Below are 143,708 nucleotides of genomic sequence, written 5' to 3'. Positions count from 1 at the left end.
TAAGCTATGAATAGGCTAAAATTCAACCAATTTAATTACTAAATATTAGTATTTAAATGTCTAAAAGAATGAAGAATTTACCTCAGTATTCTTTTAGTCTTACTGATAAATTCCTATATGACGTAGTAAACATCCCTGTGACTGCAGCCCAGAGTAGAGACGCCAAATGGTAGAATAAGTCATTCGGATATTTCCAGACCCAAGTTTCGAAGAGGTGGTGCTATTAATCTGCTCCTCAAAGACGTGTACCGGCGACAGGATAGAAAGTATTGAGTAATTGTTTCATCTTCCTTACAGAAGAGACACAGAGTAGACAGCGCTTGACTTGCTCTATGCAAATAAATGTTGAGGAAGGTAACCCGGCCGCGAAGTTTGGTTATAGCCACTTCCATTATTTTCGACCGCAATGACTCACTGTTCCAGGGAAATAATAGGTGCTTACATTCTGGAGAAGCTGTCAAGACAGGATCTGATAAGCATTTTTTTTTTAAGTTAGCGTGCGGAATCGCGCAATTGTAATGTATGCTGTCCGTATAGAAAAACCGAAATGATTGCTAATGTTTTTTTTCGGCATTTTATTATGCAGTAACCCTCGTAATTATGTCTTTGATCTCAAAGAATAAAAAAAACGTTGGTCGGCACTTTCAGTGATAAAAAAAAAGTTAAAGCAGTTCGCACTGTTTTTGTGCAGTCGTATACTTCTTACGCCCTCTTTCTTGTTCACATACTTAAAGCTTACTTTATGCTATAGGCCCATCTTATTGCGAAATCCTTCTTAAATTATTGATTTTCATAGCTTATGCAAACTCCATAGCTTTTAGGTGTCTTTTCAGCAGATGTGAACGATTGCCCACGTATAGCCTAACTTCCTGTTTTATATAGTTCACTGTCATACGCAAGTATGCACTAAAGCCATGATTCTCAAATTGTCGGTCTTAAATTCAATATACGACCCAAGGCGGAACAATATTCATTCGTTCACTGAAGGTTTTCGAGACACCCTCTTTGTTATATGTCCTTCAAATAACTTTTCCACGATACACCACCATCGGCACGTACTCATGGTTTTCATAACATGATGTTTATTATACGCGTCATATGAAACCTTGGTGTTTGTTAAACCCCAAAGTATATGAAGGATCAAACTCTGCCTGTTATGGTGCTCTTTATAGAGCGTGATTTAATAAGCCACGATTCCTGCTGGACTCCCAGACAGCTTTAGCGAACCGTAAGGGCCACACCGTTATCACGTACCGTTATCAGTATGCAGGTAACTGTGTCTTGTGTTTAAACACCGGCAGCATTTAAAGCCTGCCTCCTACTAACAGCTCTGGGTCTTTCAGATGGCACATATACCAGCAATGAACTACGTCTGAAGCTACTTACAACATAGGTATATAGGCAAGTGATTCACAGAAATCCCGTCATAGTGTATAAAACCATAGTAAAGCGATTAGTAATGATGACCACACAACAGCAATATTTACAGGCTGGTGCGAGTGTGAGCATCTTTTTCAATGCTTTAATACACTTGAATACAATTGACATAATACACTTGACGAAATGACATGTGTATAAGAGATTTCCACTCGTTATACATACTTTAAAGAAAAGGAATTTCAGATGCAATGACGGTGTGTTTCGGAGGTATCGGCCAAAATAGTGGCGCCGCTTCAATCCGTGGTGTAATCCAAAAATTTCTAGTGCCACCCTGATTCATTTTTTACCATATTTGTGTAATCTGTGATAAGATTTGTAATTGCTCTGCTGTGACTGCATGGTTATTCTATGACAATGTACAGAGACAATCATTCACTTTGCAAATTTAGGATGATCATGATCAAAATCGGAAACGATGCCTTTTTTTTCTCGTTGTCGCTCATTCATACAATTTTTTTTTCTGCTTGCAGGTGGCGACACTGATGCCGCACACTGGTAAGTGCAGCGCTTCTCAGATACATTTCTTCATTACAGTCTCATTCACACTTGTGAGCAGCATAAGTCGCACAACGATTTCCGATTGGCGACCGAAAAGGGACTCATGACGATGTTAAAACCTGCGGTAAAGACATGCTGTTGAAAGTTCGTTTAACGAAGTTATGATCACGAGCGAATTATTTGGTTGTAAATTTCGTAAAATTGAGAAAGCGATGATTCGATCCTTCAGAACCTTAAAGTGCAACGTGGCTACATCCACAAGCTTCCATAGCATTCTTTTTACCGACAATCCAAGCCTGCACGTCTGAATGTCAGCAAAAGCAGTCCAGGAATATATAGGGGACAATGCAAGCCAGGTCACGTGACGCAATGAGCGGCTACCGATTCCGTGATGACGTGGAGAACGAATGCGTTTCTTGCGCGAACGGACCGAGAAAGAAAGTTTCGAGGAGATGATTAGTGCTATTCATCGCATAACCAATCATGAAATAACCAGAGCGACCAACATCGCCTCAAGCAACATCAAGAGCGCTACCGAGTGCCCCGAGTGTGCTAAATTCGCTGTTCTGTGCATGGGCATGGCCCGAACCTTTGTCAATTTACAGTTAGTGTCATAACTACGATGCGTAAGTGTTTCATCGCGACAGCGTTAAAGCTCATGCTCCAAGAAAAACTTGTGTTGATCAACAAAACAGAAAAAATTCCCCGTTCTCACTTTTTTTAATCATTTAGTTCAGGAAAAGCTGCGTTCAATCAGGTTTGGTGCCCAAATTAGTTCGTGAATTCGGGTTGATCACAACAGTGATTCATATGGGTAGTTACCATAGAATGGAAACATCTATGTGAGATCGGGAACTCCAACTCACATTTCGTTAGATAATTTTTAACGGTGTTCCCGACGGCACACCAATTTGAAATAAGCTGACGCACTGTTCCTGTTCATCTGATACGCATACGTGCAACATGCTCCGCTGAACAATAAGGTGCTGACCGGAATCCGAAAGGCAACGTCTTGCCTTACATGAAAGCATCCGTTCGTTATACACAATGCCTCCCACACTTGTGTGTTCGTAAATGCTTCTAATTTACGAGGTTGCTTTCATAATGGTGCAAACAAAACGCTTCTATTGTTCCCTTCCATATAGTCCACCAGTAGAAAAAAAATCTCTATTCTTCTATTCGCATAACGACGCGTTAGTCGGGTGTTGCACATACTCGGAAGCACTTATAGCACGCTTTACGATGTGCGAGCGTATGTGTTAACGACGTGTAAAGTTTGCATCCATGTCTTGATCGAACGGAGTTTCGCGCATCGAAACCTTCTACGTCGATATTTAAGCTCCAACGTGGCACGCAAGTGGGAGTGGTAATTAGACCATATAACAGCGATTCTTCAAAATCACTGAACTACAAGATTGGCTGATCAGGAGGAACGTTCAGATCCCACCACGCCCCTGTCGGGCAAATTACTGTAAAACTAGCGCTAAAATAAGCGTCGTGAGTTGTTGCTTCCCCATGACGTCAGTGTATGTTAACACGTCAGTGTGAAACTGCCCCTCCGATATCAAAACTGATGGTAGTATGTTCAAGAGATGCCGCCGCCGTAAGTCCATGGCAATAAGCGGCTGTATATTGTTAGGTTTGGCCTGGAGATACGTCTCTCAATCCCTTCGGTGCCCAGTCTGCCAGACGCTGTCGAAGTTTTGAGTAATTACCCAGACCATGCGACAAGCAAAGGCGAGTTCCCGTCCTTCAAAAGCGGACCATTTTGTCGCCCCTTCAAGCAGCAGCGTGCCTGATGACCTCGGTGATTCATCTGGCGACGGTAAGCTGTTGTGACCAGAGCCAGAGCTGACAGAGGAGCGGCGTTCCTTTTTGATCCCCAATCACCAAGCCGACCGGCCGACTGCCTATGCTCGTCAGGCATTGTACGTGCTAGCCGGAGGACGAGACGTCGTGTCGCCAAGACGCCGTTAACCATTCGAGAGAGGCCAACAAAGACAGCATCTTCCTGGAGGAGACCGACGGCCACCGCAAATCACCCCGCTAATTGAGCGAACAAAATCGGCGGACCCTTTGAAGTATGCTGCCAGGATCGTGGGAACTCTCGAGTAGCGGCACACACACGACGAGGAAGAGCCCTGCTGGCGCCACCACAGTGCAGTGTTCACGTGGACGGTGCATGCTCGCCCCCCCCCTCACCTGTGTGTGCGTGATTGGTGTTCGACTCGGGGAGGAGGAGCCCGACAGGGCATAAAACGACGCGGCAGAGTGCTGGACGTCGCTCTCAACTATGTAACGTTCAACCACCACGCTCGTGGTTTGTGAAACCACTATCCCTTCTTTTCTGTAAATATGTGTAAATAGTGACATAAACCTATGTTCTGTTTTCGTATCCTCCTGCGTTCCTCCTTCCGAGCCATAACAACTGATGGCAGCGGTGGGTTGCCATCATCAGCGAACTTCCTTCCTTCCGACACGTAACAATATGTGTATAACACAAAACAGTGGTAACTCAAGCGTGCCCATGCGAGAAATTCAGTTCTCTTCAATTCATTTTCCTTCCTAGAAGTCAAGTAGAGATTATGAAACATCTTAAGCAAGCTTAGACACCAAATATACCGAGAACAAGTTCTCTTGAAGTATACTTGTAAAGGAACCTTTGCCACAGAAACGCATTTTTCAGATTAGACGTATCGCGAACGCTACAGCTCAGCTGTTATCAAAACACTCCTGGGCTCCCCAGTAAAGCATAAAATAAACTGATAAGCACAACGCTGGTACCAAAGTTACACAAGTGGTCCAGCTCGTAACACTGCCGACTAGCGCCTTCGTGGTCTTCGAACCGTGAAACACTCGCCAGCGAGCTTCGTCTTTCCAGTTCGCACGTTTATTAGCCGCTGTGTGGTTGGACCCGACGGGTGCGCAGCGAAGCGTGCTCCCCCTGGCGGCTATGCGAGCACCCCCTGACGGCCGCCACTGTCACTAGCTCCAGCGGTTCGGTGATGACACAAGCCTCGATGACAGCCGGTCGACCGTTCCGCGCCATTGTTTTCTATTGCACCACCCCGGTCAACCTATCATGCTTGTTTCTTTGTTGCTATTTCGAGCAAGCCGAAATATTTTGACGTGTTTACGACACAAGAGAGGGGGGGGGAGGCATCAGGTGCTTGGCTTTCCTATTTATGTCTCACTTCTGATTGAATGGATATTTTCTTTATAACGCTGTTTCTCTCCGTTGTAAGTGCGCGTGCTAAAAACACCTAAGGGTTTTTTTTTTTCTTTTGGTCGTTTATCACGAGAAGTAATCGTTAATTCTTGTCGATTCGAAAGCAAGCCCCCTGGTAAAGCTGCTTTGTCTTTTTATTTTTCGTTCTTTTTCTTCCTTTTTCCTTTCTTTCTTGCATATTGTTTTTTGTATTTTTGTTACGAACATAAAAAGGACGTAAATCTCCCATCGGCTGGTTAAACAAAGAATCCGCATTTTGCTCCTTGTACGTGATATGTAAACAAATAAAGTGACGTACAGTGGATGGCATACACTATCTTGTGGCGCCACTAACTGCGCTAAATTAAAGCTGGGGAACTGTATATGGCACTGACATTTGCCAGAGCCCGTTATTTTGCCTCCTTTGTAAGTACTAATCTAACGCACAGTCCTCGTGTTCAAGCTTATCGAAATACTACTCAGTATTTGTTCCAAAATGTCACGAGTGTATACACTCGTATGAGTTCTAATAAATTGGTTTGACATTCGATAAATTTGGGTTTCTTCACATATTCTTCGCTTTGTTTGCTATAAACTCAGTCTTGCAGGCAGGTCTGTACTTTATTAAGTGTTCATCCAACGTTTTTTTATAAGTTCTTATAAAAAATTTGTAAATGCGGCTGCTTCTCTGTTAAAACAATTAAATTATGTGTACATTACTGAAGAAGAATGGGTATTTGGGCTAGTTGGTTTGAATTCACGGTAATAAGGGCTGCAGCGCGAGCACGAAGGTGCTAGAAGAAACAGATGAAAGGCGAGGCAAGAATGTTATCGTCCTCTTTGCTTTTCTTGCCTCGCCTTTCGTCTGTATCTTCTAGCACCTTCGTGCTCGCGCTGCAGCCCTTATTACCATGAGTACATTAGTGCTTTTTTGCGCTTCATAGTCTTGGACGGGTTACGGCACCTTGTTAGGCAATAATTTTTGCCAACCCTGCCCCTTCCTTGTGTCTACTGTACCTTGTGTACTGTACTTTGTATAATAATAATCTCTTACGTGTATACCAAACGCTTTTTTTTTGCTTCACGCAAAGCTAAGATGCGAAGAAAGCAACCCTTTGCCTAGTAGCTTTATTGGCGTTATGATCATGTCTTGCCAAGTCGGATCGACTATCGTGGCCGACTTCAAGACACTTCGTGTCTTGAAGTCGGCCACGATAGTCGATCCGACTGAGTGGGCTATACGCTCTCAACGAGAGCTCAACGTTTTACAAAAGCGTTCTGCGCAAGCGCGGCGATTCGAACGAATGGCGCAAGACCCCAGTGTTTTTTATAGCCCGGGGTGTAGAGACCACGAATGGGATGCAGTCAGCGAGAAAATGAGGTATAAACGCCAGCCTTCTCATTACTTACCGACATCGGCACTAAAAACCACGCAGCCGAGGTCGGCGATCGCCTCGCGAAGCGGCCATCTCGTATTTGATATACGCGCGCACGCCGTCCGAAGCAATCACTTACCGCGATGCCGGCCGAGCAACCACCGCGGTTTCGAAATCGTTCTATATTGGCGGGAGGCTGTCGATTCAAGTCTACCTTTGTTTTCTGACTTTATTCCTGTTGGAAATGCTTTGTTTTCTAGTTAAAGCGTTCGCCCACCGTTCTGTCAGTTCAGTTGTCAAATATCGGGACTTCTGGCTTGAAAACGTGTAATAAAAGTAGGCGATACGCTGGCCTAGCCATTTTTTTTTTCATATCGTCTCTCTTTGTTGTTATTGGGAGCGTGGGAGGTTTAACCGATGTGTGCTTTCAAGCGCGCAGCGCAGGGCACACATAAGTTGTTTACAGTTTTGGGGTTCGAAAGTTGACGAAGAAATTTTCCGTCCTGATACGCAATATCTCGTCGAGTAGAATTATCGCTTCTATTGTGAAACGAATTACCTTGTAGTCCGTTCGAAAGGAACACGGTGCCAGAAGTAAAGAGAACAAGTCAAGATCCCTTGCACCATAGGAGAAATTTTACAGCTCCGTGCAAGAGGCAGATATACAGACGACGTTTCTTATTATCGCCTTTCGCACACATTTCTCCACCTAGGGGGCTTCCTTAGAACTAACCCATTTGTCCCATGTCCTCGGCGATTAACTCGGACGACGGCGCTCTGTAGGAGCTGAACGAGGAGGCACGTTTGCTATATTGTCGCGCGCGCTTTTTTTTTTCCTTTTATGTAACCGGCTTGCCACATGTGCAACCACTTTTTCGTACGAAGTACGTTGCACCCGAAATTTCCGGAAACGTTCACAAGTATTTCAGTGTCTTTCGATAAGAACGCGCGCACAACGTGAACGATACACTTTATTCATAGAGCTAACGCAAGCACCGGCGCTAATCTTAGAATGTTCGACGAGAGGTTTATAGAATCCGACGAATATTCCCGGCTGCGACGGCTGCTTTCATCGTCAGGACCACGTGGGATATGGGACGGTGTCTCAACTAGCGGAAATGGAAAAGTTTCCGTCTGCGCCAATGTCTGGAGTGCGTTCATAGAGAAACATGCTTACATAAAGAGCGGACACTCCCGCAGGGCCCTGCGGCCCAGCTAAGTGCGCTGCTTTCAGTGCCATGAGTGGTTGGTCAGACCCGATAACGTCTTCAGCATAAATAAAATAACAAAACTTTTTTTATCGTTCCGACGCTGGAATTTGAACCTGTGCCCTCACGCTCCGAAAGCGAATGTCTTTACCACTACGCTACACACCCATGCGTCCACAAAGGGAATACATCTACAGTACATCTAAACCACATGAATGTGCCTCTTTGTGCAAAACAAATGCAGAAAGACACCACTTTCTGGTCATACTTTACTGTTTTCTGTTGTAAGGCATTAACTGGCTCAGCCGCACATGTATAATGTAGAGCAGACATGGAAAATTGCACAAATTAATAAAATTGCTTCTTTGCAGAAAATTGATGTCAAACTTTGGGTATTCATAATCCTTTTGGCTATTACATGTGTAAAGAGGTTTATTGGGCGAACCAAACGGGCAGGTGGAAGATTCGAGATAGCGACAGGACGAGGAAGATGGAGGAGCTCGAGCGTCGATCTCGTGGTGCCTTACTTTTGCGATGATGCTTGTAGTTCCCTTTTGTTGTGATCATTCTTTCATTATACATGTCTTAACAAACGAGTAAAAGGGAGGGTGGGTACGCCATCTAGCGGATGGTCAGACCCTTCCTTGCCACGCCGTGAAAAGGCTCCAGTGGCCACTCTTTACATAGTATGGCGCGTTCGAAGACGGCCCCCTGACCTGCCTGCGTACTCGCGCTGCAGGCCAGGCGGGCATCAACCAGCTGGGCGGCGTCTTCGTGAACGGGCGGCCGCTGCCGGACTACATCCGGCGCCGCATCGTCGAACTGGCGCTGATGGGCGTGAGGCCATGCGACATCTCGCGGCAGCTGCTCGTGTCGCACGGCTGCGTGTCCAAGATACTGACGCGCTTCTACGAGACCGGCTCCATCAAGCCGGGCTCCATCGGCGGGAGCAAGCCCAAGGTGAGATCGCGACACGCGTAAACGAACATCTACGTTGACATCTGCAAAAAACAAGCGTTAATAAACACACGAACGAGGAAAGAACACACTACACCGCGCACTTCCTTCGTGTGTTGTTTCCTTGTGCGTGGTGTGCAGAGCAAAGCAGCGCTGTTCGTTTAGAAGGGTTCTCACCTACGAGCTCGCCTTCAAACACCTTTAAGTAGCGTTCGTATATAGTTCTTATAAACACTTTCGCAAATGAAACACGTCAAAGCACGAAAGGACGGCTGACCAACAACTGAGCTCTGCTACAACCAGACTGTCTCCCGGGAAGCTTTACGGGTCACGCGCAAGGCAACAACGGAACCACCCAGCATCACTCGGAATGACTGGTCTTTTTGCGAGTGTTGTAAAAACGAACTCGTCTCTTTCCACAGCAAACAGAACGTCAGTGTGCTGGTACAGTCACCTGGAACAACAACAACAACAACATGAATTATTATTATTATTATTATTATTATTATTATTATTATTATTATTATTATTATTATTATTATTATTATTATTATTATTATTATTATTATTATTATTATTATTATTATTATTATTATTATATCCAAGGTTTCACGTGCCGAAACCACCGTATAATTATGAGGCACGCCGTAGTGGAGGCCTCCAAGAATTTCGACCACCTGGTGTTCTTTGACTTGCATTGACATCACGATGCACGCGAGTATCTAGGATAGTGTCTTCATGGAAATTCGATCGCAGTGTCCGGGATTCGAACCCGCGACTTTCGCTTCAACATTGGAGCACCGTAACCACTGTACTACTAAGGAGGACGAATAACGGTGGGAATTTCGGTGCGTTTCGCGAGCTAATGAAGCATTCCTGAGAGACAGTTCGGCTTCAGTAAAGCGGCGTCCATAGTCAGCCGTCGTTCTGGCAGTCGTGCTCAAACTAAGGCCGACCTTAACTACGATCTGCCTCTTTCTACACCGTCAGCGCCAGTCTCTCAAACGGCACCTGCGTTTGCACGCTTATTCCGTGCGCCCCTGTTGCAGGTATCCAATCCGCAGGTGATGCGTCGTATGCTGCGCTACAAGAACGACACCGGCCCCACTGGCTGGGACATGCGGCAGCTGATGCCCCACCAATCACCTCAGCAGCCCCCGCAGCAGCACCAGCCGCAGCCCGACCACCCCATGGGCGCAGAGCACGGCCTCGGGTCTCCACCGGCGTCGGCTTCCAGAGTTCTGCGATGCGCCGCTGAGTGTACGGCGCTCTCCTCACCAACTGGTATGTCATTTCTCAGTACGGCAGATCGAAAGTTCGTCATATGTTAAACGAGCGAATCGCAATCAGGGTACCCGCAATCATCATTGTACCCCCATAATAATCAGGTAACCCGCAAATTAGTTAATGAATCAATTGTCAATTCATTATATTTTATTATCACTTTTTTACAATGAACAGAGCACCGTTGTACTAATGGCGTATCCGTCTGACCAATATTTCAACATCGACTCGTATATCGTCGAATCTCATTCTTCCTCGCTTTTTTCTTCTTTTCTTCCTTTGCGCATGTTTACTGAACAGTGGACGTGACGGGAGGCCTCGCTGAGCCACTGCCCCTGGCCATGGGGCCATACTACCCTAGCCCCTACTTGGCCCTGCAGCACGTGACCACGTGCTTGCCCACGTTGCCACAGCAACCGCCCCAGCAGCATCCTCAGACACGGCAGGCACAACATCAACAGCAGCACCCGCTGCAGCAGAACGGTCTCGGCCAGATGGCTACTATGCCTTCCACCTCATCCGCCATGTTTGCCACCTCCTCGTGCGCCACCTTGACGAGGCCTTCGACGTCGCACAACTCCGGAGGAATGCTCTTCCAAAAGAAGCAACGGAGCAGGCCGTGGGTACCAGGGTTCAGCCGCTACTTGATAAAGCGCACATTGGTGATGTGATCAACAAACAATATCCATTCGGTTACGCTCGTGTAATTCCCAAGGAAGCACAGTGTGAGTCTGCAAGAGCTTATTGAAGCGAGAGCCCCAGTACAACGTCGCAGAGAAAGGCTCAAGCTAACGCACATAGCAAGTCAGAGCCTGTAGATCATAACAATGATGTACTATAGACACCAGAGCTTTCCTCACCACATAAGTCAATAAAAAAGTGGGAGGTTGAAAGTTAATTTAAGCAAACATCAAACTGCAGACTAGTCAGCAAAAAAAAAATAACTGGAGATTTCCTTGCGTCCCAAACCCGCGACATGATTGATGGACGTCATACAGTGGAGGACTCCACAAACTGATGATCTGGTGTCCATTAGCATGTAATCAAAACAGATAGGAATGTCATTAATAAGCTAGACATAGCACTGAAAGGGCAAGCGCCTGTGCTAATGACTAATAAGTGCCGGTTGTCGGAAGTGAGCAACAGGGCCAACATTACTACTACTGAATAAATGCATCAGGTTGCCGTAAAACTCGCTCATCTGAAAGAAATGAACGATGCTATGAAGCGTAGCTATTTGAATTTCCAAATATACACGGAGCTAATTCGAGGAAAAAGAGCAAGAGATTGCTTTTGTGTGCCACCTGCATAACGGCAAGTTAGCTCTGCGAAACGCATCGCATTTATGCGGCAGAGTACCCTTTACAGGACAACTCTGACCTGCTTATTCTTTATCTTTCTCTCTTTTCTTGTCTCTATTGCGATGGTGATGATGATGATAATAACAATAATAATAATATAATAATAATAATAATAATAATAATAATAATAATAATAATAATAATAATAATAATAATAATAATAATAATAATAATAATATGTGTTACTAATTGGGAAGTACGAGAAAAACTTTTCATATGTCTGAAGCCAAATTATACAAACGAGACATTTTGCAATAATGATATTTTTACATAACCCCTCCTTCTGCCTGGTTGAAAGATCGAATAATCAAGTACATTAAATTATGAATGGTTATTCAGTCATCAGCTTCTAGCAGAATCCAAGAACAGTGTCTACAAGCTAAGAATCAAAACATAGCAAGCGTATCGTTGTCGTCCCGAACGACGTACGTTAAAAACATTTACTTCTTTGCGAGAGATGACGCGAAGTTCAGCCTCTGGTTTCTTTCTCGATTTTTGGCGGGTGCAGTGACTCGAACGAGCCCGACTCGGAAGATGACCTTGAGGACCAAGACTCGTCAGACGAGCAGGTGCCCTCAAGACGGCGTGCCACTGGAGGCAGCAAGGGAGTAACGTCTTACTCGATCGAGGAGATACTCAAGAAACCCGGTGACGTCCCCTCCGCAAGGTCCAGGGCATCTTACAGGAGAACAGCGGCGGCTTGGAGTTCTGATGACGCAGGCGCCAACGGAACATCGCCACAACATTCAAAGGGTTCGTAAGATGAGGCAATGATTTGTTGTAGTTGACTCGCTCATTCCTGTGGCTCACTAGCTATGGCGTCCGATACGAGGTGAGGTACTCAGCTGTCGAACCCGGTGACATCATTCCAAGGGAAGCTGAATACAATAACGCTCGTTGGTTTAGATCGCTGTGCCCGTTAGTGAAGCCGCTGGTACCGTTAAGACTGAAATGGTCGAAAGTAATCATGAACAACTACCGCTCCCCCCATTAGTGGCTCCCTCGGAATTGAATAGCGTTAAGTTAAAATAGAAGCTTATTTCTGGAATCAATAAGGAAACATGGTCATTATTCATGGGTATAAAAAAGGAAATGCATGTGAAATTCAGAAGCTCGAAAGGGAAAGGCCACCTTATGTATAGAAAGGAGCAACAACCAATGGCGTAGCCAGGTGTTGGCACAGCGGACCCGTGCTGAACCCCCCGCTCCTCCTACTATTTTTTTCCGCAATGGTATACAGAGCAAAAAAATGACCATTTTAAGGGTGTGCTCTCCCTAAAGTCAAGGAGGTGCCCGCCACTCCAACCCACCCCTTTTTTTCCCGAAAGAAAACTTCTGGCTACGCCCTAGCAACAACACTACCGTGCGACAGATGGCGGCGCCTTTATCTTCGCGATTCAAATCGACGAAACCCTGCGGCAATAAGCATCTAACACAGAACCACACACATTGAAAGTGGACGCTCTATTCGCTCACATCCCTGATGGTTACCACAGAGCCCGAACCCTGAACCTTAATTTACAGAAAGGGAGGCTTGTTGGCAGTAGTGTGTGGCATGTTCATAAAGGTAAGCGCGGCCCTTAATTGACGAGGCACTGAATTGATGTGTTCTCTCTGTCCCGTCCTCACCAATTCAGTACCGCACTTACCTTTATGGACACTCAATTTCTACTCTTTTGTAGTAAAAATTTATCACTTAAGTGTTAGACAGAAGATCTCTTTTTAGAGTAATAATATTTCTACGTTGTTTTAAACCGGCAGTTTATCTTAATGCGCCATACTTCACGACTTGACTTCTTGCAACTACACGTTTCATACAGCAGTATAAAAAGTAGCGCCCGGGCTTTACGCATTAAGTGCTTGCGAATTTTCAAGCGATACAGAAAAAAAGTTTAATCTTGCACTTCCTTAAACTTGGCCTACATAAAAAAATGTATATACAGTGTTCCCAAAAAGGGTATGAAAACAAAAGTAAGCAGCAAGAAAATCGTTTGAATGTAGACTAAGCACTACTTTTTCTAATAATGCTCCTTGCAAACTGACAACAGGCACAGCATTCTTTGTCCTGCTGCTAGGTTATTGACGATAAGCGAGGTTCATGTCCCTACCATGCTATTGATATAGGCTTCTTCTAACAGATACTCATACAATACCGTCGGTTAATGGGCCTTAGACATGGAGTCGCATAGAAGTGTTATAATGCACTTGTTGTGACGTTGTATAAGCTTAGTATATGCAATGTGTGCTCGCAGGCTCGATTTTTTTTCCGCTGGCAAAGGGGAAACGACCGAGCATGTTGCGACGTTAGAAAGGAAGCCCTTGAACCTTTTCAAGTTACGCCTTGCTTATCGATCTCTGGGTGTGTTTTTGTAAAAATCGTTGTCGTGCACCTTGTCACGCGTTGGCATACTCCCGCGCGAAAGGAAATCTACCGTATTTGAAAAATCAATGGCAACGAATAATTTATTGAGGGGCCCGTTTGAATCAGTGGTTCTTGTCTCTGCTTCTGCTAGTTGTAATACGCAGCTGTTGTGAATTGTAAAGTATCCGTAGTCAATATATATGTATTCTTTGGGGAGGCACAAATTAAATGCCACATACTATGTATGCAATATGTCATAAAAGTGAATAGTCTTACGACTGACCTATAAGAACTAGCTCGCACATTATTACAAGCTCATTCCCGCAAAACGAGCGAATATTCAAGTTAATGTTTGCATTATATATGCTTCCTTTAGTAGCCTCTAAGAACATAAAATATGTCATATGGTTTACTCACCTTCGAATTTTGTTTTATTGCGATAGCAATTGTATGGACACTCTCGGCTGAATTTCACCGCCGGCGTCGATGTCATGCACCGTATATGTATACGTATCTGTATATATGTAAACGCAAGAAAGAAAAAAATCTAGAAAAAAATACTGGCGCACGAAATCGAACGTGGGACCTCCGCGTCGTGAATGCGGGGCATTAACCACTTAGCCACCGAGGAGTACATCTTTCAACGTTCAAACGGCAAGCTATTTATATCTATTACTTACTGCTGTTGGCGAGACTGGAACGATACTGACGCAGCTGCGGGTCGCACAAAGGTCACTGCATTCGTTGCACAGCCTCCGTTTGCGAAAAGGGGGCGCGCTTTCCAGACACAGCTAATAAAAACCGAGACGCTTATTCGCGTTCATCTGTACCTGTGAGTCCGTTTCGTGCGTCATTCGTGCGTGAGAAACGCGGGGCACGTTTCGTTCTGCTTGCCATTCTGCGCGTGACCTTCTAATTTGTTGCTACCGCGTTTATTGCTTCGCCTTTGCAGCGAAGCTGCGACTTTTTTGTTAATTTACAAATATGCAAAATACAGACATGACGTCCAGACAGCATTCAAAAAATAGGTCTGTCGCCCCAATATCAGCTTTAGGACACACCCACACTTTTACTTCGGTGCTAGTATCGTACCCTCAGATAACTATTGCAGCAGGGGGAAAAACAGAAAAGGAAAACAGCAACACATAGATCATCTCTACTTCCCACATATTAGGCACATGCGTGTCAATACTTCAATAAAATAACATGAGCAATAAAGGAGCCAAGACCTAATATCTTCTACAGTCCTTAACGGCCGGACGGCGACTATGCTTCATTCCGCGAGTGCGTGTATATTATTAAGAGTATGGCCCAAAACTTGAGGCTTATCATTTGTACGAAACAAGAGCCATGATGATTACGAAAGCAATGAAGGCTGAAGTCCTACAGAGTGCATTATGTATAATAATCCCATAAAGTACCAAACTGAGGTCCCGAAACGTAGAATAGTGACCACCAGCTGGTGTCTGGCCGCAGTGCTAACAACCCAACTTCTCAGCAGCTAGCCATAACCATTATCAAATGCAGAGTGGGTAGTACGTTGCAAGCAGGTCGTAAAACAGCGCTGCCCATCTCCAGTGTTTAACGAAGCGAGTAAGCCCATAATCACCTGTGGTCAGTTCCTCCAGCACTTCGGACCACCAAATTGCGTCCACACACACACACACAAAAAGTACCTCTAATGTTCTGCAACGGGATATGCCTACCTTCAGGTACGTAGAGCGCAAAGATGGCGCCGTCATAAGCGGTTTATGGCAGTCTTACCAGCACCTACGCTTCCACGCAACCGCTACAGTTCACTGTATAAACGCTCGTCAAGTTTGCGAGAGGCCCGCGACCCTCCCCATCTGGGCGACAGTGGCAAACGAGAATTCAATTAGTTCGTCCCTCACCCACAAGAGGTGCCACGCGCCACCATACAACGCGGCCCTTGAGCGCACACGACACACGCGCAGGACTGCGATTACGGCTGTCGTCGCCACCTTGTGGCGGGAGTGATAGGTGTCACGCTCCGCGGCCTCGCGGACGACTCATTTCATGGCGATCGGAAGCGGGTGACAAAAACGCGCTTATATTCTCTCCCCAGCCAGCGTTGTGGCCGCCGACCCACCACCACACCCAAGCTGTTACTCCTCCCTCAACATTAGAAGTTCGACGAAGGCTCCCCTTCCAACCTGCCAAAGCCTCCCTCTTTTTTATTTTATTTCCGTTAAGAGTAAGTGCCCGAGGGAGTCGGGGGAGGGGGGATAATTCCCAAAGGGCATTTTGTTCCCGTGGCCTTCACTTTTCGACACCGCCAGTTCAGCGGTCTGTGTCCCGACTCCCTCTGGGTCGCAGACTCAGATACAGCACATTCTTCAGTTGCTCCCAACGAGGTGAAAAAAAAAAAGATGGGGGAGCACCAGATAGAAATCGGACGCCGCTGACGCTATGGAAAGATCAATCGCGACCCCAGGGACTTCTCGTTGCAAATAGGGGACGTGTTGAGGGGCTCTTGAATAGAGGGAAAACGAATTTAGATTTGTGTCCATTGATAGCGACTGCCGGTAGCTCCGCACCCGTATATGATGTGGCCCGTCGAAGCAGGTGCCACAGCAGCCATTTCTGTACCACTCGGGCGTTTGTTGTATGTTCTTTTACCGCCTCTTTCTCACTTTCTCTCCGAGTGTTAACGACACCTCGTGCTAGGTTACTCTTTAAAGCCAACCGTGAACGTGTTGGCTACTTGCTTTGCGGGCACGCTTATATACATACTGGCTATCAGTGTAAATATTACGAACGTTTACTGCAAACGAGTGCATCAGTGGGATGGGAATGGTTCTATATAAATGACGAGTCGCACATGCGTGCCTGTACGCACAGTCATAGGCAAGGCCATTGGAATAAGTTTGCGCCGATTGTTACATGCTACGACCTCAGTACATTCGACCGCACCCAACCGACAAGATTACGTCCTAGGCAGGCTTCATCCAAAAATGAAAAGATCAAGGTAACGGAACCTAAGAATATTGTTCCGAACTGCGTGTGACGTAATGCTTCATGTGACTATGACTGCCGACAGCAACCAACCGTAAAACCTAAGGATGATGTTGCACGTATCTGCTGTAATTGTAAGGTCGATTGTCAGGCTGATTGGTCCTTCATAACCAATGTTGTTGTTTTTTTGTTGAGAGATCAAGGACGTGCTGAATAAATACATCAAAGCACCATGTGTGTTATTTTAGCTTTCATTGTGCTGTGCGCTGGCACTGCTGAGAACTACCGATTAGTTTACGGGGGTCTTGCACTGACGTCACTAAAGGCGCCATGTTGGTGCACCACATCACTCAAGGTTTTTGACTCGGCGTGTTAACGTTGTCGTTGCATGCTTGTGCGTTCTCTTGTTATTGACGCACATAGGCCAATAAAATTCTGGCCGCATCGTTATCAGGTCAAATGCGATGCGATAACGCTGCGTTTACGCCATGAAGGCCGCCACGTTGATGAACTAGGACGTTACGAAGCTGCGACCACGCATGACGTCGCATGCAAGCTATATCTACGTCTGCAAAGCTTGCGATTGCTGGCTCTCCACTTACGTCTGCTCCTCCGATCCCGTCCTCGTTTTCAGGCCACTCAAAGTCCGAGCAGGAGTCGAGCCTCGAGGCGGAAGTGACCTCATCGTCCGCCGACGCCGAGTGCAACGGGCCTGCAACGTCCCAGACGCAGTCACTGAGCGACCAGACGACGACCGCCGCAGCGGCAGCCGCTGCAGCTGCCGCGGCCGTGGCGGCTTTTCAGCCCCAGGCAGCAGCTTTGGCTCTGTGGGCCGGTGCCGCAGCTTCCAGCCCCGGAAGCGTGGGCTTCGCGTCCTTCCCGTTCACGAGGTTCGCTCCGATGATGGCGCCGTTTCCGTGCTCCTACTTCTCGCAAATGGCCGCCATTTACCCGCACGCCCAACCGGCGCAGCCGTCGTCCTCGTCTGTCGAACCGGCGATCGCAGTGGACAGCAACGTCGTTGCCGACTCGGCCACTTCGCCATCGCCTGCGGCCGAAACCCCGCCGAGCAACGCGATGCATCCGAAGCACAGTTCACAGGCGCTGAGTCCGTGAAGCGTCGGCGCGACGCGTATGTTGTTGCTTCGTTCGTACGCGTAGTGACACCTGTTGAGCGAATGGGAGTTGAGCTTCTGCGGACATATCTTTGTTTTTCAAAGCTGAAACGGAAAACCTAGTGCGCAGTAGGCCCGAGTTTTACGAGTACTTCATTTTCTGTTTTCTTTTTGGGGTGCGGGGGGGGGGGGGGGTTACAGGCATATTTGATAACAATGAAACGGCAAACACAGCTGTCTGGGTTGTGCCTGGCCATAGATACTAGGAATTATCTATTATCATTCCACGTGACGTAAAGAACTTCTTACATTATCGGCCAGGCGCTTCAAACTGGGAAAACTGGCGTGAGGAAAAACCAGATAAATGAACGACTGACTACATTTTAAAGCACGCGGCGTACGCTACTGGTTGAAAAGTTACATAATCTACATAAATGCAGGGGTATACCTGTAGATGAAGTGCTAAGCGCACCACCCACACTGGTCGACAGGTACGGCCTTCGTTGCCAAATATAAATGGGCAAAAATGAGTGAATATTACGATCGACAGACTCGATGATTAGTACAGCGACATAAACTCGGTCCTAATGGAACATGATCAAGCATGGAGCTGCGCAATGCCTAACCAAGCCAGCTTGTAGAACGTATCTGAGAAGTCACTAGTCAGGGAAGTATCAGGGGTTCTCACAGGCTCGTTTAGAACGAAGATACCACGATGGTATGAACTGATTGAAGGTTTTTCTTGAGGGCTATTAGGCGATTTGCTGCGTTATTGTTGTAACGTGTGTGACGTTCGTACTTCCGTACAAGTGTTACCTATGTTTCTCAAAACGTCAATGAGAACTATAAAACAGATCATGTATCTCGTTCTAATTTTCGGGCAAGGTGACTTGTCGACACGTTGGTTCCGGGGTCAACCTTCGTTTTATATATATAGTCGATAAAAAAAGATGATACGCATCAGAATTTTTTTTTCTAGATGCTTAAAATTCAGTAAGCGCCTTCATGTATTAAATGAAAGGTCCTTGCTTCGAAGTGAACCTCATTACTTTCGCTTTGCTGTTCATGATGCTGGCGAGGCAAATAACCGTACATATAAAATCTTGAACGTCACCGCAAAAGCATTTCCGGCAACGTGAAATCAAGTTAGCGAGCTGATCTGTAAGTAGCACATTTGCGCATCCATTGCCCAGGCATGCATCGTATTAGTCGAGGCATGTCGTCATGTTGTTAAAGATCCAAATAAACAGTTGAAAATGGCGCATTTCCTATTCAGTATCGTTGGTGTCATGTATGCACACGCTCCACACAACTATACTGACAACGATGACAAAATAAAGGCGATCAAACGTCAGTGTTAGTTTGTTACTACAATAAGTTAATGTCGTGGAACCTTAGAGCATACTCGAGACATTAAGGTTAATAACTTGTTTGTACTTGATTGTCGTCCAATGTAGATACAAGAACAAAGCCCTAGTTCCCAACCTTTGGCGTTTGTATACACACGGAGCGGTATAATTTACCCTGCGCATGACAGGAATGCACTCGTGACCATGTTTGTTTGTCGTTCAATTCATCTGCATTTTATCAATAACCCGGAGAGGCGCTTCCATCGTGTGTAGCTAGTCAAACTAAATCAACAATCCTTGCTATACCGGAGTTTGTGACATTTAAAGTGAATGCTGTGTAAGAGCTATGACCCTTCGCTTTAGTTGTTGTGATTATTACTGATCCGCTCGTTACCAAGGCAGCCTCGTATCAGAGCTCTCTCTCGGCTTCAACCTGCAGGGGGGGGGGGCGGTCTAGATACGCGCCCATCAGAAGCCTCAGTCAGTGCATAGCGAAATTCGTAGCCGGCAAGATTGAACAAAATGTGACTTGCGATACTTTACGTCTACGCGAACGTATGACGTCACGTGTACGTGTATGACATCACGTGTGACCTCACGTATACGTGACGTCACGTGACGTCAACGTATGACGTCACGTGTACGTGACGTCATACGTTGCCGACGCCATCGATGCGGTTTCGGAAAAGCGTCGAGCTGTTCGGAGAGCCGCTTCTGGCCTCAATTCGAGACATCGTAGTTGACTTAAGATTTTCAAAATTCAACATTGTTTATTTGCAGGAAAGAAATGCAACCATTAACTGGGGTTTCATGTTCAATGTAGCTTCCATGAAGCTCTCTTGAACAAGCCCCATGTAGTGGATAACATCAGGCGACAAGAATGCCTGATTACAATGCCATGTAGTGGCAGAGGCGTATAGGCAGAAGTTTTTTCGGGAGGAGTAGGGGGTAGCAAGTTTTTGAAATAATTTTTCGCTCTGTATGCTATGGCGAAACAATTTCCTGGAAAGAAGGGCGGCACGGGTTTGGCGTCATACTATTGCCGCGGACATTGAAAATATCTATATGTTTAAATAAAAACAAACTGGATCGTTTCGTGGGTGATGATGATGATCAAAACTTTATTACTCCCAAAAGAGGGTACCAGCCGGGAGGTCGGTTACGCTGCTTAGAGGAGGTAAGCGGGGATCCCTTGGGACAACGCGGCCTCCAATGCGCGTGAGGAGGTCGTTTCGAGGAGTCCGCCTGCTGGACAGAATAGAGGGAGAGCTTAGACTTGAGGCTGGTCTGGTGAGTGCTTTTTTAGGAATCGATATTGTCAACTTTTCCAGAGTGATCTCGTATTTCTTGCTTGTGATGGACAGCTTCTAGCAATGGTGAAAATGTTGTCAATAAAATGAATTACCCAATATGTGTGCTTCATTCTTTTTACTCACACACGACCACCTCTTAAATGTGATTTTGATAATTTATTCCAAAGCTGTTGCACGGAAATAGGGAAAGGTAGCGGAAGCGGCGATATAAGGAATCACGGTGATGAATCCAATCGCTGCACTACGGGCAGCCTTTGTTCACATTTTAGACCACAGAGCCGAGTATTAGGGGACCTACGACTCGCCAGCCGCACTGCAGGCACAGAAATCTCCAGGAGTGCAAGTCATGGACACGAGGCGACGTGCATAAGCCAAAGGCAATGAACTTCATTTTTAGGCGGCACTGTACTGCTTACCAGCTCACTACGTCAAGCGAGGCAACGTTCATGCTTAGATTACTGTCAAAAAAAAAAAACAAGGTACAACAAAGGTTTCGTATATTCAATGGTACGTAATTTGTTAATATGTCGCTTGAAAATAGCACATTGCATGCTTTGTATACCAAAGGAAGCCATTTAATTATTTAGCAGCGAAGCTGTTTAAGCTAGCCATAATCTATCGACTGCCCATGAGAAAACTATCACCATCATAATTAGGTATGCACCACAGAAATCTGTACATCCTATTACAACAATCCACTGATTCCCTAAGTTGGAGAGAAGCTGGCATAACACCTGGCTAAAGCCCATGCAGCAATGACCTATGAAAGCAACTATATTAGTCTTAAGATACGTGCAGTCTCGCTGTTTGAAGCCTTGCACCGCTTACTGAGGGCTTCGTCTTTTTTTTTTTTATGTCCCCTCAAGGCGGCATCTCCACTGTGTGGACGCCACTTGTTTTTGCTAGTTCTTTCCCCTTGCAACCGAGAAAGAGCAAGATACAATGGGCAAAGAATCACTTGAACCCTCTGCATATATAGTATTTTTTTATTTAACCTTATTATGCTGCGTATGATATAGCCTATAACTTTGGTGAAGGCCCGGTGTTCGACGGGTAGTTTCAAATGGTAGTGATGATAATCATATCCTCTTGCTGATGTCACTCGCCCACAAAAGCGGATGAGTCAAGAACCGAGTGGCAGGATCCTTGAGTTTGATACAAAAAGAAACACCAACTTTAGTCTACGAGAACACTAACATTAACCTTCCAACACCACGCATCTACGAGTAGATGCGCCCCGCCGCGGTGGTCTAGTGGCTATAGGGTACTCGGCTGCTGACCCGCAGGTAGCGGGTTCAAATCCCGGCTGCGGCGGCTGCATTTCCGATGGAGGCGGAATTGCTGTAGGCCCGTGTGCTCAGATTTGGGTGCACGTTAAACAACCCCAGGTGGTATAAATTTCCGGAGCCCTCCACTACGGCATCTCTCATAATCATATGGTGGTTTTGGAACGTTAAACTCCGCATATCAATCAATCAATCAATTACGAGTAGATGCGAGGAGTTGGAAGATGCGTGAGCGATAGGCTTAGAGAACACCAAGCATCTCGCAGCTCACTGTAAAATCTGCGGATGTTATCCCGTTTGTAATGAAACTGAAGTCATTTTTCACTATGAGGATCAGTTGACTTGCAATATAGTTGAATCCTAACACGTCAGAAAGAAGACACATGACTGTGTAGTCAAGCTACGATTGTGCTGGACTATAAGAAGTACGCGTATACAGACACGTAATGCTTCTGATATCTTCTGATAGTCCCGATACGAGTGTCTTTTTGCGCTCTACTCTGTTATACGCATGCGCGAGGAATCATGTGTCTGCCTTTATATACTTCTTTCACTTTAATAAAAAAAATTCGGCAGGGCCCACGTACCTTGGGAATCGACGTTATGCAAAGCATGCGGAGGGAAGGCGACCGTGTTGTAATTTTTTTTATTCAGCGACACCTTTTGATTGATTGATATGTGGGGTTTAACGTCCCAAAACCACTATATGATTATGAGAGACGCCGTAGTGGAGGGCTCCGGAAATTTAGACCACCTGGGGTTCTTTAACGTGCACCCAAATCTGAGCACACGGGCCTACAACATTTCCGCCTCCATCGGAAATGCAGCCGCCGCAGCCGGGATTCGAACCCGCGCCCTGCGGGTCAGCGACACCTTTTGCAATGACGCTAAATGTATGCATAAATGTTGCAAGCACATACATAATGCCACAGGCATGGAACGAGGTTTAGCCATGCCAATGCGAGTATGTGCCATGGTGTGAAAGAAGAAGAGGACGGTTGGTGTGTGCTCGTGCTCTAACGTTCGGTTCGGATCGACGTCCAGTGCTGCTCCTGTGAACAGACGTTGTGGTCGTTCTGTGATCACGTGACATTTTCTGGTGGAGGTGCTGGGTAGTGTTGTATGCACTGCAATCAGCAGCAAGGTCCCGACACTAGCCGCGACTTGGAAGAACCAGCTGACCTACGGCGTAGCAGGCGTCAACTAGGCCTACCTCCTGAATTCGGACCATTTCCTCAACTCGGCAGTACTATGGCTAGTGCGGGAACGCAAACCCAAGAAACATCAACGCTGCCTCCTCCATGGTTCTTCAACGTCCCGCGTACTCCGAAGCCGTTCCACGGTGACCCTTATGAGGACGTCGACGACTGGCTCGACGACTACAACCGTTGCGGCAGCGTCAACGAGTGGAACGAGCAGCGAAAACTTCGGTACGTCTACTTTTATCTCGAGGACTCTGCGCGCACTTGGTTCGAAAACCATGAAGCCACTATGACAACGTGGCCAGAGTTTTGCAACCAGTTGCGAAATACTTTCCGAAGCTCTGACCGAAAGGAGCAAGCGGAACGGCTTCTCAATTCCCGAAACCAGCGTCCGAACGAGAGTGTTGCCATGTTCGTTGAGGACATGACGCGGCTGTTCAGGCGAGCCGACTCTTCAATGACGGAAGAAAAGAAGGTGCGCCTCCTAATGCGTGGAGTGAAGGAGCAGCTGTTCGCGGGACTAGTGCGGAACCCTCCCGGCACAGTAGAGGATTTCCTTCGCGAAGCCACGACAATGGAGAGAATGCTAAGGCAGCGTTCGTACCAGTATGAACGTCCTGGCAGTCTTTCGTCAGTGTCGTCGGCCCTACAAACACCTGACGTCACGACTGTAAAAGACCTGACGGAGCTCGTGCGCAGTATTGTGCGCGAGGAGCTGCAAAAGCTGCACATGGTGTCTTCTCCGCCCCATGTTGCTGCTTTAACGGATGTCGTTCGCGAAGAGGTCCGGCAGCTGGTGCACCCCATGACGACTCTGCGTGCAGCCGAAGTCCAACCCATGACGGCCCCGCGTCCAGCCGAAGCTCCGCTGTTAACGTACGCAGAAGCACTGCGTAGTCCTGCACCGGCGGTTGGCTATCCGTCCCGTCCGTCCACCCTGCAGACGGCACCGTCGTTCTACTCGAGACCACCGCAGTACGGCAACCCACCCCTTACACGGAAATCCAGTGTATGGCGTGCTCCCGACAACCGGCCTCTTTGTTATCACTGTGGTGAACCAGGCCACATCTACCGTGAGTGCGCCTACAGGCACATGGGTCTTCCCGGCTTTCGTCCGGATGCTCGTCGACCCAGAGATGGTGAGCGGCCCCGTGCTATCGCCGAATACTTGGCAAGCCAACGATCCTCAAACCTTCCGCGTCGCCAATCCCGCTCACCATCTCCACGGCGTTCCACGTCACCTGGCCAACAATCAACCTTTGCGGACGTCCTTGCAGGAAGATCACCTAGATCCACAAGCCCGCGCCGGGGAAACTAAGAGCAGCGACCTCTGGGGGTGAGGCCGCTGTTGATCGACCGTTACAAGACCCTCCCCCGATTTGCCTGCCGACATCCGACGACATTCTTTCACCGACGTGTGCCATCGACGACAAACAGGTCTCTGCTCGTATCTCTGTTCTTCTCGACAACCACCCGCTGACCGCTCTGGTAGATACGGGTGCCGATTATTCTGTTATAAGCGCTGACCTCGCTGCACAGCTAAGAAAGGTAATGACACCTTGGGGACATGGAACCAACCTCCGGACTGCGGGAGGTCACCTATTGACACCGCTAGGAATGTGCACTGCCCGCCTCCGAATTCGTGAGTCGACGTACATTGTTTCCTTCGTTGTACTGCGCGAATGCTCCCAAAACCTGATTCTAGGAATGGATTTTCTCCGCGAGCATGGAGCCATTATTAACCTTCGCGACCTGCTCATAACGTTATCTAACGACCATACAGCCCTACGAAAGGATGCAGTTGCGCCGACCACAACACTTCGAATTGCTGACGACACCATCGCACTGCCGCCGCGAGCCAGTATGTTAGTAACGGTGGAGAGCGACTGTGACAACAAGAGTAGTGGCATCGCGGAAACTAACCTCTCGGTGCTCTTGGCTCGGCAGATTTGTGTCGCGCGTGCTATCGTCAAACTGAAACATCGGCGAACTCAGCTTCTGATCACGAATTTCGGCGGCCAGTACCAACACTTAGCAAAGCGAACAGCAATCGCGAACTTTGAAGCCATCGATGACGCAGAATGTTCCACTATCGCTCCGATTGCCACTGCTGCCGAAGGTAACTCTGATATAGCCAGTACGGTTGACGTGAATTGCCAGCTATCCTGTGCGCAGCAACAGCAGATACGCATGATTTTACGCACGTATAGTGATTGTTTTGCGTCCACCTCCAAAATCAAGCAGACCCCAACCGTGAAGCACCGCATTATAACGGACCCTACCGAACGGCCTGTACGACAGCACGCTTACCGCGTGTCGCAAAAAGAACAAGAGGCAATACGTTTTCAAGTGAAACAGATGCTCGACGACGACGTCATCCAACCCTCGAACAGTCCATGGGCGTCACCCGTCGTACTTGTTAAAAAGAAAGACGGCACTCTTCGATTTTGCGTCGATTACCGGAAGCTCAACAAAGTGACGAAGAGAGACGTCTACCCTCTCCCACGCATAGATGATTCACTGGATCGACTTCGACATGCCCGATATTTTTTCTCAATGGATTTGCGCAGCGGCTACTGGCAGATCGAGGTCGATGAACGGGACAGGGAAAAAACAGCATTCATAACTCCCGATGGCCTCTACGAATTCAAAGTGTTACCATTTGGATTGTGCTCTGCACCAGCAACGTTCCAAAGGATGATGGACACCGTCCTGTCCGGTCTGAAGTGGGAATCCTGCCTCGTGTATTTAGACGACGTCGTTGTTTTTTCCAAAACATTTGAACAACATTTACAACGACTTCAGTCCGTCTTCGTCGCTATTCGATCCGCAGGCCTATCTCTAAAACCGGAGAAGTGTCATTTCGGCTACGAAGAACTAAAGTTCCTCGGCCACCTTATCAGTCACGATGGAAACGAAAGCCCTACAACGAGGCACAGCCAATGAGGTTGCGTATTTTTTTATTAACAACATCGTCCTCCGCCATGAAGCGCCAACAGTTCTTATCACTGACCGTGGAACCGCCTTTACAGCCCAATTGATGCAAGACGTCACGAGACTTAGTGGAACGGCTCATCGCAAAACAACTGCATACCATCCACAAACCAACGGTCTGACGGAGAGATTAAACAAGACGCTCGCTGACATGCTATCTATGTACGTCGACCGTAATCACAAGAACTGGGATGCAATTTTGCCATACGTAACGTTCGCTTACAACACTGCGGTTCAAGAGACTACGGGTTTCACTCCATTCCGGTTGCTTCACGGCCGAGAAGCAATTACGATGCTTGATGCCATGCTGTTGCCTGACACGACCGATATTACTACTGATGCGAACGACTTTCTCCGGCTCGCCGACGCGGCCCGCCAGCTTGCACTCAAGCGGATTCGAAAACAACAACGAATCGACTCGCAGAGGTACAACTCCCGTCATCGCCATGTCATTTACCAACCCGGTGATCTGGTCTGGCTGTGGATCCCCGTTCGCAAAAGGGGCCACTCGGAAAAGTTACTTCACCGCTACTTCGGTCCCTATAGAGTACTACGGCGCCTCACAGATGTCAACTACGAAATTCTGCTTGAAGACACAGCTCAGCGATCTCGATGTTCCAAGCAGCCCGACATTGTTCATGTGTCACGGATGAAGCCACACTACCCCCGAGCCACCTGACACTGCTTCTTCACGCGTCTTTGTGCGTGTACGCGACTACTTTAACTTTTAATCGGCATCGGTCATCGGGGTGGTACTTTTTTTTTCGAAGGGGGGGTAATGCCACAGGCATGGAACGAGGTTTAGCCATGCCAATGCGAGTATGTGCCATGGTGTGAAAGAAGAAGAGGACGGTTGGTGTGTGCTCGTGCTCTAACGTTCGGTTCGGATCGACGTCCAGTGCTGCTCCTGTGAACAGACGTTGTGGTCGTTCTGTGATCACGTGACAATATGTTGAAGAGTCGCAGATGTTTATATACCAGTTGTTTTAACTTGCACAATGATACAAACAAGAACATGAGTATTAGCAACACAAGATGCGATAAGCTGATAAGAAACACTAGTGCTCGAGAGGATAGTAGCCCTGCGCACTACTATATAAATCAACTCGAACACATGACGCCCTACTATACCATTGACGTTAACCCGACGTGACGGCTCTATCAAAATAGTACATATGTAAGCTTTCGAAATCAGTTAGCCAGCACTGCAAAGACAACTGCCGTTTGAACATTAGGGTCTATTTGAAAAGCACTTCCGAGACCTGGCATGCCTGAGTGGTAGGATGCTTGATTGCCACGCAGAATGCTTAGGCTCGATTCCTGCTGTAACCCTGAAATTTATTGTATGCATTCCTCGGGGTGAAAGCTGCCGATGTCAGGTTTTTTTTTTTTCACCTCACGCGTTAAAATTGGTTAAGATTGCTCATGTGTGTTTTCGTCGTTTCTGGGTAGATACTAAGCTTCAATCACATGGGGCACATACCCGCATACCAGTGGCACATACCCGCTCACAGGTATACATGTGCCACTGTCTGACGGTAAGTGTTTGACGGCGTACGCGATGGGATTGTGACGTTATTCATATTTGACCAGTGCGTCAGATTCGTCCAACAATCTTACCCTCCTATTATAGAGCACCAAGACGTAAGCGGATAGATAGATAGATAGATAGATAGATAGATAGATAGATAGATAGATAGATAGATAGATAGATAGATAGATAGATAGATAGATAGATAGATAGATAGATAGATAGATAGATAGATAGATAGATAGATAGATAGATAGATAGATAGATAGATAGATAGATAGATAGATAGATAGATAGATAGATAGATAGACAGACAGACAGACAGACAGACAGACAGACAGACAGACAGACAGACAGACAGACAGACAGACAGACAGACAGACAGACAGACAGACAGACAGACAGACAGACAGACAGACAGACAGACAGACAGACAGACAGACAGACAGACAGACAGACAGACAGACAGACAGACAGACAGACAGATAGATAGATAGATAGATAGATAGATAGATAGATAGATAGATAGATAGATAGATAGATAGATAGATAGATAGATAGATAGATAGATAGATAGATAGATAGATAGATAGATAGATAGATAGATAGAATCATTTCCAACTGATCCTCAAGCATCATTTTTCAATACGGGGGTGAATTTATTAAGGCGAAAGCCTTCAATGTCTCATGCTCACGTCCATCCATCTGGGCCCTGGCATGTGGCCCCGGGGCACGTCAACGGACGCCAACCGCATCGGTCGCGCCTCGCGTCGGACTCTACAGCGCTCGCGCTGTGCTTGCGTAGCGTCTTTGTGCCCAGCGTGTCCAATCAAGCAAAACGGAAGACGCACGCATCGCGTTCCAGTCTGCCCCAACCCCGTTTGTATGGGAGCAGGTGTTCGCTAAACGCAGTTTTGAATTTACAGTGGCCTCTTTTTTTTTTTTTAAGTGTGAATACACTTTATAAGCGACCCCAAACCATCCACCTACGTCGGCGACGTCCGCAGTCTTCTCTCTATCTTTAAAAGAAAGAGAACTGGGCGGGCCTCAGCGCGACGCTCTACTGAATAAGCCACGGACGCGACGCTGATATCGGTGTCAGTAACGCGCCGAACTGCGTGCTCGCGAGGCCGAGTGCAAGCGGGCGAAGCGTGCAGCGGATGGTGAACTGCGCGCTCGCGAGGCCGAGATGAGGCGTCAGCATCGAGCCGCGGACGCGGCCCAAGAAGCGGAACGACCACGCAAGCGTCAGGCGGAGAAGGGCGATGAAGGCCGGCGTCAAGACGCCGCTCGCAATCGTCAACGGCGAGTGCACGTTCCCGAAGCCGTTCGAGCCAGTGAACGTGCCGCGCGGGCGAGGCTGCGAGCCCTGGACTTTGCTCGTCCGGGGCTCGCATGCTATCATCATCATCATCATCATCATCATCAGCCTGACTACGTCCACTGCAGGACAAAGGCCTCTCCCATGTTCCCCCAGTTAACCCGGTCCTGTGCTTGCTGCTGCCAATTTATACCCGCAAACTTCTTAATCTCATCTGCCCACCTAACCTTCTGTCTCCCCCTAACCCGCTTCCCTTCTCTGGGAATCCAGTCAGTTACCCTTAATGACCAGCGGTTATCCTGTCTACGCGCTACATGCCCTGCCCATGTCCATTTCTTCTTCTTGATTTCAGCTATGATATCCTTAACCCCCGTTTGTTCCCTAATCCACTCTGCTCTCTTCTTGTCTCTCAAGGTTACACCTACCATTTTTCTTTCCATTGCTCGCTGCGTCGTCCTCAATTTAAGCTGAACCCTCTTTGTAAGTCTTCAGGTTTCAGCTCCGTAGCTAAGTACCGGCAAGATACAGCTGTTATATACCTTCCTCTTGAGGGATAGTGTCAATCTACCTGTCATAATTTGAGAGTGCTTGCCGAATGTGCTCCACCCCATTCTTATTCTTCTAGTTACTTCAATCTCGTGGTTCGGCTCTGCGGTTATTACCTGCCCTAAGTAGACATAGTCTTTTACAACTTCAAGTGCACTATTACCTATCTCGAAGCGCTGCTCTTTGCCGAGGTTGTTGTACATTACTTTCGTTTTCTGCAGATTAACTTTAAGACCCACCTTTCTGCTCTACTTGTCTAACTCCGTAATCATGAGTTGCAATTCGTCCCCCGAGTTACTCAGCAATGCAATGTCATCGGCGAAGCGCAGGTTACTAAGGTATTCTTCATTGACTCTTATCCCTAACTGTTCCCATTCTAGGCTTCTGAAGACCTCCTGTAAGCACGCGGTAAATAGCATTGGGGAAATTGTGTCCCCCTGCCTTACACCCTTCTTGATTGGTATTCTGTTGCTTTCTTTATGCAGCACTATGGTAGCAGTTGATCCCCTGTAGATTTCTTCCAGAATGTTTATATATACTTCATCTGCGCCCTGATTCCGCAGTGTTTGCATGACGGCTGATATTTCTACTGAATCAAACGCCTTCTCGTAATCTATGAAGGCTATGTACAGTGGTTGGTTATACTCTGAGCATTTCTCTATTACCTGATTGATAGTATGAATGTGGTCAATTGTTGAGTAGCCTGTTCGAAATCCTGCTTGTTCCTTTGGTTGATTGAATTCTAATGTTTTCTTTACTCTGTTAGCAATTACCTTTGTAAATAGCTTTTATACTACAGAGAGCAAGCTGATCGGCCTGTAATTCTTCAAGTCCTTGTCATCTCCTTTCTTATGTATTAAGATGATGTTAGCGTTCTTCCAAGACTCTGGTACTCTTCCCGCATGCTATGAGGGGGAGTAAAGTTAAAATCCGTTGGCATTCGCCAGTGAGTTAACGTAAACTCCACCGTGTGATCAAATTGCGATTCCCAGGAACCATTACACCATAAAGGCACCATAGTGTGAATAATAAATATAATAGTGCGAATTGATAAATACCCCTCATAGCATCACCCCGTGCATTCGCACTTAGCCATGTTCACCCTCGGGGAAATGCTTGGGAATTTTTTCTATGCGGCCTTATTCCCAAGGGAAGCTTTTGTGTGTGTCGACTTGAGGGCGATCTTGAGCTCAGCATTTGCATTGTTATAACATTCCAGTGCCATCAATTGTCAAATTAAAACAATACGTTTCCAAGTACACGGCATTTAATTGCCGGCGCTCTTTCGCACGTCTTTAAACATTAGGTGTTTTATACCAAGGTCCACCAAGACTTGAGTGACGTAATTCCATTACAGATATGAGTTGGATAAAATCGACACCACCAAATGAGGACGAAAAAGACAAAATTACACCTCCTCCCACTAAAGGGAACCATGTGTTGATGCGACGCAGTGGGCGCTAACTTACACTGGCGGCGGCACTGACGCTGGCGCTCATCGCGGCGTTAAGCTGGAGAGAAACCTGGGAAGGCGCAAAGGCCACAGTGATATTTCCTACTGGAACATGCCAATCGCTGCTAATGGTCAATGAGAAACAAAAGACCCGCACACAGACCCGCAGTTATCTTCGTAACGCACGCGCACACTGCGAATTTTCACTGCTCAACAACGCACAAGAGAAAGCTCCCACCTTGGTGGTGAAGATCTATAGGGGTAGCCAGTGAATGGTTGTGCAGACTCGCTGGCTGGATTTTGTACCAACCGGTTGTGCCCACGCGATCTCCGACTGGGCTCTATTATGAGCGGCCTGCCGGCTTGACAACGCTTTTACGCATGAGACAGTGTAACTGAGACCCTGATTTCTTCCGAGTCAGCGCTCCCAGAGATGCACCAAGAGCGGCACCAACAGAGAAATCGTTCTTCTAGTTATCCCAGGTCGTCAGCGCCCCTCGTGAAACCCTTTAGACACGGCTGACCGATTAAGAAGACTTGTTGGCCGTCGAGGCGGCTTGCTTTGTCGTCAAGGTGCCCCGAGCAAAGGGCCCAGCGTCTGAGAACCGTCTGCGGATGCCTCTCCCGCGTTCTCCATGGCGCCTTGATGCCGCTGTTTCCACAATTTGTGGTCTGCCTGGCGCCTCATAGCCATCACTGCAACAGACGGCGAAATTGACTTCCACGTAAGACTCAACGTCTTCGTGCTGTGCTGTGTCATGCGCGGTGTGCACTGTTTTTTTCCTCGCCATATGCTGAACTGGGCGTGCCTCTTTCTCCTTTCGTGGGTTAGGAAGGAGGCGGTGTTTCACTTTCCCATTCCGGGGGTGGAGGGGAAGATGACAAACTTCATTGAACTGTCCTGTCATCCAATGTTTTATTTCCGGCAGGAAATCCTGGCAAGGCCAAGACATAAAATGCGAGCGCCGAGGCGCTCCCGACAAGCTCTGACAAGCTCGTAGAAGCTTTCATCATGCTTCCGTCGAGAGATTCCATGATGCTGCTCTCATCATGTAATAACATTCTACCTGTACATAATGTAATTAAATGTTACTGTTAACAGCTCCCGGCTCCTCTCCTCGACATCTCCCCGAGACTCTGGCTGGCTCCGGTCCTCTGGGCAGACCCCCGGTTACACCAGCTCCCCCTATGCCATCTCCTGCTGCCGACATGAGCTCTGGTGCCCCGTCCTCGGACTCCTGCGACCATTTACATCTTTCCTATCTCCTCTTTACTTCCATCGCTCGCTGTCCCTGCGCCTCGCTCGCTCCTTCCTCTCTATATATATACCTTTTAATCCTATTCTTTTAATCCCTCCTTAGCCCCGTTCCTTCTGAGCTACTGTTCAGGTGTCGCACTCTGATGCAGACAGTTACGGGGCTCACGTTTCTTTTCTTCTCCTTTTAAGAATCACATAAGAGTGGTTGTGCAGCATAAGAAGTTGGTTTTTTTTAATCTGCGAGGTAGAGAGGTTAACGAAAGAGGAAGAGATAAAGAGGACGCTATTTTCTGCCTCCCATCGTGGGGGCACGGCTCGCCGGCTTTAGGAATGGGGGCACGGGATATATTGGTAGGGGTAAGCAAATATGAAGAGAGGAAAGAAAAAGTGAAAGACATGGCAAGAGAAAGTCTTGTCAGTACAGTCAGTATAGAACGAAGCAAAAGCGTTCGCCTGTAAAGCGGCCAAGTCCGCAGACGCACAGAACTAGAGGAAGGCCCGGAGGGCTTGCGTCTTCAAGCGCTTGGGAAAAAGGATGTCTTCCAAATTGTCACAGGCAGATCGGGCTGATGATAACGGCTCACCAGCACGCAACGCTCTGTGCCCAGGTCTGGGCAGGGGCAAATATTATGCTAGAGCATTTGGTCATCGCCGCACCTTCGGCACGCAGGCGATGAAGAGCGACCTGCGGAATACGTACGTGGCGCTGGCCAGGTACGCGGCGAATTAAAACCCACCGCTCGCATCTGTCCAGGCCAGTTTCCGGAAGTGATGGTGAAGGTTTGCCGCTTGTCAAGGTGGGCCATTCGTAGGTGCATCTGCAGTCGTTGCCGGGAGTAATCCGACTGGGCTACCACCTTGGTGACTGGCGTGTCGCAGTGGTGTGCTGCCTTAGCAGCGGCGTCAACCTCCTAGTTTCCAGCTATCCAAACGTGTGAGCAAACCGGTGGAGGGACAGGCGCACACCGCTATCTTTCATGGCGGTCAGTTTGGCGAGCAGCAACGCCACAGTGAAGCAGCGCTTGTATAGGGCTGGTCGGGAGTCTCACAGAATAACCACGGGCAGCTGGGGTAACGTGGCAGCGAGGTGGTTGGCCACCAAGTGAAGGCCGGCCAATTCAGCTGCAGTAGAGCTGGCGTGGAACAGAAGTCGGCACTAGACGTTTGTCCAAGTCGATGGTATGATGGAGGCAGCCGTGGCCGAGCGGAGGCTTTCCCGAACGGACCCGTCCGTGAACACCAAGGAGTGCCATGTCATAGAATTTCGCCACGGCTGCCTGGTGGAGCTCGCACGCCAATGTCCACCTTTTGCCGAGGTTGTACAGCCCTAATTGTACATATATCCAGAGGCTGCTGATGTGGTGGAAATGGCTGGATAAGACAGAGAGGTTCGGGCACCAGCTCTTCATAGAGAGCGCAGATCTGTGCCATCCGTGACGCTGGTCGGATCCGCAGTCTCCGAAGAAGGGCAGCGGCCCCGGGAGTCCTCTGAAAATGATTCGCATGATGCAGCGTCTGACGCAGCATCAAGAGTGACAGAGGCTCGGTCTGGGCCTCGGCCAGTGTTTCAGCTTCAATCAAGAAACCCGCTAGCAAACGCTGCCTCCGTCGACGTTGTGAGGCGAAAGATGGGTAAGCGAGCGTAGGTTGCCTGCATCGGCGCTGCGAGCGTAGAAAGGGGAAGCGTAGAAACGGAGAAAGAGGGGAGAGTACGCACGTGCGCAGTGTGGCGCGCACGCCACCGGATCAAGCTCGCTCATAAGATGCTTCGCATCTAAAAGTTCCTCCGCCAGGAATTGAACCTCCGACTCCTCGACTCTAAGAAGGTGCTCTGTTTGCGGGGCTGAGGCCCCTAGATAACTACAGGGACCCTAGGCATGGCGGGACGGTGCCGCCGTCTGTGAGCGATGAAACAGCATAGAGCCCGAGATTGCGTGGTGCAATCTCGGACTACATCGGTGTGCCTGCTTCGCTAAATTCGACGAGTGTCATAAATTATCTCTTTGCGCCCACTCAGAGCATTCTTTTTCAGATACAGTCTACAACAGAAATAGGTTCTCTCAATTATATGCGAGGCGATTCGCGCACATATCGGCCATATTTGTCCACGGGCGCATTCACGAAACAAGATGCAAACAAGAGAAATGCAAGGACGCAGCGGTACGTATCTGTATTCGGTACGTATGCGAATATGCGTAGTGGCAGTAAAACAGCACGCGGAAGCGTTGCTGTGATGCTCATCAACCATCACGCCGTGGCACGTGACGCGACAGAAGACTAAAGACTACTCCATTAAGCTTATTTACTTATATTGTTAGCACTGTCATGTTGAGTTTTTTTTCTTCAAGAATTAAGGTTCAGAAGTAAATAACGCTTTCATTTGTGAAGCAAGGGTACTGAATGACTTTTTCCTCTCTTCGAAGCATTTCCAGTCGAACACTTCCGGTTCCCCAGACACCCGGAAAACTTGTTTTCTTGAAAAAATAAAACTGGTACAATATAGATGGTTCTGGTTCAGGGTTAGATATATTTGATACATGTGATATAGGAACATCAGTTTACCAAAGGGCCAATTAATCGACAAGATGATATATCAAAACTGAATGAGCTCATTGAAAGAGCGGCCACTTTTCTTGCGAACAGATTTGATCAATCTAAACCATAATATTGTTTCACTTTAGAATCCCTTCAAAGCCGCCTCCCGATTTTTTTTAATGGCTTTCTCTTCACACGACTGGGCAGGCTCTGTGACGGCGGAAGCGGATTGTTAAGGAGGCGGATCGCAAAAACATAGCCGAAATCGGACACGGTCTTTGCGGTTTGCCCCGCATCAATTTTGCTCCTGCTCCTGGGTGCTTCGGTGATTCTATGGGACACAAGGGGCCCGGAATCACGCCGCATGTCGTGAGGACGACGACGACGACGACGACGACGGACTTACCAAAGCGTCATCGTATACGACCCTCTTGAAGTCGCATCAACCGTTGGACAATGGGGACGTCCACTGATGATCAAGTCGTGGCATCCAGCTTTGCTCAGCCTGCGCCCAAGGTTCGTTCGTCTAGTTTATCAATCTGCTTTATGATTATTTTCTGACATTGAGAATATCCGGTAAATGTCACACTTCACGGGATCGTTGCCTTTGTGTCCCTTGTTGTACAATTTTTGACGCAAACGTAAATTGAACTTATTCTTTTTTTTGTCCTGTCTTGTCTTAGTATGGTACGATTATGTAGTGATATACGTAATTGCATTAGTATTGAAACAGCCTCTTTGGGTCGCTCGCTCACTTTGCATGACCAGGTGCAATGTGCATCAATTGCAGTGGTTAGTAGCGGAGGTGGATCGGAAAAGCTCTTCCTCGGCCACAAACGCTGCGGTTTGCCGACAGCTATTGTCGCTGCATCTGCTTGGCTCCTGCTCCTTGGAGCCTCGAACCGATTAGTCAAGAGAGGCCCGCGAACCGTGCCGGACGACGTGAAGACAACAACAACGGTGGAGGACTCTGCAATGCCAACGCAGACGACCCCGCTTTAGGCCGTATCAACCTTCGGATCGGGGGTTTGGACACCCACCGATGCCCAAGTCGTGGCACCCAACCTTGCTCACCTTGCGCTAAGGTTGGCTCTGAGCAGCGTAAGGATTGCTCACCTCGAGCTACAGCGACAGGACGGCAGCCTTGTGCTAAATGGCGAAATCACTACTCACGATATAGTATACACGCAGGGGGCTCATGTTATTGACAGAAAGGACAAACTGATTTGTGGGCGTCCAGCTGTATATTTTCTTTTCGATAAATTTTCGCTTACATTAGCTGACTACTTAGCTTGTTGGCTATTCATAAAGCGCGAAGAAACACAGCTGCGGAAAGCGGACACTAGGGACCGTGAGCTAAAGCTGTCCTGGCATGAACTTTGCACTGTGCGTGCACTTTTCGCAGCCGCGCTCTTTTGCATTGTATACTGTATGATCCCTATGAAAACCTAACGAAAATTAATGTGCCTCTACCATGCCCCATAGGACTTTCAGTAAATCGTCCGTAGGTGTAATGCGCTAACATGGGAAGTTTTTCATCGGAACGGCGACTCAGAACGTTTCAAAATTTGTCATTTTACAAAAAAACTACTTTTGCAGTTACGAGTCGAGAAAACTTGACGTCTACTATTTCCGTTACGCCCACCGAGCATGAGTATTCTTTGCTTCCTCTCAGCACCCGGAGGGCAGGAAGCACGTGATGCATTCATCACGTGCTTCCAAAGACCAAAGTTGATCGACATTGCGGAAGCTCTCTAGCGCACGCGCAACCACAAACCTGCCGAGCAAGTCTAAACAGAGTTACTGCGTATGACTTCTGAAGGGAGCATATGCAGTAGCTCTACATCGAAGTTAGCATATGCAGTAGCTCTACACCTGTGACGAAGGCGAACGTGCGCGTTACCTTTCACGTTCGAAGCACGGCTTCCGCGAAAGCAAGGATGCGCTGCCTTTCCATTCCGACCGCTTCAGCACCAGGCAGGTGCTCCATATATGGACATGATCACTACTGAGCGTCTACGCACTTTTTAAGTAACAACCAACCCCCCCCCCCCAAAAAAAAGGGGGGGCCCATGGTTATCTGCGCAGGCAGACGCTGAGAATCTCCTGCAGACGTCACAATGGAGTTCTTTATGGGGTAACGTCATTATGCGAACCGCAAGTGCAAACCGCAATATTAGAAAATGTTTTCGTGGGTATGACTTTCTAATAAGAAACGGGGATATCCATGTGCCCTTGATACGGAAGGGTTATTTGTGGGAGGATGTTCCAAAGAATGTGGATAGTTTGCACAGGTGTGTGATATAGCACTACCGTTTACACCTGCAGGTAACCTACGCCAGTAAATGCAAGGAAGAAAAAGGACTGCCAGCAGCAGGAAGATTACATGAAGACCACGTGCAAGATGATGAAGAAGAAACGTTGTGGGACACATGAAAGAAAAAAAACATTAAAACTTGCAAGGTTCCTCATGCATTCGCGCGAGACATCCATCCAGTGAGGTTGTTTCTAAGGCCAGATACTTACAAGCATGCCTAACGCTCTGTAACTTCTGCGCTAAACACACAAATAATACAAACTGTTCAATCACGAAGTAAGCGCGTAAGTGCACGGGCGATCACGTCCTGCAGGACAAATTACAGTCGGTAGGTGTAACAGGCGCGAGCATCGCAACGAGTACGCCCTTCGCGTTATCTCGCTAGCGACCTAGCTAGACAACACACCGAAGCGCTTCCGAGCTTTGCGTACGGTACACCGGAGTTACTACGCCAGCGGCCCGTCACGTCACACGTTTTAGAGCGAATGGCCGCACGTACGAATCCGCACTTGTAAAAAAAAAGGGGGGGGGGGACGTCACGGCAACAGCAAATCCAGCTGAGGGCATGCCCGCCGACGGGGGATAGAGTTACTGTATATATATACAGTAATTTTGTATTTAACTACAGTTTACAAGCTAACTACAGTTTGTATTGTGTGCGTTAGAGTTACTACGATAGCATATACAGTAACTCTAACGAAGGGGGGGGGGGGGGGGTAATATAGCGAGCCCCTCTGTCGTCACTCTCGGCAAGGTGCAGCTTGACTAGAAGGCCCGTATTAATCAGGGTGGGCTACGGAGCAAGAACATACAGGAATGGAAACTCTGCTCCTTTCCGCGCCGCTACGTTGTCGTCCCGGAGTGCAACGGCAAACTTTAGAGCGCCGTAATGCCCCTTTTGTTCGCAAAGTTTGATGGGCTTTACGGCGAACTAAAGTATCCCAACCTAAAGGTGCAATTTACAGTAACTCTATGGCGAACGTCGGGACAGTGCCACCTGCAGAACCGCGCCGATGATGCGAGAAGCGGGGAGCCCGCACTTGTCGCCTGATTGCACGATTGTGCTCGCTGCTCAGTGCATAGCTCCCATACAAACGAGACGGCAAAACGTAACAAGGCGTTTACGCTAAGCTGGCCAGAGTGCCTTGCAAGACCATACCACTTTCACGAAGCTGTCCACATGCGCTAAACAGCTTCGCTTTCGCTCTTTCACCGAGGGTAGAAATATTTGTAGGAACGTGGCGTACAATACGCGCTAATCTAGGGAAAAAAAACATGCCAGGGAAGCCTTTCATAAAAAAAAATGAAACCAAAAAAACTGTACAAATTTTATGTGTGCTCTTCCGAAGTTAGTTCGAAAAAACCATGAGTTTATGCCAAGCTACAGCCAAACGCGTAAAACTGAGAACCACGCTTTTTTCGCAATGTAGCTTACCTGGAAGTTTGAAGGTTGGTAAAATGTTCACCGAGGACTTCTTACTCATGGCGAGTATCTTCTACTTGCGTTCGTTTCGCGCTGCTTTTGTTGGTGATTTTTGCGATATTCCGCCCAGTTCTTGGCTTCATTCCTGGGCGCGACTATGTAAAACCTAGGTGTTCTGCGGTAAAACCTCCGTAAGGTGCCGCTTCAGGGAGCCCACATGAACTGTACGGCTTAGTGGCGCTAGCCACCGTCCGATCGCCCGACTACGGCTTGATGGCGCTAGCCACCGCCCGATCTAAAGGGTACAGCCATATCCATCCATTCATTCATCCCGAACTCTGACTGGTCAGGGATGTCTGGAAATTTGAGCTTGGCGTAGTGTCGCACCTACTGACCATTCCGATGCGAAAATAATTTTCCTAGACGTAGACGCTTGCTTTTCATTGCCGGTCTCCTCTGCACATAGCCTTGCCCATTCTTGCTGCTGTTCTTGGACAGACGGCGTGTTGAAAGTTCGAACAGGTTTTTTTTTTTTGCAACATTGATACACAGCTCGAAGCAAATGACAGTCTCCGCTTTTTGGTTAAATCAGTTGTCGTCTGCTAAAACGTGCAGGGGCGCCTGCGCAAGTAGGCGTTTGGTGTGTAGCGACACCACGAACCCGAGCTAACGGGGGAGTTTCGACTCCCTCCCACGCCTAGCCGTGCGTGGCTTTGCCGTGTCCGAGGAAAAGGGGATCCTGGGGGTTGAGCCGACGCTGGGTGATTGGACCGTTAAGGCCCCCCCGGCAGAGGCAACACACCCCTTTGGCCCCGGCTTCACGTAGACGGCACCCCTGAGCTGACCCACCCAGGGGAATCGGCAGTCGCCTTTTCCTATCTCTCTCTCCCTACATCTTCGTCTTTATCTCTTACTATTTATCTGTCCTGTCTTCTACTCTCTTCCGTTTACTTCCAAACTTCCTGGCGGCTAGGGTTAACCCTGTGCAAATAGCCTACCTTGGTCTAGGCGCATTGGGTTATAGTGGCGTTGTACGGCTGGCGTCTGCAGGTTTCAGCATTTGTAACCTTGTAGCGTCCCCTCGTTGGGCTCCGTGGTGGGTGGCCGCCAACGCTACTGAACAATAAGGAAGAGATGCATGGAGCATTCCCACTACTGTCTGATCGTACCGGCTTAAAGCCGGTACGCACCGATGATCTCACCAGAGAAGGATTGGCCACCCTGGTGCAGTATCTGGCCACCCCCTCCCGTAGGCATTCGTCAATTAACTCACGGCCCTCAGTCCCCACCAGCTGCGGAGCAACTGACCACGGCGGCGGTCAGATCTGCAAAGCAGCAGAGGGTGCTAGGAATCTCTGGATACGGAAGCACAGGACCGGGTTAACTGGCGGAACATGGGAGAGGCCTTTGTCCTGCAGTGGACGTAGACGGGCTGATGATGATGATGATGAAAACGTGCTTCAGGAATGTTCGTCTTCTTTTCCCGCGCAAAAGTTCTATGCGGTGCTGATATATCGAAGAACGTGCTAAATAAATCGTCAAGCTACATAATGAGCGATTTTTAGACACGCCCCTAGCTACGATTATATATCGTCTTACTTCTTTTCTTGTTCAGAGAGCATCTGATCCCATATGTAAATAAAAAAATGCTGACACTAAGATGCTGTATTTCCTTCATTTTGTTCTGACAAACCGCGCTGGCAAAAAGCTCTCATAGCTGCATCTAGTAACAAAGTGGAATCTGCGAGTGGCAGATGTAGCAGACGACACCCGGGTTTTACTCGGGCGCGCGACGCCCCTTGCTCGCCGTCTCGGAGGCCATGTTTATCTAGGTCTAGCCATGAGCAGAAAATAGTTTCCTGCGTTGCCGCAAGGATTGCTTTGCGCACATTTACCACAGAGTTACTGTATTTGCTTTAGGTAGCATATACAGTTCACCGACTTCCTCTGGGTGACCACGGCGCGCGCTCGCGTTTACCCGGACATGGTACCCGGAGTTTCCCCACCTGTCTTTCTTGCTCCGTGGGGTGGGCTCACTTGTTGAAGACCTTGCTAAATCATTTTTCATAGGCAAAACACAGGCCCTCCATTCGAACTTCCGAGAGGGGGGGGGGGGCTCGCCCCCCTTTTGCTCACTGGCCTCGCCGACAGTAACTGGGAAGCGTGTTGGCCTCGCTCGCCACACAACACGTGACCTGCGTTCTATCCCTACCGGTGCCACTTTCTACTGGCCTTGCTCTCGTCACACTACCGAACTTTGCTATGTGTCAAGATGGCCTACAGCGAAAAGTCGACCATGAGCAGCTTTAGAGCAGTCCTCCAAGGAAGGGTTAGGTAGAGGTGGCAAGTTTGTGTCCCCCACTGTAATGCCTATGAAGGCGCTGTGGGTATATGATACATAGAAAATTGCCGAGCACAAGATAGCTTTTATATAAAGCCACCTTCATGAGGCCCTGAAAAGGTTTGTGATAAATGTTATATCTAGATTGATAAAATTGCGCTACCTTCTTAAAGGTGTAGGCAGGATTGGGTTTGAGTTCCAGATTATGTGCAGACAAGAATGGTGCCTGGAGGGCGAGGGCAGCGGCATCAGTTGTAACATGTTCTTTGGTCGTTGAAGTGTTTATTGGAAGATTTGAATTTCATGGGGTGTGAATAAAAGATTTCAAATAAACAATACAGCTGGTATGGTTTAAGTTTATGACAGCCTAACAAAGAGAACAGCTTGCATACAGTTTTACTGTACAGCCACAGCCACATTTTGATGTCCGATGTGGTGCGTCAAAAGCATGCACGGTGTTGTAGTCACGCTGACCACGTTCGAGCCGGAAACTGCCTCAAGTCGCTTCGCAGAGCAAAAACCGACTGCTCGCGCACTCTACAGAGACGTGGCTGCGACTGTGCATGATCATAATACTTGCTTGCCTCTATAGAGTTGGCAGAAGGTATGTATACAGTACTGAGAATTTCTTCGGAAGCATTTCACCAAATTGATTTCTAAAGGCTGACAAACAGCGCCATGAAGGTTTACTGCAGGAAGTCGGCACCAAGTTGCCATCCAGCAGACAATCAATTAAGGATCGAACAAATTTTCATTGGAACATAATTATTAAGCCAACAACTACGCTAATGTCCTGAGCGTCATAGTTTCCCATTTATACACTAAAGGAAACTCTGGTGCTAGTGGCTATGGGAACTTCAATGCAAGGCACTTCAATGAGCATGTAAAATTATGATCAGTGCATGGATTTACCTAATATTCGTACTTTACATCCCATGTGGCTTCACATGGGTCGAAGCTGTTTTGTCAAGAAATAACGCTGCAATAGTTCACCAGTTATGCTTCACCACCTTCATCTTTTAGGCTCACCAGTTTAAATAGGGTCACGAAGTTCAAAACGGTTTGTTCTTTTATTCTAAACAAAACCGAAACACTGCAATAAACGAAGCCACAAGTTCAATTCGAGGATCGCAATTACGAAGACTAGGCAAATCTATGATTCCCGTGATTCAGGGTTGTTATCATTTAATAAAAACAAACAACATAAATCAAGAAACTGTTTTTTTTTTGCAACAACGCTTTACTACTGAATATCCAAGCCCTGCATTATGAAGTAAAGTACAGAAAAGGCTTCGGCAAATGACCGGTTCTCACAGCATGTCAAACACAGAAGGTAGCAATGTCATCAGTAAATTGCAATAGCAGCAGTAGCAAAAACATGTTTTTACCTAATATTTGGCACAATGCTATCAAAACACAGCATGGTTCATATATATCTCAATGCCCCTTTGCTCGTATGATGAGAAAATCAAATCCAAACACAATTGGGAAAGAAACAGAGAGCTCAAACGAATGCAGGGCGTAAATTTCCATTATGTATAGTGCGTCACACTTTTACTCCGTTTTATTTAACAGTCAAACATTTAAAGAAGAGTTGTATCTAACATAGGCATACCTCACAGTCTGCTATAGAATTAGTTTTTGACTACATGCGCAGTGCATGACCATTTTCATGTGTTGTCCCAATCAAAACATGGCCACTGGGGTTGAGAATTCAACCCTCAACTTGGCTCAGCAGTGCCACAGCAACTAGGCCCCCTTTGTTAAAATTGCATTGCATGGAGGTGTGACACTTGTTGCATTGATTCTGTTAGATCTAGCTTCCAAATGTAGATAAAAATTTGATGAGACGCTCAAATGCAAATGCACGCACAGTAACAAAAAAAAATGTTACTGAACACAATGTCCTAAGGCAAACAAATTCACTTGGGTGTGGGTAGTCCATGACTATGAAAACAAGAGTGAAAAGGCAAGATATCATGATTTTGCTTGATGAGTTGCCTATTTATTCTCTGCAGAGCCATAACTTCCATAAGCTTTTGCTGGAAGGAGTACATTTTGCTCCATGGAATAAGGAGAGCACAATGCACATTCTCTGAGGCACTTATGCAGTCCCACCTCTGTCATAAAAACTAAAGCTCTATAACAAAATTAAACTTACCATACACTAAAAGAGAAGACATAGGGCCCAATTGAATTACTACTAACACAACATTTGTACAGCCATAATACAGTCAGACCCATAATATTTACGTGATGTCATCTGCTAGGAGCCCTGGCACATCAGTGCCCATACTCGTGGTCACGTGCGTGGACATGATTGTTGGACTAGAATGAATGTTCTCGGCAGCACGTGCTGTATTGATATTTTTTTCTAAGAAAATAGCATAGTAAGGAGCAGCGCTGCCTAACATTAGACTGTCATGAGCCAGGCTGCTAAAAAACCACAATTATAGCAGAGGACTTGCTGATGCTGCCTGGAAGAAGGAGCTCGATGATTACCTTCAATGAACACAGTCTTGAAATCTAGCTGTGATGTACTTATTATAGCAGAGGACTTGCTGATGTCGCCTGGAGGAAGGAGCTCGATGATTACCTTCTATGAGCACAGTTTTACAATCTAGCTTTGATATACTTATTATAGCAGAGGACATGCTGATGCCGCCTGGAGGAAGGAGCTCGATGAATACCTACCATGAGCACAGTCTTGCGATCTAGCTGTCACAGACTAGCCTTAATCATGCTGAAACTCATCGTGAAACAACACTCATACCTAACACAAGTATGCCATTATTACACTAAACATTCATAACAAAAATGTACTCGTCGATACATGCCACACAAAAAAATTAAAATCGAAATGAAGCCTGAACACATCCCCCGAGCCAGCAAAAAATATCTTCAATTTCGATGGCCTGTCAGCAGCTCGCTCTGCTGAAATGAATGGTGAGCACAATCACACCGGAATAATCAATCTGGCTGGTCCGCTGCCGGTTATGCTGAGCCAAGGCACTCGCCAAAAACTAGAATGCAACCAAATTGTTTGTCTGGTCAACATATTTACCTACTGCTGCATCAACTTTGCATGTCTAATGAATCTCAATCTTCAGTTCATGTGGTATTTGCAGCATAATATCAGCCTCTCGAAGTGATCAGCAATTTACTTTATCTTGAGTGAACAGATTCCACCTTATGCTTGCGTCTTTTCAATTTCATTACTCAAAACAACTGCAGTCCTCAGCAGTGCTTTTCATTCTCTGCTACAATGCTTGTTCCAGTACCTGAACTGACCTGTCTTAAACATTACGTAGCCTTCAAAGCACCATTTCTTTTTCATATTACTTACATTATAGGTTATTCTCGCACGTTATATGGTAAACTCTGCTGTTCTTTCATTTTAAGCCCATCACTTTCCATTCTATCTTGCACTGAGCAGGCCTTAACTTCTGCACCAACATTGTGCATGATGGTGCATGTTAAGTTGTGTCAAAAACAGATATAACTTAACTGATATAAAATGCCACCAACCAAGATTATAATTTGCTTTTTTTTTTTTCATTGACACTTCACTACCTAAGCACCCACCTTGCTAAATTGCTATGCCTGAAACTTCCTTCCAAACTGACTGAAGAGAATACCACTCAAGCAACATCACACATTTTGTATTATGTATCAATAAATTAAAAAGGGATAAACATGCTAAGGTTTAAGCTACACCTCTTTTTACCCTCTTCTTTGTTTTCCACTGCTGCGCAATAGGCAAACACAAAAAAATGCAACCGTTGGGTATTTGATGAAATGTTAAATGTATGATGTGTTTATTACTTCGACTTGAAGGGATTTTTGTATACCTTTGTACATGCCATGTCAAATAAATACACATGGTGAAACATCACTGGCAATAAATAAAAAGCCAGAGCAGATTAAAAAGCTTCCGCCACTCATGGACCACACTCGCTCATTCGGTACAGCTGCTTTCGTGCCTGTCTGCCGTCCACGGTGAAGGCCAGCTCCACATCCAACATTCTGTGCACAAAACAAACAAACAATTTGTGCTGCATCAACCGTAAAAGAAGCATGGCAGGAGCCACATGTGATTTCCCAAATAATGCGAGTATGTACACACATGGTCACAGGCGTGTGCACAGGGGATATACGAGGTCTGTTAAAAAGCATCCGACCTTTGGCAGAAGAAAAAAAAAACTGGCATAATTGGAGCGTTGGAAACCTAACCCCCCTCAATGTAGTCCCCTCGGAACTCCACACACTTCTCCCTGCGGTGCTGTCATTGTTGCAAACATTCTGAAAAGGCCTCTTTCGGAATATTGTTTAGCTCGGCTGTCGTTGCAGTCATAATGTCCTCCCTTGTTTGAAATCGCTCTCTTTTCAATGTCCTCTTGAGTTTGGGAAACAGCCACAAGTCGCAGGGGGCCGTATCAGGAGACTAAGGAACCTGCTGAACTACAGGAGTCTGACTTTTCGCCAAAAGAATTCTGAACAAAGCATGAGGAATGTGCAGGAGTATTGTGATGGATGCGCCAGTTTCCTGTTGATCGCAACTCACGTCTCTTGCGCCGCACAGTATCACGTAGGTGACAAAGGACATCCCTGTGGTACCTCTTAGGTGATTGTTTGACACTGTGGTGCGTAATCGTGGCGTACCACCCCGCGGCAGTCAAAGCACTCAGCATCACTTTGACTTTGCTGCGCACTTGGCGGGCCTCCTTTGGTCTTGGTGACGTGGAATGCTTCGACTGTGAGGACTGGGATTTGGTTTCCAAGTCACCGGGTCGTACCCGTACACCCAAGACTCATCACCAGTGATAATGGTGTTCATGAAGTTAGGGTCACTGCTTGTGAAATCCAGCAGACCTCAACATAAAATTGCTTTCGCTCCACTGTGAGCAGTTTCAGCCCGAATTTCGCCGCAACTCTACTCATGACAAAATCTTCGGTCATAATGGAATGTCCAGAGAAAGTGCTGATGCCCACCTCTTTCGCAATTTCCCGGATAGTCACACAACAGTCCCGCATCACCACAGCGTTTACTTCGGCAATGACCTGGTCATTTCGGCATGTAGATGGCCGACCAGAGCGTAGCTCACTCTCCACCAATAAGCGGCCGTCTTTAAACTGGTTGTGCCACTCCTTAATCTGTGTGTGGTTCATAGTGTTGTCATCACCAAAAGCCGTCTTTATCTTCCCAATGGTTTTCGCTTGGCTGTCGCCCAGTTTCTCGCAAAATTTGATGTTGTAGCGCTGCTCCAGTCGCTGTGCCATTTTCCTTGCAATGAAAAACCGATGAGAGCAATGCACACTACCTCACTGAAACGCTGTGTGCTAGCGACTGACGCTATCGACAGGCGGGAAAAAATTCACACATGCGCACGAAGATTCAAGGTCGGCTGATGCAAGCGCATTTGCTTCAAATCCATCAGGTGCTCACAAATAATAATAATGTTAATAATAAGGTCGGATACTTTTCTAACAGACCTCGTATATAGTAGAACCCCATTGATGCGTTTTCCGAGGGACACATTTCAAGAGAAATAAACGTAAGAGCCGGGAATCACAACAGTCTAGAAACAAGAAACGAGAAAATGTTTTGCGGCACAAAATTTTATTTTAATGCTTACAAGAGAAAAAGACCGCACAGTGTTACCTGGATCGTTTAATAATGCCCGATCAGCATGAAAAGTTTTTCAAACAGCTGCAGCACCGTAGCTTTTTAATAAATATAGTGCCACCACGCCCGACACATGGCAAGCAGTGGCTTTTAGCAAAATACTTTAGCGAGATTGTCACTGGATGCATCAGCCTCTCTAAGCAATAATGTAGCACTGTTGGCACAGTGCCAGATCATCATGGCTCGTAGTCGTTGGTCAAACACCTGACGAGAGTGAAACTGCTCCCAAAAACAACTGTTGGGAGAAAATGACCCCGGCTCCACAAGCTACCAACAGCGTCACTGGTGCATGCATAGGTGCACACAGTCATGATCAAGTTGGCTGATGAAACTTAGTAGCTGAAAACCTGTCATCTACAGTTGTAGGCACGAAAGAACAAAACACACGAACTTTTCCGACGAATAATGATGATGATGAGTCACCGCCAACCTGATGGCGGGAACGAATGCCAATCTCTGAAGCCTTACTCTCTCAAGTGCTAAAACATTAGCAAACCAATTGGATCATAAATAAATGCCACGTTTTCAATATGAATCTTCAAACCAGTGCTTTTTTTTTTTTGCAGAACCCGAAGGTATGTTACTTTTGTAACTTGCACCACTCATGCGGCTAATCTTCCTGTCAAGCCAGGCTAAGTGACGTGAAAAGTCACCATGGTTGAACTCTCGCTTACTTGTTCCCTTGCTTGTTCCCTAGCGGTCGTTCTGCGAGCTCAGAGCACACTTCGTGACATATCGTATAGAAACCATCCCGCAGTTGCAATATATATTAGGTTCTCAATATATTAGATCCTAGGGGAGCTATGCCGGAACCGGGGGCAAACAACGCAACAGCCGAGATAACGCAGCAGTGAGGAACACCAGAAGGGGGTTCAACTGTAATGTAATAATTGTTGGGGTTGCACATTCGAAAACCATGATCTGGTTATGGGAGGTGCCATGGTGGAAAGCTTAGGAAATTTCAACCACATGGGATTGTTTTTTGTCAATCTCCGTTACGTTGTGTATTCAGTGTATTTCCTACTATCTGGATAGGCTGTACTGTACTTGCAGCAAATTGAGCTTGTGTTCTGTCTTGTAATCATGTTGTATTCCCCTCACTGTAATGCCTTATAGCGCTGTGGGTATTAAATAAACAAATAAACAAAAAATGTGACCTAAATCTAGGCACTGCGGCTTCTAGCATTTCGCTTCCATCACAACATGATGTTGATTCTAAGATTTGATCTCGTGACCTTTGAGGCTCAGGTCAGGAGTCGAGCACCTTTTTCTGCTAGGCCACTGCAGTGAGTTGCACAAGAAGTGAGGGGTGGCGCCCCCCTTCTCCCCTTTATCATTGAAATGGAGGCTGCAATTTTGCCTTATGCCTTTGCTCTGTTACACCTTTCATATTATTCTTTAACGTGAAGAGTTATAGTCCCATTTCAATTCAATGACAGTGGCCAAGGACTCATAATGTTACATATAAAGAACTTTTTACTTCCCAACCTTTGCCCCAGGAAAGTCAGGGACCAATGAAAGGCTGCTATGAGAAGCACATTATCACTTTATTTTCATTTTTGTCTGCATTACGAAACCTAATTACTGATAGACTCTACCAACGGGGGAAAGAAGGGGGAAGAGACAACATGACCCCTCCCCCCTTCTCCAATGGAGAACAATGTACTGAACAAGCGGTGGAAGATGGAATAGTTGGTACACGTTGTTTAAGAAGCAAAAAACAATGAATATAAAAACAAAGCAAAAGCAAAACATGAGGACAGGCACTGACTGCAAACGGAAGGTTTACTGAAAGGAAGTGGAATGTATACACGAAAAATACGAAAGAAGACATGAACAAAGATAATAGTTTTCAATCATGAATGTGACTTCAAGTCGCGCATTTCACCAATATATCAAGGAACAGCACAGATACACATGTCCCCTTTTACGCTGAGCGGGGGGTGCATTCATACATGGTGCAATGTACAGCAAGGTTTCTTCCCGTACCAGTTTTTTGAAGAATTTGCATGTTCTTGCAACCGAACATGTGCATGCCAACTTATGCATACAGTGAACACCATCGTCAGTGTGTGTCAGCACCATTTTAAATCAATAGCCAGTTATGTCTATTTAGAAGCAGGTCAGCCGTCCGCTATCAATGGGCAGCCTGAAAAAGCTCTCCGCGGTTGCATAGGTTTGCTGGTTCTCCCCTCAGCAGTGAGTTTAAGTGACCAGCAGTGACTGTAACGAGCTCTAAGCTTTTAATACATCCCCCAAATAAACTCACTAATTCATACGGTAGACCGCAGCGATCATATTTTGCAAATATTACAGCACCACGGATACTCTCTTTCGAAAATAATTCCCGTGCTTTTTTCCCACAACTGACCAATCCTCCTTGAATGCACAACTAAATCTTGCCCAAGGGCAACATTCCGCCCCCTGAGCTTTTTGATTTGTACTTCGCACTACAAAATTGCCCCTTGGCCCTATGGTGATGCAGTTTCGACCATGCAGTCTGCATTTTCATTTAGCTGAGCTGCCCTCTGCCATACTGTACAATCCCGAGGCCACGAGGACAAGTGGTATTACTAGAATGACAGCCTCCGAGATGAAGAGGTGTCTCGCTACTTTACCACTAGGAGGAGAGTGCTCCTCACACCACACATTTTCCTCACACCATATGCGCAAGTGGAGGGAAGCCTTGGGCTGCACACTGACGACGCGTCGCTGATGTCGTGTCAAGCTGACTAAGTGGGCGTAGCCGCAACAAAGGGCTATGTCTACCCTCTCCGCTACGAGAAAATGTGGGAGGGACAAGCAAGAAACTGAATCCAGTCAAAGCGGGTCATTCTAAACCCTGTAACTTCTTTGTTACAGCACTTATTCGCAAGGGTTCTGGAAGCAGCATGTTCACATTGTACAAGCACAATTATTCTTCGATTAGAAATTTTGGACCACAAGGGCGTTTACTGAACCCATACAACATAATTTGGAACAATTTTAGAGGTTGAGAAAAACCGTTTTGGAGCTCCTCCTTAGCAGAAAAAGAAAAGAATATTTAGGATAACTTGGAGCAATACGACATTGACTATAGGGCACATATTTATACTACCGTGTCGCACTGTCAAAGAAAACTAGCCGTACCTTTACACAAAATAATACCCCCTTCCCCCTGAATACTCCAGCTAGCTAGGGCGCATATCTGCATCCAGTAAAATCGTATTATTTCGAGGACCGAGAGAAGTGTTCCAATTGATTCAGATTTCCATTATTCGAGACGATGTGAAAGCTAAAAGAAATCGTCCAGGAAAGAAAATGCGATACATGAACTTGAAAAGCACAGCCTTTGAGACCCATTCTTTAAAAAAACAGTGCAGATTCTGATTTACTTCAAGCCTCTGAGGCTGGAAACTCTTTTTGCGTAGCTTGGCCCAAGTATACAAATTACCCAGGAAGCTGCAGACTGGCCACTCGAATTATCCATATAAATTTACACGCAAAGGTTCAACACTGCACACAAACCCCAAATAATCCAGTATTCTCAATTAAACAAGTAAAAATTACCAAGATAATACTCTATACAGTAACTCTGTATTAAGTTGCATGCCAGGTGTGCGCTTACTTAAGAGCACAATAAGCATTGTTTTTTCTCAAACTTCACACAGTAAGTTGCAAGAACTAGAAACCTAGGCCCTCAATGTTTCTTTTTATTGTTTTTTTTTGTTAGGAACGTACGATGAAAGAAGACACCAAATTCGAGAAAAAGCTAATAAGCCACTTGCCTATGGTGGTCGGCACTTGGATTGATAGTGACGGTTCCCCGTATCTCCGAGTCTTGCTTGACATCGACGGGGTTTATGTAGAGCACCGTTTGCTGCCAATGCGTCTCTCTGCAAATGGCATAAGGGAGAGGCATCTTTTACACACAACGCACAAGTGGAAACTACTCCCACACAGCACAACATGAAGAGGCGGCAGGAGTGAAATAGCAACACATTTTTAAAAAGCCCGCCACAAACCCACCCACACACACACTTTACTGGTTACGTACACAGTCGACTAATGATGATTTGCCTTTGATGCAGCCCACGAGCAGCAGTGGCAGCAAATCACTGTTTTAATATCATGAACGAAAAAAAATTGTACTCAGGGGTTCTAGAAGAAGTAGCTGCACTAAGTACTATATATATAATGATTATAAGGTGCACAGTAGTGGGGCACAATGACTTGATTTAATTTCCGAAACCCCGGTTGATTAATGTACATCTAAACTGAAGTACACAGCATTTAACACTATTTCCCTGTTGAAATTCTGCCGCCAGGGCTGAACTCGATAGCAACTTCAATTGGAGCAGCAAGTTTGATTGTGAATTCAACTCGCACACTCGACCACTGCAGCACAACACCACGGAACAAAAATAAGCTGCTGAAATCACTCTTCAGACCACAAGTAACTTTAATGAGGGACTTGACTGTAGCTGATTTTACCTTGCTCTAGGAACTTGTCAAAATAGACTCGTTCAACGGAAGCTTTTATCAAGGGTATTTTCAGAGATTGATTGACATGACTTTTCTTGAGAACAGAATTTTTTTGTCATACATGTGACTAACGATCCATAAACTTCATGAGAAAGCTCAAATTAGCAATATTTGGGACAGTTTGAAGGTATGACAACCCACTTTTACTACGAAAACTGACATTACCATGAAATTTGCATCATTGTAAATGCTGTACAAACAGCACAACATATTCAAAAGGAAAAGACAATTAAGGCGTGAAAATTTCTTATTTTAAAAAAAGTTCTTTTAAAAAAGATTTTTTATTTACAAATACAAACTAGTACAGGCCCTACTTGGACCCAAGCAGGAGTGAGACCAGCATGATACACAAATACCAACAGCAGTAATTAGGAATCTCACTAACATACGTGATAGAGTACATATGCTATTACAACCAATAAGAAAAAATGTAGTCGATCCCGGATACATTGTTACGCGAGTAACGAGTCAATATATCGCAAATATATTTTTGAAATATATTTGCAAGAGCGATTGCAGTGATGGTCAGTCGGGCACCGAGCTCGAGAAGCAAGTGACCTTCGTCCTCTTCGTCGGGCACACACGCGCATTGAAAATTTGCATTGCGGCAGCCTACATGTAGCAGAACCCCCGTCGGCAAAGGCGCCGTCTCTGCGAATCTAGACGTCAACGTCATTGGGCGAGTGATACTGCTTCAGGCGTGTCACGTATACGATGTCGCTGACGCGATGGGTGGATGGATGAAGACGACGAGGCAGCAGGAGTGATTTCATAAGGGACGGGAGCTACCGCACGAAGCACTCTGTATGGCCCTGTGTACGGTGAGAGCAGTTTGTCAGACAGGCCAACGTGCCTGGTCGGAGACCACAGCAGAACCAACGAACCGGGCGAAAAGTGCACATCGCGGTGTCGATCATACCGAAGCCGTTGGTTTTCTTGGGAGGTCAGAAGGCGAGCACGAGCGGCTTCGCATGCGTGGACGGACAGACTGATGGTGTCCAGGGCATATTCTGTGGTCGGAGCTGCTGGCAACGGAAAGACAGCATCGAGGGGCAATGTGGGTTCGCGGCCGAACAACAGGGAAAATGGGGAGTAACCAGCTGTGTCCTGGCGCGAAGAATTGTATGCAAATGTCACGTATGGTAGAGCAAGGTCCCAGTCAAAGTGGTCTGAGGAAACATACTTTGAAAGCATGTCGGTTACGGTTCGGTTCAGATGCTCCGCGAGGCCATTTCTTTGCGGATGGTTGCACATGAGCGTAATATGTCCGCTATGACTCTCGATAAAAATGTGCGGCCTCGATCCGTGAGCAGCTGGCGTGGAGCACCATGTTGCAAGATTACGTCATGTAGAAGAAAATTGGCGACGTCTGTGGCGCAACTTGTTAGAAGGGCACGTGTGATGACGTAGCATGTGGCATAGTCAGTGGCCACAGCTGTCCACCTATTGCCAACAGAAGACAGGCGAAAAGGACCGAGAAAGTCCAAGCCGACGCGAAAGAAAGGTTCAGAAGGAATGTCGAGTGGTTGAAAGCGCCCAGCCAGAAGCGTCGACGGTGTTTTGCGACGCTGACATACCTCACATGCCGCAACGTATTTTCCCATGAAGCGTGCGAGACCTGGTCAATAGAAACGACGGCGAATCTGGTCTTATGTGCGGGACACGCCGTGATGACCGGCAGTAGGAACGTCGTGAAGCTCATGGAGTACAGCCGAGCGGAGGTGTCTGGGTATAGCAAGCAGCAGAGATGGACCGTCTGGATGACAGTTATGCTGGTATAATGTACCATTTCGGAGTACGAACGAGCGATGAGATCAGTTCGATGGAGAGAAGTCGAGGCGCTCGATGATAGCCCGTAAGGCTGCATCACGGTGTTGCTCGTCGGCTATGTGGGTCAGGTGGGAAACAGCACACGCAGGCGTTGTCAGGTACGGCAGCCGATTCGCCAACTGGATATCGAGAAAGCAATCGGCGTCCTGATGCAGACGTCCAGACAAGTATGTCACAGTAAAGGTGTATTCTTGCAGTCGCAGAACCTAGCGACCAAGTTGACCTGTGGGATCTCAAGGATGAAAGCCAGCAGAGCGCGTGGTGGTCGGTGACGACGAGTGAGTGCCATATAAATATGAATGGAACTTTGAGACCGCCCAGACAAGAGCAAGGCATTCTCACTCCATGATCGAATAGTTGCACTCTGCAGGTGTAAGGAAGCGGCTAGCATATGTGATAATGCAATCGTGTCCCGGTTGGCGTTGGGCGAGAACGGTTCCGATACCGTGACCGCTGGCATTTGTTCGGACCTCAGTTTGGGCAGATGGGTCAAAGTGGGCCAGGATAGGGGACGTCATCAAAAGTGTGATGAGGCGAGAGAAGCCGGGGCTTGAGTGGACCCCCATAAAAATGGGACGCCTTTTTTGAGAAGATCGGTAAGTGGTTGGGCGATTGCTGCAAAGTCTTTCACGAACCGCCTGAAGTAGGAACAGAGCCCCTCAAAGCTCCGGACATCTTTGGCGGGTCTGGGTACTGGCAAACTCGTGACGGCAGGAATTTTCTCAGGGTCCAGCCGCACACCAGAAGCATCGATAAGGTGGCCCAACACTGTAAACTGTCGGCGGCCGAGGTGACACTTCGAGGAGTTCAACTGGAGGCCAGCATTGCGGAAGACAAGACGTCGAGAATGGTCGACAGATGCTCAAGATGGGTCTCAAATGAAGGTGAAAATGCGAGGACGTCATCTACGTAACACAAGCATGTTGACCATTTGAACCCGTGTAGCAGAGAGTCCATCATACGTTCAAATGTGGCTGGGGTGTTTCACAGACCGAAGGGCATAACCTTGAATTAGTAAAGGCCATCGGGAGTGACAAAGGCAGTCTTTTCTTGGTCTTTCTCGTCCATCGCAATCTGCCAATAACCAGAGCGGAGGTCGATGGATGAACAGTATCGTGTGCCATGAAGACAATCGAGAGCGTCATCAATACGGAACACAGGATACACATTGTGGGGTCTCGACTTGGCGAGCCAGCGCCACGCCAGGCTCTTGGAGTGAACGGACACGGCAGACGCAGTTGGAACAAACCAAACAATACACACATTTGTTTAACAAATTTAGAACGACAATATCGTCAGCCAGATTATTATAACATAAATCGTGATCAACACACTAGAACATCCTTACACAATATTACCATACACTCCATCATGGGACATCCTGACATGTCGAGGCGGGTGGCATCGGGTGGGCGACTAGGAAGATTGGTGGTGCGAACGTGGGCTGCGAAAGTAGTAACGTGGTCATCGGCTAAGGGCCACAACGTGGCGATTAAGATGCCTTCAGGGAGAACTTGCTTCATGAAGCCGAAATCGACGACGAGTAGATGTATCTGGTTTATGGCTATAGTTACGATGCAGTGAGGGAGGGTGACGTCAAGGGCCAGTAGGACATCAGGAATCGGCGTGACATTGTAGTCCCCATCCAACACGGGTGAGGTCATGGCAAATTCAGCGAATGTGAAGGCTTGAGGCGGTAAGTGGAAGATATCTGTGGCACAGAGGCCACGTTGAAGTTCAGGTTGTATATCCGGCTGAAGAAAAAGGTCTAAGCAAAGAGTACCAGCGATACAGTCTATCAGAGCAGAATGGGTCGACAGGAAGCCCATCCCTGAGATGAGGTTATGAGGACAGTTATTGAGCGCCGTGAATATGACAGGAACGTAGCGGTCAGCGATGCTTATGGGAGCCGTACACATTCCATTGATAGGAACGATTTTGCCATCGGCGACACGTACAGCTTCTGTAGCAGGAGGCGCGAGTACTTTTCTTAAGGGGGGACACGGGTCTTGAAAGCGAAAAAATAGCGAAAAAAACGATTTTTCAATTTTGTTGTTGTTGCATTCAGGACATCTTCCTGCACGTTCTCGCAAAACTCTAGGCCTGTAAACAGTATAGTTTTCCCGGACGATCATATTTACTACGCGAACTTTCTAGTTTCGCTCGCGGTAAACGCCATAAAACGATCAGTTTCGCGCCGCCGCCGATTTGCAACCGTGCCACGGAGCGCAGCCATCTTGGCCTCCTTTGAAACTGCATCCTTCGCCCTTTTTTTTTCCGCCAAACGCGAGTTTTCAGTGATACGCTGTAACTGAATAATCAAACAAAAAAGAAAACGAAACCTAGCTATCTCATTGGCCCACAGCCGCCACGTGACAAAAGTGCGCCTCCTCATTGGTCCGTGGTTGTTTTCGGTTGCTTGCAGCGAAAACGAACTGCCGCCATTTTGAAAGAGACCATTGTCGTCTGTCGTCGTGCGCCATGCCTAACGGTTATCGGAAATTTCGCACCGTGCACAAGTTCGGCAAATCGCGACGGAAGCGTGTTGCGAAGCGAAGAAATGCATCGCTGCCTTCGACGGAGCCCGCTGTGCACCTTGGACCGGCATCAGATAACACGACAACGGCGGAACGCGAGCCGGCGACTGACGCGCACGCCCTGGACTTCACCCCGACGGTTGCGGCAGCGGCCGTGCAGGACACCGGAGCTGCGCGGCCTGAGCGCCCAAGATTGGACTCGACTTTTTTAACAAGTGCAGATTGTGCTTTGCGCGAGCAACAAACGCAGCAGAGACTTTCCCAGCTAGCGTCAGTATCGGCGACGGAAAGGAAAATGAAGTGCGTCGCGAGTGACAGTGCCCCGAGTTCAACCACGGCGTATACGGTTGTTGACCTGGACGTTGTAAATAACCTGTTCGAGGTTGGTAGTTGCCGTGTGTGCCGTGGTGATCTAACTATTGAGAGGGACACGCGTGAGTACGGCATCGCCGTGAAACTGACAGTGTCGTGCAGCAATTGCGGTGAACTGCGATCGCAGTGGAGCTCGTGGCGAGTTGCTGGCTCGGCGACGTGCAATCCCTTCGAAATAAATATTCTCGCTGCACGGGCGGTGCAAAGCACGGGGAATGGGCAGACTGCCCTAAATGACATTTTTTCTGCCATTGGAGTTTCTCACAGAGGTCTTCACAATAAGACCTACCAGCATTATTTGAAGACCAAGCTGAACCCAGCTACGGCAAAAGCATGCTCTGAGAACTTGGCAAAGTGTGCTGCCGAAGTGAAACAGCTGTACAGTGACCTGAATTTTGGAAATCCGGGTAACATTGCTGTTTGTTTTGATGGCTCATGGCACACACGTGGACACTCTTCTCACATTGGTATGGCCACCGTGATTGAGCTATTTACAGGATATGTGCTAGATTACGTGGTTCTCTCCAATTTCTGCCTCGGCTGTGAGTGTGGGCCGCAGCCAGATAGCCCAGATTATGCTGCATGGAAGGCACAGCACTTATGCCAAAAAAACACAAGCTGTAAGGCAGGCCAAATGGAAGCTGAGGCAGCAAAGATTCTGTTTCAACGTTCACTCTCTCTGCATGGCCTCAGGTATACAACCATGCTCTGTGATGGTGATAGCGGCTCATTCATTGCCATTGATGAAGCCAAAGTTTATGGCTTTATTCCTGTGGTAAAAGAAGAGTGCACCAACCACATTCAGAAGCGAATGGGCACAGCGCTTCGCACCCTTGTGCAAAAGCACAAGTCAGGTGATGCGCAGCGCATTAGTGGTAAAGGACGGCTGACCGCAGACCTGATCACCAAGATCTCCAGCTATTATGGATGGGCTATCAAGTCTTTTGCTGGAGACTTAGATAAAATGCACAACGCAGTGTGGGCCACATTCTATCACATTACGTCGACAGATGAGAAGCCCAATCATAACTTCTGTCCGGATGGTCCTGACTCATGGTGTAAATATAACTCGGCCATGGCAAAAAACGAACCACCACCAAAAAGCAGGTACAACTTGCCAGAAGCGGTCAGCAGTGCACTGCGGCCCATTTTTGAGCGTCTGGCTGACAAGAAGTTGCTGCAGCGGTGCCTGAGAGGACAAACTCAGAACGCTAATGAGGCACTGCATTCTGTCATTTGGAGCCTCGCGCCCAAAGACAAAAATGCCTCACTATATGCAGTCGAGGCAGCAGTTGGAGAGGCTGTGATGAGGTTCAACCTTGGCACCCACAATGCCAGCTCAAGCATATTGCGAGAGCTCCAAGTAGAGCAAACCGCCAAGGGTAGCCGAAGGGCTAATGAAAAGGACTCCCAACGCACTATCAATGCAGAAAGGAAGAGGGGGTCATCAGCAGCCTTTCAGGCAGCTGCAAAGCGGAGGCAAAGAGGAAAGCCCCACCCAGATTATTCTCCAGGAGCCTTCTGAGCCACTGGCTGTTGTAATTTCGCCCATCCAGGAGAATAAAAGGCTTTTTTCACATGTCTATTAGTTTTTCCCACTTTTCTCAAAACACTTTTATTGGCCGTCTCCAATTTTCTGGGTGGCTGTTGTTACCCTTCTAATCATCCAATTTTAATGGGTTTTTCTTTGTCTTATTATAGCTAGACTTCCAAAGAGTGCAATATGCCTATAATACAATGTTTCTTCACCTTGAAACATTTTGAAATTTTGGGCAAACAACAGACAAAGAATTCATGTCTCAATAAAAATTTTTGAACTTTTATAACTTGGGATAAAATAAATGTAGAAACACGAAATTATGCTTCTTGCACTCATTGAGCATTCAGGAATATATAAATATAATTTTTAGCTTGGTTATTGTAAAATATTTTTTGCCAGTCATCCCAGAAGTGTAAAACAGAAAAAGTTGTATAAAATTTTTTCTTCGTGAGATACAGAAAAACTGGTTGCATATTTGAAATCAGCACATTAAATTACATATTACCTGCAAGTTTCATTACTCTAGTAGCAGTAGCAATAAATGTTTTGCCCAAGGCCCATGTCCCCCCTTAAGCGGCGACCAAGATGAACACTGATTATGGACACACGAACTCCAGTATCGACAAGTGCTTTCAAATAAATACCGTCCAAGTGCACATCGATCAGATTCTTGTTCGTAGGAAGCATCAATGGAGGGTTTGATTCAGACGGAGATGATGCCGTACTACTTCCAGGAGCTGCACGGTCTAGTTTTCTGTCGGGTACGATGAAAAGTTGGGCGGCGAGGGATGGCGGTGTGGCTGGAGCGACGGGGAACGACGGCCTTGAGGGGACAGAGAACGAGCAGGAAGGCGGCTGTTAGCTGTGTCGAAAGCAGGATCCGTACGTCAGGGCGAACACCGGCGAAGACCTTCATATGGGCGATAAGGTGTGAAAGACAGGTTCCTATGTGGCGGCGTCCAGGAGGTACAGCAATAGCGGGAGACATTTCCAACACAGTGGCACTGGAAGCAAAACGGCTTGTCGTTGGGAGTCCGCCATTCTGTGGGGTTGCGAGATCGTGGAGGAACGAATGGTTCACGTCGCGATGCATTGATGGGCATTGGTCTGGAGAAGGGGCGAGAGACGGGCCAGGTGACAGGAAACCAGAGGTTGGCAATTTCTTGTCGTACGACCACCTGAATAACAGAGACCGTGGGGGTTGTTGGTATGGTAGCATGTTTGAAGAGAGAGGGCTGAAGCAGCACTGGCCTTGCTGCTTTAAGTTCCCGCCAAACTATACACGTGACACTCTGCTCGAAGGGCGGTGTGGTGACGGAATCAGAGCAGGTGGACGTAGCCGCCGTGTTTGTCAACGAGAAACTGGAGGGCGCACCCGACGGCTTTTTGCCGTTTCAAAACGGCGACATTTTTATATAATGCGATCGATAGTCGAGACGTTGGTGTAGACCAGCAAATTGAAAATGTTGTCCGAGATCCCCTTCAAAACGCGACCAACCTTGCCGGCTCCACACATCGCCTCGTCCACTTTCTGGCAAAGAGCGAGAACTTCTTGTATGTAGGACACATACGATTCAGTTGGCAACTAGACACGGGTAGCCAGCTCCTGTCGTGCTGCTGTGTGGCGACCGGTCGGGTCCCCAAAGATGCCACGTAGCTTCTCCTTGAACGTGTCCCAGCTGGTGAGTTCGGACTCATTTGTTTCGTACCAGACAAGCGCGGTTCCGTCCAAGTAGAAGAGAAAATTAGTGAGCATCATAGTAGGGTCCCAACGGTTTGACTGACTCGTTCATACAGGCAAAGCCAGTAGTCGAAATCGAGGCCAGGTTGCACAGAGAATGTTCCGGGATCACGGGGTGTGGATACCGCAACAAAGGTTGTCGGAGAAGCCGTAGACAGAGAAGGCGAAGGGTTGTCACTGGAAGCCATGGCAGGAAGTTGGAGGATGCGGCCACTGCGGAGCTGCGCGGTGAGGACGGGGAACGTTACGCCTCCACCAAATATGTTACGTGAGTAACAAGTCAATACGTATATTGCAAATATATTTTTTAAATATATTTGCAAGAGCGGTTGCAGCACTGGCCAGTCTGGCTCCGAACTCTAGCAGCAAGCGACCTTCATCTTCGTCGGGCACACACGCACATTGACACTTTGCATTGCGGCAGCCTACATGTAGCAATATCAAACAGTTCATAAATCCCCCTGAATTTCCCATGCAAAATCATCGGACTGGCGCACCCATATCAAACTCCCGCACAGAGGGACATGCGCTATATCAAACCCTGCGCTATGCCAAAGCCCAGAAAGTGCATTATTCTAAGTTAAGGGGAGATTACTATGAGGAGATTACTACTAAGGGGAGATTACTACTAAGTTAAGGGGAGATTATTACTATGAATTCAAACCAACTAGCCCAAATCGCCATTCTTCTTTAAGGGGAGACGCTCCTCGAAAATGTTTTTTTTTTATTTCTAGTAATAGAGACTTGAAAAGTTTGTTATTAGTATAGTTTTTCATGCAGATTTCAAATATGCAATCATTTTTTGTGTAGCTGCTATAATTATTGAGTTATGCCATAAACTATAGCAAAAAGTTACATTTTTTGCAGGCACTCTTTTATGTACTAAACTTTCAGTAAAAGCACTGTGTCTGATCTTATTTGACTCTTGGTAGATTGAAAAGTGCAAATATCTATATAGATATGTCACAGAAATATTGTAACCAAGAAAAAAAAATTGTATTGAATGACTTATTATTTTCAATCTCCCTTGAAACAATAAGCTAATATTTTAACAACTAATGCTGGTAGGCATTGCAATTTAGAGTAGATATTTGCATTCTGCATGTGTTGAACAATATGTGTGCCAAGTTTCGTTACTATACAATGAATATAAGTTTCTAAAAGGCTGCCCGGAAAACGTGAAACTGTCAGAAAAAATGAAAATGAGAAAAACAAGTTTGAAAGTTCGCAAAGTTGGCATTTATTAGGAAATCATTCTTTTTGCATCAAATTGGGGCACAATGAAAAGTACCTTGCCTTGAATGCACTGCAAGTGTCTAGAAGTCCCCTGCACCATAGCTTGGTCCTTCACGGCTCTTGCGGTCAGTGTCCTCAACACGAGCTCTCTTCGCTGTGTTGCGACGGTGTGCCCTCGCTTCTGCAGTTTGCTTCAGGTTCATCTTCCTGATGCGCATGACGTCACAGTGGTCACCATGTGTGGCCAGATCTTGTGAGGGGAGAATTCCAATGCCTTCGAGCACTTCTTCAAAGCCCCTGTGGCCTTTGTTGTACCAGAGTACAGCAAGAGCGGTGGCTGTCTCCACAGTTGTTCTGGAGGCGAACTTTGTTTTTGGACATAGCAGCCATATCTTGCTGTTCAGCGATTCGGCTGCATTCTGTGTCTTGCCATGAAGGCACCGAATAAGGAGTTTCTCCTCTGTAAGGCCCTTGTAGATAGGCATAATTGCCAATCCTTGAGCCTTCGTCAACAGTGGGGTGTGGCGTGATGCAGGCTCCCCCAGTGCTTCCGCACGCTTGTGCTTGCACCACGAATTTGGTCCCGCGGGGCAAAAGTTGTGGCTACTGGCACCATCACTGGAGCAGCAATGAAAATACGATGCCCATATGGCAGTGTACATATTTCGGACACTGTCCTTGTTGCTCGTGATGGCGATCTTGTAATATGTTTGTAGTTTTATTATTGTCGCATCTTTCAGTTTTTCGCCTCGTGGCAGTGGCGTTGCCAATTTCCGTAGGGCAGTTCCCAAGCGCTTTGCAACGTGGTTCGTGCACTCTTCTTTGTCAATGGGGGTGTCACAGTATACATTTGCCTCGCAGACTGCAGTGTAGGCCTTGCTGTCACCATCACTTAGGAAGCTGATGAATCGCAGTGGAGTTTCATAAGACAAGTTCCTCTGCCATATATTCACAGCTGCCGCAGGTTCCATTGCATGGGATGAGCAGTCAGTGTTTTTTTGGCAAACTTGAAGATGAAAAGCTCGCCATATCTCTTCATCCTCCCCAAGGTCCCTGTGTATACTGCAAGCATGGCAGTAATTCGAAAGAACTTCAAAATCGAGGCAGAGCCCCGTGTCCAGGGACACGACTGTGCCCACTCCATTGTGGCTTTTATGACCTCTTTTCTGCCAGGTGCCATCAAACATGACTGGCACATCTCTGCCGCCGACTGCGTCCTTCGTGATGTTTCGTGCCTGGTGCAAGTTTTTGCTCACTGCCGTCATCGCCGCACCATGGAGCTTCTTGCAAATGCCGTTGAATGTCTTGTGATGCATCGGGCTCGGAAGACCGAGAATCGCACAAAATCGTGAAAGTTGGTCGTGGCCTGCGCCTATAGCGCGTGCTGCCAGAACTGCCTTCACGTTTACAGCAAAGCTGTCACGCGAGCTGCCGCTGTCAAAACGAGCGCCCGTTCCTTGGTCCCCGGCCGAAGCAGTACGTCTCGACGTGTGCGTGAACGAAAGTGCAGATTCAGGGCAATCAGAATTTTGACAGCACAGTTCGAGGAATGCCGAAAGTCCTTTGCGCTTTCCAGCTGCCTCTCGCACGCCGAGCTTCCGTTCGCGGCAGGTTGGGCATTGCGCACCCGCCACAACTGCCGTCAGCGCATCGATTTCGCAAAGCAGCATGTTCGCAGTAGCAGCATCTACCGGTCTACGTTCACTCTCGAAGAATCCAATCTTTCTTTGGGATGCACTGACCAATTCCACGGCAGCGGCTATTTCACAACCACTGTCCCAGGGTTCGGTGACGGTGTTAGGCCTATCCGAAGTCGGAGCGTCGGGGCGTTGGTCGGGGGCGACATCGTCGTTCGCTGTCGCTTTGCGAAGCGTCCGACGCCGTTTCCCTCGATACTTGTGGCGAGTTCTGAACTTTCGATTATCTGAACTGCACTTCTTCGGGCTTGCCATGACCCAAAAATGCAGAGAAACGCAGAAAAACTCGATCGCGACGTCCGAGGCTTCGCTCTTTTGCCGGAGAGATAGGAGGGGGAGGAGCGTGGAGCGCACCGCCGTCCAATGGCGGCCTCGCGCTGTGTGCCGCGATATTCAAAACGCGTGACGTACGCGTTGTTTTTCTCGTTTTTTGTTTATTCTGCGTGAAGGCACGAGACTGGCTACTAGTGGATTATGAAGGATACGGCCTTCGCAGCATGCGTGCACGATTGCAAATGGCGGCCAACGCGTCGTTTTCGCGACAGGACGACGCGAACTTTGCCGTTTTTCGCGACTTTCGCGCATTTCTCGCGTCACCGCTGCCCACTTGGAAGCATTTTTTGATAATTTCTCGTGCGAATTTCAGCTTGATATTTTCAGAAGTAATAGATTATAGTCCAAGGATGCCAATACAGCCGGAAAAAAAAAAAGCGAAAATTTTCCGGAAAACCGCGACTTTTCGACCCGCGTCTCCCCTTAATATTGGTCAACTTATAGCCATGTTTCAGCAAATTCCCATCCCTTTGCGTCAACAGGTGACGAAAAGGCGGTATTATTGCCTCGCACTGATCTGGTTTCTCGTGCAGAGCTAACGAGTGCCCCGGAATGTTTGATGCACAATCTACAGGCCTTAACAAGTGGGCATAGTGCTTTCCAGAAACACCGATTGCTGAGGACATTCGAATGAGAATGCAAAGTGACTGGGCTATCTCGTTGCAATGTTTGGATTCCCTTCCTTGTTCGTTAGCACACAATGGCATGCGAGCCTGAAACGCAAGACCTTCCGAGATGAGCAACCTCGTGACGTATTTTCGGTGTTTTCAGTTTTAAGACGCATCTCCTGCAGGTTACCGTTTTCTAGCTTTCCATATGAAAGCAGCGGCTGCCAGCTAAAAAGCCACAAGTGACATCGATATCGCCAACATGTCGACAATGGGAGCTTGATGTTCTTTTGCGCAGTCCGGACTTGTGTACTTCTCGCCTCCATTCCCGATATATCTCGATTCGGAAGTTGAACAGAACATTGACCCGCACGTAGCGATGAAAATTATCACTGTTGCTTGGAGCGACGTCAAGTATAGCACCGTCGTGAACTTTTCATGCAGGCCAGGTGATTACTTTGGGTGCGTCATGACCACTGACAACGGCGTAGGGTGCCTCAGTGGATTTGGCAACTTATCCGCATTTCCGGGCACTATCTCGGACAGTGAGTGCCTTTTTTAATACAGATAACGGCATACCGTATTTACTCGATTCTACCGCTCCCTCGATTGTAACGCGCACCCGATTTCCACCGTGGAAAAAAAAAAAACGTAAGACATCGATTGCAACGCGCACCCATTTTTCTCCCTGGCCCGCATGATCACACCACTCGAAAAAACGACTCCTTTTGGGAGAGTCTTCCATTTAAATATGAGGTGCGGGCGAAGCTTGTGCCCATCTGACGTGTAACAGAGCATTGCCGTCACTGTAGTTTTACCGTGGACCGATGTCAGCACGCGAACTTGCTTCGCCCCCTTCTTCTCGACGGTTGTGGTGCCAGGCATGTCGAAGTAAAAAGGCGTCTGATTGGCATTCCCGCTTTGCCCAAGCAGGTAACCGTTGTTGCGCCCCAAGTTTAGGACGAACCTCTGAAAACTGTGAAGCTTTTTATCGTACTCCTCCGCAAAACTTTTCGCATATGCATGTTCCCCTTCGGAGGGAAAACCCTTTCCTCTTCATAAAGTTAGTTAGCCAGCACCTGCTCGCTTTAAACTGGCTCCGCATTAGACCTTTTTCTAAGACTAACTGCATAGCCTGCACTTGGAGCAGTTCTGTCGTCACGGGTCGCTGTGCCGCTCGCTGCTCAAGCACATACTCGCCGAGCAGCTCTTTAATTTGCGGAAACCGACCCTGCTGTGGTCCCCTGAAGCCTTTGCGTGAAGATTTGCTGTCGACAACCTCCTGCTGTTGTTTCCGCCGGTCCTGCACGCACGTTTCGGGAACTCCGAACGACCGCGATGCGGCCCGATTTCCGTTCGTTTCTGCACGCGCGATGACTTTTCTTTTAAAAGCGGCATCGTGGTGCACTCGAGTTTTTGGAGTCCGCCCTTCCACGCCGTCGATGCTAATGCACTACTAGATGACGAACTCCTCAGCACACGTACGAAGTGCCGCACATGGGAAACACATAGGCAGAAATGGCCGACGCGCCATGCCGACGCACGTAGGGGGCGGCCATTTTGGATTTGCCGATGGCAAATCCAAAAGACCTGTGGCATGAAGGCGACGGCGACGACTTAATTGTACACCAGTGCAGGTCCACAGTAAGTGTGAGGCAGTTACATCTTGAATTGGGGCCTCACAAAATGGGCACAATGTGCCATACGGGCCTTGATACTTTTGCACCCAAAGGGTGGTCACGGATCGGGTAAGCGCAGCCCCAACACCAAGCCTCCGCAATGTAACCTGCTCTCGGAGGGTTAAATTACTAGGAAGGTCTGATTCACACCAAGGTATAACAGCTCGTGTGGTACGTCAGAGGATTTCTTTTTCCTGGAGCGTATGTCCTAGAGTGTCCTCAGAAAAATGTGGTAGCGGGTATGATGTAACATGAGAGTGGGTTGCCAAATCGGCTTTACAAGGTCCGGCAAAGCGGCCCGTGGAACACACGTATTTGCACAAATGCGGAGGCAGCAAGAACGTGAATAGTATCGGAGAGTGACGTAGAGTGATAAACTCGTTGTATATCGTGAATAGCTTGCATTGAGTCTGTACGAATGATGAGCTGGGAGCATCTGCCTGGTTGTAGAAGAGGTAGCAGCGCTGCCGACTCATCCATATGACGGCCAGCTCAGCAAGGTGAGCCGGTGGTGCAGGATCCGCAAAATATGAGCATGTCTTGCCAGCCACTGGTATTAATGGACATACAAGCGCGGTATCAATAGTGGTGCCGCTTACACTGGCATCCGTATAAGCGACGACAGTAGCGGCATCTAGGTTATCTGTACGAAGCGAGTGGGATACATGGGCGTTCGCCTGGCGTGGAACCGGGCTGTTAAAGGCGACCAAAGGGTTTGTTTTCAGTTAGTTGCATTTTGTTCCATGGGGCAATAGTGGTCGTCTCTGAAGGTGTGTGGTGAACTTCTTTGCCCCTGTACTACGTTAATGCAGAAGCCGAACACAACGTTGAAGCTTGAGGTTGTGCGCACAGCTACGCTTCATCAATTGTGTTTAGTTGGTACTCCTGTTCGAGTGCTGTTAGTGGAGTTATGCGTGGCAGTCACTTATGGCGCGCATGGCTTCGTTGTTATCGCCTCTAGATGTTCCCACTCTGCCAGCGTGAGGTGATTAAACTGAGCGCGGTAATTGAGCCTTCACTGCAATATCCCACAGACAAGGAGGCGAGCCACGTTGGAGGTAGCACCGCCAGATTTCTTCGCTATTCTTCGTTATGGTGTTTTGTTTCTTATGCCTGCTGCTTGGCACTCTTGACCCAAGGTCCTGCAGATCCGGTGGCGTGAATTTTCAGACCAAGCCCACGGAGGTCTGAGGCTTCGAGTAGTGACTGCTGATTCAAAATTAACTGCAGAAGCCGGACTTCTAGTTTACGATGTCCATACTTGTTCGCAACCCACATGAACTTCATTTTTGCTTTGGAGATTTCGAGACCAGTCTGGGTGCCCCAGTCGTGGGTTATGTCGAGTGCCTCTTGCAATGATTGCAATGACTATATATATTATTGTGCTTTGCGATTCAACTAAAAACGCACAGTAATATAACTGGAATAGAACATGCACATACAATAATCCAATACATTAGGTAAATTACACACTATGCATCAAATGAAAAGTGAACGCAAGAATCAACTATTTCCATTGCTACACAGCACAGCATAACCTCATTACGACCGACCTCCAAAGTGAAGAAGATTTTGGTCTGTTGTAAAGGGAGTATGTAAAATCCAAGTAGTGTTACAACAGACTTCTATGCATACAGTGCATGGGTATGTTATAACCAGAGAGAACTACAAGTCATGGACTTCATTCTCAATGGGGGCATACACAATGTTTTTGAATATCAGCCCTTTTTTTTATCTGGCTTCAAAATATCCTAGCTTAAAACTACGCAGAAGGGCTGTAAAAAATTTTTGTGCCTGCGAGTATTGCACAAGTCACAGAAAAAAAAGCGGCGCTTTAAAACAAATTATAGCTTCTAAATGTCACAGCCATCGAAAAACGCACAACTTGTGAGATTTTTGCAATCGCGTTTGCGTGTCGCGATTTAGTTAAAGCAGCATAAAGTGAAAGTTCAGTTATCAGCTTACGATAGCTGTAATAGAGTGCCGCACTCGTCGTGATCATCGCACATGTAGTACGTCTCAGGTATACAGCATTGTCTCGTTAAGCCCCGCTGTTTGAGGTGCGGCTTGCTGGCACTCCAGACCTTGTGATGAGTATTACCGCAGACGAACTCTTTCGACTCACCATCGAGCACAGCGTACTTTAAAACATTGGGCACCACGGCCACCCACATCACAACAGAGTTTTCTGCTCAAAGTTGTGGCTAGGCTCAACTCCGCTCCGAAATTTGCGGGCAAGACCATCGCGCTCATGGACATGCGAAAGCGAAGAAGCTATAGTGCACTGTGACGAATTACATCACCTGCTGGTGCCTCTCAACCGTGTATAGCCATTTTGCACATTGGCAGTGGGCTTCCTGGGCCTGGCTGGCCATGCTCAGCACACAGCGACTGCTTAGAGCAGCGGTGGCAGCGATGAGCAATCTCGCGCATCAGCGCCCCAAAATGCAAGACCAAGCACACTACACACGGATTTTTCGTCGCCTTAGCTAAGCATGTCTGACCATTAACAGCCCAGAGATCGGTGGTTTTCGTTCTTGAATGGTGTGCCGTTCCTGTCCCCAAATTATGCCAAGCGATACTCGAAGTGGCCACGAAATTATTTTAAAGGAGTCTTCACCCCTTTGATGGCCTCACATTTTAGTCAATCATATCTGAATGTCCATTGTAGCAGAATCTATAGTAAACAAAGCTCAATAAATGGAACAAATAGGAGAGTCAGCTAAACAACGCCAATTGGCATGTAGTATTCGAATGTCTATTGTAAGCATATCCACTGTAACAAGGGTATACTGTATAAACATAATTTTACATGACAAAGGAAAGGTTATTTAAAAGCTGGAAAAATGATTCTGTTCTATAGTAAAACTCAACCTTCTACCCACTCCTTCTGTTCTCTAGAGCAGAGCTCTCTCAGTTGCGTAGCTGCTGTTGCTACTGAAGGGAGGGAAAGTTGGTTGCATGGTGTTTCTCTTGTCTTGTCGTGGCTGCTGCTGCTGCTTGTCAAGGATGGAAACCAGCGTCTTTCGATACGATGCAACAACTCGACTTTATGCACAGGAAATTATGTATAAACAAGACTGCTCACTGTTGGGACCGTCACATGTTGCCTCGGCAGAGCCAATAGTGCAGAGAACTGTTTGCTGCGACCAGAACCCCCTTGAGAAATCAGGAGCCAGGTTTTAACCCCTCAGCTACCCCTCCCCGTTTTCCTCACGGTTAACCAAAACAATTCAGTCCATTTATTGGACAAACTAAACACACTTATTGACGTCCTCTTCACTCGCTCCCTCTTTCAACATTTGAGCTCCCGGTCCGAGTGGGAGAGCCGAAAGGGGCGGCCTACAGAAGACGTTCCACGAACTGTGCGAACACACATGATGGTGGCGCCGTTCGGTTGCCCCGCTAATGTTACCCAGGTGCCACTGGTTCGTTAGCGGGCCCATGCCATTACTGCCAGATGGTATTCGCTGTCCTGCGTGGCAGCCGCCTCACGGATTCTATCAAGGCGTATGGGTGTCAACACACCAGACGTCTTCACGCCGCATGCCTGCACCCCGCTGGTCGGAGGCCACCTTGCTGGTCATTAAAAGCGATAAAAGACCGCTGCCTCCCCCCTTGAATGCTCACGGGAATCTGTGAAGCGGGGATGGGGTTCTATCGCCACACCACGTTTCTCTTGCTAGAACCGGTGTCCTTATGCCGGGATTCTCGTTTCCCGAGAATCGGCCCCTTGGAAAGCGCACACTTTTGAGACAAAGAAGACTCGCCCCCTTCCCCCTGCCTGCCATGCCATACCTTACATCTATATTAGCATTAACTAAGTCTTCTGGTAACTTATTCCATTGTGGTATTGCATGCAAAAAAAGGGAATGCTAATCTATGCCAAGACTACTACTAAAAGAATGCTTGATTATTTTGTTGTGGTTTGTACCACCAAATACACATTACACTGGAGAATATGAATTCTTTAGCGTATTTCAACACACAGCACAGTTTGGTAATCATTACATCTGCCATAAATGTAAAAAAAAATTGTAATGTAGTCCGGAGGCGGCAAGTCAGACAATTAATTTGGACTTATGCACAGCTTCACAGAAATGTGCTGTGTGCAGCTTTAATCCACACTGAAATTTCCACACACTGATTATCTACAAGATAATTTAGGAAACTCACGAGTCATACGGTGATGTGGAAAGAATGACATCCCGAGGAAATTCCACCGAAAACCAAATGACGAAGGCATGAACCTTGCCATGGCCATAACAACAGCACATGAAGTTTTCCTGCATAAAAAAAGAAAGAGGGGAGAATAATAAAATTAAAAAAAACCTTGATCGAAGAACATTTCACCTTGTTCTAAGAAATTACACACTAGCAGTATGTGGTCATTCGTGCAACTTCACTGACACAACAGACTTATGCTGCCACCTACTGTGTGAACAGCTGGTACTGTTCATATAGTAAAAAACAGCAAATTTAAAATTTCGCACTCTTGCATAATGCAAAAGACATTTACAAGTACAAAGCCTACATTTTGCACATGTTTTATAAGAAACAAGTGTGGAATCCCTTGACTGCACAACGTTTCACATTCCCTTAACGCAAAAGTGCAAAATCAAAGATACCGAGTAGCGTAAGCCATTTCAGAAAAACCACAGAACAAACACAGCAGCAGATTTTCCAGTTAACAGCATAAGATTTGCGAAAATGGAAGTAAGATTATACCTTTGTTTCATACTCTATTCACGAAAGGAAACTTTTTCCAATCTTTTTTGTAAATTTGTATTAAGATTTTGAAACAACTACACGTGCTTTATACAATGGTTTTGTATGCTCACAGTTGTATGTTTTCATGAAAACCACTCTAAATCCCACCTGACACAACACTCTGAAACTAAAACTGCAACTGGGCACTATAATGCCGTCTCCAAATAATGAACCATTGCGCCCTTGTCAATCAGACGAGCTTTCCGGCCACAATAAGCAGATCGTTAGCTACTTATTGCAATCCGGCGATAAGATCCAAATTTTTGCGTCAGAATTCCATTAAATGGGTTCAGCAACACCTTTGGAAATACTCATTGAATAACTTCATTTGAGTTTTCTGCCCCATGAATTGACTGCTGCAACAATTTTTAGAATCTCTAAAGTATGAGCTGAGCTACAGAGATTTGATGCGCACTTTAAGCACTTCCTTTTCGTACCAGTGAGCACACTGAAAGCTATGCAAGGGAGGGATTACAAGGAGGTTCTTGAGAAGCTATGTCGTTTCATCAGCATGCATCATGACCTAACACACTTTTTTCTTTTCTTATGTTTCTTCTTTTTTTTGTACGTACAGCTTACCTTCAACGAGATCGCAAGTGGTCGTGCTAGCACATCACACCATTCCGCAGTGGCCATGATAACTACATGTAGCTCATGTGACGTGGTTCGCAAGTTTCGGGCAAAGCAGCATTTGCGTCAATGGGCGCAGCTCCCCAGTGAAAACTTCACAGCGTACATTGCAGATGTCCTAAACATCCGACCTCTGCACCCGTGTGAACCATAACCGAAGAGAAGAAAATCAAGCACATCCTTAAGGGCATCGAGGACGACGCTCTTCAGAGGCTGCTCCCAAGAAACACTACCAGTGTTGCAGCACTGGTGTCATTGTGTCAGAGTTTCAACGAGTTACGTCGGCAGCGCTCGATCGCACGCCAAGCCCTCACAACAACCAGCATAATATTCAGCTTGCAGCTTACTGCTCATCATGCTGACCAGCAACACATGCTTTCCACCATAAAGGGCTTCATCCGTGAGGCGGTAGTGCACCAGATTTTATTGCTCCTTCTCACGAATGCACCGTCGCGGACTTTGGCTCCCGACATTCAGCTTGCCATTCGGAACCAAAGTGCGGAGGAACTGCCTTGGATACCCCGCACCTCCAACAAATGTGACGTGGTTTATTGACGCTAGACATCAGGGAACCTAATAAACGTCAGAGGTAAAGCGTCGAAGAGGGGAGGGCATCATGCAGCCAAAATGTGGGCAAGTGCGAACTTGAGTCTCAGCACCATGCTGCTACTGACACTGGTGTTTGCTTGCTTGCTCATGTGATTCGTCATCTTTCCTTTACAGCGCGGTCACTTGGGTTTATGGCATCAGTTATTGAGAGAAGAAGCATCGATTTCTAGCTGCCTTTGAGAATCAGTCATTGATTGATATGTGGGGTTTAACGTCCCAAAACCACTATATGATTATGAGAGGCGCCGCAGTGGAGGGCTCCGGAAATTTAGACCACCTGGGGTTCTTTAACGTGCACCCAAATCTGAGCACACGGGCCTACAACATTTCCGCCTCCATCGGAAATGCAGCCGCCGCAGCCGGGATTCGAACCCGCGCCCTGCGGGTCAGCAGCCGAGTACCTTAGCCACTAGACGACCGCAGCGGGGCGATAATCGGTCATTGTAAATACCAAACTTGTGTGCTGCACCATAACGTTAGCTCACATGTTTTCAGAACTATCGGCTACTGATGGACAGGATTTTCTGACCATGCTGAAAAAGTGTTACGGGGCCCCTTTCAAAAACGTATTATTAGGCTTTTACTGCAATCACAATGACGCTACATGACACACTGGCACATACATCTGAAATAAGTAAGGACGACAACTTTTGCTTTAATGCTGGCTACCAGTGCTGCGTGAATCTTGTCAATTTAATAGTATTTAGCTGGGCTTTTTGAATCTTTATTTACATGTAACAATGTGACCGGCAGTAATTTCAAGTGTACGAGCAAGCTGCCACAAAATTTTCGGAGCAAGCAACTCACTTTGATGCACTGTAAATCTTCAGACTTGACAGTGTAGAGGTCCAGCTCGAGAAAGCACGTGCCTCTGGAGATCACATTTTCTGCGTCTACAGTTTTCACAGTAATGTATTCTGCGTAAAAAATTAAGAAGAATAAACATGACACAATCGCTCGATGTAACTCAACCACAGAGGGGAGCTTAGAACACAATTTTGCCCGTTCCAAGGCAGAGCCAAGGCACTTACTGTACATCTCTGCCTTTGCAAACTCGGTCACGCAGGACATGTCCACATGAAAGTTGTCCTTCACCATTTTCCAGAATTCAATCCTGAAAGAAAAGAAGGTGGCCTTTAACACTCAACAAGCAAATTTTGCATTGCATAATAAAGCAAAACAAGTAAAAACTTTCAAAATTCTCACAACACAAGCAGCTTTACTGGCTTGTACTGGAGAAAAATATCTTATACCAAAAACGAAAATTTCTCTTGTTTCAAATCTTACTTCCCCAGAAATCCACACCACTTTCTGATGTGGCTTCAGGCCACCCAAAACAAAACAAAAATCCTACAGTTTTCTTTTTTAATTCTTCGTATGCTCCGACATAAGCCCTCATGAGAGGATCACATCACTACAACCAAAGAGCCCTACCCAAAACAGTGCTTTCCCCAACAACATTTTCAGTACCAATCAAAAGGCAAAAGCGATCGTAGTCACAGTCAGCCATCATGTTTGCAACAACAAAAACACTGGCAGGGCATGCGAAACCACACGTCTTATAGCCTCGTGCGTTTTTTCCTTACGTCCAATAGCAGTGGATCATGGGTCCTTTGACAAGTGCCTTTTCCCAGCTGCAACATTTCAAAAACAGAAGCATTCAGGGGTGCGTAAACACCCACTTAAGAGAAATAAGAGCTTTGCGTGGCTGGCGAGAAACGAAAGAATCCGGCATGTAATACACCAAGGTAAACAAATGTTTCTCAGTGGCTTGTGAGTGTCGGATGGCAATGTTAAACAAGTCATACAAGTTATGGCAGAAAAAGAAAAAGCAAGACTCATAAGTGTGTGTTTTTAATGTGAGACTGCCACAATGTGAAGGTGACAAGACATAAGTATGAAGTGGCAACAAGGCAATCGAAGTATAAACAAGATCAAAATCAATTCACTTGCCTTTCAAAGCCTTCGTCTGGATCGGTAAGCGGAGCAATGAACATGCGAGCTTTTTCGGGAAGGAGTACCCCATCCTGCGTGGCAAGAATGAAAGGAAGAAAGGTGTAACAGTTTGTCGCTCGTAGTTTCTTACAACATTCTTAGAATACACATGAAGGAAGGAATGCTACAACAACACAGAACATAGAAAAAAAGCTGTAAAAATGCTGACAGACCTAAAACGAGAATATGGCATATTACTTTGCTCCTTTGAATGTGAATTGGTCCCAGGTTACACAACAGTGCTTCTCTCGACACATGAACCAACAGGAGAAGCAGAGTTTTACAAGGTTGGATTGCTCATTTACATTATGTTAACATTAATTTTTTTGTCATAATAAATGCTTTGGTCATTAAAGCATCAGTGAGAAAAGTACTGACAGACCTCATGGTGCCGCAAATCGTTTACCTATACCCCTTTCAAGCGCACTGTTTTTTTTTTTTTTTTCTCTACCCGATTGCGTAGGATTCGCGAGGTATTGACACCCAACATGATCATGCAGGAAAAACGCGCGATGTTTTGGTACATTCTGTTCATCATTCATAATGATGCTAAATTGGGCTGCATAATGAGTCGAATGCCAAAATGTAAAGATGGTCTACTCCCACAATACACCACCATGGTTTGTGACACAAACCTTCCTTTAAACGTCCAATAAACAAGGTCTGATTTTTTTTTTTCCTTTTTTAAAAAATATCTAGCTACCTAATTTGCGCAGAAGGCCACGGTGATCACATTTGGCAAACATCACAGTGCTTCACAGCATGCAGGCACTTCATTTTGAAGGTCAATTCCAATGCCACTTTTCTGTGCCTTACAAGTCCTTTTTACTCATGCAGAGACAGCCTTGTGCACGGGCAACACTATGCAGTACTGACTTTGTCGACTGGTCCTTTGCACCCCGCAATGGGGCCTTGGCCCTGCAGTGATGCCGTTTCGGCCATGCAGTCCACAATTTTGTTTTCCTGTGCAGCCGTCTGCTGTTTTAGCAGAGCCTGAGGCTACTGGGAAAAGCTGTATCACCGGAATGAACGCCCTCAAGATTCAGAGGAGTCTCTCGACTTTACCTACTAGCAGAAAGGTGCACACACTCGCACTTTACCACCATTGGCTGCACACCGGTGGTGTCTTCTCTGACAAGGTGTTATGCTGCCGAAGTGGACAGATTCACGAGAAAGAGCATACTACTGTGCAATTCAAACTGCCCGCCTCCGAGACTATGTGTAATGTAGCACTCACCGTGCACACAACACTGTAGGAATTTGATTAACCAATGTGATCATTGAGAAGTAATGCAATTCGGACAACTTTACGCAGGGACACGTCAAAAGATCACTCACCAGAGAGATCCTGCTTACAGTACATCAGTGTGAAAAACTCGCGTAAGAAATCAATCAGGAACAAACAAATTGCTGGCTGGCTACTGTGCCCTCTCACCAATGTGATCATTGAGAAGTAATGCAATTCGGACAACTTTACGCAGGGACACGTCAAAAGATCACTCACCAGAGAGATCCTGCTTACAGTACATCAGTGTGAAAAACTCGCGTAAGAAATCAATCAGGAACAAACAAATTGCTGGCTGGCTACTGTGCCCTCTCCGCTGCTAATCCTTACACTCTTTTTTCGAATGGAACTATCATATCCATAGTGGCAATTCACAGTATACAGCATTATCACTTATAAAAGAGATTCGGCATTGAAAGCATATGAGATGCACACAATGCACAAGCCTACACCTCGAACATCCATAACAGCCTGGCAGCAGGTAAGCATGCAAGCATGTACCTTGAGCTGTTCAACATAAGCATTTAGACAGCACCATCTTAGTACAAGGCGAAATCAGCCACCATTGTGCAAGTGTCAGAAAGGAACAGAACACAGCGTACCTTGTTGAGCCACTTGTCTCTGGCAAATATTACCGACTGAAGCATCGACTCGTAGAGAAGCATGTAACCCTGCATTAAAAAGAAAAATCCTTTCTCGGTACATTAAATAAGACTTCCTCACAAACTACCTAGCAAAGGTGGGGAAGCTCCTTACGCTAGCTAATAAAAGGACATATATTGGCTCCACAAGTATTTTTACAGAGTGCTTAAGCACTTCCCCTTTCAGGAAAGGAAAAGGTTAGAACACCTGGTTTCAAGGTACCTGACCAAACACTATGTTGCCTGCATACCTGTGTGGCTTCTTTTGGTCACACGCATTATGTCTCAAACTGAAAGTAAATGCACACAGATATATCTGCAATGCTCAGCTCTACACAAATGTGTGGACAATGACTAAGACAAATTTTTTCCAGCTGCATTCTGCAAATGAAAATTTATGTGGAAACATTAAGGTGTGCGTTAGCACCCAATAAACTTAAGACCTTGCATGCAGCGGGAGGAGTGGGAATACAATTACCATCCATTCACTGACAATGACATCAACTTTCTCGGGCAGTGTTGCTTCCTGAAACACAAAAACAAGGCACAAATTAATATGTGTCTGCCAGTAAGCTGAAGTCGGCACTGTTTGGCAGCTAATAATGAGCCACAACTGTATAGCCAGGAAGCTAATCTACATAGAACAGCACCCATAAATTTAGTGCCACAAAGCTACCCCTCTGTAGAAAAATCATTGCTTTGCATACTTCCAGTTTCCATGGCATATCTTCAAATTCAAAACTATTTCATCTTATCGAATATTATTCAGACTGAACAATACGTGCAATCTAAAAAGCTTAAATCAATTGGGAAACTGGTGCCACACGCACGCAAGTTAGCAGTGGTCAAGCAGAAGTAGTTACACATTAAACAAGCTACAGTTCTAAGACAGCACATGGACAAATTTACACAAGATTCTTGTGATGTTTTTATGCCCTTTTTTATTGCCCACTCAAATTAAGTGTACAGCACTCATTCTCACTCTGAGAGTGTGGCCGATCCAGATAATGACAAAAGAATGCTTTGGTCATATTGAACTCCAATTCATTTTTATTTTATTCTAGTTGCTTTTGATTATTTACAAATTGTCCAGGGTTTGTATTGTATATACAGACATGCAGATCTTTATTTAACATCCCACAAATGTATACAGGAATTCATATGAAAAACAATGTTAAACTAAGTCGTTATGATGAAAACAGCAGGGCAAGCTTTCATTGGTTAGTGCCTTGCCCACTTGTGTCTACTCTCAAAAATTTTGCCTCATTTCAAGATGAAATGCTGACATACTGAACAGCTTATGCACCCATGGTATCACTAGTAATTATCTTGACTCTATTCTGTACCTCTGCGCAGCTTTTGCTCTTCAAGCACAATGCACATTTAATGTATGACAGATTGCTGTTATATGCTCTCTTTCTATGTTATTGTAATATTTACCAGATTAAAAATAGAAACAAGCTGGTACACAAAACTGGAACAGTTAGGAAAGCAAACACTCAATTTGCCCTGCAGTGACACAAACAGTTCACTTGTCGAATCAGTACAAGAGTGAATGCTGGACCTGTAATACTGAAGACTTTTGCAATACTGTGGCAAGCATGTGGTCCTCTATTAGCAGTACCTACAAGAAGTTTAGACAATATACCATGCAAATTAGTCCAGCTTGAACAATTAACAAACCATTTGTGCAAGCAATAAAAATATCCTCCATTCATTGTCTTCCCAGGGAAGTAACGAGGGTGAATGAGCACAAAGCCATTAAACAGTGCTTCTTTGGCACTTCATTTGCTTGTGCGTAGCTTCAGCAACAAAGTGTTCCATGCGCTCGAACGGAACCAGGAAAGGGATGGAACGGTAGGAAGGAGGCACCAAAGCATCACCAACAATCGCAACAAGTGGGCTCTTGTCGTCCCACACTATCCACTGCATTCTATCTTCCAGCACACGACGACGGCGAGGCGTGGGAAAAGGGAACTTTCATTGAAACGGTATCCTCGCTAGGTCAGCCACGGATGCAGGCAAACATGAATGCTTTCGCTGCCTCTTACCTCCACTTTGCTCTGAATAACCACCACCTGGTCTTCAACTTTGTTTGACGACACAACCTTCTCAGCTACCTCGGCCACGCCACTCGCCTCTACGGCATAGACTGCAGGCAAGGGGTATAATTAAAGCACGAGCCAGCGACAGTGAAGCAGACCACCAATGAAAAGAGAGAGCAAGCTTGCCTTTTCTGGCTCCCGCTTGAGCGCAGAACATACTAAGAATGCCTGCAATGAAATGGGATGGGCAGGTATTAAAGGCAATGCCGAAGTAAGCGCACAGCTTATTGCAGACCTGTGCCGGCTCCCAGGTCCAAGACCGACCGCTGATAAATGCAGCTGTAGTTATTTAGTATCGCTTTCCTATACGTAAACGTTCTCGCAAAATCGCCAATCATCTCTCTGTGAATGTCCAGTCCGGCGTAGCACCTTCGGCGAAGATAAGACAAAAAAGCCTTTTGTTAGGTACGACACATTCAAACGCGACACCCGTGCACCACTCACTTGAAGTATTCATTGTCATGTTTCGTCCTCAACTGGAGCGTTTCTTCACTGAAATTTACGACCAAAAATCACATCAGAGCTTGTGCCAAAGACTCATCGAGTAATACGCGACGATGCTTTCAATGAGGGGCACCTTAGGTCTTCGGCGTCGCTGCGCTTTCGCTTGAGATCTGGCTGCAAGGACCCGTTGCTGACAGCGTCCATTTTCTTTGAAGACCTTGGGGGTGCCTTGCGATTACAACGGCGAGATTCACAGGTTAACACTATCAGGACGCGCTTGTACGTTTACATTTACGCTATAAATCCTAACGACGGCAACGACGGGCGCAAAACCACTCTGGCAAGGTTCCATGCAATAGTTGCGCCGGAATAACGATACCATGCGGATCTTCCCAGGGACGCGCTCTTGTCAAGCAGTGAATTCCCGCCTTGAGATGGTAAGTTTCGTATGCAAACAACTAATAAAAACAAAAAGGCTTACATTTTCACGACAACTTAGAAAAGTGCTTGCAGAGTATTATTCGTTGCAATAAAGTTTTAAATTTTAGTTATTTATTTGAGTTGTAGTCGTTCTAATTGTTTTTTTGTTCAGGACAATTTAGGATTATAGCTTGAAACAAGCTACGGCCAGATAAATATTCAGCCAAAGCAGCCGACGTTGCGAAGCGCAAGCGAATCGTGTTATACGTTTTCTTTGTGCACAGCCCGTTCGTGCCTACTGCAACGATCACTCGCTTTATGAAGTGTAACCCGGAGTAACAGCATCCTCACCTTCACCTGTGTATTCTTGAGCTTCCGTCTTACTTTGCAACAATGGTAGGTGACATTTCGTTCCAATTGAAACATCTCGTGGGCTCCTGGCCCGGTCTCGTTCAAACGTCGCGTCGTTTAACGCAATATGTGTTGTTCTTTCTTGCACTTGTTCTAGGCAAGAAACGCAGAAAAGGCTATGTAAGTAGAAGCTCTTACGTGTCTTTGTGACCATCGCGCCCTTTTATTTCGCGTGCAATTTGAAATGATCGTCCGGCCTTTTCAAGGACTACGCTGGCTCGTTGGCGAGCCGCTCAGATGGCCGAACAAGGCAAGGGTGTCCAGGAAAGGCGGCCCTTCTTGGCGTCCAACTGTCACAACCTGAGGAAATGCGAGAAGTGGAGGTTGCAGGTCATCCGCGAGATCGTCAAAAAAGTCGCCCAGATACAGAACGGCAAGTTGACTATTGACTTGGTGGGCCCGTCAATCTGCGTTTGGTCTCCGATATCTTCACTCTCACTTAATCAATCTGTTTTACTAATACTGATCGTAGCCTTACGGCTGCATTGCTTGCTAAGGGTTCTGCAGATGGTGCATGTTGTGCGACCTCCTAAGAAGCTGCTGCATGTGTGCAAAGACTCGTTTCGCTTGTTTTACAGCTGGCCTGGGAGAATTTCGTATTCGTGATCTGAACGACGAAATAAACAAGCTGCTTCGAGAGAAAGTGCATTGGGAGGACCGGGTAAAGGAGCTAGGGGGTCCCGACTATGCAGTGAGTATGTAAGGAGACAAAATAAGTCCAACTCGCCAAAACATGCTCGCAACATGTGTTTCTGCCGAGGGCTTAATGGGACTCACACACACCAGAATTCTATTCAGAAGGACTCACTCTGATTGCATTCGCCGATAAACCGTTCGCCTGAACTCACTCGGACCCACGAAAATCCTGTATAGTCTCGCTCATCCATACTCTGCTAGCCTCACTCACAATCACCAAAATTTTCAACTGAACTTACTCAAACTCAGTCTCACAAGTTCGTACGAGTGAGTCGACTCGCAAGTGAGCTTTCCAACCATCTGCTACCATTACTGCACAAAAGCTTTCATAACAGACCAAGCGGTAGCCCGTAAGAAATACAAGGAGCATATGATTCCGCTTTGCACAGCACTTTTACACAACGTCGACCTAACCTCAGGGTGCTGTAATACTTTATCCTATTCTCGTACAGTGTCTTTTGCAGCAGTGTCTGCAGCATGAATGCTGTTGTGATTTGCATAATATTATGTATTGGGACAGTGTGCTGTGGCTTACTTTTGAGGGATGAAGAAGAAGAGTACAAAATAAAATTTTTAAAGAAAATGATCTTGTGTATTTTGCTTTCATGCTCATTGCAGAAAGTTGGTCCGAAGTTGTTTGATCAAGACGGTAGAGAGGTGCCAGGAAATCGAGGCTACAAGTGAGTATTCAACGTGTCTTAGCTCATGAAAATCGCTAGAGACAGTTATGGCACTGAAATCATTCAGTTGCTATAGTAATTATAATTAGTACATCTTTTTGTCTGCTTCAACAGAACAAAAAACAGCACCACGCTAGACAAGCTACGGAAAATTTGAGAACAGGTAGGGCAGATGATCCGCCGAGTGTCAAACAAGCGCGGGGGGCTACGAAGAAAGGACGCGATTCGGCTCGCCAATGCTTTTGTAACTAGCAGGATTCTATATTCAATACCGTACTTACGAATGACTAAACACAAAGGGAACAGAGTCGATGCTATTCTTAAGAAAGTAATTAAGTGCGCACTTGATTTACCCATCAGCACTTCAAATCAGAAACTCTCTGCATTGGGAGTCTTTAACTCTATACAAGAGCTCCAAGAAGCCCACCTCACAAATCAATATACGCGTCTTACGCAGGCGCCCCCCGGGCGGCACCTACTGGACCGCCTCTTTCCAGCACAAATGCGAAATCGAAAACACGGAGCGTATTACTGAACTTTGGAGAACAAAACCCTGGGTGTCCCCGCTTCCCCGCAATATGACCAGGGAGGCGCACCAGGGTAGAAGACAAGCGCGCGCTGAGGCACTTGAACAACGGCTTGGCTCCCGTAATGGGGTCTATTATGTCGATGTGGCTGGGCCGTCACCTAGGGGATACTACACGGTGGCGGTAATACAACAAGGAACGCAAGTGAACGGCCTCACTTTCAAAGCCACGAGCTCATGTAAGGCGGAGGAGGTGGCCATTGCACTGGCAGTATCCCATCCAAACTCAAAACAAACAGTTACAGACTCTCGAAGAGCCTGCGAGAGCTATCTTGCAGGAGAAATCTCTCCATTGGCTAATAGAGTTTTAAAATTCGGCATCAGGAACCGCGATCCTACCCCAAAACGTCTTAAATGGACTCCGGGACATCAGGGTCTACAGGGTAATGAGCCTGCACACGCAGCGGCCCGCTTGCTTACTTCCCGGGAAACTCCACGTTCCCCTGATAAACCTAAACGTCCCACACCTTTAACACGGTTTCGAGAAATCAAAGAATACTACATTGAGCAACGCCGCTTGTATCCCGCACCAGCGAAGGGACTCTCAAAAACGGAGGAGTGCGTCCTGCGGCGCCTACAGACAAACACGCTGCTCTGTCCTGCCATACTCAAATATTACGACCCAAAATTAAGTGGGCAGTGCCAGCACTGTGGGGAAGTGGCTAACACTTACCATATGATCTGGGCCTGCCAAATGAACCTAAAATTAACCCCCTTTCTCAACCCCACCAAAGAGGACTGGGAGACGACCCTACTCAATAGCTCCACACTAGAGGAACAGCGAACTCTAGTCCAGCGGGCTCGGGTGGCGGCCTCGACTAATGACGTCCTGGACTAGGGATGTCAACCAGCCCGGTGGGGATAAGGACTATCTGGCACAGCCAGCATCAATAAAGGTTTTTTCCTCCTCCTTGTCTGCTGGGTCTTGTGATACGATTTATTACACTTCATCTTTCTAAATTTTGAGCCATTCAAAATTTTATATACACAGAGAGGCAGTTAGTGAGTGTCTTAGCCCATGGCAATTGCAAATAGTTACATTTATAGTGCAGTGTTTTCTGTTAGTGGATCACTTACGTTGAAGAATATCATTAAGAAGCGATCAATAATCCTTGAATCTTGAGAATTGAGCTGTACCTCTTACATTGCAGAACAAAGTGTTCTCGTGATTGCACCAACATGCAAGTACACTTGAACATATCATCAGCTATAATTAAATCATTCTCTTTGTCTCTGATATCAACACATAATAAATAATAGATCTTGCACACCAATTGCCAGTTGGAAAACCTTTTCATTAACTTGGTACCCTCGCAATCGTCTGAGCAACAAAGAATTCTCCTGTAGAACTACGTGATTCGGTGAATTTTTCGGCAGTGTTAAGGGAGGCAGACAGCATCCTCCTTTTCATTGACTGAAGTTTCAATTGCCTCTTTTAAAATGATCACTGGCATTGCTACAAGCTATTGCATGTCCAAATACCACTATTTTTACTACTGCAGTAATCAGAAACTATTCTACGTCATTTATTTGTGAATTCCTGAGCATAATATTGTTAATGATTTTCATCTCATAATAACTATGTATGTCACTGCATTCTTGCTCATGCTTATTGCGGATTCTGTTTATCGCTAGAGCTGCAGTAGGAGCCTATACTCCAGTCATAGATTATTAACCATAACAAACAGTATTTGCACATGGTGCGACTTCATTTTATCAAGGTTTCAACCTGAGTGATGGATTGTAAGCTGCTATAAATTGTTCACAGAGAGTGCTTGCAAATATGTAAATCATTAACTTTTTCAGGCACTCAATGTTGTTGAATGTAATTCTGAGTCAACATTTTACATATCCTTTCTTTCTCTTTAAAGCAAGCAGTTACTCTAGTAGCACGCCCTCAAGTGATGTACCTGACCTCACTCTCATGAGCTGTGGTACATTTGCTGAATGGAAAACTTAGTGTATCTACATGACCTGTAAAAAGTATTGCTGTTAAGCAGAAACTGAAATATTTTGGCTGTATTAAGTACCTCTGTGATTCTTTTTCAATGATTCAGATACTTTGGTGCTGCAAAAGACCTTCCAGGAGTACGGGAACTCTTTGAACAAGAACGTAAGTAGCACATGAACCAGAGCGTAATATGTAGTGCAAAAAAAGCTTAGTACAGTAGCTGTAGTAGTTGTGCCTGCTGTATAGTTTTATCTGGCCATCTTTGCGTACTAATTTTCACCAAAGCGAGTTATATTATTGCCAATAACTTTATCGCCATCGCAGTTGTAGACAATCTGAAATATCTCCCTTGCGAGTCTTCATGTTCAGACTATTGTAATCAATATTATGTGCCTTGCAGCGCCGCCTCCGCCGAGAAGAACGAGGGCAGAAATCATGCGTGACATAGATGCAGACTACTACGGTTACCGAGATGACGACGATGGTGTCCTGGTACCGTTGGAACAGGAGCAAGAAAAAGTGGCCATAGCTAAGGCTGTCCGCCAGTGGAAAGCAAAAAAGAAAGGAGTGAAGGCCGCAGCAGAAGGGGACCTCGCCACTGCTAGCAGTGCAAAAGATGAAGAGGACATCTATGCAGTGGAGCCCGAGGTACGTCGTCCTGCTTTGTACGAATTCCATTTTCTGGACTGTGTCTTTTCCGAATCACACAGCACTGGTTAGTTCATTTAGCTAATGGCCATTACAGCCCACATGGTTCAGCTTATTACATCACGTCACACCTTACATTGAAAGGAATGCCAGAACGAAAACCGCGATAGAAACCATACAAACAGTTCTGTTTGGTAAGTGAACTTGTTGTTGGGCTGGTTGGTACAACATTTCTAAAACTGCATAAAACACACACAGAGCGCTGTGTGTGTTTGATGCCTGGGTGTGTGCGTGTGAGTGATCGTGTCGTGTGTTCGCGCTCGAATTAACTTTCAGTTCTGTTAGGGTACGCTTGCGAGTAGCAGACGATGTTACAAAGCAGCTTAAAAATAACAGAGCTAAGTTGATTGGTAAGTATTCATTCTAAAAGACAGGGCATGCAAATGCGGACACAAGAAGTCAAGACACCACATTTTTTTTCTACCGTTGTGCACTTTTCCAGTTGTTAGTCAGCGTCTGCGGCATTTTGACTTTGCATGTCCGTGTTTGTATGCCCTGTCTTAATAAAAAATACCATGCTGTCATTCCTCTTTAACGATAACATTTTCAAAATGTGCTGCAAGGTTTGATCCTACCAAGGATGGCTCGTTGCTTAAGAAGTTATTGATGAAGTTATCATGTAAAACATTCCTTTTATTATCAGTAGTGCACTTTACTTAAGAAGGGGATGGCATGCTTCAAGATCACTTTTCGTACATGTATGTTGTGTTTGTATTATAACTGGCGCACCACTTAACCATAAAACTTGTGTAAGGCAATTCACAACTGAAACTACACATCTTTAGCGTGTCGCTAGGATATTGACTGAGAGCCTGCATTTTCGTTACATTGTGCTTTTATTTTTGGGTGTGTGTGCATTTATCTATGCAGAGTGATGAAGAAATAGATGATGAACCCACTGCGGAGAGTGCTGAAGAGCAAGCCAGGTTTATCGCTCATGTACCAGTGCCTTCGCAAAAAGAGGTGAGCTGTCGTTAATTACAAGAGCGGCGCATGCACCAAAGTATTGAACTTCTGTTCATTTTCTTCTGCTTTTTACTGCTAATCAAGCAAATGTATATGTTTAAATGAACATCAAGATACATTTAAGGTATTTTCTTGCCGGACGCCACTTAGTTACAAGGTTTCATATAGTATTGTTTGTGATGCTGTACGCACTAAAATGTTGAAGATTTAAATTATCTCGTGGAGAAACCACACAATCTTTAATTGCTTTAAAAAGCCAGGAGAATGTCAAGTGCGCTTGTGAGTCTAGAAACATAGCTGAAGCTACCCTCTGAATATACAAGAGTTATGTGCGGTACCAGTACACAGTTGCTGCGGTGTGTGTGAACAACCTGCCTTAGGAAACCTCAGTTCTTGCTTTCTTTCTTGCATTACAATGGCATGGACAAACCAAGACACACTTGTTCCATTAGAGCTGCTACCAATTTTTGTGCCGTCCCACTACATTGCTACTCTGATATATGGCTTGACATGGGTGTTAAGAGGGTCTGAAGGAACGTGTAGTGTACTTGGATGCAAAAACACGGCAAGGTGTACATTCAAGTCCTTCAGTGACAGAGCAAAGGCATTATTATGCCTTCCGCCTCAGTCATGAGCATAGTAGTTGTCACAATATAACAAAATGTATTCAACACAGTTATGTGTCCAAAAAAAAGCACTTTTTACGAGAAGAAGTGAATTATACTCTTTAACGGGCAGAAATTCTAGATTACTTTTTACCATCTGCTGTTCTTTAATCCTTTCCAGACAAGATAGATAGCATAACCATTTTCACACATATATACCGAAAATGACATTGCTGTTAAAGTCATCATTGGCTATGTTGGGCCATGTTCTATTTTTTGTTGCCATACCTTCATTGGTTGAAATAGAGTTTATAAGCACCGTAACACAAGTACATGGGTGCTTTTGCATTTTGCTCCTGTCAAACCTCTGGTAATAAGCTCTGAACTCCTTAGCACTACAGTCACTGAGCTATATGATAAAAGGGCCCTGCAACACTTTCTGAGCATGGTCAGAAAATGCTGCCGATCGGAAGTAGAGGCTCCCGACAACACGCAAGCCAAATATTGTAGCACAGCACGCGGCCTGGAATCCACAATAAATTATCAAAGTCAGCTGAAAATTGCTTTCTCTTCTCGACAAATCACGCAATAAACCCCAAAAATCACTCGTAGTAAGCCCATCTATCAGCCATTGGATGATTTGAACATGGTGCGCTCGGTCATTACAGAGATCACCGCGGGAGGCTGTCACTCGTCCATGCGTGCGCGCGATCGCTCTGAGAAACCCACGTATTGGAAAAAGAAAGAAGTGCTCAAGCTCATGAGGCGCACGTGAAGTTTTTTGTTTGCCCCTCCCTTCCCTCCCTGCTTAGCTTCCAGCGCTTTCGTTGGGACGAGAGAAGAGAGAATGCGATTGCAGCGCGTGACAAATCTTTTCAAACTCCGCTCGTACTGAACAAATTCTTAAAATTTTTGCGGTGTTGAATTTGTGAGGCAATACGCTTTTCCAGTGACTTAATATTATGGTTACATAAAAAAGTGTTTCAGGGCCCATTTAAGTATTGTTTTCCGATGTGATTTCATATTTGACCTTTTCTCTGAGTATGCAAGTTCTGCATACATTATCCCCCTTTCGAATCATTACAATATCTTCGAAATTTCTTAAAAATCACGTGCAGCTGTTTTCACAAATAATGTTGGTCAGTGTTCAGGATACGTTAACATCAATTCTTATTTTTCTCTACTCTATATATGTTCACAACTACAAAAATATTCACGGTTTTATGCAGATCGAAGAGGCTCTGGTGCGAAGAAAAAAGATGGAGCTCCTCGAGAAGTACGCCAGTGATGTTCTTCAGCAGGAAGCGGAGGAAGTGAAGGAGATGTTGGGATTGCAGTAGCATACTGCAACAGGAACTGTACAGTTTTTAATTTAGCGTCATAGTAAAAACATGCATTACCATTTACTTGTACGTATTTCATTGAGGGCAGCCTGTTGCCATGTGGACATGTATCAAAAACTTTTCGCGTCAAAGCGTGGCGTAGTAATCATGGTCAAAATGCTTCCAATATCTATGGCAATGGTTTGCACTACACACACTGTGTTCTACCGTCTGTGGATACTATTAAGAGCACACAAAGCTCTGGAACATGAATGGTTTATTTTACTAATTCTATAGCCACAAGACTCGATGGTGACTCACTGGGTACTTTTCTGAATTTGGAACAGTGCATTCATGCACACTTAAAAATTAATTCTTACAAAGCTTCCACATGGTCCCTGTGCACTACTGTTGGTAGAAGTATGCATTCAATATGCTCTTTCACTTAATGGCTCTCAGACATTTAGAAATAAACTCGTTATATTTCAACAATAGCTGACAACACTAACTTAAATAACAACTATTCAGTGTAAATAAAAATGATAGCACAATTTTTGTGAACATCACTGTTCAAGTACCAATAGTGAAAAGACGAAACCTGCTCAGTAGTTGTGCCCCAAGTTTTAACACCGACAAATCTTCATTCGCCAATTTTTTTTTTAGTACCACACAAACCTGTCAATAAATCACCTGTCTGAAGCAGGAAACTGAAATCACCAAATCATCAACTTGGCTGCAAAGACCCAAACCCCAATACTACCTGTTCTCCATGAAATAAAATGGCACTGATCGCGGAGTCCGTTCCGTGCCACACTGTTCTATGAGGGCTTTGTCGTCCATATACTTTCTTAATACATCGGGGATGACCACCGAATGGTCCTTTTGCTGGTAGTTTTCAACAATGGCTATGAGCATTCTCGGAACTGCAAGGGCCGTGCCATTGGTGGTGAACACGTAGGAGGGTTGCCCTCCCGGAGTCTGCCGACACGTGATGCCTAGCCTGCGGCTCTGGTAATCGGTGCAGTCCGAAGCGCTGCTGATCTCGCCGTACTTTCGACAGCCTGGCATCCAAGCTTCCATGTCCAGCTTGCGGTATGCTGGCAGCCCAAGGTCAATTGGTGGCATGTCTAAAAGTTGCACATGTAGTTTGAGGTCTCTGCATATCTCTTTCTGGATCTCAACAAACTCCTTTCGCAAAACGGCACTCTGACCAGGTAGTGCAAAGCCAAACATCTCCACCTTGTTGAACTGGTGGACCCGATAGATGCCCTTCTCTTCCTTCAAAGAAAAACAGACAAAAATATAGAAACGATACACCTCCAAAATGTTTTACACAGAGATAGTAAAATCTTGCTAGGCAGCTGAGAACCTAAAATAAGATGTAGTAAAACGAATTATCATGCTCACCATTCGATATATCCAAATCACTCCCAAAGATAATAAAAAAATGCTCAGAAGAAAATATGAGAAGTGCAGAACAGAGACTCGTGCTAATTAGCATAGGCACAGAAAAATTGATTGAATGGCCACCCTTTGCACTAAACACTGTCAACTGAAATTTACCTAGGGGTGACTGACGACTAGATCACAGTGAATTGGCATTAATACTGGCACAGCTAAGGCAGCTTTCAACATGTAACGTCAACATTAACTTCACCTACAAGGCTTGCAAGCAACTGACGTTTGCCAGGTTTCGTGTCATGAGCTTGACTGTGACGTACTTCTATCGGTGCCTTTATGTTCCTTGTGGCAAGCTATCAAGTGTGCACACTTAATCTATCTAGATTTCAAATCCGCTTGTTCGAAAACGAGACAGCACAACACTCGTTACACAATTTTATAGTGACATATTCACTTGAGCTTTAGGAATGCAAGATTATTTGGCATTGAGTGTTATGTGTCTGTTTTTAAAAAAATTAAACATCAAGATGCCCAAAGCCAATCAGCTTGAGCGAAAGAAAGCTGTATTATAATAAACGCGTATTGTAGATCAGGCCAATCGGCTGTTTCGCGGACACGGATAAACGAACTAACCTTTGTTGACGAAATTTCAGCCCGATAGCAGCGGCTGACTGCCATAAGGCGCTGCGGCAGCTCAGACACATCTAGGCAGCGGTCGCGGTACATGTTGGCCAAACCCATCTCCGCCGTTCCAGAAAGACAAACCTCCGTGCCCCAGCTAGTCCTGAGGCGATACACCTGGTTCCTCAGTCCGGTCGTTGCCATACCACACGCTTCAATGTGATCCGGATGCAGCAAATCCGGCACGTACACCGGGGTGAAACCTTTACTTAAGAGCTTGTCTGTGGTGAAATCGATTAGCGCTTCCTCCATACGCGCCAGGTCACCGCGGAAGAAATACGCCCGCTCGCCGAACATGACGTTGTAGTTCGGATCTGCCTGTAGCAGGCCCAACCTTGACATGAGGTATTCGAAGCGCCTGGGAACGAAGTCCATTTGCCGTTTCTCACCGATGACGTCCAGGACGACTGGTTCGTCGCCTTCTCTTTCCAGCACTTCAGGGTGCGTCATGTTGGGCAGCCTTGCGATGGCCCGCGACAGATCGATTCGCATTTGTTCGCTTCTGTGCCTCCCTTTCAGCTGCTCCCAGAGGTCTCGGATTTCGTCCAGGTCCGCCACGCATCCCCTCCTCGTAAGGTTCTTCGTGATGAGGTCGTGATTCGCGACGTCTGCGTAGAATTCGACGTCCAAGTCGAACAGACGATGCGTACCTTCCCTGAAGTGACGAGCGGGAGCAAAAACACGCTTTCCAAGCCTTGCGAAAGGCAGCAGCGGTCTGAGAACACGCATGGTCCAGTTTAAAGTTCACACAAAGCGAAACTTTATAGCGCGCTCAACATAATGTCACTTACCCGCCGTAAATGACAAGTTTCGCGTTAATTGACCGTATGAATCATACGAATGTGCACTTTCCCACAGCGATTCCGCTTTCTTGTGGAAGCAGACATGTTTACTTCATAGTTCGCAGACTACCAACGCAAACGCCGCCAAGTGGTCTCAAACATATCTTACGTACCGGCTGTAATTTCCGAGTGCGTTGCAGCATTTTAAAACGTTCGCTGAATTATCGCATTGAAAGACATAAAATGTGTTTTAACATTGGGCTCACAGTGGAAAACTATGTTTATTTGCATAGCTCACAACCTCACTAACAATTTTTTTTCTTTCGTCATAACCACTCAAAATGGGCTGACATGCTATTTCGGGCACTTAGTTTGTCTTCTTTCTTGTGTTAAGTCAAACGCTGCTAATTGAAAGAATACTTACCATTAGAATTATGAAGTTTATAACAGCGTGCTAGATAGAATTTAGGCCACGTTATACTCAATATTCAATGTTGCCAAATATGACTGTAAAGCTGAATGCAGTAAATGAATATCACAGTCAGATGCAAAAAACGCTATGTCATCTACATATACATATACTTGTGCCTTATCGCGCAGTGGTATTGAGAGAAGAGATTCTTGAAATAAAGGACGGTGAAGAGTGCACATGGTTAAGTGACGCCGTAACTGCTTCTCAGGCGAGGACATCACAACCGCGACACAGGCACACAAAATATATCACGATTGTATTTTTGATTGTTGTTTTTTTTCGAACAATACTACGCATGCACGTGTCTGTCTATCAGGTTGTTTTTGCTGAAAAACCTGCGCTGTGTACTTTCCAGTTGAGAACACCATATAAGCTAATTATGCGTATGCCATTCGTGCAAACATGGAGTCTACATTGGATACGTGGACATACCACACGATTCCTTTCATACTGTGGTCTTAACTTTCCTGCCAATAACGCCGTGTCACGCTAATAACACGCATGCTATTGTTTGTGAAGCGATGCGCTCTAATAACAGCAGGTCTGCTTTGCGAGTTTTTTTTATCATTATGTCTTTGACTAGTTGTTTGTAACTCTTGCCTGCGCCGACTATGCATGGTGAGTGATCCGTTGTCACGCAGCTCACAAGAGAGAGTAAAGTTGTACTGATGCAAAATTCCGAAATGTGAGACAGCGAGTGAGATATATTTATGTGGGCGCACGACATCTATGGAATATCAAGGACAAATATAGCCTGGAACGCAATTAAAATCTATTTTAAAGTGCATGCCGTGTGACAGAGCGAAATGCGCGGAACACCTTGTGATGTCAACATCAAACGACGTCTACGTCACGAGTTTGTGTTGGCTGCAGCTTGCTCGCACGAGCATCTAGGTACATCTCTCCTGCTGTTCGATTGTCTTGCCCGCTGGAAGATGTAATGCACCACCCCCGATGATAATGCGGCACCGACTCCACGATGGTGACGACAGTGCACAACACGTGCAAGCCCAGCCATCCTCCATGAGCCCAACAGACTAGCTTTAAGCGCGCCGCCCACTTGCACGCGGTTTCGCGCCTCAGTTTCGTGTGGTCGCGTGGCCAACTGTGTTTACCTGAAAGCTGGAGCAGCTCCTGCCTAGCTCGGTGCTCTTTGAAACTGCAACTGTGACTGGGTGGTCAAAAAACGTCTCCAAATAAATAACCAACGCACACGCGAGCAAACGAGGTTGTCAGCTGGGAGTCATAAACACTGCGGAAAAAAAAAGGAAGAAATTGAAGGACACTCTCAATCCCAAAGTGTGTTCGATGAAAGTCTGGCCTTCCGAGTGACTATGCTGGTTTCTTTTTTACTATTTCTCACATGATTGATGAGAGGGTGTAAGGGGGAGAGGCCACAGCTGCGGCGATGCAACTGTTGCTATGCGCTCCCGTGCCGTCACGTGATTGCCGAGCAAGTGTGAGTGGAAGAGGCCACAGCTACTATAGGCGGACGCTGAGGTTGCCCCGCCCCGCTACGTTCCACAAGGGGACCGGCAGCTGTCTAACCTAACGGCCCTGTCGCAGGCGCACTGGACGGCCAGAATGTGGTCTCGTGATCAAAAGTGGAGAGGGAATAAACGGACAAATACAGCGAAACAATTGCGATGCTTGGAATGGTGGTGATGAATATGCTAAAGATGATGATGATCATCATCATGATCGAAAGACAAAGCTGGCGATCCTGCTCTATCCTCACATGAATTAGCATTCTTATATAGCTTCCTTGTAGGCGTGAAACTTGTTTTCAGAGTCTTTATTTTTTTGCGCAACAGTGATCAGTGTCTGAAAGCATGATACGATGCAAAGAGCTATGAACGGGAGTGGCGTATGAAGTTGATGATGAGCGCACGGTGGCGTATACACAGGCAAGCGCAGAAAAACGGCACGAGAAAACAGTAAAAATTATTCGTGAAAATTTTCATCAGCCTTCTTTCTGTAGGCTGTACGTCACAAATTGTCTTCACGAAAGCTACCCCAACCACTCCGTAGTTAACATTTGAGAAAAAGTTTAGCTGTCTTCCACATACGACCAAATATGCTGTTCGACTGGAGATGCTCCAAAACTACTCACGTGACTTGCATAAATAACGAAGAAGAAGAGCGAGAAGAGAGGAAACGTGCTGCGTTCGCTCCTTTGTGTGGGTCTTCGGAACCGACGTTGTGCTTTTAGTGAGCATTACCGGACGGAACGCACACCAAGAACGTGTTAAGTTGCTGCGCTCTCAGGTCGATTATAGTCGCGTTATGCAGCAGCCGACAAAAGTGGCCGACGGCCTCGGTCAAGAGGAAGAAACGCCCATTATGTCGAAAACACCCACGAAAGATTCCGAGTCTGTGGGAGCCAAACTCAAGGCAGGTACCTCACAGGGACTGAGATACCTCGCCGAAGGCCTGGCAACCATAGCCGACGCGCTGAACGACGGTGGACCAAGAGTTAGCGCTGCAAGCCGCCCTTCCATGGAAAGCCAGCGCAGTCTTGGCATGTTGCCCAATGTCCCCGACTTTCGTTGTGGTTCTTTCTCCGTAGGAACTGGCGACCAGTACGACCGCTGCCGTCACAAACGCCCTCGGGACCCAAAGGTCGTGATTACGCTCAGTGACTCCGACGAGACGGTCTCTAAAGTAGCCCCCCAGGACGAGGTCGTCTATCTGGAGGGTTTGGTCGTTGGCGAACCGTCTTTGAGTGATGGCGCGGTAGACGATGTTGACACGGCCGCCGATATATCGGATGAATGGTTTGACGAAAGCGATCGCGGACTGGTCTTCGACTTAGTTCTAGAATCCCCCATGAATGCGGAAGAGGAGTTTCGACTTAAAGAGAAGTCCATGCCAAAGAGTTCACGTGCTGACCAGAAAGTACGCCGCAAGAACGCGACCTGCCTGCCAGAGAGTTCACACGCTTATCGGAAAGGTCGCCGCAAGGATGAGACCTGCCAGGCAGACACGGTAGTGGTCCAGAGCACGGTGTCTCATAAGCAACGGAAAGCGAGCCCCACGGAAACGAAAACCAATCGGCCAGAAAAGAAAGGAAGAGGAGATAGAGAAGTCAAGGTGCCAGCGCAACCATCATTTCCGCCGAGAGACGTTTTTCAAAAGATCGAAGATTTGCCCGATCAACGCGCGGAGAATGCAGCGGAGCCACAGCCAGTGCACCCTCCATCAGAAGCCGAGGTCGTGGTGGGATACGAGGCAATGTGGACCGTCACCGCGGTGCTCGTAATCATGGCGCTTGTAGTCATCGTGTCGGTGGCGACCGAATACTACCTCTACAGCGAGGAAGGTACGACCGATGCGATGTCACCCAAGGCGACATCGTCGAGGACGTCGAACATCCATCCAACGGCTCGTCTATTAACGACCGAGAACCGAACCAGGCGCATTTTCGTTTTCCTGTCCGAAGAAGAGACCAAAGCAGGTGACATCGCCGTCCTCGACGTGAGTGACGAGACGTGAGAACATTTTTCGAGATGGAGCGTCTGATTACGACGAGGTCCAAACCGGCTCTTTGGCATGGCTTCCAATTAGTACAAGTAGTCTTGAAAGTTCCGTGCGCGTGACACTTTTATGCGACAGATTTAATCACAAACTTATCATCAACATGTTATTTTTCCTATACTTAAAGGGTAGCCTTCGATAGACGCGTGGTCGTATTAAAAAAAGAGCGACAAAAAAAAGGTGTTTTATCGAGTCTTCTTTTACAGTAAAGCTCAAGATGAACGGGTGTTCTTGGATGCACACACCTACTGACAATAGGTCTTTAAAACTTGCCCACAGAGGCACGTATACGTAGGCCAAATCTGGGGGTTCTCTTGCACAGGAGTTTCGTTCATTGATGGCATGATGTGTGATTAGTAGTAACGCGCGCCTGTACCTTTACATAGAACATTGATCCAGTTCAGACGAAAATAAATCTCTTACTGTAAATAACACGGTATCTTCCCCAATAATGAAGGCTAAATCCAATGTGAAAAACACTGCTTATTGCCCATTTTAAGGGTGTGCACAGTGCTCAACTTCCCAGTAGCATGTATGCAGAGCATCACAAGAACACACGTTGTCAACATCATAATCATTATCATCATCATCATCAATGGCAAGACGACTTCCACTACAGGACAAAGACCTCCCATGTTTTCCTATCCTGTGCTTGAAGTGGCATCCTCAATTTATGCTAAATCGTTTTTGTAAACCTGCAGTTTCTTGCCCCGTAGGTAAGTACGCTGCGTAGTCATCTGTGTGCACCCGCAGGTCGTAGGTAAAGAATTACGTAATGTCAATTAAGGTGCTATCTGCTGTAACTATGCGACCTCACGGTTTTTGGTGTGTTATGTACCTGCGCAAGCAGGGACATTTTTTTTTACTTCAGCCAGTACAATTACCAATGAACCCTCAATGAAAATCGTAGGCTTATGAAGAACAATATTTAGGCATACTGTGATCAGACAAAGGGACATTAATAACCACGTCTGGTCATGAAACTTTTATGCAACTTTTTTACGCAGAAAAAACATGAAAGTAAAAAAATGCGATCATGACTAAAAAAAAAGCATAGTTTTAGAGGTGGCTTTTCTGCAATATCAGTGTTTGAGAGTTGAAGCCCGCTACTGCGAGTCCCAGAATTACAACTGTTTTTCGGCAGACAGTAGTATACAATAGCATGTCGAAAAAACAAGAAGCTATTGACTCGTCCGTACAACTTCGTGAGTACAGTCGCGATAAACGGTGATCTTGCAGAAGGTACGACTTCAAGCGAGGGCACAGCACTGCCTTGAATTTGCGCCGCGTTCGCTGTTGCCCATCAGCCGGATCAGCACCTCCTCTATTACTTGAATTGAGAAGGCGCTGAACGAATCTAAAGGAGGCTCGACTCGCGCACCACAGCGGTGGGCAAATAACCTAACCATGCTTTCAGTACGCCCTGCTTTATACTTCTCCATAATAATTAATTCGTCCTCCTTTACCAGCGGTGCGTAACGAAAGAATATGACATACACAATTCGATTGCCGAGATCGTTTGATAACATGCGACTTTTTCAAGGAGAGACTGATGATGATATGTGGGGTTTAACGTCCGAAAACCACCATATGACTATGAGAGACGCCTTAGTGGAGGACTTCGGAAATTTTGACCACCTGTGGTTCTTTGACGTGCACTCATATCTGAGCACACAGGCCTACAACATTTCCACACCCATCGGAAATGCAGCCGCCGCAGCCGGCGGCTACTTCCAGGCGTATAGCATATGTCTGTACTTGTATGCAAAACGGGCGTTATGCATACCCGACTATAAGCAGTTTTCACGACTAAATCACTACTAACTTGTGGCGACATATTATCAGTGACATTTTATAGCATAGACGATACGTCTTAAGATTGTTAATTGTGGCAAATTTACCGATACATTAAAAGGTCCAGTGCTTTTCTAGGCACAGGGCCTTTCTTTTTTAGCTCAAGCGCTGGTAAACAACAGGTGAAAACACATTATTTGCTACTATTTCAGTATTTGTCGCAGTCGCGCGTAATATAGCGTAAAAAAGTACATTTCCAGAAAAAGAAAATATAAACGCAATCGCTACAGGAAGGCAATCGCCGCCACGAATGTTCACGACGTCACTCGCCAAGACCTAGACGCATTGGTATACTACGCGCGCGTTTTCTATCGTACACTGTGACTCAGCAAGGCACGTGGTCAGGAAAGTGGCTTCGGGAGTGCACTCAATCGATCACAGGATTGTCAATGCGTGGTTCGCCAAAAATAGTCTCGTTCTCCGGCTGCAGCAGAGCTGCTTCGGACAGGTTGCTTGACGAAGGAGTAAAATGCTCCGAGCCTAGCAGACTCAAGAGGTGCGCTTTCTCCTCGGCCGTCTTGAAGAACAACGACCCGAGAGCTACGGCCAGAACCACGAGCAGGCACAAGATGGCCGTCGTGCGGCTCCACGTGCTCTCCACCAGCGCCCTCGTGCGGGCTTCGCGCAGAGCCGCTCGCTGAGCCTGGGAATGCAGGTTTGTTGATAGAGACACTGTCATCTCGGACACACCAGCAGAAGGTGTGCACAACCCGAATTGGTTTCTATAGAGCTATAACTATTTGCACGTCGATTAAAAATGTTGCAGAGAATGTTTCACGCTAAATTCGGGCTACATCATAAGCATCATTATAATTATCATAATGTATCATCATCATCAACAATAACAGTAGCAGCTGATACAACAGAGAGAACAGTAGCACTTTTATGTGATTCCCAAAAATGTTCTGAAATTTATTTATATTCAGCAAAGCGTCAAAGAAAGCAAACGCATGCGGCAGCTTTTCGCAAGTAAAAATCACATGGGAAAATTCCATAACAGCCAGAAAATTGTTTATCGCTATTACTTTTTGTCTTACACGAAGCCGTTGAGACGCAGAAGTATACATGTATATCCCGCTTCCGTTATTTTTTTGCAGTGACGTGACTTCAGTGCCACATACTCAGCATAAATAATGTCAAGAATGTGTATAGCTAGCGGACATCCAACGCAGCATTCTCATGGTTAGAGCATGTTAGCGTTATCGTAGAAGTGGTTGAAATAACAAAGCGAACTATGCAGAAACCATCAAATACAATTGTCCATGCTATATAGGAATGGTGGAACGCTGCTATAGAAGCTATTCTATTTATCAAAGCAACGAACTCGCGTACTTGTTTACGCACAGCGTGCGTTAACTGCCTCCTCGTATCTCTAGAGAACAGGGTCGGATAGAGAACAGGGTAGGAAACCAGAAAAGGGTCGGATAACATGATTTGTTATAACGGTTCAAAATTCTTCTTGTTATATAGACATAAAGTTGTGACAAAGTGAAATACTACGTTATATCAAGAATTTCTTTATACTGAAGTTTGTTGTATTGAGGTTTATCTGTAAGACCTAAACCACGACGAGCGGCTTGATTATACCGCTGTCCTTAAAGCGTGAAGTCCCCCAAAGTCGCTCTACAACAGCTACTAAACCTTGAGAAACGGGCGACAGCATGCGGTTTTCAGTTCGATGACAGCGACTTTGTTTTAGCGACTCGGTTTCAGTGGGAGCCCGTGTCCTGTACGTCGCTGTTTAAAGAACGAGACCTCCTCGATGAAAACGAGCGAGAAAGCGAAATAAAGCTGAAAAACTGCGCAGCACCTCTTCCTCTTGGTTGGCCGGATGCGCCGTTCCTGACGCAGACGAGTTGGCCGGTGCAGCCGGGACGTTACTTCCCGTTCCACCACTACCCGGCTGGTGATCAACCGCGGCCGGATGTGCGTTTGCGTCGCCAGTTGAAGAAGCACGAGACGGCGGGACGGGCGAACTCTTTTCATCTGACGACGGCTGCTCGGCCGCTGCAGCACCGGCAGTTTTCTCCTGCAAAGATCGTGGATTTTTTCCCGAACTCGTTGGGCAAGTTGGCGACTGCATAACATGGCCGGATTTTAGCGCTCTCGCATGCGTACGTCTTCTGTAGTGCTAAAATCAGCATGTCGTGGATTTATCTCCAAATGGTTTGTGGGTTTAGACGCAGTGGAGGTTGACGGGTGCGAGTAGCCAGTTTCCTTTAACAATCTCGGGGGGACATGGAGGACAATTCTAAACTTTTTTCCATTCTCCAGTTGGACCTCTTACGCCATGTTTTAATGCCATGGAGAGTTATGGCTACGCATGTTTTTTTAACGAAGCTGTTTAATAGTATGTTTGGGGGTAATAAAAAAAAACTGCATGCCATCAACGTGAACGGGTATATGCCGCAAGAATTGAGCAAATTGCACTAATCACCGCTACTCCAGTGTGCAAGCGACAACGGCGATACGAAAACAGAGAATGCTATAGAAAACAAGAAAGTCAACGGCAGCGGCGAGAAGAATCCGAAGCGATAGAAGCCCTACCCGAACGACAATGTGTTGGTCGTCGTCGTTGTGTAGGAACTTGCAAATACAAGAGAGACAAGCTTACAGAGGTGCCCCGCTGTTCATCATGTTTGCCTTCGTGCTTCTTGTGCTCCCCGGCGGCTTCGCCCTTTGAAGCATGATCTTTGTGATTCTTCGACCGCGTGCCGATGGCCTTATGCACGGCTGCGGTGCTCGCAGATTTCTTGGCAATCGGTTTGTCGTCAGCTGTCTTCGTGGTATTCGCGACTGCATGCTCTCCCGAGACACGATCCAGCGTGACGGCATGCTTCGGCTTCGACGATGACTCCCTTCGGTAAATGTCGCGGAAGGATCTATGTTTAAGGGCAGTGTCACCGCAAAATCCCTTCGGTAAAAGTCGCGTAAGGATTTATGTTTAAGGGCAGCGTCACCGCAAAATACTAATCGTTCATGTTTTGGCCATGCAGCTAGAACAAAGAAAAGTGCCGAAATGAACAGACAAAAAGATTGCACGTGGTGTGCCCGTAGAATATATGCTACTCCAGGCATGTGCGTATCATGAGTGTCACGGCTACATGTAGGCGAAAGACAAAGCGCTGGCAAAGCATTATTATCTCGCCTTCTTTCTAAGAGACAGTCATCTCCTGGCTTAGGAAATTACCGTCTCATTGTCCCTTTAAATTTACCCAAAACGACCCGAAGGTAATAGCCATCTTTCTCTCTTTTTTTCTACTCAGTTCATTATATTGACACCCCTCCTCCCTAAAAAAACGGGAACGCAGTCTGTACCCAACGCTGCGTGTCACTGCCACCAAGATCGGCACAACATTGACCATGCAGCGAAGTAATCTGATGCCGTCATGTGACGTCACAGTGACGCCACGAAAATGTCACAAGTTCTGCAACCTGTGACGTCATCCAGGGCGGCGCCAGGATATTTTTTCTGGGGAGGGGGGCAGAAGGAGGCACCGCACAATCCATTTTCTGTTCGGGTGACGGAGAGTTAGCGGTGTGGGGGGGGGGGTATTCACCTGTGATAAGTGAGTTCCTTCAGGGGGGTTCGGAGGAGGTGAGCTTATCGTTTTGTTTTGATTATGTTTGCTCTTGGAGAGGCAATTGGGGGATGGCAGACGAACATTTTAGGGTACTCCAGCCGCCCACTTTTCCGTGCTCACCGCTGACACCACCTCTCACGTACGTTATCACATAGTGTTCTTTTTACCTCCCACGTGTTATTGTCAACTGTCCCCTTTAGCGTTTAATGAGCCATCCAAGGTTTTAGCCCTACCCATCAGCTCCACCAGTTGGCCACGGACAGAGACACACCAGATTTTTTAGTCGGCACTACTTGTATATATTCTAAGACCTCTCTGTTCTCTTCTTCGGATATCACACCTAACAGCTTCTAGTGGCGTCATGGCCGTGGCAATATTCACCAAAGACTGACATTTATTATGCTGGAAACATTCTACGACCAATGACGATCGGCGCACGTCAAGGCCTTTCAAATAGCTCAATCCTGGCTTGAAGTTAAACTACTATAGCACATCGGCCACTTACTGGTGTTCAGTGTGTTTTCCTGTAACCATTATGCCATTCTTGTGCTCTCTTGGGTCCACAGACTTCGACGTTCCATCGGTGGCTTTGGCTGCTTCTTCGCTGGACTGGGACGCATGGTCAGCCACGTCCGTGCCCGCAGATGATTTGGCGTCGCCTGGCGGCACTGCGTCCGATTTCCCGGCTGCGGCCGCGTGGACGTCCACAGTGGGCTCCCGGTTGTCCTCGTGAACCACGAACGACGTGCCCCGTTCTCCTTCCTGCTGCACAAGCTGCGCCTCCGCGTCATCTGCGTGGACTGGAGTTTCTGCTAAAAGACAGCAATGCTGGCCCATACCCCTGCTTCTTCTTCTTCCTCTTGATGATGATGCGGACGCTCATGACCTTGGTTACATGTTCCTTTTTACTGCCTCCTACCCATTTGGACAAGAAGCGGGCGGTTTATGCGAATGCAAACATTAGGACGTAAATAAAGGCGGTGGAAGAGGAAAATTGACATCTTTAGACATGGAGAGTAGTGACTTGCCAATTCTTCGTAAAACTAAGCCGGGTGTGCGATCCCGTCGAGTTCCGCAGGACCAGATAGACTGGGTTTCAATTTATTGACAATGACCATCAATAGACTAACGCAATTTCAGTCATAAAAAAGACGAAGCTTGCGCTAAGCCGCGCACTGATTTCATACTAAAAGGATATAGAGCTAAATTCTTCATTCTTTTAAACATTTAAATATTATTATTCAGTAATTATTTGTTGTGTCACCTATCCCTAGCATACACGAGTAGTATTGCGAAGAATAAAAAATTCGGGCAATCCCCTGCAAAAATTCACCTAACACTCGGCCAAACGAAAGTGCCGATTCTTTAGCAAAGGCGGCGCTTTTGATGCCAATCATTCCGGTTTTCCCACAGACAACATTCATTACAATTGCACGATTCCGCACCTTAACTTTCAAAGTATTTGTTGTGAAACCTATCCCTATAGCATATACGAGTAGAATTGCGAAGAAACAAAAAAAAAACAAATTCACCTAACACTCGGGCAATCCCCTGCAAAAATTCACCTAACGCTCGGCCAAACGAAAGTGCCGATTCTTTAGCAAAGGCGGCGCTTTTGATGCCAACCATTCCGGTTTTCCCACAGACAACATTCATTACAATTGCACGATTCCGCACCTTAACTTTCAAAAAATGCTTATCAGACCCCGTCTCGACAGCTTCTCTAGAATATAGGCACCTATTATTTCCCTGGAAAAGTGAATTATCGCGGTCGAGAATAATGGAAGTGGCCATAACCAAACTTCGATGCCGGGTTACCTCCCTCAACTTTGACCTGCATAGAGCATGCCAAGCGTTATCTCCTCTGTGTATCTTCTGTAAGGAGGAGGAGACAATCAGTCCTTACTTTCTATCCTGTTGCCGCTATACGTCCTTAAGAAGAAAATTCATAGCACCACCTCTCGGAAACTTGGGTCTGGAAATATCCGAGTCAGTTCTGTCATTCGGCGCCTCTATACTCTGGGCTACAGTCACAGGGTTGTTTACTACGCAATAGAGATATTTATCAGTCAGACTTAAAGAATGTAGAGCTAAATCCTTCATTCTTTTAAACGTTTAAATATTATTATTCAGAAAGTATTTGTTGTGAAACCTATCCCTATAGCATATACGAGTAGAATTGCGAAGAAACAAATAAAAAACAAATTCACCTAACACTCGGGCAATCCCCTGCATTGGGTAAGAGCCATGAGACGAGGAGAAGAAGAAGAAGAAGAAGAAGAAGAAGAAGAAGAAGAAGAAGAAGAAGAAGAAGAAGAAGAAGAAGAAGAAGAAGAAGAAGAAGAAGAAGAAGAAGAAGAAGAAGAAGAAGAAGAAGAAGAAGAAGAAGAAGAAGAAGAAGAAGAAGAAGAAGAAGAAGAAGAAGAAGAAGAAGAATCCCCCGGAGTGGGTACGAGCCACGGCTGTGGAATCATCATCATCATCACCCTGCATTGGGTGATAGCCATGATATGAGGAGAAGAAGAAACCGCGCAGCTGGACGATTCTGGAGTCTAATCTGGCTGCTTCTAAGTTGTCAATTGCTAGGTTTTAGCTAAGTGATGCTAGGTTGTCTTAAGGTTGCTCCTCAGCACAGAGAGCTTCGAATTGAAGATTTGCAGACAAGACATGGATGTCTAAATTTGCGCTGAAACCGAGTGTTCGCACCTCCGCCGTCGTCGTTCGCGTAGGGCTTCCTTAGCTTCGGAGTCTTTTCGCAGCCGCTGTCGTCCTTCCTGTCTCCTGTGCTAGCCTCTCGTTGTACGTACTAGTGAGCTAGTCTCCATACAGATGCGTCAGCGAAACTGAAACTTACGGTAACGGACAGGTGGTTATCTCTGGTTCGCAATTACTGGGTATACGTCTGTCTATAGGCTTCAATAGGATTGTCGCATTTCTGCTACCTTCTTCATTTTTGGTAGAACTGTGGTGAGTATGATGTGCCCAATTACTGTGGCACATACCCATTCATGATGATGACTGTAGTATCGTGCGCCGGAAGCGCCGCACGATACTAGATTTTTGGCGACGAGAATGGGATTGTCCTTCTTGCGGACGACGACCAAGGGAGACACCCAGTCCGAAGCATCCACCCTCTCAATGATGCCAGTCGACTCTGGTCGTTGCAGCTTGTCCGCAACTTGTTGCCTCATCAAGAAGGGGAGACGGCGCAGTTTGGCACATGACGACGCAGATGACAGTTTTTGCACACGCTTGCACACACAAGGTCTCTGTCACACACTTCGGGTGAGGCCCTGCCGATCCAACGTCGACGTGCGGAAGACTCGCAGGCTTCCACTTTACGCTTCGGCCTGCGACGCCTGAAAGGCCTCGAAGTGGTATATCTGAAATTTATTAGCAGGTCGGTCGACCCGTGCGGGGTTGCACGTGTGGTGAGGTATGGACCTGACCGACGTACTCGTAGAGCAGACACGGAGATTTCATACGAATCCAACAAGCATTTAATTAACACAAGGGCAAAGGCAGGAGTAAACAAAAATTAACTTGAGAGGAAACAACAAAAGTTTGTGCGATGGAAAGAACGGCTATATAACAAACTATGTTTTAAAAGAAAGCTACACCAGGTACAAGTAACCTCAACGTGGAACGATAATAAAATAACAACATGATAGAAATCAAGAGAGATACAAATAAAAAATACGAGAAAGAGCTCAGGCTCGCGCTTGTGAGCTTCGTGGGACGCAGTGCACACAACTACACTTATAGAAAAGCTGTTTATAATAAAATAACATTGAAAAAGTTACAATAAAAAGTTCCATACGGACCAGGCCAGCTCTTGGTACTCGTAGGCGAGTTGACGGGGTGTCGCTGAAGATCTCGCCAGCTTAGTAGACGAAGCGGGTGCCCGGTAATGCAGCCGTCTCAATGCGTTGCGCGGGTCACTGTATGCTCGTCGCCTACGCGAGCCTCGCGACACCGACGACCGCGCTTCTCGCTGGTTGCACGTCAACTGCCGTTTCCGAAGCAGTGAAAACTTTTTCGGGGCGTACGCGTGCTCCCGTACCCTCTGGAGGTCATTTCTTTTTCTTCGAACACATGTGTGCCCCTTTCGGTACAGGTGTAGGGAAGACGCGGCGGCGCAGTGCTGGGTCGTAAGTCGCCGGATGTCTTCTTCCCAATACAAAGGCGCCCTTCCTTGGGCGATGGGGTGCGCGGGCGAGACAAAAATTGCAGTCGTTTGTGACAGTATCCCTTCATTGGAGAGGGGGGAGTTCACAGAGCAGCGACACACACAAACGCACACTGTTGTGTACACGTATCTCGTATGAGTACGGCCACTAGCGTGGGTTCGATTTTAGCGAGCCACAGGGCCACGTTCACCGCCGTCTCAGGTGATGTTGCACACGCGCGTTCGGACAGCCAAGACGCCGAGCGCAGCGCGATAAGTACACAGTACTGCTCTAAAAGAAGTAGCAACACTTTACTGCCTGCGGCAACACCAAAAACGCACTACAGCGCCCGCTGCAAAAGGCGGCGGTAAAGCAAAATAGGCTTAACCACGGTACGAGCGAAAGTACAAGACACGCGTGCTGCGAGCACGTCTCAGCGGGGGAAAAGGCTCACGGTGACACGTCGCTGAGGGGGAACGGTCACTCGCGATTATGCTGCGTGCTCTCGTGATCAGTGACCACAGGCTCCGATCACTCGAGCGAGGACTGACTCCGCTCGCGTTGGCTTCGATAGGTACGGCTTGTCGTAGTAAGGACCACGCGCGAGCACACCGCACCGCTCTTCGGCAGCGTTCAGAAGGTGCCAGAAAGGTAAGCGTTCGCAGCGGGCGCAAGGCACCATTGGCGAGTCCGAGCGACCTCCAAGAACAAAGGAGCCGATGATACAAAGCATGCTCATGATTCGCCGTCCGGAGAGGATCTCTCACACCCACGTTCTGTGCTCCCACCGGGCGCGCGTGCGAATCGTCTTGTGAGACTCCGAGCACGGCGCCACAGTCGACATCCGCTGCCGAGTGAGAGGGGCCAACGTCACTCGCGCTCTCCCAGCGCCAACGGATTGCGGAGAAGGGGAGAGTCATGTTAGGACATGTGGACGGCAGAAATAGGCAAAAAAGACTGCACAGCAAACTCAATCCCCACAACACTTGTAGATGATGGTCCCAGATAACTTAGACCAAGATATAAAAGAAGAGAGCACACGTTCTACGAAAATTCCATATACTGTATATTACTGGTAGTCGTGTGTAAACTTCCAAGCTGTATTTTTTCATGACTAAGCGCTAATTATTTAGCCAACATTTTACTCTTGCTTCAATCGGTGAAATATACTGAGTTTACATTGTAATTCACCTCAACCCCAGAATCAAGCATTTGTTTTCATCTGAAGTCTGCGCGGTTGTTCTTTTTTGAGAAAAAACAAAAGCACGCAAAACACGCGAAATATGAAATAGACGCATGCTCCCGCGCCGCGACTCGAGCGCTTTCAAGCGTTCATCAGGGGATACACAGCTACGTTCTGCCGTCACCGTACTTTGCAGGGCTTCAAGCTCAAAGGTAGGCGCGCCAGCGGTGTTTTTCGATGTCGGTCCAAGAAATAGCGTGATGCCCTCCACAGTGAACTCAGCAACTACGGAACGCTTGCAAACGCTCGACTAGCGGAGTTAGTTATGGACGGTGGTAATGTGGTAGCGACGAATTTGCTTATCGAACATGCTTAAGTTAAATTGTTCCAACCATGCTGCGAGATTTCACGCATTTTACGACATAACAATGCACGTTTTATATATATGCTTGCTTGCACAAAATCAGTCACAATTGTCTAGCAGCAGCGCGATGGGTCAACGCAACGCAAAAATCGTAGGCCACGTCATTACGAAAGAAAAAGACAGAAAATATATGACGATCGAATAGCAGCCCGCATATCTAATTGATGTCCAGCGTTAGAATGTCCCATTCAGTTTCTTCCTCCGGTATCATAAGCTGAGCGCGGCCGTTATCGCTCTTGTTCCACTCCGGGAACGAAAGCAGCGTGGTGGCTTCTCTGAAGCTTTCCGACTGGCCGTTCCTGGCGGCCAACTGGCCGATGGCAACAGTGGAAACCACCACCGCCGCCAAGAACAGAAGCGTCATGGTTAACCCGACACTCGTCTTGTAACGAAAGACGAGCTCAGTGTCCTGCGTGCCGGCCGCATGATGAGCGTGCCGCGGAGGCACTGGCTCACTCTCGAGAGAAACGGCAGCACCGGCGGTGTCTTTCGGAACATCCGGGATCTTTTGCACGACGTCCTTCGGCAGGTACGAAGGAGCGACCCCGCGAGTGTCGCCTACTGCCCCAGCCTTCCGGGCGGCGTCGACCACCTCTTCGACGTGGACCTCTTGCTTCCCTTCCTCGACGCTGTCTTCGAAGCCTCCGCCTTTGCCACAGCCGAGTACCTCGGCGTCGCGTTCCTTGGCACCATCTTGTTGTGTAGCTGGAGTCGAGGATGACTTTAACGTTGCAGCATCAGGAAGTGGCGACGGCGTGGCATCTTCGCTTGTTGACTCGCCATTGGATGATGGTTCCGTCGCTTGTTCATCGCTAGTGACCGGTGTCGCTGGTTCATAGGGAGATACGTGCACTAAGTGAACGGCGAATTTCTCGTCCTCAACGGTGTTCTCTTTTTCTTTGAATGGTGGCGAAAGGGCACTGAGTGGGGTTGACTGAAGCTCCTCCTTTTCCTTCTCTAAGTAGTCCAATGCGGTGGGGTCGGAAAGTTCGCCAGCTTGCCACAGCATTCGGTACTGAAGGAGCTTCTCTTCCATCTCTTTCTCAATCCTGTCACGCAGTTCGACCGCTAGTAGCTCCACGGGAGACCTGTGATCTATGGCGAGGTCATCGAGGAAGCTGCGAGATCTAGTGGAATCGCCAACGCTATCCTTCTTGGCAGTTTCCCCGGCAACGGGTTTTTCGGTGTCGTGATTCTTCTGCTCGGTTGCCTCATTCATTTCGCCATCTTTGCCTCCTGGATCGGTATTTCTGTCGTGCGGAGCTGGTGGCGGGGACGTGCCGCAGCAAGCGTTCAAGGCGTCCGTCAAGGAGCTAATGAGTTTGGCGAAGCTATGGCCGAGAGCATCGCAGCCACCCTGTTGTGGTGTTAATGCAGGGACATTGTCCTGAGTGGTATCGGGTGTAGGCGTGGCATCGCTGTCGAATGGACTCGAGTGCTGCTGGCTCGGAGTCTCCACCGATGCCGGAGTCGATGATTTGTCGGGTGGTTTGTTTTCATATCTCTCGTGAACACTCGTTGATTCGCTCTCTTCCTCGCTGTCGGCAAACATGGAATGCCACGGCTGAGACATCGAGGCACGACGATTTTCGAACGCTGCTACTCCCTTCCCCGCGTTTAATCGACACTACCGTTGCCGACAGCAAGCAATCGCTTTGGGGGGACTACTGGAGTGAGTGGAATATCAGACGTTGATTCCCTAAAGAAAGATAAGTCACCTGATAACCAAACGAATGCAGAGTGTGAAGGTCTTTTTCTTCATCTTCGCCTATTAGCGATACAGTGCCACGTACCAGTGCTCGTGCATTAGACACTCTGCGCGCTACACCGATGATGATGATGATGATGATCCTTCACAGATGGCTCGTACTCACAATGGGGCATTGGCCGAAAAATGTTCATGTCGTTGACATATCCTCGGAGAAAACGAAGACGAGTGAACGTGCTAACCACCCTATGCTGGAATGACTGATATGTGGTGTTTAACGTCCCAAAACCACCATATGATTATGAGAGACGCCATACTGGAGGGCTCCAGAAATTTCAACCACCTGGGGTTCTTTAACGTGCACCCAAATCTGAGCACACGGGCCTACAACATTTCCGCCTCCATCGGAAATATGCAGCCACCGCAGCCGGGATACGAACCCGCGACCGAACCCGCGCTGCTTGTTCGTTTCTGTTTCATTCATGGAATAAAGAACCGCCGGACGTTACTGTGGGGAATGGCGCGAGTGATTCAAAAACTCAATTTTCACGTAGTGCTTCAAAAATTCAATTTTTATTGAACAGGTAATGTCATCTAGCGGGGCCCAGTTGAACCAAAAACGTCTGCAATCTCGGAGCCAACGGCAGGAAATTGATCAAAGGTCGTTGTTGCTGCTGTGGCTCCCGCTGCTTTCGGTCTGCTGTTACTTGCGCAGTAAAGCCGGGCAATGTTGTGCATGGCAACAATGACGTGAGTCGGTCCTATCGGTCCGCTTCTTGAGGCAGGTAGTTTGAAGTGCGCTAACCCGATGCGAACCACTAAACGTGATTTTATTTCAAAATAGGCTCTTCCTAGGCACAAAAGTAACACTACGAGGTTTCTGGACCGCTATTTCAACGATCAACTGCGACCTAAAGTTGCCTTTAGGGTTTCCTTAAAAAGCTTCGCCCCCCCCACCCCCCCCCAAAAAAAAACAACAAAAAACTTTCCGTAACGTCCCCATGCGACAATAATTTCTGAAACCACGAAGGAAGGAAAGGTCTTTCCTTGCTCCGTGCTATGGTCCGTGCCTGAAACAAATTAGCCACAAACTGCAAGCTAGTGTACGCCAAGCCAGAAACTAGCCACCATACGGATCTGGGATACACGAGAAGAATTTTATGCCTGGGCTAACATGTTTTATAAGCTACCTCGCTAAGGCGTAGCACCCATAGACCAAAGAACGAATTTCCAAAATGCGGAGTGCGTGTCTCGAACATTCTCGTTTGAGTATTTTTTTTTTAACTCTTTCAGATTTTGTTGGATTTCTTCGTAACACGAGCTCCAAGTCAAATCCGAAGCCGTATGGACACAAACACGACGGTAGGTGTTCTGTGATGCAAGTGCACGGCGCATGACCAAAAAGACCATCAATCAAGACCATGCGCTAAACTGCTGTGTTATCTCGTATCGTTGACAGCGATTGGGGCCTGTACAGTGTATGCAGTCATTAAGCGTGCATGTACTCAAAACTCTGAAGCATCGTGATCATGGTCAGAGGTGCGCGATGCATGCCACGATGCTTACAAACTCGCGGTTCGCGAGCGCGATGTGCTGGATGTGCGAGTGTTTGGTGTTTCGGCGAGCGCTGCACGGCAAAATTTATCGAGAGCTTGAAAACGAGCACTTTCACGAAATTTTAGAAACTCGGCCCGAGTTGAAGCGCACCGTTATGAGGCAACCAAACAAGGACAGCGTACGCGAATTGCTCAAAGCTGCCATCCCCGGCGTAGACGACTCCGTGCGTCGATTCGCCGAGCTTTGCGTGCGCACGGACCAACGCAGCTCATGCATCGAAAATAGGGAGCACAAACCGATCATAGAGAGTGTCGTGGTTAGCTTACCTGCGACATCTGACGATGGCGTAACGTGCGCCCTGGCAGGCCTTAGCTTGTGGCCACAAACGGAAGCGACCACAACTCCGCATTTCAAGCACCTGTGGAACGCGCTGGATAACGAATGCAGCGCACGATGTTGTCGATGGGACAAACATCGTCAGCTTCTGCTGGCGGACTGTTTCTATCATCTGCGGCTCAGCAGGATCTCGAGGTACAACAGAACCATGCTCAATATTGTCGGTCGCTCTATGAACAAGCTGACTGCCCGCGAGCTGATTCAGTACCTGTTCTTCACGAATTTGCAGCGACGGATGGTGCGAAACATCAAGCCAGTCATTGAAGAAAGACTTGTGTCGTGTTTCGACGAGCTCACAGTGGCTGAAGTCGGACTGGCGTGTCAAAGCTTTTTCAAGTCGCAAGAGCTAATCGAGGACAAACGGCTGATGGCACGCGTCGTGAAGACGTTGGAAGAGAATGCAGCGACGGCGGATAGTGTCACCATTAGTGCATTAGCGAAAGCACTTCGTTACAGCCGGACTGCTCATGACACATCCGTCTGGGTGAAGGCCCTGACAGCCTGCGAACCTAGCGTTGTAAAGTGGACTCCAACCACCGTGGCGCATGTAACGACACTGGCAACTGCACTTAAGAGTTACCATCCCGTTCTTCTCGATTCTGCCTTACAGCACTTGATGGCAGAGATGCCAACCATTCGGTTGAAGGAGATCACAAGAACACTGAAAGCTGTTGCACTGTTCAACCATAGCCTTGAAGGGTTAGACTACAGATCAATTTTACACGAGCTGTCGAAACAATGTAGGAGGCCGGAAATTGAACATCACCATCACACATTTGTGTCGGCACTGTGGTATCTGGCAGTTGTTGGTATATACTTTGCCGATTTGCTGCAACTGGCATTAAATGATGATCGTGTGTATGGTAGTCACAGGCACAAGGATGTTAGCTTTCATGCTGAGGCACTCCAGAGCTCGGTGCAAATTGAATTGCCCGGCTACACTGGACCGATGCTAAGTCCTCACGTTCTCAAGAGCTTACAGACTGAACGCCATGTCGTGGGACGCGACATTGATGAAGGAACAAAAGGGTTGCACCACAGGGAGCAGGTTACACTTGAAATTGCGAATCGGCTGCGAACACGGTTTGGCGACGTGTGCACCGTCAAGCGTGCACTCCCACACCATCACTTTCCCGACATCTTGTTTTGTGTTGAACAGAGAGGAGAGTTGGAACTGTCAAAGTGTGAACTGGAGTTGGCGAATGGGACATGGCGGCCGGTCAAAAGTGGCACAAAAGTTTCATGTGCTGTAGTTGTGCATGGGCCAGGATCATACTGCATTAATATGAAGAAGCTTCTGGGTATCGAGACAATGAAATTGCGTCAGTTACGGCATGTTGGATTTAAGATAATAGAAATGCCTCATTTTTTGTTGTCGGACATGTCAAAGACTGCATTTGACTGCTGGATGGAGCAACAGTTGCAGGCTAATGCACAGCTGTAGAAACTTCAATTCTACAATAAATGCATTGTTGTAGGCCATGCAATGATATAATTAGTATTATTGTGGCTTCTTAATCTTGCATTTTGGAAGTAATTTACCGTTATGGGGGTGCAGCATTGCCATGTCGAGCATATTGTCGGTCTCAAGAAAAGTTTTGTACACCGTTATCTTGTTGAATGCAATACTACAAGATTCCTATACGAGTGCTGTTGAGTAAACAAATAGACACACCTTCGAGGTGCTTCATCCAAGGTTAAACTATAAAGAAGCAAGCTGAGCTATACAGTTTCTAGGATAAAAGAACATGTGCTCCTTAGACGTACACACGCGCACAGACTTCTATAGTGTAGTGCATCGTGTACACAGGCTAGTTTAACTCGCCCAACACATTTTGAACTTTGTTAACACTTCTGCAATTTAGCAACACCCAAACCCCAAAATTCTGTATGTATGCAGGTCTGTATGCAGCAGTTAAACACTCGGAGGAGAATACATTGCACAAATTTCGTTGGCAGCGTTTCTAGACACCATTTCACGAAAGCAGTTGCATGTCACAATGTGCTTTCTACGGTGCAAACATCCTGCATATGTGCAGCGTTTGATTTGTGGGGTTTAACATCCCAAAACCAACCTATGATTATGAGAGACGCCGTAGTGGAGGGCTCCGGAAATTTCGACCACCTGGGGTTCTTTAACGTGCACCCAAATCTGCGCACACGGGCCTACATTTCCGCCTCCACCGGAAATGCAGCCGAGTACCTTAGCCACTAAACCACCGCGACGGGGCAATATATGTGCAGCGTTTACGCCGCGACTTGACACAAATGAGCGCAATTTTTATCTATGAGCAGACTTCATCTCGGTCGTACTGCATGTAACCAAGTAAAAACAAACTAACCCAAATCAGTGTGATTTATGTTTGATACCCATTGGTTGCCAATAACCTCTGTTCACTGAAAATTTCACCCTCAGAATCTTGGGAAAAATTAACAGCCACAAAGTAGTCAGATTTTTTTTTTTTGATTACTCAAGTTTACAGACAGCAGATTCTACGCAACAACTCCTTAGAACATCAGAAACGAGAAAATAAATGCAGCAGCTAGTTGCACTGCCGGTGTCACAAAAAGAGTTTTAATCACTGGAGAAACTTTCGCATAACCAAGCATCAGTTGCTATGTACAAAATGACCGCTGCGTGCAACTTATTGAAGCAGATGGTGGTTTCTCATTGAAATACCATCCTAAATACCTTGTTTCTGGTGTTATCTGGGGTTCCGGAAATTTTGACGATCTGGTCTTTTTAAGGTGAACAGAGAGTACATGGGGCCTCTGGCATTTCGCTTCCATTAAAATGCGACTGCTAGTGATCATCGTTGCACTTCGACACTGCCATATTCTAACATAAGCAGCATGTCCACTTGTTCCACTACGATACTGTCATATTATACTGTAACACAAGGAATGATATAAACAGCATTTTCAATTCGTGTCACAGGGCCCCTACAGTGGGAGCTGTTAGCACACCTTTTAGAGTTGCCCAGGACGATTGAAGGCAGTTTCAGTTTCCGATACCTTTGCTGGTATCCCAAAGTGTGTGTGCATTAAACAGGTTTCCACTTAAGGAACACAAAAGCAGGTTTTGGCGAGTAAATTTATTGTTTTTGCCATTTTTTTGAATGTACAATGCTACAAACTGAAAAAGATGACTGCTTAAGCAGACTGGCACATGCAGTTGCAAAACACAAATTTCTCAATGCATGGCACATGCTAACACACTTAACGCTCACACAAAACCAGTTCCGATTTCCACTCCAAGGAGGGCTTTTTGGTGGGTGTGATACTTGGTTGCTCGAAATTGCTTCAATGGCGCTTTCACGGTCGCCTGCAGTCAATCTTGGCAGCATCACAGGGGCAAATCGCAAGCCGCCGCAAAAGCGCTTTTTAAGTGCATCTCTCGGTACCTTTACTTCACTCACCGAAAGCACCACCACAACACGTTCAAACTATTTCTAGATTCACATCCTTCCAGTCTGCTTAGAGCGAAACATATTCTACTTAAACGAGAATGTTTCATAAAAAGTATAAAAACAAGAATGGAGATGGTTTCAACATTTTGTTGAGAAACACGTGCAGTCTGAAACAGATAAAAACGACTTTGTAAGAAAATAAAAACACCGTGTGGACTGTAGGGACCTTCGAATCCAGATCTCAACGTTTCGGAGAGAGAAAGGAGGGAGCGTTCTGAAACAATAATTTCACGTAATCAAACCTACACCTCTTGTATGTGTGTGTGTGTGTGGATACATGGACTTTCCACTAGAACAACATTCGGATGAAGAGAGTCCAAGAGCTCCAGTTAAGGACTATATAAACACACAGATTGCCAGTAGTGACGGTAAAGGCGATGGACTTTCACCAACCGAATTACCAGGTGTTGACTTGCCACCATCAAAAACAAATCAAGGGTATCTGAATATGGCAATGGAGTACCACCCTCCTCAATAACGTTTCAAACTTTCTCGGTCACGTGAATCTCAGAATTACCTAATCAAGAACAGCCCATAACTACGCTTCATTTCAATCAGTGGCCCAAACAGGTGGCTCCGCTCTCAACACTATATCTCAGTCTTAGTTGTCAGGAACAGATGCAAGCAAACGTGACTTACAAGTCATATAAATGAAAATTCCAACTCCCACTCACTACTTAGATAAGAAATCAAGACAGTCAAAGCCCGATACCTTTACAAACCTAATTGTTGCAACTATCAAGAAAAATCCTCACACTAAATAACTTAGAACAACTGTCTTCAGCTAAGTCAGCAAATTTAGCGGCTACAGTTAATGTCATATTATGACTGTAGAGAGGATAAGCTAACTTTAATACCACGGGTGTTGCTGGACTGATAATCAGATCCACATAAGTCCTAGCCGCAGGTAAGAATGCAACAATACACAAAGTGAACGGTGCTGCCACACACTAGATGCGCACGTTAACGCGAGGCAACAAATCGTGTTTCCAAAGTGGTGACAGAACACATTTGCAAATCGGTATATCTCATGCGAATGTGTTGATTACGCTTGGGTGGTGGACGTTGGATGTGTACATGTTGCCTAGTTGCCTAATCTGCTAACGATTACTATGCAAAGGTCCATAGTTTAAAGGGTCTATCATATATCCCCTGGGGCAAAATAAAAGGGGGGAGGGGTGAGCCTGTTTATCTTGCACTTGTTAAGGCCGGGTGGGTCCGAGATACTGCATCTGAAGAGTCCGCGAGCTAGGCCTTGCAACGTTCAAGTACTCCACTGCCATTAAAATCACCAAAGCTTAGAACATGACTTGAGAACCGGCACCTAACCAAAATGTGGGTTGCACATCGCTCATCACAAAATCCCACACATTTGCTACAAGTATTGAAACGAAAGTAAACATACAGAGACGTGATTTCGCCTCCTGATAAATGGTGGGGGGGGGGGGGAGAAGGGCAGGGGAAGAGCAATATAATGGAGTGATGTCCGAGAAATCAGATAATGACTGCCACTTGTTCCATTCAGACCGGGTAAAAGAGAGTGGGAGACGAGATGCAAGAGACTTCCGTCACGTGATCAGGGAAGAGGGGCTGTCTATTGTCGCTGTTGTGTTCTTCCGATTGCTCTTCGCCTTGGCTGCAATCTGTTTCTGCAACGTCAGCAGCTTGTTCTGAAATAGATGCATGCATACAGACACTTGAGAAAGTTGCCGGTAAAACTGCTAGATGTATTTTTATCTCACCGCCTATGAACAAGTTCAGCCCATGCTAGTTTCTGAGCAAGTTATTAGAGGGAACATTCCTTTTACATTTACTGTACTACAACAAATGCTGACAGGTTGAAAGTGGAAAAGAGGAAACTCCTAAAAAAGCTCAAAAGTTATTAGATACACAATATAAAAAATAGAAAACAGGCAAATTTAGGAAAAGTAAAAATTGCAGATATGCGCAACGTTAAACAGCTTCGACACACGTGCAAATATGCATGCACACACACACAAAATTATGATAGCAGTAGCAATAGGTTCAACAGAACAAACTTTCTCGGACAAAACTCTGGAAAAAGTTAGAAGTTAGCGTGTAAAAACCTATGTACTCTTTTTAAATATCGTAAAAACAGGAATATAGGTCAAATTTTATTTCAGAAAGTCAGCCCATGTCTTATATACCAATCACTAGCAGAAAAGCTTCAGAAGTCAGGCCACTATGGGAAAATGAAGACAACTGCCTCTATTCCTGTTATCGAAGTTGCTCTCTTTACAACCAGCCTTGTGCCGTGGGCGGCTCAATTTTGACAGTTTTTTTTTTTTGTGGGTGGTATTTTTTTATATCTGCTTGGCCTCCAAGCTGCCTTTTTTTTCTTGCTATTATGGCCAACGACAGTTTACCATACCGTGCAAGAAAAAACAGCGATTGACTTCGCAAAGGCACGAAGAAAGCTGGTTGGCAGTGCACGAAAGATGTGCTGCGATGCTAGCACCCGTGACCTCAAGAAGGAGCCTTGAGTCACAAACAATAACTAAAAGTATCTTTGCACAGACATTCTCACTGCTCTAAACTCTGGATATGGCGAGATTAGATAATCCTTTTTCTTTGTTGCTTCTGGCACGTATGGCTACCATCGATTTTGGAGGGCAGATCAAGTGCACCACAGAAGCATTCACCACCACTGGGGACACTAAAGGATCACATTACAACATGCAGTCATCAGAAGCAAGACTGTTTTTGTGCCTGACCGCAGCATATCTAAAGCTGGAGACAAAGATTGTGGAGTTTATCTGGGAGCCATGCTCGTGCCATGAATGCTACCGATAACCCCAAAGTGTATATAAAGTAAGGTTGCCTAGACCAAGGTGACATTTTACAAAGATAATGCTTGAGCCCATATATTAACTTTCTTCCATGCGGAAGTCTATACACATGTAAATAAATGACATTCCGACTGCACTAGTCGAAACTTCTTTTGTTTCACGGTAAAGGTGCAAATCTTTTTTCCAAGGTTTAGCGGCAGAATCGAGGGTTGACCTATATCCCGTTTTTTCCAGTATTCTGATGTACAGCAGCCTATCAGTAATGTTTGAATGGAGCCTGGTAATAGCGTTTTATTTATGCAGCTGAGACGTCAGTCACATTTGCAAAAAGCAAAACAAACAAATAGTTCCCACCATAAGGTCCTGAACGACTTCCGAATGCTTCTTCTTCTCCGCCTGCATTTTTTCTCGAGCATTGCGTTCATCTGAAGACATGTGAGCTTTGAGCTCTGCAATCTGAAACCGAAAAAAGTAATGTCTGATAGAGCATACAAAGGATCTACACTTTCAAAGTGAATCCAAATGCCCACGCATAATGCCGACTCCAGATAGTGCACAGTTTCGGCCGTGCTATAAACCGGCACAAAACATTACAGAAGTACTGCAGGATAAGATGCAGACATAAAATAGACCTTGTGCCACGCACACATCCAAAGTTGGGATCCCAAGTGCTTGAACGCAACAGCTTGCACATTATAGGAGAGCTCTGGTGTTGTTGTTTTTTTTTAAACCAATCAGGATACATCAGTTTTAAAACAGTATTTTTAACAGCACTGACAAGAGGTAGGAGATTCTATGGTAAGTTCATTAAGGAACCCTTAAATAATTTTGAATAACCAAAAAACAAGACACTGAAACTAAATCCCAGAATGGGCAGCGGATTTCATGTAATGCCAACAATGATGTGACAACCAAATTCCCTAAAGTGTAAAACGATAGATGTAAACTAGCACAGGAAAAGTGAAGCAAATGAGGTCATCTGACAGCCTGCCAAGCTGTGCCAGCTCTTTTGAAGTTTGACAGAGGAGATTCTTTCTCCTCTGTCAGTGATGATATCAGGGCTGAAGGGTCACCATCCTCTGTGAGGTAGGCTCCAACAGCACAAACACAAGGGTGGCCCACAGAAAGACGTACAACTTGGGAACACAGGGCTAATTTTGCACAAACACAAGGGTGACCCACAGAAAGACGTATCACTTGGGAACACAGAGCTAATTTTAAATAAAAATTAATGTTCACATAAGTGACTCCTCATGCCAAAATTGTCAGAGTATGAAAGAGAACTCGTGTAAGTGCAGAGCAGCAAATAGAAACCGACCTGCTTGTCTTTGGCAAGCAGCTGCTGGTCTTTCAGGCTCAGCTGTTTCTGCAGGGAGGATACCTGCTCACGCAGCTGCGTCAGTGCCACCACGTGATCGCTGCTGTTCGGGTCCAGCAAGCCGCTGGTCTCTGGGGTGCTCCTGCAGTCACAGCACGCAAGAATGAAAGCATCAAACAACCTGCACGCGCACTTAGCTGCGGGTTTGGAGGGGGTAGCGATCTTGAATCCCACGGACAAAAAGGGAGATGTTTCGTCCACTTTAATTTCTTTCAATTTAAGTGAGAATAATTACAATCTTGATAAGAAACCTCATACGTTCTCTGGGCTTTCATTGGCTAAGATGTCTGTCCACACTCCTAAACAGGAAGAGAACAGGTATCGTCATTCCTTATTTAGTTGATCATGCATTCATTCTCACAAATGATTGATAAGTAAAGCAGAAAATTACACGTGTGAGTAGCCCTTCATTCCTAGAATCATGAGCACACACAGCTTGCACATAATGCAACCATAGTCCATCTTTGCCATTTTTGAGAAACTAAGGCCGTATTCACAAACCAACCTCAACTTTTCCTCGAGTTTTTTTTATCGGTTTTGAACTTTTATTGCACAAAATAAACAAATTAGACTAATATTCATAAACCAGTCTTGTCTTAATCTTTCGCCATGTTACCATTTTTGTGCCTTTATAACGCATGTAGACAGTACAAGAAGTTGAGGAAAACGCGAGGTAAGGTCGAGGTTGGTTTGTGAAGCCCAAGACATTTATGCACAGCATGTGCGCAACAAAAGGAGAAAAATGTGCTGGTTTCCGTCAAAGCTACAGGTTCCTTCTCATTCTTAGTACGCTTCACTACAACAGTAATTTGCTGTGGCAAAGTGACCTTATAAAAACACACAAAAAGAAAACAACTTTACAGCACAAATCACATTATGAAAAATTATCTACTTTTGTGCATACAACGCTGTCCATGACCCGCAAAGCTTATACAATGGATGTATGGTAAGCTGGCACTCTAGCAGAACACGCAAAGGCAAGAAGTGCTGATCTATAAACATCGGTAGTAGAGTTTCTCATAGGGATTGAAAATGCACCTAACCACACGCAAGAAGTGCCACAAACAAATGCAACGAGATTGCTACAGTAGAATCTCGATGATACGATTACGGCTGATATGAATTTCGCGATACAAATTTTAAGCTTGTTTTGGATGAACTACGTTATATAAAATACAGAGTGATTCGGTGTTATACGAATGGTTTCCCCAGCCACCCCTAATGATACGAATGTCTTATTGACTGCTGCATGCCAGCGGCACAACGCGGCAAAAACATGCCGCGAGGCCGACGCGAAAAAATCTGTCCGAGACCAATTTTCTTGCCGCACGACGGCATAGTATCGCCTTCTTGCTTCACAGCTTTGGCTTTACCGGCTGCTCTATCTCTCAAACCACATGATGTCCACAACCAGCCGCAAATCAACATGGTGGCGAAACATCAGCGGTTGGTCGCGTCGGCGCTGTCGCTATCGCGAACTACCCGTGCGGCACGTCAAAGCTCCCGGCCTTCACAGGAACACGGTCGTCGAGAGCCTGGTTTGGATTAAGATCACTAACACCGGAAGTAGAAGAAAGTGCAGCAGCAACGAGTCAGCTTGTCCGAACCTGTCTTGCTTTTGCACTACCGGCTGAATCCGCCGCCACCACTGTGTCCGCTCGTGTCATTTCGGCTGGCGTGTCTTCCGAAATAACGTTGATAAAGTGTAAACAGTTTATTTTGAGCGCCTTGTATGCATAATTATAACTTGGTACAAACTTCAGTGATCAGGAACCAGGCAAAATGGAATGAATTCTAAAGCGGCGATGGCGGCGGCGAGGGTGGCATGTACACGAGGGGCAGAACGAATGTGAAAACGTTTTCGGCGGGCGCGGACGGAGTTTTCTGGCCGCGCTACCATTTTAGCTTGAATTCTCCACTGCGAATTCTCTAGGACTTTTTCTTTTGCATAAAAAAAAAAACTAGCACATTTTTTTTCAAGCCACGTACTTGTGGGATGCATCTGAACTGACCCATAAGGGCCACCGTTTGCCCCAAAAGTGTGCACTAAAGCTTACCTTGAGGCCAATTGAAGACTGCAGTGAAAGCTCGTTAATTCAAACTTCAATAATTTGAATTTATGGATAATTAGAACTGTAAGTTATGGTCCAGCCAAGCTTCATACAAGCCTATGAATAAAAAAGCCTGTTAATTCAAACGCAAGTAGGTTCCGCCACAGATAATTCTAATTACGCGCCGGCAGCTTGGCTAGTCACTTGATAGGGCGGCTGCCGAGTTACGAGGTGGCATTGACAGGGAGCGGAGAGAAAAACTGAGAAATTGGCACAGAGTCCAGAGTGCAGAAAATAGCGCCACTTACTTTTAACCCCCTCCCCCACAATCTCTCTCTCTCTCTCGGCGGCTGCCTGCTCTCCGCCCTACATAACCTCCAAGATTTTTTTTTTAAGCGCCAATCTCGGAGCCTTTGAAAATCCTGCGTAGGGGTCACTGTTAGACGACAGATGACATGACCAGCACACGGGTGCGTCGTAACTTCGCCCAGCCTTCTCTGCAGTCTCTGTCTCGGGCGTGCGTCGTACACCTCGGTTGTTGGTGCTGGGAGTAGCTTCCGACTGTCGCGATCCTTTGTGTTGGTGTTAGGCCTCGGCTAACGTTTGTTGCGGTAGCGCCGGTAGTAGCTTCCTGTCTGTCGCGATTCTGCTGCTCCGGCTTGATGGCGTGTGCCTGCGGCAAATACCGTGCTAAAACACTTCAGGAGAAAGCTGATATCCTGGGGGAAGTGAACGCTGGACTCTTGCCTAAGCAAGATATTGTATCAGAAAAAAGCATGGGATACCGAAAACGACGCTATCTACTTATATAAAAAATAGGAGGCAGAAGTTTGCAAAGTATTCTGACCTCGAGAAAGCGCTTCTCATTTGGATACAGGAAATGCGTTCGCAGGACATACCACCGAGTGGCCCAGAAAGGCAGCGGACTTTGCCCTGCAGCTAGACTATGACGACTTCACTGCTTCAGGTGGTTGGTTGCACCGTTTTCGTGAGTGCTACGACCTCGTTTTCCGTGCTGTGTCAGGTGAAATCAACGCCGTCAACATAGAAACAAGTGAAGGTTGGTGTTCCGAAGTGCTTCAAGGCTATATGGAGAAGTATTCTCTGCAGGACATATTTAATGCGGATGAAACTGCCTTATTTTTCATATTGCTGCCCTCCAAAACTATCACGTATAAAGGCGACAAGTGCATGGGAGGGAAGAAAAGTAAAGAACGGATAACAGTGATGGTTGCTGTGACCATGACTGGGACCGAGAAGTTTCCCCTGTTTGTGATAGGCAAATCGAGAAGTCCTCGTTGCTTCAAGAACATCGGGTCCCTCCGAACAGACTACACGGCCAACAAAAAGGCCTGGATGACGGGGGAATTATTCGCGCAGTGGTCGGGGAAGCTTGACAAGAAGTTCGAATGTTGTGGCCGCAAAGTACTGCTTCTTGTGGACAACTGTTCGGCTCAAAGTCAACGTTGAGACTAAGGCCATTGAGCTGGCCTTCCTTCCAGCAAACACGACAGCGGTACTGCAGCCCATGGGCAGGGTATAATTAGAAACTTAAAATCTTTATCGGCGTCATATGTTGGAACGAATTATTTTGTGCAATAACTACCAAGTGATGCTCCTAACTCCTAACTACCAAGTGACACATGCATGTGTGTGCTTGGGAGCAAGTGACAGCGCTTACGATAGCAAATTGCTTTCGCCACTGTGGCTTCAGCACCGAAGCTCTGCAAGCTTACGAGCCACCAGTGCTCGAATACTGCGTCACCGCCCACATGGCGGACGTTTTGGAAGACGTTTGCTTTGCGAACTATGTTGATGTGGACTGAAGTGCAGTGGTGTGTGGTGCACTCACAGATGGCAACATAATATGTCAGGTGAGGAGTGCAGAACCTGTCGCTGCCAGTGACGATGATGGGGAGGAAGATGAAGCACCAGTGCGGCCCTCTGCTGCGGAAGTCATGGCCGCATTGAATGCCGCCCGTCTTTTCTTAAGTTTTGAAGAAGGCGGAGAGGAGGCCTTCCGCCAAATTTGCTCGTTAAAGCATAAAGTGCTGGCTGTCGCCTTCAAGGAAAGAAGGCAGACTGCGATCACAGATTGTTTCAAAAAATAAATTGTTATGCCCTACTCGCAGTGTACTATTGTTGCTCTTCACTTTCGTTAGTTCAAACTTTTGTTAATTCGAACCGAGGCGGCTTCCCCTTGCGGTTCGAATTAACCAGCTTTTACTGTAAGTGCGCAAGTTTGCTCCACCATAGTCATAAGTAAAGATTGACAGGGACATTGAAATGCTTTGTGGCTTTCTCACAGCTTTATTGCCTTTCATCTACAGCTGCATTGCCACGTACCGTATGAGCTTGTAGTCAATCATGTCACAGCAGTCGCGCCAATTAGTAGCTCTGTTTTCAGTCCGCCAGTGCTGGTCACACACGTGCGTTCAAAACTATATTAACTGTTGCAATATATGATCACACCTACCACAGTGTTGTGTACAGCATTTGAGGAAAGCTGCGTCACTGATGGGGTAAGATGTGCGGGCACAGTTTTGCCAGCTACGTCGTCGTCATACAAGATTGTGCCCAGAATGACCGCGGTTTCGACCAGCTGTAGTGACAAACGATAGCCACAGTTCTGACAGCGTGTGAGCTAGCCGCGCGCATACTTTCAAGGTTTCCAGCATACTGCTCTCGGCCATCACTTGACGGCTTGGTAAAATATTTGTATAATCTGTCGCGACAAGGAAAAGTGTTCAGAGCCTCCGACTTTTGGCCCACTGGACTGTAGAATTCAGCTGGGGAACTTCACAAATTCATATCAGTAAATTTCGTACCACTGAGACTACTGTACGCTTACATCAACGCTTCCTAAACTGGTCAACATAATGCGATGGTTTTCCGAAAAGCCTGGATCAAACCGAGTTGGAAGCGACCTGATCACGCACAAAAACTTCGATTTCCAGGAGATTTTCTAGCCAACCGCACGAACGTAAGAAACGATCGAAATCCTGGAGCCTCCTAGAAAGTCTAGGAGACTTGGCAGGTACGTGCGCCATTTCAGAAATACTTGGTAGTACTGCCGCGGCTTCGAGTCTGCCATTGCATTGCGGATCCGCTATAGTTTATGGCTTGTTGGGCAGTAGTATGAATGCTCAAACTGTTTCTAAAAGTGGCAAACTTGACAGCTTTAATGCTCTACAAGAACAACCAGATATGAAAGTAATTTTCCTCCTTCCTTATCAAGTAGTGATGCTTTGTTTCTATTTTACACAAATTGTCTAAAGCGTAAGGAGCGCTCGAAAACAACCAGTCGAGTATAAAAGAGCAGTCCGACGCGGCAGTCGGTCATACAGAAAGAGAGACGAAAAGTCCTAACCGACGAAAAGTCCGGCCTGCGCTCAATGCCCTCTGCCACATGTCTGTAGATGCGCAGAGATGATATGGACATAGGAAAAGGGAAACTTATCTATGGTATATATTCATAGCCATTCCCAGAAAAGATGAAAGAAGTCCTTAGTTGCCTAAACTAGTCGATCTGCTAAACGATGAAGCTGCTGCTGATGATAACAAAGTACACACTGTCTTCTCGTACTCAAACCTTGATATAACGAACATGGATATAACGAATTATCTGTTACAACAAAGTAAAGGAACAATAGATTTGTCATAGATACAGCGTTACGAATACAGGTTTAACAAATTTTCAGATATAACGAAGCATTTTCAAGGCAGATGTGACTGAGTAACCTAATGCCATTTCCGTGGCCTCTGCGACTCGGCTACAGCAACCTGCCTAAGCTTATCGCGAAGGCTACGACTTAAAAGATATTCAACTTTATTTATTCGAAAATAAAATATTTTCTGTAAAATTTAAAATAAAGTTTGGACATTTGTAAGAGAGATTAAATTTCATACATTTTACAAAAAATTCAAGAGAGTGGGCAGTTATGCATACATAATAATCTCCACCTAAATTATTAGTTCATTACACTCTGTTTTGAATACCACTGTTGACCGATTCAAGACGACCGCAGCGCGAAGCTCCGCATCACCTCAAAACTGACCTCAGGGGAGTACTGCCGTTCGCCAACTTGGTTGGATCCAGCCGTGGTCTCTTGGCACTTCCATGATCACTGCCAACCCTGCAATACCAAATACAGGCCACACTGATGAGGCGAGAACAGCAATAAACTGTATGCTTAAAACAGCATGCATAAAGAAACGTTCAGACGGCACAGAGCAGGAAACACTTTGTGCTAGCGTTTTACATGATGCCAGCTGGCGAGAAGTGTTTCAAACTCACTGGCATGGCTACGAGCTATGCCGGCCAACACTCCCAAGGATTACAAAAACAGAACAAACAAGCATCAGATGTGCTACGAAGATTGTAGGTCTGGTCCGTACCATTCTTCCTTGAACTGCTTTCCATTTGTGTCAGAATTACTGCACTACTGCTAAAAGCCACAAATATGTCCCCTGTGCCTATCTTGTCTTCATTCTCTGTTGGCTTACCTAGGTTATATACCAGTTCAAGGTGATGAAAACAGTGATAGAAATGACTTTACATTTTGTAGCGAATTTCTAGGAAGAAAAAAATGGTAGTTTGGAGGATCTATTGGTACTATGGAACGAGATGGTAAAATATGACATAAAAGTCTTGGTGTGAAGTGACTGGTGAAGTGTCTCAAATGTTATTTATTGCAAAAAATGTTTTATAATAATCACCAATGAAAATATCAAGAAACAAACAATAGTTGGCTATTAATTGCACTGTGAAATTAGCTATATATTTAAAGTTGACAGAAATGAGATCAAACTAGCAATGCCAAATATGACAAAGTCGCCGACTGATTTTTCGGACCTGGAGGAGACCGAAAAATAGTCCTAAAAATTTAACAGTCCGGAAAATTTGTTTTTACAAAAAAGTAAAATTCATTGCATTCAGACTGGCTTAAAAAAGTACTTTATCCTGCCTTGCCTCAAATTACGCCTACAAGCTAAAGTCAAGCCTGTTTATAACGAACTTGAGCCTGACGCGGCATCCGTTAGCTGTGTCCCGAAGTTCGTACTAAATGAAACACAGCTTTTAAAAAAGCTGCAAGTGAAAACACAAATTTTTTTGCCCAAAAATATCCATGATGCACGTGTTTCGAAGAGCAGATGCAATAAAGGCGGTCTCCACAGCTGAATACCGGGACGCCCGAAGCGGCAAGTTGGCTGCCAGACGGTCAACAGCTCCGCGACGCGGCACCTAACGCGGTGATTAGGCCCAAGCCAAGCGGTCACATTTACCCGCTCTTTTGCCTGGAAGTCGATAATACAATAACATCCCCCCGCATGTTAGAGCTGCTGTTGAATGAGCATGAAAAAAGAAAAAATGCTGGGGGGGGGGGGGAATCGTTCAAGTAGCAATGATGAACTTTGATTTTAAGGGGGGCGGTGGTGATCGCTAGCTGGCACGCGTGCTACTTCAGCAAGCATCAATGCGCTTTCAATGCAAAGAAACTGAGTGAAAAGAGCATTTCTTCCTGTAGCAGCCGTATTTTCTTTCACCAGCGTTTTCGCAGGAGTTACATGACATTGCATCCAAGAGAGTTGGCTGCCAGCCTTACTTTGTAGAACATTACCATTTTTTGCTCTCACATTCTTTGCATTGCATTCAATGAGCTATTGTGTTGTTGCTAGAGCTAATTGGCTAATCGCAAATGCTACAATCCCTCGAGCTTGCCGTGCAATCGAAAACGCATGAAGAATTGACCTCCGAAAATCCGTCGTCACTGTGGTCTTGGAGAGTTTTCTTAAGCACCTAGTTTGACATCCCCTCGGTAGGGACATCGTTGTCCGTATTAAATACATACAAAAACAAAGCAGAACGTCGCCGGGGGCCACAGCACGCACATGCAGCGAAACCATGCCTGCATGCACGGGGTCGAAAATGCCGCCCGCCATCGCTTCGCGCTTTATCTGCGGCAGGGCCAAAATGACAAAATCCGGGAGTGAAATTCCCAGATTGTCCGTGGCGAAAATTCGTTATATCAAGTGTGCCTCCGTGTGTTACTTTGTTACACAGAGGTCGCAAATACATGTGCTTCTATGGAGTAACGGCAGGCAATAGAAAAGCTTTGTTATATAGAAGAATTCATTATGTTGAGGTTCGGTATAAGCAAGTTTAAGGGGGTACATGGGTCTTAAAAGGCCGAAAATCGCAAAAAAAAAAAAAACTTTTTGAAGTTGACATTTTCTAGCTTCTCATGTCATTATTTCTGGAACAAAATCAATTTATAACACCCCCTGTGATATGAATCTGAGCACAAATAGACGCTAAAGTTGCACTTTTTCCCGGCCGAACCGTTTCCGTTACACACAAGCTATCGTGGTCATTTTGGTCCTGTTTGGAAGGGTCGTTCATCTTCAATTTCCCGCCACCAGTGGCTCTCCTTGTTCACTGGTTTTTCAGCAAAAACGCGTCATCGAGAAGCATCACCGCGCGATTCTATTGGCTGCTTTGGGCACGTAACAAAACCTAGACACCCGATTCGCCAAGTGGCGTTTCTGGTGTCTGCTTCATCGTGACGTGCACCGACATCGGACATTCGCCATTTGGTCATGATGCTGTCGACTGCCTGCCGCAATAAAGAAGTTGCTCGCCTCACTAATTTGTGAAGCGGGTGTGGTGATCGTTTGTTCGCTGTGAACTTCAGAAAGAGCCCCGCTATCACTCAGGACAGGGAGGATAAGGATAGCAAACTCGCGGCGTTCAATGGCGGTCGCCGAGTCACTGGTGTAGGCCTAACTCACGTACGAGCCCATTGGTTGTCGACGTCGCTGAAAGCGGCAGTGTTTTGGAGCCTCAACAGTTTCAGGACAGCAAGTAAAAAAGCAGAAGTGAAGCTACGAGAGATAGCAATCTTTGCAACGATGGAACGAAGGCGCAGTCTTATAGCTAAACGCGCCGATGCCGCGGGTTGCCCCCGTCAGACATGAACTGTATGACGGGTCGTCAGAGTGCAGTTTGCCGCGCCTCAGCAAACAGAAAATCAATCTTTACGGTGAGCGTGCTCGCCGCCAGCGCAATGGAGGCTACTGGCAACAGGTAGAGTGCTTTTAACGACGCGTCCGCAACGATGAACATATTGCGCCGCGGCCTCCACTCCACTCAAAAATGTGGCAATCTTACGTGAAAAGAAAACACCTCTCTGCTATTGGAGCCTTGAAATTGATGACAGAGTGCACGAGTTCGGTCTGCAACATCAACAACTCAATCTGGACAAGCCAGAAAACCGCTTTATTATACGACATATCGCGGATTACGCGCACACAATCATGGCACATAGGCGCCACCGAACTGATTAGCAGCCTAGACGGCAGACGAGCACAAGGCGACCGCATCAGCTCGCAAGTATGCCTCTGCGAAAAACATGCAGCGGGCATTGAAAAAACGCCATTTAGGTGACTCAAATCGCTGAATTTGCTAATTATTGTAAATAAACAGCTTTTCCATGCTACTGTCTGCCCAAAATAGACTTGTGTTTTTTCATGATTTCTCAGGATTCAAATTTTGCTGCAGGTGCAAACTTGTCTAAAAGATATCTCTGCCTCCAGAGCAGCTAGGACTGTCATTTCCGTTGTGACATGTAGCTGTATCTTTAGTTTATGCAATGGTAGGTGTGTATTTTCGATTGAGATCTTTGAAAAATTTATTTTTTTGCCAGAAATTGGAGCACAAAATGGGTGTGTCTGCAACACTGAAATGCAAGGTGCGAAAAACCTTGCTAAAATTATCAAATTAAAAAAGCACTCCTACCGTTGCGTAGCATATGTTGATTAGTACACGGGCTTGTGCCAATAGTAGCTCTGCAATGCAAATTTATTGCGTAATTATACCACCAAACAATAGGTGATGAATTTCAGGATCTCAAAAACTAATTGGTATCGAGGAACAGTAATTACATTTTTGAAATCAGCATCAAAAACTCAATAACTCTGAAATTTCTTTATAAACACATGAAAATATCTCGCATTTCGTCTCAAATAGAGTCATCATAATCAGCCTGACTACGTCCACTGCAGGACAAAAGCATCTCCCACGTTCCGCCAGTCAACTCAGTCCTGTGCTTGCTGCTGCCAATTTACACCTGCAAACTTTTTAATCTCATCTGCCCACCTAACCTTCTGTCTCCACCTAACCTGTTTGCCTTCTTTGGGAATCCTGTTAGTTACCCTTAACGACCAGCGGTTATCCTGTCTACGCACTACATGCCCGGCCCATGTTCATTTCCTCTTTTTGATTTCAACTATGATATCCTCAACCCCCGTTTGTTCCCTAATCCACTCTGCTCTCTTCTTGTCTCTCAAGGTTTCACCTACCATTTTTCTTTCCATTGCTCGCTGCGTTGTCCTCAATTTAAGGGGGGACACGGGTCTGAGAAAACCAGAAATCACAAAAATCGACTTTTCGAAGCTGACATTTTCAAAATCTGTACCTATTTTTGCACCTATCTGAGAAGTTTCTAGCTTCTCGCGTCATTATTTCTGGCGGGAAATCAATTTATAGCATGCCTGTGAAATGAATGCGAGTGCAAATCAACGCTAAAATCGCGCTCAATTCCGCGCCGAACTGTTGCCGTTACACACGAGCTATCGTGTTCATCTTGGTCTCGTTTGGAAGGGTCGTTCTTCATCTTCGATTTCCCGCCAACACTGGCTTGCCTTGCTCATTGGTTTTTTTAGCAAAAACGCGTCATCGAGAAGCACTAGCGCGCGATTAAATTGGCTGCTTGGGGCCCGTGACAAAACCTAGGCATCCGATTGGCCAAGGGGCGCTTCCGGCGTCTGCTTCACTATCATGACGCGCACGGACATACCGTATTTACTCGCATAATCCTCGCACTCGCGTAATTCCCGCACCCCCGAAAACTGCCTGCTTGTCGCCTGCTTGTTCCAGCCACTGATGATGATAGCGCACGCTATTTGGCGCCATCTCTTAAGCATCAAGCGTACTATTGCACGGAGATTCAATCCAATCCAAGCCAAGCCAAAGTGGCCAGTGCGCGTTGCGGCGTGTTTTGTATGTTGTGTCGGTTATCTTGGCACGTTATGGGGTGATACTGAAGCCACACGGCTGCTTCAAGTTGCAAGTGATAGATCATACGCTAAACAATGGCAACAAGGCCGCCGGTAGGCCCTTCGGAGCCTACGAGTTTTGTGTTCGCTACTGGTGATGGCAGCTGAAAGCCACCAAGACGCGTTGGGCCTGCCGTGTGCCTAAAACTGGGATTGATGGTAAACTTGATTTTTTCAGAAGGAAACTGCGGACGATTCTGTTAAATAGGCATCAGCCCAATACTGATGCCCTACGCTTACCTTTTTGAGGGCTCCTGTTGCGCGCCGACCGCTACCGCTACGCCCGCAACGCCCACAAGCTTCTCGTATGATATTCTAATTCTCGGCTATTTGCTTCCGCTTTTTATGTCTCAAATAAATCTTAAATCTTGCCTTGTGTTGAACCTCTGCTTTTATTGTTGAGGTAAGTTCTAATTAGTACTTTGTAAAGCGTGCTGTAAGTTGCTGGTGTGAGAATCCCTCGTGGCCACTTCGTTTTTTTTTTTTTTTCGCTTTCTGCGTTTTCGTGGAAAGTTTTTCCTGCGTAATTCTCGCACCCCCCAACTATGCATCAGGTTTCCGGCAAAAAAAGTGCGAGGATTATGCGAGTAAATACGGTACGCCATTTTGTCATGGTGCTACTGACTGCCTGCGGCAGTAAAGATGTTCCGTGCTACAGTAATTTGTGAAGCGGGTGTGGCGGTCGTTCGTTCACTGTGAACTTCAGAAAGAGCCCCGCTATGGCTCAGGACAACGAAGATAACGAACTCCACGCAGTCTACGGCGGTCGCCGACAACGTTACTAAGAGCGGCTTTGTTTTGCAGCCTCATCAGTTAGAGGACGGCAAGTAAAAAGGCGATAACGCGGTTCCCCCCGCCTGACGAAAGGACCTTGAACTGCGCGACTAGTCGTCAGAGTAGAGTACACCGTGCGTCAACGAACAACAGAAAGTCAATCCGTTCGTGGTGAACATGCTCGCCGCCCCCGCAATGGAGGCTACTGGCAACAGGTAGACTGCTTTTAACAACGTGTTCGCAACGTTGTCGCGATCTCCGCTCGAAAATGGGCAGTCTAACGTGAAAAGGAAGGCAACACCTCGGTATTCGTGTAGCCTCGAAATTGATGAACGCGGGAGCAACTTTGGTTCGCGACATTTACAGAAAACTCATTCTGGACAAGCCGGAAAACATCGCCATGTAATTTGACGGATCGTGGATGACGCACGCACATTTGTCGCACTTCGCCGTCAGTACAGTCACCGAACTGATAAGCGGCCGCGCGGCAGACGAGCACACGGCGACAACTTGCCACAGGACTAGAAGAAACTACACGCTCGTGCAAACAATCAGTCCTATGACATTCCCGGTGCATATTAACTGACTAAAAGTATGTGTGCCATGATATTTTTCACTCGGAACAGCGAAATAAAGTTTTAACAGCATTATTCTAGAAGCACAGATTTTGACCAATTTATTTTGCTTGTTCGGTAAAAGTGGACCTAGGACAGCTAGAGCTGTAATTTTTTTTGCACAATGCAGCTAAATGTGCACAAAAAACAATGCTGGGAGCCTATTTTTAATGGGCCGCTTCATTTTTATATTAATATAAAAATTTTTGTACTTGGTTACATGCAATGAACTTTACTGTGCTGTGATTCGAGAAGTACTCGTTCAATTTTTGATCAGCTTGCAGCGTCGCACTCCTTAGGCTCTCTAGCATTCATTTATATGTCATTGGTTATGTAATTCCAAGTACATACATTTTTACAGTTAAATATGTTAGAATTCTTTGTTTTCTTCATTTTTCTCAAAGCTACAATTTTGTACACCCTGCATAAAAATTACTGCAATATAGCGGAAACTATTACAGATAGCAGAATATTTTTTTTTTGCAGCATGAAGCTATATGTTTGGAGCACACAACATAGGAAGCAGATTTTGATTTTTCTTGATGCAAGTTTTTTAAACTAGTCTTTTGTGTGACCACACAATGGCCACATTCAGAGCTGTGAAGTTTAGTGTACTGTAAAGTAAGAAATGACCCAATCAAAAAAGTGCTTCCTATGTTATATGTTTTGTGCTTTCTACTGTCAATCTCTATGTCACACTGTAAATTTTTGAGAGGTGGTTATTTTTCTATTGTGGTAAGAACAATAAAAATTGTTATCTTGCCTAAATAATTAGCTAATGAAGCTACAGAAAAATAACTACATTTTTAGAACCAGGAGAACAAACTAAGTAAGCATGCCAACATTTGTCACATTTGGTTCAAAAATACCGTAATTACTCGAATCTACCGCACACCTTTTTTCCGGTTAAGTGAGTTAATAAATCGCATGCGCGTTAGAATCGAGTACAAAAAAATGAATACGGTCATTCTATTGCCATCGGCATTTCCAAAATGGCCGCCCCCTACGTGCGTCGGCATGACGCGTTGGCCATTTCTGCCTATGTGTTTCTCATGTGCGACACTTCGTACGTGTGCCGAGAAGTTAGTCATTTTGTAATGCATTAGCATCAATGGCATGGAAGGTCAGACTCCAAAAACTCGACAAGTGCACCAAGATACTGCATTTAAAAGAAAAGTCATCGCGTGTGCAGAAACGGACGGAAATCAGGCCGCATCGCGGTCGTTCGGAGTTCCCGAAACGTGCGTGCGGGACTGGCGGAAACAAAAAGAGAAGATTGTCAACAGCGAAGCTTCACGCAAAGGCTTCAGTGGACCACAGCAGGGTCGGTTTCCGCAAATTGAAGAACTGCTCGGTGAGTATGTGCTTGAGCAGCAAGCGGCACAGCGGCCCGTGACGATGCAGTTAGCCATAGAAAAAGGGCTAATGCGGAGCCAGTTTAAAGCGAGCAGGTGCTGGCTAACTACAGTAAAAGCTCCTTAATTCGAATTCCAAAGGGATCGCTGAGCAATTTCAAATTAAACAAAATTTGAAAAAATGAAAGTGAGCAAAAATGGGTGGATTTCGGGGGTGGGGGCACGAAAAATATTTATTGGCCAAAAAAAGGTTAGCGATGACCATCTGCTTCTTTTCTCTGAATGCCACAGCTGCGGCTCTCTGTTCCAGCGCGCGGACGCGGCGCAGGGAATCCTCTTCACCCTCTTCAAAGGTGAAGAAACGTGCCACATTAAGTGCCTCCATCACCGCAGAAGCTGACGGGCGCGCAGGCGCTTAGTCTTCCTCACCTTCTGGCTCTTCAGCAACAGGCTGCACACCGGCTACTTGAGCGATAATGTCCTCATCAGTCAGGGCACCACACACCGGTGTCAACTTACACATAATCGGCAAAACGTACGCCCCGAAGAGTTTCGCGCAATGCCACTGACATGAGCTCCTCAGCCCCATCCACGTCGAAGTCACAACTATCCTGCGCACTTCCAGCTGCAAATCCACTGTGGCGGAAATAGTTTGCGATTGTGGTCGCGGTCACCTGTTCCATGAGCATGGCAGTGAGCAGCGTAATGCCGAAATCCTTCCTGTCGCCCATGCACAAAATCATTCTCTACAGCACGTGACGCCGATAAAAGCACTTGATGTTCCTTATCACACCCTGGTCCATTGGCTGTAGGGCCGCAGTCGTATTTGCTGGAAGGAACACCAACTTTGTTGCTCTCAGCTCAGCGTCGACTCAGCTCAACCGCCGAGAAGAACGGGGTGAAGCAAGTTCGCGTGCTGACATCGGCCCACGGTAAAGCTAGAGTGACGGCAATGCTCTGTTGCACGTCAGATGGGTACAAGCTTCCCCCATACCTCTTATTTAAACGGAAGACGCTTCCGAAAGGAGCTGTTTTCCCGAGTAGTGTGATCATGCGGGCCAACGAGAAAAATGGGTGCGCGTTGCAATCGACGTCTTACTTTTTTTTTTTCGTCGTGGAAACCAGGTGCGCGTTACAATCGAGGGCGCGGTAGAATCGAGTAAATACGGTAAATGAGAGAGCCCCGAGACCCATGTCCCCCCTTAAGCTGAACCCTCTTTGTAAGTCTCCAGGTTTCTGCTCCGTAGCCAAGTACTGGCAAGATGCAGCTGTTATATACCTTCATCTTGAGGAATAGTGGCAATCCACCTGTCATGATTTCAGAGTGCTTGCCAAATGTGCTCCACCCCATTATTATTCTTCTAGTTACTTCAATCTCGTGGTTCGGCTCCGCGGTTATTACCTGCCCTAAGTAGACAGTCTTTTACAACTTGAAGTGGACTATTGCCTATCTCGAAGTGCTGCGCTCTTCCGAGGTTGTTGTACATTACTTTCGTTTTCTGCAGATTGATTATAACACCCACCTTTCTGATCTCCTTGTCTAACTCCGTAATCATGAGTTGCAATTCATTCCCTGAGTTACTCAGCAATGCAATAAGCAATGCAATATCATCGGCGAAGCGCAGGTTACTAAGGTACTTTCCATTAACTCTTATACCTAACTGTTCCCATTCTAGGCCTCTAAAAACAGCCTGTAAACACGCGGTAAATATTATTGGGGAGATTGTATCCCCCTGCCTTACACCCTTCATGATTGGTATTCCGTTGCTTTCTTTATGGAGTACTATGGTAGCAGTTGATCTCTTGTAGATTTCTTCCATGAGGTTTATATATGCTTCATCGACGCCCTGATTCCGCAGTGTCTGCATGACTGCTGATATTTATACTGAATCAAACGCGTCTCGTAATCTATGAAGGCTATGTATAGTGGTTGGCTATACTCTCAGCATTTTTCTATTACCTGATTGATATTATGAATAGTGTGCCCCCTTAACTGTGTAACTGTTGTCATATCACATAGTGTGAGACCAAAGCAATCTGTTATTTTCACATTTCACGCAAACATCAATTATTTTCAGTTTTATCAGGGCTTGAGAGCTGGCCACACAGTTGATGTTCTTTGTTTTTTCGGTGATGTTTTGGGGTAGATTCGGAGCGGTTACAAACAAAAATCACAGTTTGGAGCAGCAGGTACATCACTGCGATAACCGGCTTCTGTCCCATAAAATAATTTCCCACTCACTTGCTGTTGGAGAGCGATGATGAGGAATGGGAGTGCTTCCGGTGGTGGTGGTGGTTCTGTCCGGTCGAAGAACCAGTGTTTGTGCCGCCACCAGAGCCCGATGACGACCGATGGTGGTGATGGCTGTGATGGTGATGACCGTGGTGATGGTGGTGCGAAGACGTCAAGCTAACCTTGCCGAGCACCGTATGGCGCATCGGGTCATTGTGCTTGGTCTTGGCCACGGCCCTCTTAAAAGACAACGTGCAGAGCCAGCACAGCAGCTTGCCTTCAACCTGAAAAATTGTTCATCATCAGCATTGAACCCTATACAACCACAATGGCTGCTACATAAAGGCAAAAACAAAATGCACAGAAACAAAGAAGTGGCCCAGAATCATCGCCACTGTGTGAACAAACTTTGGCCTATAGAAGCATATACACAGTCTCAAAATTTAACATTTTCTGCAGATTTAAGCATGTACTGCCTCAAGTGTGTCAACAATTCAACACACAAAATCCCCTTCAGTAGGACTAACCGTGACAAAAGTGCAAGATTGCTTTTGCTTCTCCAAAACTGTCTTCACAGTACGATTCGTAATGGTCTCTAATGAATTCATAATAATACACTATTTGAAAGTGGTGAATATTCCTTACAGTTGCAATACAACAGACACCTTAATGTGAAGTGAGAAATTTGGATGCAACTGAAGAACTCCAAAACAATTATGCTCAGGAAGAATAAAAAAATGCAGTTGTTTAAAGCCACTCAGTTGATTAGACACTGACTTTTTACAAACAGCATGAGAACTACGAGTCTAATAACAAAAATAAGCTCGACTTCTTTGACAAGGGGGACTTCACGTAGGCATCTTACCATTCGCACTAAATTTTTAAGTAGATTTAAATTCAATCTCTAACCTTCGTAATCCGAAAGGTATATAGCACTCCCTGTACTACACAGACCTGACCTAAAGTTAAACCCCTTTATAAGAAGCATGCTCTGGGCAGCAATACTTGTCTTTTACGTGAGATGTCTCTCATAACCAGGATATCTTGTATGCATTTTCTTATCAACCCACATTTCACTGTAGGCACATGGGTGTCTCTCATATCAGTGTTGGCCATTTACATACATGAGTTACAAATAATGTTACTCATGTATGTAATGTACTCATGTATGTAAACGGATGCCGCGTCAGGCTCAGATTCATATTTTCTCGACAAGTGACTGTGCTCGTCATAATCACTGTGCTTTGAGCGCACTTGCAATTCGATGGGCAGCCCAATGAAGAGTTAAATCTTGAACCTGCTAAAGCTTTGGCTAAGACTTCTTAACCGGCACCACAACGTGCCAACACGCACCTTTCGCCGACTGTCATCCTTGCGGTCAAAGGCGCAGCGTTGCTTGCATTGCTCGCAGCTTACAGGGGGTCCGTATCTCTTCTCAGAGTTGGTACACCGCTGGCACTTGGTGCCAATGAAAGCAGCGATGATGTTGCAGTATTCGCAGGCTGTTGGCTGAATTGGAGAAAGATTCATATTGAGTCTATTGTACACGTGTGCTGTGCCCACTCAGGTGGTAGAAAGCCATACCTTTCCATAAGCTTTTACATTCTGCTCACACTTCTTGCAGATGACTCCTGTACCGACTTTGCCACTGTAAAATGGAAAAGAATAAAATAAAAGATGGAATGTTATTTTCAAATGACTCATTGCACAATATGGAGGTTCACTCTCATGCAATTAATCTGAACACTCAAGATAACAGGAGTTCTTGAACTTGGGCAGAAAAAAATTGAAAATATCTGCTACTGCATCATTCCATACCTCAGCAGTAACTGACAGCAAAATATTAACAGCTAGTCATCTCCTTAATGCATGTGAAGCACACACTCATTGTTTAGTATAGCTTGTATCTCCTAAGCAAGGGCATGGACAAAAATGTATTTAAGAAGAGAAATAAAGAAGGTGAGGTTTTATTGCGACAGAACAAATGGCATGTGCCCCAAGTGTTCTCATAGTTTGCATGCCTTTTTACACACGCAAAACACGAAAATCAGAATGTAGTAACATCTTCCCAACTGTCTGCAAAAAAAAAAAATGTACCACTTGCAGAGAGAAGAGAGAGAGAAATAACGTTTATAGCACCCGTCTAGAATGACGGGGGAGGAGGCTTCGGCCTCTGCCCCAATCATCCCCCTAACCTTCGGCCGGACTCCCTTGGGACTCATCAGCGGTCAGGGCGAGACCGATGACTTGACGCTATTCTTCGGCGTCACGGCTGTGTAATAAGGCCTCCCAGGATTCTACGTTTCTACTTGTATCATTGTAGGATGGGCAGGTCCATACCATGTGCACTAAACCCGCAGTGCTGTTGCAGTGCGGACATCAGGAGCTGAACACTTCCAGGTGCCATTTACTGTACAGGTGAGGGTTTGGAAACACCCCGGTTTGCAATTTTCGCCACAGAATTTCCACCTTTTTGCTCAGCTGTTTAGCTGCCTCTGGATAAATCTTACGGTGGAGTTTATAGTGTGCGGTGATTTCCTGAAACGTTCGTAGTTCGTCTCTTGTGGAGAGGGGCTGCTCGCGCAAAGGCGGCTGGTCAGCGTCGATCAACCGGAAAGTGAGCCCTCGGGCGATCGCGTGCGCCTTCTCATTCCCCTTCAGACCTTGATGGGCCGGGGACCATACTAGTGAGATTAGCTCTGCGGGTACTGGTCCTTGTCTTAGAATTTTGGCAGCTGTAGCAGAGATCCTGCCCATATCGTAGTTTTTAATGGCTGACTTAGAGTCACTAACAATCACTCGAGTGCCTTTTTGAGCTATTGCCAAAGCAATCGCAAGTTCTTCTACCTCTGTGGTGGTTGTGTTCTTAGAGCTGCAACACGAGACCAGGTCCCCGTTCTCGCGAACCACTACCGCTGTGTTACCACTTGCACTTCCCCTGTTCCCCAAGCTGACTTTCAGAACACAGGGTGTTGCAGCACCAAGACTTCACTGGGACGCCCGAGCAAGTAATGTCTCAGTTCCCGAATAATTCTTGCTTCACGGGTAAGTGGCCTTCAAAGTGACAATCATTGATTGCGATTCTTGAGCATGCAGCGGTGCCTCAAGCCATTACGCTAAAAGAAAACTAAAAAGTAGCACTAAATACAGCATCACTGATTAAATGCACTGCCAAGTATACAGTATCGAGGATACTATCTACAATGCCGACATTAGAAAATTAACATAACCAATATTAAAATGAGAAAGTACTCGTTTGGACAAAAAATGGTGGTTATTTTGTTACTCACGACATCGCTTATTAAGGGATCTGTATGGTGTTCTGCAAATACAGGCAGTAATGTATAGTCACAGCAAGAATAATGTTTGCCACATAAATAAGGCATATCAAATAGCAACTCATCTTATGGTCCATCTTGATATTATTTTTATGAAAATGAAGAGAAAAGAAGAGCAACAGGAAGACTATCCCCATGTTTTCGCGTAAATATTATAAAGAGTGCGTGGGACTTATTCCAGCTAGGCCAACTTGCAATATTGCTTCATCCGATGGTTCTGGTTAAATCATTGGGTGGTAGGTACACATGCCATGCTCCAATTTATTGAAAACGTTCGAAAATCAGCTGCAGAAATAAGTTTAAGCAACTCCTAGGTCAGCAGTCAAGCCACATAACTACCAGACCACCGTGGCGAATCGCGGCTGAGTACTAGGATAAAACAGTAAGTGATCTAAACAGCTATGCCTACCGTTTAACCTGGTAGCACACCTGACAAGCAACATTTTAGTACTGACACATGCACTGTCACAACAATGAGGATAGAAGCCCTTAAAGCTGTTTGCTCAAGTTGTTTGCAACCGTAGATAATACTAACCTTTCTTGCTGGTATTCGGTGCGGCAGTAGGTGCATTTGACAATGGGAAAAGCGCCGCGGCAATCCTGTCAAAAGAACCATAAAAAGAAGTAGGTGGGTATCAAAAAACATAATATTGATGCCAGGGCAAGACCTGTAATGGCACGGCAATAATGTGAAGGCACAGCTCAGTGTGTGGAATGAGCAAAATTTAGACATTGGAAGAAAAAGAAAACCATGTTTACATTTTTAACGTTGAACAGAGGCTATAGCACAGCCTCACAGCAAAAGACTTGACTGACAAAAGGGGGACGACGCTCGTGAAATGCCTAGCAAATGACACTCCAAGTGTCATGCATGTTGATTCTTTTACGTTCACCTTGGGAAAGGGGCGACCAATCCCCAGTAGTGCTTTTTCAGCAAGTGGCAGACTGGCCCATTGAACATATTTACTCAGAAGCAGCTCAATTTTCTGCCTTTGTTTCTACATTTTAGAAAATTGGCTATACAGCTTTAGAAGTTGCCATTTTTTTCATTTGAGTATTACATTTGCAGTGCTGAAACTGCAACCAGCATTATTTTCTGGTAATAAATGTGAATACAGAAATCTTAACTACTGATCATTACTTTTTATGTAACTAATGAGACCAGAGACAAGGATTTGCACACAGACCTGAGGTGTTCCCACAATGAGCAGTGCCTCCACACACAACCTCCAGTTCATAAAATTCAGTGCCCATATTTTATTTACTTTTTATTATAGTAATATCATGCACACTGGACAGCTTTGTGTGTTGTTTTTCACCTCTTCATTTTTAGAACAAAAAAAAAAAAGATTGCTTCATGTTACATCTTGAGAAGCTTACTAATCATGCTTTTTTTATTACCTCTTTATTTATCAAATGACTGGTAAAAGTCATAGAGCCTTCTAATCAAGGAGATTTTTTTCACCCATGACTAAGTTAAGACAGTTACCCAAATTTTGAGAGCTCAATCATTTTCACGTGAAACGTCGCAAGAATGTCCACAACTAAAAGCATGAAATTAATAGGCATTCACTCTTGAAAATACAGACATTCATACTATGAGCGATTCTTTTTTTTATCATTCTTTGGTCAGCCACACACCTGAACTAAACAATAAACAAGTGAAATTTAGAGAGCTTTTTAAAGACCTTCTTCCGTAAGACTAGGACATGCAATAAAATATCATATTGCAATGGTTTCGTAAAGTTTATGTGGAATGCCAGAATGTTCATTATTTCTATCTAGCTCAAATTCATTCAGAATTTTTTTTGAAAGGGGAATGATATCTGACAGCATCAAACTAAACAAAAATAATTTGCAATCATAAGGAGTAAACAAAATAATTTGTGTAAGATTTACACCACTAAAAAGTGAAACTATCTCCTTGTTTTTACTGCATGCTCAGGCTAACCCCATCACATAAGCTAGGCCTTGGTTAGTAGTCAATACGCTGCTATCATCATTGCGAACTGAACATGGTCGGAGAATGACCCGCTCGCAACCTTGACAATCGCCTAGGAGAGACTCAAAAACAACACACAGCACGGCCCAGTTGCTCAAGACAAAAGCCAATAGACAGAATTCGGGCAACGCCTTACCTTTGCCGAGAGGCACTGAGCTCTCTAGTGTGGAGGCACTCTTCATGGTGGGCTTTACGAGCTGTGAGAGGGCACAAGAACAAACATCACCACCACACAACATCATCGCAATGATTGTGGCGTATTATGGCGAAATTGTTGATGAAATTATGATGCAAGCTGTAGTGTAGATATAATTTCACATCTTGAATTTTTAAACAAGCAATTCATATCACCCTTGTGTTTCTGCATTTTGTCCTCAGTGAACTATTGACATGAAATCCAACTGTAGAGCACCAAAAATGTGACAGGTCATTGCAATCATGAGTCCATTATGATAATCGCTGTTGAAGGCACACGGTCAAAGACTGTTACACACAATGGAGGCGCCTTTGTTTTAAGGAAACACAGGCAAACCAGGTAACGTTTAACGTTGTGGGACCAAAATAGCCCCCAAAGTGTGCAACTGCTTTTGAAAGTGCAAGAGAGTACAGGAAGTGTGTTAAACCCTACTCAAATACATTTAAGGCGGGCAAAAAGAGCTGTGCAAGAATACCATGAATAACAAGAATGATGCACACAACTTAGAAGTCTGAACAAGATGGCTCAGCAGCCAGCAAACAAATTTCACACATATGCAGGAAAGCATCATGATGCTTTACATATTTATAACAAACCAAGTATATTCAAGAGTAGTACGCGCAAAGTGGGAAGACATGTCAAGGACAAATTTATAAAAAGTTTATGAACTGGCATTGAGTCACAGATTCAATGTTACAACAGATCGGAACAGAGCATGAAAATAAAGTTTTTCTTACCCGCTCTAGGTGGCAACTGCTATAGACAAACAAGCCTAGCTAGAGCTAGCTGTGGTGGCACATAAAACATTTGTACAGAACATAACACAAGTGGTTTTGCTAAATGCATGCACAGGCAAAGTTTTCAAAAATGGACGAACGAGAGTTTTGCGCAGAAAGAAAAAGGAGGGGGGAGTGGGTGGTTCACATATTTTCAAATATGCCAAATCTAGCATTACAGTCATTGTGTAAGTTGCAAAAACTGTTGCACAATAAACCCGAATTCGAGGCTACCTCGCCACTTGTAAGCATTCAGCGTTTCTTGCAGATCGAATGTCCTAACTTTCAGACAACAATAAAAGGTCATGAAACAGGATTTCAGAACAGCAGTTGCTGAAACTCTTGAGGAACACTGCGAGTACTTCCCACGCACTTGACATTTTTAGTTCCTCACAAAAAGTGCCAAAGGAGTCAAAGCACCGCAAAACAATAACATTTCAAGTTAAAGCAGTGAATGCACAAAGCCATCTGTATTGTATTAGGAAAACAATTCAGCAAAACCAGGAATTAACAGCCCAATATCACTCACTACATAACCTACTTTGAGCGAGCAGAGACTGAACAGTGTCCCTGCAGATGAAGGCAATTTGAAATCATGACAGGCCTCATGCTACAAGGCTCAACACAATCCAAAACTTTCACCACACATTGGAATGCAGAGTGTGAACACAAATGATGACAATGCTAATACTATACAAGAAACTGCTCTTAATACACAAGAAATCAAACTAGAACACAACGAAAAAAATGAAGCAGCTAGTTTCCCATTCACAATGGAATGCTTTGTCCAAAAGCATTTCACAACATTGTAAGAAAGCAATAACTTGCTAACACATGGCACCACTTTGCAAGCAAAGTTCTACAGCCCACAACATGATAGTTTTCTCAGTTATCGACAAGTGCATGGGCGACGTTTTGAATTTTTTACTTGGGGCACTCAAAAGCTTCATTCTAGAAACATTCTAAGGACTGCGCCACTGCTCATAAGTACACATATTAAAGCATCCGCGTCCTTACCCCCACAAGTGCACAGACAATTCTTATAGGCCATGAAATCAAAAAATAAAAATAAAATGAACCAAGAAGAGTGCAAAAACTTGAAAAGAATATATCTGCACATAAATATGGCGATACACAATATCTTCGTTTTGTCAGCAACATAGCAGTATTTAGTTCTCAAATGGAGCATATCGTACCTGTTGCTCATAAAGTTTATCTACTTTTACACCCTCCACTTGTGGTAATCTCATCCCTCAACGGCTTGCATTTGTAGCACGGCTTCATTACATATCTTGCTTGAGACTAGCTTACCAGGTGCTATACTACCTCTGGTTTCCGTACAGGGCAACACCATCACCTACCAACATTTTCGTGACAAGTTCAAAGTGATTTAGCAGCCCATTCAGAAGCCATTACTTGGGAAAGATTCACACACAAACAGTGGAAAATTCTCTGGACATTTTCATGACCAGAAAATATGCACTCCCCAAAGCTACACTCGGTCCTACCGCCCTTTTAAAAGCCACGAGTCATTATTCTGCTTGCTCACATCCCTACATGAACTTGTTCCACATGCATTCACTAACAGTACGCATAGACTAAAAAGCTTGCATTCGTTCCAGTGCCATCTGCACTAACTCACGAAGAATGAACTCATCCCTCACTCATAGAAGAATAGCCAGACTAACTTGCATAAACAAGCAATTACTGCTGTTGATGCCTCTACTCAAAAAGCACTCGCATGTGCTCTAACGTGCCAGTCAATTCAGTGTGGACCGGGTATGCGCCAGAGTATTCACGAGTATGACATGAAAGCATTTCAAGCTGTACCATGGCAGGGACTAGCACGATTAACAAAAACCTTCAATGGCCTCCCAATCACAACAATTATATGCCATGCTGATTATTCCATGGAAATATCACTCCTGAAAGTGTTATGCTGAATTTTTTGCATAACTGTATGGTTAGCAAAAGGTTTAACGTAAGAAACAGCTCTCAATATGGTTTAGAAAGACTTAAACGTAGTTGCAAGGACAAGGCTATATATCACCACGCCACTTTTAAAATGTGCGAGTGTGTGTGTTTAGGTAATGCATTGAGGAATAAATAAGTAGGCAACCATTCCTGCTTATTATAACCCGCTGGCAGCTCTGTATTGCTTGCACCTTTCAGATTACAATTCTATAAAGTTCGACTTCTCGCACTTATGGCAAAAAAAAAAACAAACAAACTAGGCTATATGAAGAAAAACTTGCAGTGATTCTTAGGCACCACAAGGTATAGGCAATAATAGTTTCAAGTTCTCAAAAAATGCTCCAAACACAGCCGAACACTTACAGCAACAGCAATTTCATGAAGCTGATTCATGCTGTAGTTATGGTCTATATTTAATCTGGCCAAGTGCGGTGGTGTTTTACGGGAACCTCACATACAAGTAAGGGTTTAGTGTTAAAGAAAAAACAGCGTCACATGATCACAACAAAGTGTGTCCTACAAAGCATTGACAACATTCGAAATTCAAGTTCTCATGTTTCTAGATGCCAAGAGCCATGTATGCAGCCTCCTGTGCTCTTCACGTGTCTTCCTATTGCTCTAAGTTAGTAGCTAATATTTCTTAGGATATCAATGTCACACTGTTGATCGGATGGTGGTCAAGTCTGATCGGGACTAAACTACCCAACAGCAATTGGCCCACACCCACAGCATGCGTAAAGATGCCAATCAAGATCAATCACAACTCCCATGTGACACCATGTGTATTACAAACTACAAGCCACATATCCCACAATGGCACACAGTTTATAATGGAGAGCTCAGGCGTCTTGAATAGAACCTGTGCTGTATATCGTACATTTATTACTATCAATATTGGCAACTGATAGCGACAGTGTAAAAAATACCTTGGTCGACGGTGTTTGAAGATTCCAAAGGACTCGCATACATTCCACACTTGATGTATTCAATAAGAAGCAGAAGAAAGCTTTTTACATGGCTCAGAAAGGGTTAAAAGAAAGTACCACATTGAATTTTCAAGCTTTTTCACAAATTCTTCGCTTTAGGAACAGGAAGCTTCAGCTGCTGCAGTCTAATGATACAGTCCAGTGACAACACAGTACAGATCATAGGAACTAAACCTAGCAATGCTTCTCTTGCTGTCAAAAGTAAAGAGAAAGGCAAACTTTTGACTTATCAAGGCTGTTTGCTTACTGTGCTACCAGTTCACAATTGCCAGTAATGCTATGAAAGATTGACAATTGATACGTGGGGTTTGACTTCCCGAAACCACCATATGATTATGAGAGACCCCGTAGTGGAGGGCTCCGTAAACTTTGACCACCTGGGGTTCTTTAATGTGCACCCAAATTTGAGCACACGGGGGGGGGGTCCTACAGCGTTCTCGCCTCCATCGAAAATGAAGCAGGGATTCGATACCGCGACCTGGAGCAGCAGCAGGGTACCTTAGCAACTAAACCACCGCAGCGGAGCGGCTATGAAAGATGTGCTAGTGGTGTGTTCACGTGAGTATGTTTTGGAGGAAGTTACAGCTGATCTATAATGCTTTTCATGGAATGCTTACCGTAAAACTGGAGACCTTATGGTTATATGAAGTCACACATTACCTATACAACCTTGTGCTTTCAGTGAGCAATGCAACACGTTTCAGAAACGGGAAGCACTCCTCTCACAGTGTCCAGTAGGCCATAATTATATTAACTTCCATGCTATATTTGACATGTTCTGCAAAATTAAATAATTGGCTACACTAATACAGGAATGCAAAAAAACGTACAGGGTGCCTACAAGGCGCCTTTTTTTTAGGTGACCTTAATTTTTCTGTGTCAGCTGCAAGCAATGAGAAAAGCACTACATTGTATTGTCTTATACATTAAATGGACTATGGAACGGTGCAGAGTGAAGTGTGAGGAAAGCATTGTCTGGATGTTTCCCGACGCAAAAATCTTTATGATGATCACAACCTGCTAATTTTATGGCATATTCGGTTGGCCGCTTTGATCCTCTGGCTCAGAGTTGCCAAATGCAGAGGCAGCGTGCCAACCGATTCCGTTGGCGATCTCAGAGGAGCTGTGACTAAGAGCTGGAAGCGGCCGGCTAGACATTCTTGCTCCGCTTTCACAAATGGCGCCGATCAGTTCAGTGTACATTTATGACATGTCTGGACACAGCGACAACCTTCCTAGCTCAGCACATAAATATGACAATTGTCGCAGTCCGAGCTTCTATCTTCAAGGCAAATCATGTGGCTGTGCGCGAGCTGCTGCAACGACAGCATTGACGTTTCCTCTGCCTTTGCTTGCCACCTCTATTTTAACATTAAAGGTGCACTTAGGTCTTCATAAATGTGAACTCGCCTCATACACCTGGATACATGCTCAGAACCGTCACTAACAATGCACGTGCCCGGTGATGTCCTCTTCCGAAATGTGTCCTCACACTGTTGGCACTGTTCAACTGGTACATCTGCCAACAGCCATGAGATTTGGCCAGATAAGTCAGGCGATCCGTCCTGGTCAGATCGTGCCACACTCGCTTCGAAGTCAGAGCAGTCGGGAGTGCTTCGAAAGAATCAAACTAAGGTAGTCCCGAGGATTCCGAGAACCGAAGGTGCAGCCACTTTTCACAGTGCTCTAGAGTGCTCGTAAACAGCCAACTGAATACACCATCAGATGCAATGGCGAAATGAGAGGGCTGTGTAACTTCTCCACTGGTGTAGTGCTCCACTGCAGTTGTGGAGCCCTTGAGAAAGTTTTTCAAATGGTTGTGCACTCAAATGCGGGAATCCGTGCAATTTCGCACGCGCACTCATCTGTCTGTGCAGTAGATCGTGTGTTATACTAATTATTCCAGTAGATTGCAGTTATACTAGTAGACTGTGTGTTACCCTACAAGCACTGCTGACAGAGGACTCTTGCAGGAGTCTGAAATGTAACCTGACCAGCTTCCTTCTACATTCAGCGGGTGGCTGCCACAGCAAGGAATTCAAACCTACTAGATTAACAAAATTCAGCTTCCATATTAGAAGCACTGATTGAGTTTGTCATAAACAGTGCGACTTTCACAGACAACTCCATAATTTCAAGCACGGCGTTTTAGATAACTATGAATTTGCAGAACCAGGTGGGAGTGGCACTTTGATATGTGGGGTTTAACGTCCCAAAACCACCATATGATTATGAGAGACGCCGTAGTGGAGGGCTCCGGAAATTTCGACCACCTGGGGTTCTTAAACGTGCAACCAGGGGGGAGTGGCACTTTCCTTCATTCAACAGAAACTGCACCATCTCGCTATGAAAACTCGCAAGCAGCTTGTTTTAACGGAACTCGTTCAAACGACACGGACTAGGCGTGTCAGGAAATCAAAGCGGAGACTACGTGCGCCGTATCTCGTCGCACCAACCGAAGCCTACGCTTCTCAATTCATATTTCACCCACTCCGATTAATAGCGCAGCGTTTATCTTTTGCGACCTGCTCACGCAAATGCGAAAAAAAGGCTTGCAATATCACCGCACGGAAACCTAAGCGGCCATCACGATTCACTCTGACATCAAACGAGCATCTGATGTGAGGTATCCCCACCTATTAGCATCCCGCACAGTATAGTGCGCATGAAAAGTTCGACGGATGAGTGCGCGTGGAAAATTGCACGGATTACCGCATTTGCGCGCACGATAAATTCAAAGCGTAGCACGCAATGAAACAGTAACACTGCCCTTTCATACCACATACCAACGGAACCAAACATCGTAGAATGTCTCATTTTTATTCTTCGAAACGCACCACTCAAAATAACCACGGAGTGGGCATAAGGTAACGTAAAACGCATTTACTCGAAACATTGCTTTAAACAAGCTTTTTTTGTTGAATCAACTGGACGCAGAGGCACTAAGCCTAATGATAAAAAAAAAGGAAAACGTAGTCGGCGAGTATCGATGTACGCCGCGATTTCTTCCACAAATGACACAATAACTTTTCAAGAATATTGTACGTAACGAATTTGAATACAGAAAAGAAACAAGGAACTTGAGGCACTGTTCACCTACTTTACAAAGCTGCTGCCCTTGAGAAAGTTCTTCAAATGGGTGTCGTGCGTTGCATCTTGTGCATGCGAACAACGCTGAGGCCATGTAAAATGCTGTTAGCACTTATAAAACAAACGGATTGGGCCTCTCCAGGTCAACGATACCAGAAAGAAAGGCACTGTTTTCAACAGCAACTACGCCTTGCTCCGAAAGTCTCAGATGTCAGTGGCGTCCTCCGACGATTTGTGCAACAACAAGCGTTAACAATAGCACAAAATAAAAACGGCAGGACTCACACTTGCAAAGTGGCGCTAGTAGTCGTACAAAATTGCTAGCGTACCAAAGGTTATTTTTTTTTCTCTAAGCAATGATTTAGTTTAGTCTGCAACGTTCCAGCCACGTACGTCCAAAAGTCACAAAATTCTTGAGCTTGATTACATTGTTCATTTAGATATCGTCTAAAATGTCATGAGGTAAACGCAACGGCGGTGCACCCATGTTGAACACGTTGTAGCCCGACGTGTTGATAGAAATGAGGCTTAAAAC

General features: G+C 46.1%; 8 protein-coding genes across 8 annotated transcripts; 4 read left to right on the top strand and 4 right to left on the bottom strand.

Annotated features, from left to right (window-relative positions):
- The first annotated feature begins 1,264 nt into the window (after positions 1 to 1,264).
- On the top strand, positions 1,265 to 8,852 carry LOC142817215 (paired box pox-neuro protein-like). The gene is made up of 4 exons (XM_075894272.1): positions 1,265 to 1,270; positions 1,911 to 1,935; positions 8,470 to 8,690; positions 8,829 to 8,852. Exons 1-4 carry the CDS (start codon positions 1,265 to 1,267, stop codon positions 8,850 to 8,852), a joined length of 276 nt encoding a protein of 91 aa, XP_075750387.1.
- Positions 8,853 to 9,742: 890 nt separating this feature from the next.
- Positions 9,743 to 17,786, top strand: LOC119173984 (uncharacterized). Its single transcript, XM_075894289.1, has 4 exons — positions 9,743 to 9,971; positions 10,272 to 10,590; positions 11,841 to 12,085; positions 17,305 to 17,786. Exons 1-4 carry the CDS (start codon positions 9,755 to 9,757, stop codon positions 17,784 to 17,786), a joined length of 1,263 nt encoding a protein of 420 aa, XP_075750404.1. The 5' UTR covers positions 9,743 to 9,754.
- A 26,655-nt stretch (positions 17,787 to 44,441) lies between these two features.
- On the bottom strand, positions 44,442 to 77,265 carry LOC119174927 (protein arginine N-methyltransferase 6). The gene is made up of 13 exons (XM_037426061.2): positions 77,050 to 77,265; positions 76,917 to 76,964; positions 76,708 to 76,841; positions 76,599 to 76,640; positions 76,419 to 76,519; positions 74,846 to 74,893; positions 74,329 to 74,397; positions 72,400 to 72,473; positions 71,478 to 71,560; positions 71,254 to 71,363; positions 68,614 to 68,723; positions 50,108 to 50,215; positions 44,442 to 44,680 (listed from the first exon to the last, which is right to left on the bottom strand). The coding sequence occupies exons 1-13, from the start codon at positions 77,118 to 77,120 to the stop codon at positions 44,596 to 44,598; spliced, it is 1,083 nt and encodes a 360-aa protein (XP_037281958.2). The 5' UTR covers positions 77,121 to 77,265; the 3' UTR covers positions 44,442 to 44,595.
- Positions 45,349 to 46,048, bottom strand: LOC119174928 (protein GVQW3-like). Its single transcript, XM_037426062.2, has one exon. It carries the CDS (start codon positions 45,932 to 45,934, stop codon positions 45,488 to 45,490), a length of 447 nt encoding a protein of 148 aa, XP_037281959.2. The 5' UTR covers positions 45,935 to 46,048; the 3' UTR covers positions 45,349 to 45,487.
- A 329-nt stretch (positions 77,266 to 77,594) lies between the features above and the next one.
- On the top strand, positions 77,595 to 85,345 carry LOC119174931 (pre-mRNA-splicing factor ISY1 homolog). The gene is made up of 9 exons (XM_037426064.2): positions 77,595 to 77,732; positions 77,845 to 77,867; positions 77,954 to 78,120; positions 78,326 to 78,438; positions 79,062 to 79,123; positions 81,767 to 81,822; positions 82,061 to 82,308; positions 83,239 to 83,331; positions 85,169 to 85,345. The coding sequence occupies exons 1-9, from the start codon at positions 77,730 to 77,732 to the stop codon at positions 85,277 to 85,279; spliced, it is 876 nt and encodes a 291-aa protein (XP_037281961.2). The 5' UTR covers positions 77,595 to 77,729; the 3' UTR covers positions 85,280 to 85,345.
- A 378-nt stretch (positions 85,346 to 85,723) lies between these two features.
- SerRS-m (Seryl-tRNA synthetase, mitochondrial) lies at positions 85,724 to 88,211 on the bottom strand. Its single transcript, XM_037426063.2, has 2 exons — positions 87,296 to 88,211; positions 85,724 to 86,539 (listed from the first exon to the last, which is right to left on the bottom strand). The coding sequence occupies exons 1-2, from the start codon at positions 88,070 to 88,072 to the stop codon at positions 86,018 to 86,020; spliced, it is 1,299 nt and encodes a 432-aa protein (XP_037281960.2). The 5' UTR covers positions 88,073 to 88,211; the 3' UTR covers positions 85,724 to 86,017.
- An 18,192-nt stretch (positions 88,212 to 106,403) lies between these two features.
- On the top strand, positions 106,404 to 108,504 carry LOC119174932 (FAST kinase domain-containing protein 5, mitochondrial). Its single transcript, XM_037426065.2, has one exon. It carries the CDS (start codon positions 106,537 to 106,539, stop codon positions 108,451 to 108,453), a length of 1,917 nt encoding a protein of 638 aa, XP_037281962.2. The 5' UTR covers positions 106,404 to 106,536; the 3' UTR covers positions 108,454 to 108,504.
- Positions 108,505 to 111,616: 3,112 nt separating this feature from the next.
- On the bottom strand, positions 111,617 to 143,415 carry LOC119174933 (protein FAM76A-like). Its single transcript, XM_037426066.2, has 9 exons — positions 143,184 to 143,415; positions 134,685 to 134,749; positions 132,396 to 132,459; positions 132,165 to 132,320; positions 130,821 to 131,095; positions 120,777 to 120,854; positions 114,608 to 114,749; positions 113,644 to 113,745; positions 111,617 to 112,149 (listed from the first exon to the last, which is right to left on the bottom strand). The coding sequence occupies exons 1-9, from the start codon at positions 143,265 to 143,267 to the stop codon at positions 112,048 to 112,050; spliced, it is 1,068 nt and encodes a 355-aa protein (XP_037281963.2). The 5' UTR covers positions 143,268 to 143,415; the 3' UTR covers positions 111,617 to 112,047.
- Positions 143,416 to 143,708: the final 293 nt, after the last annotated feature.

Source organism: Rhipicephalus microplus, chromosome 5, assembly GCF_043290135.1.
Source record: "Rhipicephalus microplus isolate Deutch F79 chromosome 5, USDA_Rmic, whole genome shotgun sequence".
Lineage (NCBI taxonomy): Eukaryota > Metazoa > Arthropoda > Arachnida > Ixodida > Ixodidae > Rhipicephalus > Rhipicephalus microplus.
This window is presented reverse-complemented; position numbering and strand designations above follow the sequence as displayed.

Excerpts from the sequence above, each read along its gene's own strand:
- SerRS-m (XM_037426063.2), bottom strand. The coding sequence starts at position 88,072 with ATGCGTGTTCTCAGACCGCTGCTGCCTTTCGCAAGGCTTGGAAAGCGT. Across the intron at positions 86,540-87,295 it reads CTGAAATTTCGTCAACAAAG|GAAGAGAAGGGCATCTATCG; the intron begins GTTAGTTCGTTT and ends TTTTCTTTGAAG.
- LOC119174927 (XM_037426061.2), bottom strand. The coding sequence starts at position 77,120 with ATGGACGCTGTCAGCAACGGGTCCTTGCAGCCAGATCTCAAGCGAAAG. Across the intron at positions 76,965-77,049 it reads AGCGACGCCGAAGACCTAAG|TGAAGAAACGCTCCAGTTGA; the intron begins GTGCCCCTCATT and ends CGTAAATTTCAG. Across the intron at positions 74,894-76,418 it reads TTATTCAGAGCAAAGTGGAG|GAAGCAACACTGCCCGAGAA; the intron begins GTAAGAGGCAGC and ends TTTGTGTTTCAG.
- LOC119174928 (XM_037426062.2), bottom strand. The coding sequence starts at position 45,934 with ATGGCACAGCGACTGGAGCAGCGCTACAACATCAAATTTTGCGAGAAA.
- LOC119173984 (XM_075894289.1), top strand. The coding sequence starts at position 9,755 with ATGCGTCGTATGCTGCGCTACAAGAACGACACCGGCCCCACTGGCTGG. Across the intron at positions 10,591-11,840 it reads AAGAAGCAACGGAGCAGGCC|TGACTCGAACGAGCCCGACT; the intron begins GTGGGTACCAGG and ends TGGCGGGTGCAG. Across the intron at positions 12,086-17,304 it reads ATCGCCACAACATTCAAAGG|GCCACTCAAAGTCCGAGCAG; the intron begins GTTCGTAAGATG and ends CCTCGTTTTCAG.
- LOC119174932 (XM_037426065.2), top strand. The coding sequence starts at position 106,537 with ATGCAGTCATTAAGCGTGCATGTACTCAAAACTCTGAAGCATCGTGAT.
- LOC119174931 (XM_037426064.2), top strand. Across the intron at positions 81,823-82,060 it reads GGAACTCTTTGAACAAGAAC|CGCCGCCTCCGCCGAGAAGA; the intron begins GTAAGTAGCACA and ends TGTGCCTTGCAG. Across the intron at positions 83,332-85,168 it reads CAGTGCCTTCGCAAAAAGAG|ATCGAAGAGGCTCTGGTGCG; the intron begins GTGAGCTGTCGT and ends GGTTTTATGCAG.
- LOC119174933 (XM_037426066.2), bottom strand. The coding sequence starts at position 143,267 with ATGGCCTCAGCGTTGTTCGCATGCACAAGATGCAACGCACGACACCCA. Across the intron at positions 134,750-143,183 it reads AAGGGCAGCAGCTTTGTAAA|GATTGCCGCGGCGCTTTTCC; the intron begins GTAGGTGAACAG and ends TTCTTTTGACAG. Across the intron at positions 112,150-113,643 it reads AAGTCGTTCAGGACCTTATG|AACAAGCTGCTGACGTTGCA; the intron begins GTGGGAACTATT and ends CATCTATTTCAG.
- LOC142817215 (XM_075894272.1), top strand. Across the intron at positions 1,936-8,469 it reads GACACTGATGCCGCACACTG|GCCAGGCGGGCATCAACCAG; the intron begins GTAAGTGCAGCG and ends CTCGCGCTGCAG. Across the intron at positions 8,691-8,828 it reads TCGGCGGGAGCAAGCCCAAG|AGCAAAGCAGCGCTGTTCGT; the intron begins GTGAGATCGCGA and ends CGTGGTGTGCAG.